The 144,179-nt window shown below is 40.8% G+C and overlaps 1 protein-coding gene across 1 annotated transcript; it reads right to left on the reverse strand.

Annotated features, from left to right (window-relative positions):
• Positions 1-252: 252 nt before the first annotated feature.
• LOC134349273 (polypeptide N-acetylgalactosaminyltransferase 10-like) lies at positions 253-82,694 on the reverse strand. The gene is made up of 12 exons (XM_063053332.1): positions 82,258-82,694; positions 61,030-61,135; positions 42,077-42,215; positions 34,785-34,951; positions 23,165-23,350; positions 22,363-22,546; positions 20,222-20,339; positions 15,874-15,981; positions 12,438-12,659; positions 11,059-11,175; positions 9,665-9,814; positions 253-3,490 (listed from the first exon to the last, which is right to left on the reverse strand). Exons 1-12 carry the CDS (start codon positions 82,387-82,389, stop codon positions 3,326-3,328), a joined length of 1,794 nt encoding a protein of 597 aa, XP_062909402.1. The 5' UTR covers positions 82,390-82,694; the 3' UTR covers positions 253-3,325.
• Between the last annotated feature and the right edge of the window lie 61,485 nt (positions 82,695-144,179).

Here is a 144,179-nt window from a genome sequence, read left to right on the forward strand (position 1 = left end):
AATCTCCAATATTATTTAGGGACTAAGGCGATATCAGTGTTGTAAGGTTAATGGAAAAGACAGAAAAAAAAAGATTGCAAAACAGAGCTTAATTTCCATAAATTGAGATTATTCTAAATTATAATAACTGAATCAATTTGAACTATGATGATGGAAATACTTTGAACAGATTGTTTCAGAAGGAAAATAAAATTTAAATATGAAAAATTTTCTTTCTTTCAGTTCTGTGGAATATGGAGATTGCTGCCTTTCCTTGTGTGTGTCGTTCATGTATTTTGTGAGGTGATGAGCCATCTTTATGAACTTTGCAGTGATAAAGGACGCCCACACTGCTTTAGGTAATATATTTCCAATGATAATAGGGTATGTACAGTATCATCATATAGTTAAAAAATAAGCACTGGAGCTGATGGAAATGTACATTTAAGTTTGTGAACAAGTTCACAGTCAAGATCACAGCATCCGTATCCAGTAAGATTTCAAGATCAACACAAAGCACCAGCCTTTCTGTCAACTACAGTATGTACCTAGAAATAAATTTAAACCAAATTTTTTTCAGTAATCATCTAACAATTCATTTTTATAATGGGGTATTTCATTTTTAATATAGAATGTTTTTAAAAACTAAAATAAAGAAATGGTCCAACAGTCTTGCTTCACACTTCATCCCAAGCTAATCAAATTATCACAGGTCAGCCAGAGTGTAAACCAGTATAAATTCTACTTTATTTTTAATAACTGCCAAATTATTTTATTGCTGTACATCGATATGATTTTCATTGCTTTCTCTACCATATTCAGGTGAATTTCTTCCAAGCACATGACCCAAACTATTTACTTGCAACTGATTAGTTGTATAAATAATCACATTATTTCTAAAGTAGACATGTGTAAAAGTCACTTGAGTAACCAAATTTTAGGATGGGATTTTACCAACATTCTTTGTCATCATTATAGCTATAACAGGATGTCCAGCCTTTAGAGCTTGAAGTGCAAAAGCCATTTGTTCAATGAGGACATTGTCCTGAATGTGAAATGTCTTCTCAAAGGAGTAGAAGTGGTTTCTGAACAAGACGCAGCATAGAAGAGGTGATGTATTTCCAGGATACAGAAGGATGTGCAGGTGTCACCCTGGGCTGAAAATGGTCAAGTCACATACTTTTCAACCTTTTGCAATACAATGTATTATAAGTGCCCTTATAAACAGAATATATCAAATATACATTTTCCATATTTACATATTCTCTCAATAGCTGTACAGGATAGTTGGTCTTGATACGTACAAAACAGGAATTTTACATATGTCAGTGGTACATAAAATGACTGATTTCCCAGAAAAGCATTCCACCCAACAATGTACTAAAAGCTTATTCACATGCTGCTTACAAAAAATGATCTTTATGAGCAATATACAAATCAAAAATATTTATACAAGCCAAGATTAAAACACAATTGCTTACCATTTAACTTTTAGGATACCATTATGCCAGATTCAGCTGTTGCAAAAAGCAGATTCTGCTGGTAAGGAGCTCCGAAAACAAGTGCCATATAAAAAAATAGTTTACAAGAGCAAATAGAATTTAAGAGTCAAAAATCCTTAACTAACTGTAATGTAGGAAAAGCTTCACAAAATACTGTGACAATTAATGGTTGTGGTTCATCCCCTTCTCAATTGCTTTGGGGGGCAAATAATAAATGCAAGCCTTGACAATAAAAGCAACAGCCATTACATAAACCATAAAAAATACCTACAGTGTATCAGGGGTAGGAAAACATTGCAACATTTCTGACTACAAATGTGTGGGATAATGAACTAGACCATATTGTTAGGACAATGAGAAGTATGATAGGAGGTGGTTCATCCGTTCAAGTATGAGTATAAATAATGAGTTTAAATTATCTTTTACCACCTGATGTTTACCCTTTTCATTTGAGAAAACATTATACAAGTAACATAAAATGCTGGATTTACTCAGCAGGTCAGGTTACAACTGTTGGAAGAAAAAGTTTCAGATTAGAGACTCTGTGTCACAACTTTTATCAGTTCTAACAAAGGGTCTCTGGCCTGAAATGCCAACGCTGTTTCTCTTCCTGCAGATGAACCCTGATCTGCTGAGTATTTCCAGTCTTTTCCATTTTTGTTTTAGGTTTCCAGCTTCTACAGTATTTTTTCTTTGTTTTTTGCTTACTTATGAAAAAAGTACTTCTTCCTTGGAGAAAAACAAAAAAATTGTATAGGAAGTTCTGAATTCAATAATTTAATTCATTAATTATGCTCTCAATGGGAATATTATTCTTAAAATTATTAATAGAAAATATACATAATCCTATCGATAATAGTTAACCCTAATTCATTGACTATGTTATTCCAATGGCACTTCCCCTGACATTCTGCAATATGCTTGAAAGGTTCTACATTATTGAACGGTATCATCTTGAACGGAATGCAAAATTATGCTTAACCATTAAAGGCTAAAATAAATCATCTATGTAATATCTCTCTGGGATTAATGAAATTTTGTTACTGGCATTTAAAATAGATTTTTACACACTCTAATTATTGTCATTTCTACCATCAAGGTTGGTAACATTAAAAAAATTGCTAAAGTGCAAAGTAAAAAGAATTAATTAAGATTTAAATTCTGATATTATATAATTACATGTAGATATCAATATTGTGAATTTGATTTGAATGTCCTCTCCCAGAATATATACAAGTAGGCACCATAAAACATTTAATATCATTTCAATAGTGTTCTTTCAAAAGTATCAAGGAATTAGGGTAAATAAATTAAATTGTGGATAAACTATTATGGTATATTATCAAATGACTTTTGAAATCACAGCATACCACATTGTATTGATAAAATTAAATAGCCTTTTTATCTAATTAGAAAACATTTGCAATCAAGTTTAGTTTTCACCCCATAGTTTGCTTTTAAATAATATGTCAATTAATCTATGTAACTACTTGCATGAATTTACAAAATAACTTGTTTTACTCAATTAAGAAATTAAATCATTAAATAATGAGAAAGCTAATTACCAGAATATGATCTGAACCACTGTCAAATTCACAGGCTCTGCTTTTCACTTGCAAGGCACTAGAAATTGGCTCAAGTTTTAATATTTCAGCATTCAAGCACTGGTTCACAGCAGGTGTGTATGTGATATCACCATTAATACCTACTTGTACCAGTTCTTTCCTGAGATTAAACCTTCCAAAAAGCCATTATTATAAAAAAAACCTTGATTTCACTATAAAACTCTTAGAAACATCCGTAATAAAAATGAATAATTTATATATAGAGTATTTTTCTATTCACTACAAATCTTTGATGTTCACTTTTTCCAAGACTGTTGCATTTATATTTTCAAATAGCCATTGTTGTGTGGGAGACAAAGGATTACAGATGTTCATAAAAATAATTTTGTCTTTTGCACTGCAGTCCATACAGCTATTACTGACTGGATGGTACAAAATCTTGCCCTAGGAAACAGATGAAAAAACAAAAGATAAGGATAAATTATTTTTGTACCAGTAACATTAAAGCAATTACACACCTATAAGATTTGTTCTTGCTGAACTGCTTTACCCTTTTTTTCTTAAATTAACTTCTCTGAGCTATGGAAAAATAAAATCCAGAGCCTCGTGCTCAAGATCATGGGTAAGACGTACAAAAAATTTACTAAGGCAGCAAGAAGTACAGCCAGACCCAACAGAGGGGCAGGTAATACCTATGATGTACTTAGCTGCATCCACAACTTAATAAAACTAGTTTCTCAATAATATGGTTGAGCACAAATCTGTCTTAACAGTTAAACAATCTACTAAACTGTTGTCTGGGGGAGATTGTGGTGGTATGGCAGAAAGAGATATATATGTAAAGTCAGATATATACTGAAAAACCAAAGAGTTTTTGCTTTGGGTGAAACAGCCGCTCCATATTTGTTTTGAAAAGTATTTCCCTAAATTTTCTGTTCACTCCTTTGCCTGTCACAGAATACAAAAGGTCTGGTTTTTGCTGTTTCCTTTCTGCCTAATCAGAATTTCAGTCAAATGTTGTTAAAATGGGTGTCTGAAACATACTGGCAGAACTAGAAGTTTGAATATCAAATCTCTCCATTGCTTGACTCTGTAAGAAGACCTGGAGCACAATTCCATTTTACAGAGATTCCCCAGTAGTTACACTGGGTTGAGAAATCCCTTTGAATCTTCTCAGTTAGAGTTGGTGAGAGATTCTAGTCATTGATCTTCAGAAAGCAAAGGAGTTACTAAATTTCAAAATAAATTGGTTTAAGCTATTTTTAAGTACTCTACTTAAAAATCACTGAAAACATACAAAAAGCACCTAGTTAAATTTGAGGATAATGATCAATTTCATAGTAACTTCCTTTTAATTCAGAAGTATTTCGCAAGATTTCCCAAGAAAACTGTTAGAAAATAGCAGGAAAATGGATGCCCTACTGCTAAACTGACATTTTAGGGAATTTTGCAGGAAGCCTAGAATATCTACATTTGAGAATGGTTGCCTTGGAATACCAGAGTTCCTGAAAGATAAGTATGCCTACCAAAGTTTCTCAAGAAAACCTAGACCACTAAAACTAGAGGGAGAAAAGGGCAAACAGAAATGCAATTTTTAAGTCAAAGAGTGACTGTAGTTGTAACTTCACATATCTTCCAAGGTTAACATTGCTGTTATAAGCTATCTCTGTATATTTATTAATTTTTTTTTAAACTTGTGGTGTGTGAACTGAATTTTGTTTTGGAAAATTGGCTTGCATTAAGGGGCCTGCTATTTCTCTCGACATTTTGTAATCTAAACCTTATTCTAAATATTAACAGAAAATAATCTAAACTTTCTCTCTGTGGTAAATTATAGTGTGTGGGAAAATTTCAACTGTCTTAATCAAGCAGAATTCATTTGAAAAAGAATCATGTGTCTCTGATGAAGTACAAGATAGCAGGGAAGTTTTCTTTTCCCTGAAAACAGAAGTTCAGTCATATTACAAGTTGAAATATGAAAGACTTATTAAGAGTCAGCTATCCAATTCATTTTAACAAAGGTATTAACGAATAAGCAAGTTCAGATATAGTGGCTACCACAGACAAAATTGTAACATCAGCAAATTGCACCACTTAGTGTTAAATTGTGGACTTGCAAGCAAGTATCTTCCTATTATGGATTCTTAGTATCTGGATTATGAAACAGCATAGGGTGAAAAGTGAAATCACTGAGCAGTTTTCTAAAGCTGAAGGAATGTGCCTTAATTCTGTAAAATACAAAGCTACACATACAGGCTATGTGGTGCTGCACATTAGCACTATGATATTATTTCCTGATTAACTTGAAATTAACATGCATAAACAAAAAAAAACTTTGCTAAACGTAGATACCCAGCGACTAGCCACAGGTATCCACATTAGATATCTGAGAACCTACAAAACCATGCTGGAAGTAAGTCACTTTGATGCAGAGGATCTGCCTAAAAAGAATCAAGTTTGATGATACAAAGCTGTATTGAAAAGTAAGCTGTGAAGAGGATGGAATGAGGCTGCAAGGGAATCAAGACTTTTAAGTGATTTTGGTAATGTATTACAAAATAAGGAATATGAAATCATTTGTTGTGGTAAGATAATGAAGAAAAAAACAATATTTTCCAAAATTGAAATTCCTGTGACTATATATGGTATTTGCTACTCTTTAAATACTCATCACAAAAAAATTAATATGTGTACAGCAAGTAATTAAGGATCCAAATGAGCCTTAATTGCAAAAGGGTTGGAATAAAATGGTAAGGAGGCCATAATGCAGTTATACAGTATTCTAAAGAGACTGTACTAGGGTATTCTGCTGATTTTCAACCTGATTTGCCAAGGAAGCACATTCTTGCTTTGGGAAGAATGTAACTTAGCTTCAGGAGACTCATTGCTGAAATGAGTGGACTGCCCTATGAGGAGAAATTGAAATAAATTAGCCTTTATTTTCCAGTTTGGAGGGTTGAGAGGCAATCTTACTGTTTAAAATCCTTCTGAGGATTTGGCGACTGTAAAACTAAGGGGCACAGTCTCGGGACCGGTCAATTAGGACAGATTAGAAATTTCATTCCGTGTACAAACTTTTGGGATTTTCTACTCCTAAGTACTCTGAATGCTTGGTTAATCAGTCTATTTAGACCGTAAGACCATTAGATATAGGAGCAGAATTAGTCCATTCGCCCATTGAGTCTGCTCCAGCATTTCATCGTGGCTGATCCGATTTTGCTCTCAGCCCCAATCTCCTGCTTCTTCCTGTATCCCTTCATACCCTGACCAATCAAGAATCTATCAACCTCTGTCTTTAATATACAGAAATACTTGGCCTCCACAGCTGCCAGAGGTAAAGAATTCCAGAGACTCACCACTCTACCCCGTTTAAGATAGTATCATGGGATAGAGAAACTACAGCTGAAGTTCTTCAGCCAAGATCTTACTAAATGTTGGAACATGCTCAATGCATGAGCACTGGCTCTTATATCTGAAGTTCTGAATGTCCTTAAAACTTAACATTGCAATTTTCCAATAAGCAAAACATGAAAAAGGCCTTAATGAAATCCCTTAAACTACTGTTTGATACAGGATTTGTCTATGTTAACAAATTAGCTATTTGATGAGACATTCTCCACTCCTCCTCCCTCCCCACCGATGTTCTTGGAACTTTCTTCAAAGGGTATATCTACCTCTCACTTAAATGTTTTTAAGTGAGAGGTAGATATAAACATTATAAATAAGGGAAGAACATTCCCGTGGATAAAGTGGAATGTGGAATTAAGGTTACAGTCAGGGTCAGATATAAGCTATCAAGTGATGGACTGTGCTCAAGGGAAAAGGGGCTTGATTTTGCTCCTGATTTTAATGCTGGTATAATTTATTTATAAATAAAACAATTCTTAAAGCCAACTTTGCCATTCCTGTTTGGTTAAACCTTAGAGTTCCATCTATGAAATTACTTATTACTTATTAAAAATGTGAAGTCTTTGCAACAGTTCATAGCAGAATGTCTGCCTTACTGAAGTCTCACAACTGAGAATGGAAGTGGACCACCAAGGGTCAGCTGGAGATAAAATTAATACTCAGCTATTCAACATTGTGCAGAAAGTCCTTTAAACCAGTTTTTGGCATAACAACAGTTTTAGGTGACTCAATGGAACTCAAATAATGGAAGACTGAAGGAGAAAGGCTTTGATTTTTCTGTGAAAGTCTTGCACTTAAAGACCATTTCTCATTTCCATTCTAATACTCCCCATGGAATCCAACACAGAGCACCATGTTGCTAAAATTCCCTGGCATTTCAAATGGTGAAATTGTTTTTAGATTAACAGACAAAATGCTGGAGGAACTTAGCAGGCCAGGCCGCATCTATGGAAAGGAATAAACAGTTCAATGTTTTGGACCAAGACCCTTCATCAGGAAAGAAAGGGGGAAGAAGCCAGATTGTGTTAAGATCCTGTGTAATATCGCAATTGTGCGAATGGGAAGAATGACAGTGGGCAAGGGTAGCTACATTGCTGTTTTTAAGCATTTGCATTTTAAAAATTTACAAACTTAGCAAGTGTTAAATAAGAAGCAATGCTGTGGGAATAGTTTGCTGGCTGACAAAGAATTTTACACATTAAGCAATTTTGGGGGGTGGGGTTGAGCTTGTAGCAGTTCATTCAGATCATTCTATGAAGATACTAAAAGCTATACTGTTGTTCAGGGCTTTGCTGAGTTACAAGAAACCTGGGCTAGCAAGACTGGCTTCCCAGATTCTGAAAAAAAAATGCATTAGTGTAATCCTGACCACTATTTACATGGAATTGAATTTTAGAAGTATTTCTTACCAATTATTTTTCTTTAAATCAACCACAATTATACATTTTCCTACCTAATAGATTGTTGCAAGCAAGACTGAAAAGTCATATAGATCCAATATTTCAGATTACAACAGAGGTCACTACTGACAAGGACTGTGGATGGGTAGTTTATAAGCTGGATGTTCCTTCTACTATCTGTTCAGGGTCTCTCTATATTCCTGTTACATGTCCTTGTCCTTGAGGTTCTCAGTTCCATCCTGAATGCTTCTCCGCTGTGTGCAATTATGAAGACACAACTTCCACTTCATAATATAATGCTTGAGACATAAAATATTAAGACCCATAATGATAATTCCAAACTTAGTTACTTTAATGGTACCCAAATTTAAGTTACTGGATCAGTTTGTACGCAGCTGAGAGCCAAGTACTGATCCTGGCGGCAATCTATTTATTACACCCTGTAATCCAAAGTCCTGTAAGCTTTCCTATAGTGTAACAAATTTTCAAATGTCATATCAAATAACATATACATATTCTACAGTCTTGCCTCAAATATATTACACATTTTCTGGAGTGAGCTGCTGTCTTTTAAAATAATTTTTGAGTTAATCAGGCACAGATCCCTTTAGTAAATTAATAAAACATTTTATTATTTCATATGTACGAAGGGACAGTGAAAAAACTTTGTACTGTATACCACCCATACAGATATTTCAATACAACTGTGCATCGAGGTAGCACAGGAAAAGTGCAGTTCAGGTAGATCAAAAGGTGCAAGGCCATAACAAGGTAATTCCAAAGTCAAGAGTCTATCTCATTGTACTAGGGGAAAGTTCAATAGTCACCGTCCTGAGCCTGGTGATGTGTTTTCAAGCTTTTGTATCTGTAGGGGTAAGGGAGAAGAAAGAATATCGAGTATGGGTGGAGTCTCTGATTATGTTGCTTCCTCTACTGAGGCAGCAAGAAGTGTAGAAAGAGTCCACGGAGGGAAGGCTGATTTCCATGCTCGCTGAGCTGTGTCAACAACTCTCTTCAGTTTCTTGCAGTTTTGGTCAGAGTAGCTGCCATTCTGAGCTGTGATGCATCCAGATAGGATGCTTTCTATGGTGCATCAATTTTAAAAAAATGGGGGAGGATCAAAGGAGATGTGCCAAATTTCTTATGTCTCCGAAGAAGCACTATTGTGTTTTCTTGGCTATGCTAGCTACGTGGTTGGACTACAATAGACGATTGGAAATCTTCAGTCCTTAGAACTTGAAACTTTCAACCATCTCAGTCTCAGCATAAAACATGATTCCTGAAGTCAATGATTGGGTCTTTTGTTTGTTTTTTTTTGCTGACATTGACAGCATGCCCCAATCCCCTCTATCTCTTCCTTTATTCCAACTAATCTTGCTTGAGATTTGGCCACTATGGTGGTATCATCTGTAAACTTGTAAATGGAGTTACAGCTAAACCTGGCCATGCAGTCAAGAGTGTACAGGGAGTTAAGAGTAGGGAGCCGTGGACGCAACCTTATGGGGCATCAATGCTGAGGATAATCATGGCAGAGGCATTGCTGCCTCTCCCTACTGACTGTAGTCTGTTGGTGTTAAGTCCCAGATCTAAGAGTTTGGAGTTGAGTTTGCTTGGAAGAATAGTACAGTAATGAATTATAGCACTGAATTTAGGTTTGATGAATATACTATTTGCTAGAGATAACCACCTGAAATTCTTCAACTATATTTTTGATTTTCAGCTGCTTTTATTTACATTAAACTTAATTATTTTTAACATAATAGAAAAGAATTATAAACTGTAACTATTACTATTAAATTGTCTCTCTCACCTTTTTATACTTCCACAATTGGTTTCCTTTCATTCCATGACAGTCAAAGAGTGTTACTTGGCTGTTATGTGAAATGGCATCAAAACAATATTTTCTAGTGTGCAAGGTATCTCCAGGACGAATATCTTCTCGCCAACCCAATGTGAATATCTGATACAGTATTCAGAAATAGTTACAAAATTAGTTCAAGTTTTATTGACATTCAACCATACACATGTATACAGCTAAACAAAACAGCATTCCTCTGAGGCCAAGGTACAAAACACAGTACATACAGTCACAACACAACACCATGATGGCACATAGAGTCACAAGGTAATTCTATAATATTAGCAAAAGTCCCTGAGTGGTATGGCCCAAAAAGAGATGGTGCATAGTAACTTGGACACCCAAAAATGACAGATTATTTCTGATGTGAATACAAAGCTTACACTTACATTCCCTGTGAAAGTGAATGAGTAATGGGAAGGGACCACGTGAAAATGGCAGGCCACAAGTAATCGGAAGTAGAAAAGAGGCAGAGGCATATTTTCCATTAAAATGTCATTTAGTCATAGTCATACTTTATTGATCCCGGGGGAAATTGGTTTTCGTTACAGTTGCACCATAAATAATAAATAGTAATAGAACCATAAATAGTTAAATAGTAATATGTAAATTATGCCAGTAAATTGTGAAATAAGTCCAGGACCAGCCTATCGACACAGGGTGTCTGACCCTCCAAGGGAGGAGTTGTAAAGTTTGATGGCCACAGGCAGGAATGACTTCCTATGATGCTTTGTGCTGCATCTTGGAGGAATGAGTCTCTGGCTGAATGTACTCCTGTGCCCACCCAGTACATTATGTAGTGGATGGGAGACATTGACCAAGATGGCATGCAACTTAGACAACATCCTCTTTTCAGACACCACCGTGAGAGAGTCCAGTTCCATCCCCACAACATCACTGGCCTTACGAATGAGTTTGTTGATTCTGTTGGTGTCTGCTATCCTCAGCCTGCTGCCCCAGCACACAACAGCAAACATGATAGCACTGGCCACCACAGACTCGTAGAACATCCTCAGCATCGTCCGGCAGATGTTGAAGGACCTCGGTCTCCTCAGGAACTAGAGATGGCTCTGACCCTTCTTGTAGACAGCTTCAGTGTCCTTTGACACAGTGTTCTTTAAAAATGCAGCCTGCAAATCTTAGTGGCTCCTATTATACTCAATGTCAACCTGCAGTTCAATCCCATCTACAGAATGACAGTGAAGCTTCAGTGGAAAGACAGATTACAAGAAACAAAAGAATAGAAGGTTTACCAGGCAGAAGCAAAGGGAAGTGGAAACTAAGAAATAGAATTATAAACAGCATTATTATTTCTACCTGGTCTTTTATGTAGTTGAAATACTCGCCTGTTCATGAAACCATGGTCCATCTTCACCATCTTTGATACATACATCTAGTTTCAGCTGTGTGCCAGATGACCCATGTTTACTATCCACACACAGTCCAGTGCCAACATTGCGAATCTGATGAAAAATGTGTCATGTAAATTACAAAATTTACCTTTGTAATGATTTCAAAACAGGATGTCATTTTCAGCAGAAATTGTGTTAAAATTGTATTTTGTATTTTTTTTCTGGCGTCTGAGCTTTTCACAAGACTGGGGTTGTCATATGCTGGCATAGGTATCTGTGACTTAGTGGAACCTACGTCCTTTCAATTGTTGCTTACTACTTTTACTTTGCCTCTTTAAATTGTTGAAATTTATTTTTAACAATTTTCAATTCTTAATAGCTTTAACTCCTTCCATGCTGCCAGCTAGTTGAACCACCAGAAAAATCACCCTTGCCTAATTTTTAAAATATATCTTTATCTTTATTTTTCTCACTTTAGCTCCATTCTCATCTGTTGATGAAACAATTTCATGTGACAAGTTCATGGCCTTCCCTTTTTAACTCAACAACCTTACTTTAAGTATCCCTTACCCTAGGAAAACCAAAAAAAAATTCTCTTAACATCGATTTCTCAAACTTCCAGTAATGCCCCCATCTTCAACATTCCCCATCCCCTTTTCCCTCTCTCACCCTATCTCCTTGCCTGCCCATCGCCTCCCTCTGGTGCTCCTCCTCCCTCTTCTTTCTTCCATGGCCTTCTCTTCTGTCCTATCAGACTCCCCCTTCTCCTACCCTGTATCTCTTTCACTGATCAACTTCCCAGTCACCTATCACCTTGTGTTTCTCTCTTCCCTCCCCCACCTTTTAAATCTACTCCTCATCTGTTTTTCCTCCAGTCCTGCCGAAGGGTCGCAGACCGAAATATCGACTGTTACTTTTTTCCGTAGGCGCTGCCTGCCTGCTGAGCTCCTCCAACATTTTGTGTGTGTTGTTTGGATGTTGTTTGGAAAACCAGCATCTGCAGATTTTCTCTTTGGTCTATTACCATTTGCTGCCTAATAGACTTCACTGTCAACGGCATGATGATTCAGTCTTATGGTGGCTTTCCTTGCCAAGGTTTGAATTCCCTTCAGCTGTACATGTTCAGTTCACTACAACTGCTCTTTTATCAGTATGCCATACTGATGTGTTGCTGCTGACGTTATCATCTGTTCAGGTTAAAAGTTTCCACGATAGAACTGCAAGCTGAAGTCATAGTTGTCAAGTTTTCATTTACTGGAATACTAGGTACCAATGAAGTGGCAATGTGGAATTTCAAATACTTCAACTACTTGCCAACACTCTCAGGTAAATGTAGATATATCTTTGTTATATACAAATTTCAGCCAACTCACCTCACCCCATGCTCCAGCTGGGGGTTCCACGGGTGGGTAGTGCTTTGGCAAATCCCATGCCACTTCAGTCATGAACCACTTAAAGCTTCTGCAATTCAGGGAATTCCGCAGTTCTTTCTGCTGATTCACATCACCAGCAGGGATATGTCTGAATTCTGGTCTTCGCTGATAGAGGTGCTCAGCATATTCATCCATCCAAACTTCAGCAACCCTTTTCAAATTCTGTAATCCAAACACAGCTTCTGAAATATTTGCATGTTTAACGAAAAGTCTATTTGCAAAAAAATGTTTGTGTAGCTTCTGAAACAACATAGAGAAAGCTGGAAACATTCAGCAGATCAGGCAGCATCTGTAAAGAAAGACACAGTTAATGTTTCATGTCTGAGGCTTTCATCAGTTTCTCTCTTCAGAGATACTGTCTGACCTGCTGGTCATTTTCTTTCTTACTTTAGGATTTCAAGCACCTTTTTCAGTTCCAGAATTTTTATTGCTTTGAATTGGCAAATGTTTGGAGTTCAAGGACTATTGTTTCTAAACATTACAGATTTATCACAAAAACCTTCAAATTTTCCTTATTTTATGGGCAGCTTAGAAAATCCAAGGAACATTTGAATCAGGAGTAGGCCATTTGACTCACGATAGTTTTAAAATTAATCAACAAATTTGGCTTTAGTACCAAATTTTTAAGTTATATCAATGCTTCCAAAATGTATCACTTCACATTTATCAAGGCAAAACATTTGTTATTCCACCAACTCAATGATGACATCCTGTACTCTAAGACTACCCTCCCCACTGGCAACAAATCCACCAATATTTATATCACCTGCAAGCTTACTGATCATGTCTTTGGACATCCACATCCAAATCATTTGTTACAAAATATTACAAACCAGCTCTAGCTCCCAGCACCAAAGTGAACAACACTAGTCACAGACATCCAATTGCCCTCTTTTTCTTACTGGGTCCATTTTACACAATTATACTGGATAACACTCGATACCGTAAATGCCTTGGAGAAAGATTTGTACAAGGTCAAATTCATTGCTTAATTCTCTCAACTACACAGCATGTACTCAATACTTCACATACCTCACAATTTTCACAGGATCTATAATTCTAGTGGCATGATAAGGGAAATTGGATTTTGCAGTTCCCATCAAGAACACAACTTCATATTTAATTCATTCACATCATGTCAATATTACTGAAAAGCTCAGCAATTTCTGTCCTTTACAAACTGTTCCTTTAAAATAAATGGATTATTGGACCCTTTCAATCAGAAATCACACATGAGCCATATCAGGTAACAATGGAAATCTCAGTTCTACAATGCCTACACCACCCATTCAACCCTATTTCCACTGTACTCCATACTTATACAAGTGGACTATTCCAGTAATCCAGGGAGCAGGAAGCGCAGAATCAAATATTGCGATGATGATTGTACGTTTTAGTATCAATTGTTTGGTGACAATAAAGTATAAAGTATTTATTTGTTTATTTTTTGAGATACAGTGCAGAGTAGGCCTTTCAAGCTATGCTGCGCAGAAATCCCCCAATTTTATCCTAGTCTAATCATGGGACAATTTACAATGACCAATTATCCTACCAACTGGTACACTTTTGGACTGTGAAAGGAAGCCAGAAACCCACACAGTTATGGAGAGAACACACAAAACCTCTTACAGGCAGCAGCAAGAATTGAACCCTGGTCACCTGAACTGTGAAGCGCTGTGCTAACCACTATGCTACCGTGAAGACTTATGTGTGACTTGCTGGGGATAAGTCAATGGCTTTTCATGGCTTATTCACACCTCCTTTATGCAATGCAGTGATATACAGTGTAAGACCAAAAGATTCTGATGCCAAGTAGGACACTTCCTTCTGACTCAGTGTGATCTTACTGAACTGGATGACAATAAGATAAACAAAAAACATTTATAGTTGCTATTTTTTTTATGTACAGGCAAAAAGTAGAAACAATCTGTTGTTAATAGTTTGCTTTCAGGACAAATAGTAGGAGGCTGCAATTTATGCCCATCTTTTGTTCCAATAGCCAAAGAAAGTGCATTTTACTGTTTTAATAATATGTTCCAACCTGTAAATTCATTGCAAATTATAAGATAAAGTAATGAAGCTAGGCGAGGGAATGAAACCGATAGTGAAATGTGTAACATCAACAATAAATGTTTTTGATGCGAGTAAAACCAACGGGCACATCAACAGTTTTTCTTTTCTCAAATCCGATTTTCCCCACTTTCCTTCCTGGTGTGATACACTCACATTACGGGATCATTGTGTTTCAGCACTGAAGTGGAGATGAGGTCCATTAAATTTTCCTCTCAACTCAACAAGTTGATTTCACTCTCCTATTTAAATTTCATAAACATTTTCATAAACAGTTAAAAATTTTCAAGGTTGTATAGTCAACTCTAAGATTCAAATTTGGCTAACAGAGGAATGAGGCAGGAAATTAGATACCAGATCAGTCAAAGCAAAATAGACTCAAGGGCTGTGAATCAATTCCTGGTGTATTTCCTATGTCATAATCTCATGCAAGGACCTATGTATTATTTAACAAAAAACAGATTCTGCTATTGTTTATGGAAAAAAGTCCACATTCATACCACCTTTTGCATAACAATTTGTTATCTTAAGAGTAACACACACAAAATGCTGGAGGAACTCAGTCAGTCAGGCAACATCTATGGAGAGGATTAAACAGTCCGCTGACTGAATCCTTCAACAGAGTGAGTTCTGATGAAGGGTCTCAGCCCAAAATGTTGATGGTTTATTCCTCCCCTACCTTACCTGCTAGATTTTTCCAGATTGCTAGATTGTGTGTGTTACTCTGGATTTCCAGCAGCTGCAGAATCTCTTGTGTTTATGTTCTTTTAAGAACTTTTGCTAAGTTTTCTCTTAAACCCCTGCTTTTCAAATTTTGTTAATGAAGCCACACATTTCAAATTTAAAATTCCCTTGCTAACATCACTAACTTTACCTACCTTTCATCCCATTCTGTCTACAGATATACACTCTTCCCTATGCTAGATCTAGTTATTCTTCATGCCGATATTCAACAATACTGGACTGAAAATAAAAGATAGCTTGGAAGAATTTTAGCAGGTCAGGCAGCAACAGTGGAAGGAAATACAGTAGTTGCCATTTCAGGTTGAGACATTTCAACCTGATAAAAGATACTTTAATTATTTTAATTATCTTTAATTATTTGAACCTTCTGACACTGGGAGATTACCTTTTATTTTGCACTGAATTTCTATCTTCTTCCAAAATATTAAGCAAGCTTACCAATATATTTAATCAATTGATAATTGAAATATCAATTTGGCGTTAAACCATCATATACATGGGCTTTCTTTAGGAAAGAATGTTAAAAATCAAAAATAATGTAATGTAAAGAGAAATCACTTACTCGAGGCAAGCCACCTCCACCTGGAAAGGTGTAGGGAACGTACTTTCTGTAGATGTGCCCTACTCTGGAGCAAGGAATGTCCTCCATCAGTCCACCACACATCCACACCTAAAACCCCATTCACATTAAAATGTGTAAATCAGACATTAGCCAAGATGAAACCATATGCATAATGCAGACCTTCAGCACTTCAATTATAATCTCATTGATGAATTCTACTTCAAGAATTAAAGCTATTTTAATTTTTTTCCCCATCATCCAGGACCATTTATAAAGTGGATTAGTGCAAAATATGGTCTTTAGAAGATGATGATGTACTGAGGGTTAATGGCATTTGGGACCTACAGAATTAACAAAATTCCTATAAGTTATATATTCTGACATTATTTTAGCAATTGATTATTAAAAAGATGAGTAGAGGAAGTAGAGAAGAATTCATAAAGTATGTGTGAGATGATGTAAAGCATCGGGAAAATTAGAAGGGAACACATGATTAAAATTTGAAAATGTGCATTGAATGGACTTGGCACTGCCAGAAAAAAGTCGAAAGGCAATAGGTCAGGGAACATGCTGATTGAGGAAGGGAAAAGAGTCGAAAGACCGAGGACGATTAGTCACAATGCTACTGGAGGATGGTATTGTGGTTCAGCGTTTATGGATTGGACTACTGCATTTATAGACAGTGGACTTTTTTCAGACTTACGGTTTTTATGTTCAGTGCTTTTTTTTTTAAATCGCCAGTTCCTTTTCCATTTTGTTGTGCAAGGGAGGGTGTTTGGGAATTGATGTTCTGTTAGTGTTCTGTTAGACTTTTGGAGGAAGGATTGTTTTTTTTTTAAGGGGTCGATGTTCCTGTTCCGTTTTGTGTGGGGGTTTGGGCATTGATGATTGGGATGTCATTCTTTTTTGTACGGGGTGGTGGAGGAGGAGGTTGATGTTTTTCTCTGAATGACTTTCATGTTCTTTCTTTGTTTCATGGCTATCTGGAGAAGACAAATTTCAGAGTCGTATAGGGATACATGCTTTGATAATAAATGAACCTTTGAACCTTTAACATTGGTAAATTTCTTGTTACACTTAAGTCAGTAGTTTGAAAGCCTTGAAGATTACAGAAGCAGTTGTTGCATATGTTCAGAACCCAATGGAAAGACTACCATGGAGCGTATGAAATGTGATAACTGAAACTGTTGTGCCTCTAAGGTTGCCCTTGATTCACCCCAGTCAATGAGTTCCGTGCAACTGTAATGAATGACACACCTTTTGGCATATACATTATACAGCTTCATCACTTGGCTCACCTATTAACTCACAGAGAAAACATTTGTAAAAGGAACACCAGGAAATAAAAGTCAGCAGTGTAACTAATGCACTGCCATGTCTATTACAGAGGCAGAGTAACACAGTATAGAAATGGATCTTCTGCCCCACCATATCAATACTGACCAGGGTATTTACCTACACTATTCCCATTTGCCTGCATTGAGCCTGTAGCCTTATATGCCTTTGCCTCCGGCAGCATGTTCTAGATATCAACCACTCTGTGTAAACAAAAACTTCTCCCACTGATCCCTTCTAAACCTCCTACTCTTCTCAAGCTTATACCCTCTTGTTTTGGACACACCCCACAATAGTTCTTGCAATCTATCGTATCTACATATGTCATGCCTTTTTCTCATTATTGGGAATCAGTAGCAAAAGAGCTAAACTACTGGCTTTGAATCTAGAGATGTTGAGAGTTAATTAAAAATGCAGCAAAACATTAGAGGTGGAAAAAAAAAAGCAGGAAACAGATTAATTCACAAGTTCATGAACAGCGAGTCAGTGAGAACTGGTTCATAATAATCATAAATAAAGAAAGAGCAGAAATGGCTGGCTACCACGGAAAGACTGATGCATTTGATTGCGCAAAATATAACTGGAATATGTATACAGAGCAAATTGAGCAATATTTTTAAGCAAAAAAAAAATTGCCAATGAGAAGTGAGTGCCAACTCTGCTGAATGCATTGCATTTAAAGGCACACAGTTTGTTTAGAGGTTTGGCTGTGCCAACCAAACTAGCTAAAACGAGTTCTGCTGATATTGTGAAAGCAATGCAGGAACATTTAGAACTGTTGATTGCACTTCTATGATTCTGTATTGCTGATTGCAGAATGCTTTAGGTTTCATAAGCAGAATCAAAAGGAAGGGGAGTCCTTACCCTGTGCTGCAAGGCTGCCGAGGCATGCAGTGTTACCTGGATATCATTGTTACCGGTAAGGATAACAAGGAACATCCCCAAAATCTCAAAACAGTGTTAAAAAGATTCGAATATTAGGAGCTCAGAGCACAACGCAACAAATGTGAACTCTTTGAACCAAGCACCACTTACTGTGGTCACACATTGAGAAACAAAGATTACACAAGTGTGCTGAGAAAATTCAAGCAGCAGTGGATGCCCCAAGGCCAAAGGACATGTCATAGTTGTGGAGCTTTGAGAATTTGTCAGTTACTCTAACAGGTTCCTGCTGAACCTGGCTACGGTGCTCGTCCCCTTGGACTCATCTCTACAGATTGGGCAGAAATGGTAATGGACAAAGCAGTGTGAGGTGGCTGTCCAAAAGATAAAGGAAATGGTGACGTCAAACACTCTATTCCACATCGTCCAGCGAAGCTTGTCTTGCAATGTTTAGGATGCCAACACATCCAGAAGATTAACTCCAGAACTGTCAGAATCACTTCCCGCAGTTCCAGAGACATTTCCTGCAAACTCCACAGAGGAGGCCTCAGAACCTGAGATTATTTCACAGCCACAAGTCTCACCAGCCGAGCAGAGTGAACCTCCTTGTCAGGAAAGATAGCTAAGCAGCAAGGAGTGTTGTGTATTTAGTATTTCAGTAGTATTGTAAATATGTTGTTGATTAATCATTCTTTGTTTGTTTAAATAATTCATTACAGGTTATATGTAAAAGTACTTAAGTGGCATACGTCATAATGACACCATGTTATACGTGTGCAGCTTGCTTAAAGTTAAAACTAAGAACACACAAGTTATTCCTGGCTCTTTTCCTTTCAATTAGTTTTAATGTTTTGGAGTTATAAAACACTACAGATAGCATGGTACCAAGTTGACTGAGCAACAAACTGCAAACTGAATCGTTGTTTCTCTGGAATGAGCAAAGATGTATGGTGATGTTCCCATGAGACTAATGTTAGGGACATTGTCTTCTCTTCATCTTTATTAATGATCTAGATTTGGGGGTGCGAGCCACAGTTGCTGAATTTGCAGATGATATAGAACGTGGCAGTACTGAGAACTGCAAAGAGAATGGCAAAAATTGCAGCAAGATATAGAATAATTTGATACAGTGGGCTAGCATGCGTCAGATTACATTTAAAGTGGATAGTGAAGTACAAGAGCAGAGGGATCTGAACTCAATTTGGCACTCAAGTTATTCTAAGTGCCAATGCAGATTGATTAAAAAAAAAGTACACACAATTATGGGGTTTACCAATAGAAGCAACGAATAAGTCACTCTGAACCATTATAAAAAAAACTAAGCTGGACACAGCTAGATTATTGTGCTTAATTCTCATCACCTCATCATTGGAAGGATACTGAGGCAGCAGACAAGAGATGTACAAGATTAGCTCCTTGGTTGAGAGACAATTGTTACAAAGTAGATTGGAGAGACTGGGCCTGTCTTCTTTGTAGAATAGAAAGCCAAGGAGAAAGCTGATGGAATGTAAAAGATAAGGGGTCTTTACAAGTAGATAATGGGAGGCTGTTCTCATTGGTGGAGGGGTCAAAGACTAGGTGTCAGTGGTATAAACATAAAAGAGATAGGAATTAACCGAGCTGTGATAAAGTGTTTTTTTAGTTACATGTTTGGAAATTGCAAACACAATTGAGGCAGGTTCCACTCTGGTCTTCAGGAAATCAGATAAATTTGTCCTTCTCCAAGGCTATAAACAATGAACCAGGTTTCTCTGGAAGAGTCACAACTTGGAAGCAATGGTCTGAATGGTTTCTTCCTATGTTGTAAACATTCAGTGATTTTATTTGTTGTTCATGATAATTCACAATGTCCAGTTGTTGTATATTTCAATTATACCAATTCCATTTGAGTGCTGTGTAATTTAAATGAAAATAAACAGATGATTTCAGGGATAAAACTAACATTGTAACTCAATGCACAAATATCAATATTTGGGGGAAAATTATGTAATTTTTGAATACAAGTTCTAAACCTTTTTGGATTAAAGATTGAAATTTAGCCATGCTGAAAAAAGACCTTTTGTTGAATGAAACTGCATCATAATCAATTAATCATTACAAATACATTCATAAATCATGGTACACAGCTTACCTTGAATGATATTTCATACTGTTCTCCGCCCCAAATATCCAAACCTGTGTCATATCCACCCAATTCCCAGAACCATTTTCTGTCAACAGCAAACAAACCACCAGCCATAACAGGTGATCTGGAAAGATTAAAAATAGATTTAATGCATTTAATTTAGATCATTTCTATAGAAATATGTAAATAGACATAATACAATTTCAGACAAGAATGCAAATCATGAAGGGGAAAGAAGTGAAACAGAAAAAGAGGAATAGGTCACTTATTTTTTCTGTCTGCCATTCAATAAGGTCATGGCCGACCTTTACCTCAGTGTCTGTTTTCCACATTAACTCAATATCCTCTCTTTGCTTAATACCCGCAAGTCTAATCTACATCTGTGTTAAATGTATTTAGTAACTAAGCCACAATAGCCCTCTTGGGTAATTCACTTCTCTCTGGGAGAGAAGGATTTAGAAACTAAGAAACCAAACAAGGGTTTGAAACATGAGATGGGCAGGGACAGAAATTGCAAAGGAGATGCAAAACAAAACGGATTGCTGTTGAACAGACATATACAATACTTGAAAAGGAGAAAGAAAGCAATATTCATGTCAACAGGATAAGGTGGATGTGCAGTAAGCTCATTTGGGCAAGCACTAAGAGGAGAATCGGCTCATATCCTCTGCTCCAAAAGTAATATCCACAACAATGAAAGATCTATCTTGAATATAATGAGTTCTACTGTACTTACTATTAAGTACTAGTCATTTATACTGCTGCTGAATCGCACTCACTCTTACTAAAGCACACACACCCATTGCCTAAATGACACTGCAATGCTGTTACAGAGTGCACAATAAGCACAGAAAGATCACCAGGCTGGAAGGGATCCCTTTCATAACAAGTTGGAGGAGAGGGACCACTGAAGTACCAAGAAATCTGCTTGCTTTGCAATTTTGAAATGTATCTACCTCATAAATCCAGGCCCTTTCCATGGATCAGAATCAGGTTTAAAATCACGGCACTTACCATGAAATTTGTTAACTCTGAGGCAGCAGTGCAATGTAATACATGATAATAGATGATTAAAAAAATGAAATTCAGTAAAAAAAATAATATAGTTCAATGAAATTTACAGGAAGATGTTATTTCCTGCATGGCGTTGCAGCCTGCCACACCTCCAACAATGCCCCTGGGTCATCAGCCGCAGACCTCCCCTCATGATGTTTTGCTCCCTTAGCCCTGGTACATCTCTTGGTGGCAGGGACTTTCCCTGCCACCCCCTGCAGCTTTAAATAAGTAGTGCAAAAAAATGGAAATAAAAGAAGTACAGTAGTGAGTAAATTCACGGGTTCAATATCCATTCAGAAATCAGATGGCAGAGGGGAAGAAGCTGTCCCTGAATCACTGAGTGTGTGACTTCAGAATTCTGTACCTCCTTCCTGATTGCAGCAATAAGAGGGCATGTCCTATCCTCAAACCCAAATCCCTTCAAACATAATCAAACATAAACCCCTTGATCAGCAAGAATACTGTTCTATTCCTGCAAATGTGGCTTGCCGACAGCTTATGTTTGTACCTGTTGTGGTGAGGAGGCTCTCATTCCTGTTTTTTCCCTCTCCCATTGCTCCCCTGCAACCAATGTCACAGGAGCTAGTGAAGCAGGAGTAGGAAGCCATGAATGGATAAAGCGGACCAAGGTGAAAATGAGCACAATGCATCATTGTGCTTGATTCGGCATTACAGCATCTTAGAAACTTAATCTACAAAGAATACACAATGTTAGGATGGAGGGCTGTGTTGCAGAGTGAAAGAAACCTGCCACCAGTGGGTTGCAGTCAGGCAGGAGGCAAAGGCAACCTGGTGTGGCATTGCATAGGAGTGTTAAAGACAGAGGAAACATCCATGCTCTCCCAAAGAACTCTGATTGGGTCACATATGGAAGGCAGAATTAATAAAATAAGAACAATAGTTACTTGAATTTGCAATTACTGTTTTAAAATAATGTTTTAGCACAGTCTACGTAATAAAGAAAGGTGCAGGAAGAAAAAAAAGCACTAGATTTTAATTAAAAATAAAATAAGTTAAAAGGATCTCAAAGATTATTCATTTAACTACCACAATTTCCCTATCCTTGTGGATGATCAACATCTCAAACTTACTCAAAGGGGTCACTTGGATCAGGTTTACGTAATTCTGGTGGAATGGGAATACGTTTATAATACATTTCCCAGTCAAATGCTCCTCGCATAGCATCACCAGCTTGAGTACTATATCCAAAATGGTCATGGTGAATAACGTCAATCATGGGACACACTATTGTTTTGCGGTTCTGAGCAATTCTATCTGAAAAATTGAAGAGAATAAAATTTCAAATTAAAACTTATTTTTCAAAGAAAATAACTGAATAAACACGTGTATTCAATGAAAAAAAAAGTTTATTCCAAGTATAATTGAAGGAAATCGATGAAGTGAAAACCGGTAACGTTCCACCAGCATTTTGTGTGTGTTACCAGTAACCTACTATTCTCTTTAAGTATGAACAGTGTTGATCGGCCATGTAATGAATAAAGCCATCATACTTTTCAACCATGATTCTCACATAACGAAGATCAACAATTGTGATATGATTTCAACAGTTAACTTTTCTGTTCTCCAGCAGAACTTCAAGGAGAAGGAAGGCATACATCAAACTAAAGTTGCTAGCAATTTGAATCAACACTTTAGAACTTTTCTTCTAATCCATTCTCCATGATTATTGACTTTCCTTTTTTTAAAATAGTGATATTATGTTAATGTACTGATCCCATTTTAACAAAAGCAGCAACACACATGCTATACAAAAGCTTTTTATTCAAAAGTGCACAAACTAGACTCTATTTAGAGCTACAACTAGTGAATATGAGATCGCCATCAAATCCCAATCTTCATTTATTACCTGCTCAGAATGTACAAATTTCTTACCAAGCAACGGGGGCAGCCAATTAACATTGGCTTCACAGTGAGAATCCAAGAAAGTTAATACGTCTGAAGTTGCTGCTGAGGCCCCCAGTAGTCGTGTGCGAATTAAACCCTCTCGCTTTTTAGTTCGCATAATTCTGACTTTCGGAAACTGTGCCATATATTCCTCCAGCCGCTTTTTCAAATGTTCTGTTTGAAAAATCAAATGCAAATAAGTGCAGAGGAAATTGTATGCATTCTTTCACAATAACTGGAGGATACAGATGCAAAGTCAAACTGGGCAGATTCAGTGGTAATGCATTTCCATTTTTTATACATATATACTATTCAATAGCAAAATCCCGAATGTACCCAAATTCTGAATTCACCTCCAATCTCCAATAACTGTTTACTCTCCACCCTACCAGAGCACTTAATCACTATTAGAATCATTCTGTTGACAAAAAGCACTGCTGATATCCACTGTGACACAGAATTTTAATGGGAATTCAATGCTGCCACAAGGTTCCCCGTTTGAATGCTGAGAAGGTGACTGGAAAACAAGCAGGTAACCTCACCCATTTGCCCATCTACTCATAAGGCAGGCCCATAAGTGCTGGTAGTTACCATTGTAAATGCTAGTGGCCTTTAGTAGATCTGGCCTTTCAAACTTCAAACCATTGTCCAAGCACCAGTGAATCACACTATGGATGATGATAAACTGTTCCACTTTCTTGATATAAATTAAAGATTGCAAAGCATTTTGAACTGAAAATGTAGTTAATTTTTCAATGGTCATGTCAAAATTAATTAAATTTCCACAAAGAATAGAATGATTCCATTAATTTTTTAAATCATCGCAATCGCTACAATTTATAATACAAGCTTAAATGTCAAATTAATTATCCTCGAAGACAAGTGTTTGATTTAGAATCAACCAAATGTATCCACAATGACTATCAGTTATCCAGTTTCAATCACATTTTATCTCTCATCCCAGCCTCAATTTTCTTACCACCCACCAAAACTAGTTACAATTTAGAATGGCCATTTCATCTGCTACCCAGCAATTCTTTGGCATGTGGAAGGAAACAGGGAAACAATCACAAGGGAACAAGCAAACTCCGCAAGCTAACCAGGCTCCCAAGATCAGGCTTGAACCTGGTGTCAGAATCTGCAATTTGAGAGTACCAGGGGAAGATTTTGGAAGTTCATTATTAAGGATGAGATTTCAGGGTGCTTGGAGGCACATGATAAAAGTAGCCAAAGTCAGCATGGTTTCCTTAAGGGAAAATCTTGCTTGACAAATGTGTTGGAAATCTTTGAGGAAATAACAGACAAGATAGACAAAAGAGATACAGTGGATGTTGTTTACTTGGATTTTGACAAACTGCCACACGTGAGGCTGCTTAACATAAATAAGAGCCCATGAAATTCCAGGAAAGATACAAGCATGCATGGAAAATTGGCTGACTGGCAGGAGGCAAAGAGTGGGAATGGGGGGGGGGGGCTTTTCTGGTTGGCTTTTGGTGACTAGTTGTGTTCTGCAGGGTTGGTGTTGGGACCGTTTCTTCTCACATTATAGCTCAATGATTTGGATGACAGGATTGACAGCTTTGTGCCCAAATTTGTAGATGATACGAAGATAGGTGGAGTTGCAGGTAGTGTTGAAGAAGCAGGGAAGGAATTGGTCAGATTAGGAGAGTAGGAAAAGAAGTGGCAACTGGAATATCGTGTAGGGAAGTGTATGGTCATACACTTTGGTAGAACAAATAAGGGGATAGACTATTTTCTAAATGGAGAGAAAATTTTTAAAATGAAGTGCAAAGAAACTTGTGAGTTCTTGTGCAGGATTCCCCTAAGGTTAACTTGCAGGTTGAGTCGATGGTAGGTAGGCAAATGCAATGCAATGCGATGCAATGCATTCAGTTTGAGAAGACTAGAATATAAGAGCAAGGATGTATTTCTGAGGCTTTATAAGGCATTGGCCAGACCATACTTGGAATATTGAGAGCTGTTTTGGGCCCCTTATCTAAGAAAAGCAATTCCAGAGGAGGTTCACGAAAATGATTCCAGAAAAGAAAGGGTTAACATATAAGTAGCTTTTGATGGCTTTGTGCTTGTACTCACTGGAGTTTAGAAGAATGGGGGGGAGGGGAATCTCACTGAAACACTTTGAATATTGAAAAGCCTAGATAGAGTAGACGTTTCCTATAACAGGTGAGTCGAGCACAGTCTCTGAATAGTGGAACATCCATTTAGAACAGAGATGGGGAGGAATTTCTTTAGCCGGAAGGCAGTGAATCTTTGGAATTCATTGCCACGGACAGCTGTGAAGGCCGAGTTCATTGAGTATATTCAAAGCAAAGATTGATAGGTTCTTCTTCAGTCAGGACAAAGGTTACAGGGAGAAGGCAAGAGAATGGGGTTGAGAGAGATAATAAATCAGCCATGATAGAATGGTAGAAATGGGTCAAATGGCTCAATTCTGCCCCTACATCTTATGGTCTAACACAGCAACGTGAATCTCTGTACCACTGTGCTGCACAACAAAACTGGAATTTATGGGTGCAAGGAGTCTATATGGAAGACCAACGTTATCAAACTGTCTCTGAAGTTCCATCACCTCACTTTATAGTATGAACCTCAAACTTATATTGACAGATATTAAATCCAATATTAATGCCAAAATACTGTTGTCAAAATTGTCAGTATAAAAATGATTTTCAAAGCACATTTTACAATTGGTTTTCCTCAGCATGTATTACAGAATAACAAAATTAATGCTCATATCTTCTTTCCTTGGTTTCAGTTAACTGCTGACATCAAGTGGTGTAATTAAAACTTTGGAAAGTATATCAGTTATTAAAAAGGGTTATGCAACCTATTGAGTTTTAGTTGTCCTGCAGTTACTTTGTCGGTGCCTCAGCCTTGACGTTGGGTCACAGATATACCACCTGGGAATCTAGACCACTGATCCAGAGATACATCTTCAATTCCTGCCAATGACTGAATATCATTGCAAGTTTTGAAAAAGTGGATTTTTTTTAAAGTCCAAACTAAATAATGATAATCATAAAACCCTGAGCTATCATTAAAAATCCATCAGTTTTAGTGAAAGAAATCTGTCATCTTTATTTGTCGGCCCTTCCTGGTATTCCAGTCCCCACTATCACTGATTCTTAATTGCTTCCTCAGTTCATGAGAAGTCAGAGATGAACAGTACAGCACTGCCAATGACAACTACTTCCCATCAAAGCATTAAAAGATGTCTCTTTGATCTCATTTACTGAAACTTTCTACATTGAATTTGCAAATTATAACATATGTTTAGTTATTCACAGATCATTGGCCAATTGGATACATCTTATTTATTCCAATGTGGCTCGAGTTTTGCACTATGAGCTCCCAGCATTTAGCTTGGACCACCACAAGTGCTGCCTCAGAACAGACAGTAAGCTGGATTCAAAGAACCACACAAACAACTGGACAAGACTCATTCCTTCACTCAAAAGTGTCCGGGGTGATCAGGCTTACTAACTGTTCATGATGTTCACATTCAGAATCAGATTTATTATCACTTTATATTAAATACCGCAAAAGAGGAAATAATAAGGCAGTGTTCATGGACCATTCAGAAATCTGATGGCAGATGGGAAGACAGCTCCAGTACCTCCTCCCCAATGGTAGTAACGAGAAGAGAGCATGTCCCTGATGTTGAGGATCCTTAATGATGAATGCCACTACCTTGAGGCACATCTCTTGAAGATTACTGCAATGGTGGGGAAGTTTGAGCCTGTGATAGAAATGGCAGAATCTACAAGCCTTTACAACCACCTTGTCGCCCTGTGCATTGGAGGCTCCATATCAGCCTGTGCCGCGAACAGAATGCTCTCACCCACACATCTGTAGAAATTTGCAATAGCCTTTGATAATATGCAAAATCCCAAACTCTTGAAGTAAAGTCACTAGTGTGACTTCTTCATGAATGCATCTGTGGGCTGGGCCCAAGATTCATCCTCCGAGATGTTGAAACCAGGAACTTGAAGTTGCTTACCTTCCACTGCCCCTTTAATGATGTGATCTCCCAAAATCTATACAGTACACCTATTTTCTTTATTTTTCAAAATGTCTAATGGCTCATCAATTCAGCCAAGTAAACAAAAAGTAGTCTAGCTGATGACCTATTTCAGCCAAAATGTTAGAGCTGGGATATCATGTTACTATTGTACAAAAAGTTGGCTAGATTGCACTTGAAAATTTTGGGTGCAATTCACGTTAGAGGAAGGATGCAATTAAACTAGAGAGGGTCCAGGAAAGATGAACAAGAATGTTTCCTGGATTGCAGGGCTAAAGTGTCCAGGATAGATTGGATAGGCTAATACTGTTTTCTTTGGAGTGATGAAGACAAAAGGAATGACATAATCAGAATCAGGTTTATTATCACCAGCATGTGACGTGCAGTTTGTTAACTTAGCAGCAGCAGTTCAATGCAATATGTAATCCAGCAGAGAGAGAAAAAATAATATTAAAGAAACATGATTATGTATATTGAATAGATTTTTTAAAAATATGCAAAAACAGAAATATTGTCTATTAAAGAAAAGTGAGGTAGTGTCCAAAGATTCAATGTTCATTTAGGAATCGGGTGGTGGAGGGGAAGAAGCTGTTCCTGAATCACTGAGTGTGTACCTCCTTCCTGATGGTAACAGTGAGAAAAGGGCGTGGCCTGGGTGCTGGGAGTCCTAAATAATGGACACAGGTTCTTTAATGCATTCTTTGTCCTTCACTAGGGGTAAATCATTTAATTAAATAAAACATAAGACCATAAGACAAAGGAGCAGAAGTAGGCCATTTGGCCCATCGAGCATCTCTGTTCTGAAAGGGCACCCTTCAATCCTTAAGTCATGCCCTCTTGTACTAGACTCCCCCATCATAGGAAACATGTTGCTTCTTAGACACAGTTAAATAGCAACATAACCTTTCAAAAAGAGATCAACAGAATCTGTCATTCTTTGTGGAAATTTCTTTGTAAGGTGACACTTAAATCTAACAGACGATTGTCTCAAAATATTTGTCTAATATTTACTTTTTACCCCAAGAGATGCAGAAAGATATTACAGCCATGGTTTGTATTTTAATGTATGGTACAAAGTTTGTGCAAGCTAAGCACAGATTTTTAAAGTAAAATGTATATCTAAAAGTGATTGCGTGCCTATTGTAAATTACATCTCAGTCCTCATGCATAAGAAGCTGGACAAATGCGGTGATTATACAGTGTACAACACATTTTTAGACACAGCTTCCACCAAATTCAGTTTTGTTGGCATGATGTGACTACAATGAACAGGAGGCCTGCTCCAATGAAATTTGGAGGATCTGACTCTCATATCAAGAGGGCATGAAATCTAACACTTGGACAGATCTATATGAATGATCATTTTAGATTCTATATATATAGTCCTTGATGAGCTTTGCTATTTGAAGCCCATAAATATTCCCTAGCCCATGGGTACATTCACCTCGCAAATGCATACACCACGAACACTGTTCATTGGCCTGACCACAACTACCGATCAGAAGTCAATCAGGATCCTACCCTCCCCCTACAGTGTTCCACCCCCACCAATGAGTTTCCAGTTCTTTTCCCACCACACTTAAACCTGACAGACTAACGTACCAAATCCTCCAAGCTCAAGAAATCCACCTTCTTTCTCAGTTTCTCTTGACTCGAACTCCTCTACTCACTGAACGCATCAGCAAAATGATACTTACACTCACGATGTATTATTTTAGCTGATGGCACTGCTAACCAGTTGATATAGGATCCAGAGCATTGTGTATTTTATATTACAGTAATATTTGAGTAATATTGTAAATATATTGTTTGATTTCGCATTATTGTTCATTGAAATAACTCATTATGGGGTATACGTAAAAATATGTGAATTGCATACGTCATGACTCCACCACATGATGCGCACGTGCCTTGCTTCAAGTTTTAAAAAAGTTAAGACTCTCATTCCTGGCACTCGTGTTTTCCTGTTCTGGATTTGCAAAACCTAACAGAGAGCATGGAGTGACAGGAGACTGCAGCTGCTGAAATCTGGAGCAACATACAAAGTACGGGTAAAAATCCAGCAGGGCAGGCAGCATCAGTGGAAGGAAATAGTACATGTTTCTAGATCCTTCAAATGGACTCAAATGCTGCCTGGCCTGCTGCATTCCTCCAGCACTTTGTGTGTTGCTCCAGGATTCAGAACATGGTTGGTTCAGTTTATCCGAAATGTAAGCAAAATACAGACATAAACAGGCTGTAATTTCTTATAGCCATGCTTAAGGACAGTCTACAGAGTGAACATTTTTAAAATTTATCTATTAAGATCAGAAATCGGTTGCATAGCTCCTTGAGCCTGCTTTGCCATTCAATCAGGTCATGGTTCGAGTGATTGTAACCTCAACACATCGTTGCCTACCTATGTAACTTTTTACTCCTTGTTTATCAAGTCAGCCTCTCTCTTCCTTTCCTTTCAAATACTTTACCACTAGTTCCAAAGATTCAAGATCCTCAGAGAGTGTCTCATTTCTGCATAAAATGAGTAATCCAATTTTTTAAAACAGTGACGCTGATTCATCCAACAGTTGAAACATCCAGTCCATTAATATCTCCAGAGATCTGTAGATATCTCAATCAGTCATGAATAGTAAATAATAATGAAATTGGCCTGAAATATTCAGCAGGACAGACAATAAAAGGGGAAATGAAAGTAATATTTCAGGTCCAACTAGAAATATGAAAATACATATTAATTTAAAATTGAAAAGAGGTCAACAGGAATGTCTATGATAGGGTGTGGACAGTGTTGCCATGGTGATACACTGCATGAAGTAATCTGGTTGGCAGAACACGAGGGAAATTAGAGAAGGAAAAATCAAAGGGGCATATAATAGCTACTAAATGCATGTCAGAGTCATTGCAAAGAACAGGAACTAAAAGGAATATGCTAGAAATTCCTAACAGATCAAGTAGTGTCCTCACAGAGAAAAAAAGCTGAGTTAATATCACACATGGATAACCAACTGGTCAGATTTGATACAAACAGAGAGCAGGAATAAACAGACCTGTTTTGCAGTCGTTTTCTCTCTAACAGCTCTTATTAAACTACAACCAGAAGGCTTCATAAATAGCATATCATACAACAAACCTGACCTCATCCTCTCAGAGATATTCCCACTGTCTAATCATCACTCCTCCACTTTCTCACAAATTAAAACTAACTTGCCTAGCCTGCTGAGTAGTCCCAGCAATTTCTACTTCCATTTCAGAATTCCAGCTTCAAAAATCTTCTGACTCTCATTCAGGCAAAAAGTAAATTCTGATGACAGCATAACATGAGAAATTTTAGATCTTAAAATACATACAATGTATTATAAAATGGTTTTGCATTTTTTGACGTTCATTCTATATCTATCCTGCATCATAACTGTAAATATTTTTGCAGATTCCATCATTTTTACATTTGATCTTTGTAGTTTAGAGCATTACGACCTAAAATTAAATGTTAACATGGAACTAAAAGTTAATGAACAGTACTGTGTAAAAGTCTTAGGCACATAGGGTTTTTCAGGGTGGAGCAGAGAGTGAGTTTGTAAAGTTGGCAAGTGCAAAGGATGGTGGAATGCAGGAGGGATGTGGGACAGGTGGTAGAGAAGGAATGCCAGGAGTGGAGGGTGTGGTGGTTGGCGCAGGTGCAGACACGGCCTGCCCTGGGACACCAGGCAAGGTCACAATTCCAGACAATTGGTTTATTGATCATTACAGAATACCCCTCTGGTGCTTCCTGCTCCCTCCCCTCTCCCTTCCTCTTTTCCCAACCACAATTCCCTTCTCCATGCCCCCTTCCCACACTCAGTGCACAATAGAGACCCTATCAGAATCAGGTTTTTCATAACTCACATATGTCATGATATTTGTTTTTTTTGCAGCAGTAGTACAGTGCAGTACATGAAATTGCTACAGTACTGTGCAGAGGTCTTAGGCACCCTAGCTCTCTATATATATACACGCCCAAGACCTTTGCACAGTACTGTACATATAAAAATAAAATAATTTGGAAAGACTGAAACAGTCAGACAGATTTTCCAAGTTAAAAAGACGTTTAATATAATACTTAGCAGATCAGGAAGCCTCTGCCAAGACAAAAGCAGAAATGACCCTTCGAAGTACATCGTGTTTTTCAGCATCTTAAACAAAAAAAATTGTAATAGAAAATAATGAAAAACTGCAGAACCATTTTAGACATATCCAAACATTACAATTTTCTCTGAATAGGCCACTAAATTGTAGATTTCATGGATGACTACCTATTTACTGATTGTCTGCTTGAAAGATAAAGCAACAAGAGAATTGATCATAATATGGCTGGCACAAATAGTCTTCAGAAATGCAATATATAATGACTAGAGTTAAAATCAAAGGGCATTTAAAAGTACATGAACACCATAAAAGCTTTGAAAAGAAAATTGTTAAAACAGCGAACTACAAAATCATTATTCCAGGATAAATACATGCTAATAAAAATATCCCAAGGATCATACAGCATGAAGTTTATTCAGCCCATTATGGCTGCATTGCCTGCTTTCAAAGAGCTATCCCACTTAGATTTGTTTCCCTAATGTCTTGCATATGTTCAAGTGTTATTCCACAATGCTTTGAATGTTATTATTGAACAATCTTCCACCACCATTTTAGCCAGTATATCCTAAATTACATCAACTTTCTGATTGAGAAGTCCTCCTCATCTTGTCTTTACTTCTTTTGCCAATCACGTTAACTCTACTGATTACCAATTTTTTCTTTCAGAAACTACTGACCCCCCCAAATTTATTTTATGAAAATGCTTCTTGATTTTCAACACACCCATTATCTCTCCCCCAGTACTACCCATTTCAAAAACATCTTATTGCTCCAAGTAATTGGAGACTCCATTTTGTCAGTAATTTTCCTCTGCCCTCCCCACGAGACCCAATGTCATTGCTGAAGGGTAGTTCTCTGAATTGGATCCAATAATCCAGCTCAGTCCTATACTGAGATTTGTAAATGGTCAACATCGCTTTTCTGCGTTTGAATGTAATGTATTTTTTCCCCATATTTTGTCTATCAAAAAGCACAACCTTCTTCTTTTGTGTCAAGTTTTCTTTGCCATTCATCTACCCTTTCCTCAGTCTCCACTTAGCCCTCTGAGATCGGTCTCCATTCTCCACATTGCTTAAATCTTCATACTTGCAGTGATGGCCTATATGGTCATGCGCAGATCATTGCCATATACCAAAAGGAAACTCAGTACCAATTCTCAAGCAACACTATTCTTATTCATTTTAGAGATGTTGGATTCACAGGCTGAGCTGGCATTTGATTACCCATTCCTAATTCCCCTTAAGGCTGTGATTCCTTCCTGAACCACTGCAGTTCTGGAGGTGTGGGGTAAAATACACGTTACTAGGGAGGGAAGTCTAGGACTTCAGGCCACAAGACACAGGAGCAGAATTGGGCCATTCAGCCCATCAGGTCTGCTCTACGATTCAATCATGGCTGATTTATTGTTCCCTCTCAACCACATTGTCCTAACTTCCTTCCATAGACTTTGACACCCAGCTGTTCACTGATGTTCTTTGTTGTGAGATCCTTGCTCAGTTCCTTGTCCCTTTCAACACCGTCTCTTTAATTTGGGTTCAGATTTAAAAATTAAACCTGATCAATTATGCCATACTAGTTGAACAGCTTTTGGAAGTGCTTATATAGGTCATCACCTAAATAACCATTGACTATCCTTTGTTCCTTCATCACACGAATTTAAACAGAGAGATGATGAAACCGTTTTTGGAACTGGGACACAGCATCAGCAATTCTCTACTTCCAAGAAGACACTGAAAAGTTATAGGCTGAGCCTTTGCTTTCCCCCATCCTTACTTCCTTCAACTGCAAATTATTTAGACTACCGTTAGTGTTAGGGTTAGGGCATGTCGTGTTGGCATCAGACATGTGGTGACATTTGCAGGCAGTCCCCAGCACAATCCTCAGACTGTGCTGGTCGTTGACACAAACAATGCATTTCAGCGTATGTTTCGATGTATATGTAACAAATAAAGCTAATCTTTAATTTGCATCCATTCTTCTTCATTTTTGTTATCCGTTCTACTATGTGCCTGGTCTTTATTATCTGTCTTTATTTCCTCTTTCATTTTAATTTCTTTGGCAAAAGAAGGAAAAGTAAAGGAAAAAAATCAAAAAGAAACAGGATAATAATATACAAGCTGGTAACATCTACGCTCCCACGCTCAGACACACAGCCTCAAACATTTTTTTTAATGAAATCCAAGGTGGCTGCGAAGCAAACTATTGCATTTCCTTTACACATAGTTGAGATTATAGGGGCAGAGAGCACCTTATATCTGTGCAAGCTATTTTAATTCATTGTGAGTGCCACAGTAGTCGACAGCATTTAATGGTCATCCTTAGTAGTCCTCAAAGAGTGTGGTTTTCTTAAATTACTGCATTCACAGTATGTTGTAACAGAGGAAACTTCACGATTTAAATCCAGTGATGAAGAAACAGTGACAGTGCCAAGTCAAGTTATTAGAGGACCAACAGACAAGATTTCCTGGTAGCCGCCCACTTCAACTCTGCTTCCCATTCCCATTCAGATATGTCCATACATGCCCTCCTCTACTGCCATGATGAGGCTAAACTCAGGTTGGAGGAGTCATATATCGTCTAGGTAGTCTCCAGCCCCTTGGTATGAGCATAGAATTCTCCAACTTCTGGTAATTCCCTCCCCCTCCCTTCCCCTATCCCTACTTCACTCTGCCCCCTCCCCCAGCTGCCTATCACCTCCCTCATGGTTCTGCCTCCTTCTACTAGTGTTTTCCCCTATTCCTTCTTGACCCTTTCTGCCTCCCTTTCCCCACCCCTTTATCTTTCCCCTTACTGGTTTTTCACCTGGAACCTACCAGTCTTCTCCTTCCCACCCACCCCCCACCTTCTTTATAGGGCCTCTGCCCCTTCCCTCTTCAGTCCTGACGAAGAGTTCCGGCCCAAAACATTGACTGATCGTTTCCACGGATGCTGCCCGACCTGCTGAGTTCCTCCAGCATGTTGTGACAATTTTGTTTTAAACTGTAGTTTTCAAATATACACTGGAATTTATCACGTTAAAGTTTATTGCAATAAAAAATTCTCAACAGATTTAACTTGCCAAAATATTAGTCTCAGTTATCATCTGTTGCTTAGTTTTGATAACTGTATTACTCAGGAAAGATTACAGAAAACTGCCAGCAGAACAGTCTGAGCAAAGCAGCTCCTATAACAAACATCAGCAAATCTGTAGCAGCTCTTCATATTATTCAATTACTTTTTCATTATTTATAATACAGAACAGGAACCAGCTGTATTTATGCTGAGCTAATTTTAGTTACGTATTTATTGGCTCACTATAAAGTGTTCAAATACTACTCTAGAGACTGAGAAGAAGTGGTGGTGGGAGGGAGCTATGAACTCCAAATGATAAGCTTTAGTTTCTTTCACAAATCACAATTAAAAAGTTACAATCTGTCCTTAATAATTGTTTAAATAAAAACACTTTACCTCTATCACTGAAGTCATCTACAAGTATGATTTCTCCAATAAGCTCAGGCGGTGAGCGATTAAGGACACTGTGCACAGTTCGAAGAAGCGAGGACCAGCCTTCATTGTGGACTGGTATAATGACACTGGTATTTGGAAGTTTCTCCATATACAATTTCTTCCTGCAGCTGTTAATTAAAAAAGGCACATAATTACTGCAGAACCTTACCACTGAGTTCCGTGACAACAGACTCACAGAAACACCATCAGCTCCAAGATCTCCTCAAATTCACATATGATGCTAATTTGAAAAATATGCCATTGTATCATTATGAGTGAGTACAATCCAGGTGATTCTACCTCATGTTTCTGAGAGGGTAACTTTACCACACAAACTACAGTAACTTAAGTTGGCTCAACATAATTATCTCAAATCCAGTTCAGAATGAACAAGGAAATAATTTTATTAGACAAATGACACCAGCAACCCATGAATAAAATATTTACAAAAAAAAAAGCCCAAAAATTATTGCTTGAAAATACAGGCCAGTTTTAAAACTTTTTTTTCCTAAATTCATAACTTTGATTTGCAGTTTTATCAACTTTCTCAACATGTTTATCAATAAACACTTCAACCATTCTGACTGATGTATTAGGTTACTGTTATAACCACTTGGATTCAATATTGGGTAATCATGTTTGAGTTCCTGTTGGTGCATGGCACGTAAATAATGGTGGAAGCAGAGTCCTGCTGGTCCACATGAACTAGGCACCTAGAAGTGGCCCAATTTGAGAAACTCTCATACATAATTAGAGGAAAGAAATTCTTAATAATTGGTCTAATATTTCATCTCTTGTCAGCAAATAGCAATCATCCTACAGCAGCCAGATGGTCAGGCCAAAGACTGCTTTAATCAGTGATGAAGAACAGAAGGAACAGGAGTAGCAGTATGCCAACTGCCCATCCAACCTGCTCCACTGTCCAATTAACTCATTTCTAGTCTGACCTTCACTTCCCTGCACAATCCCCATAATCATTGACTCCGCTATAGACCAAGAATCTGTCCTCCTCAACCTGGAAAGCAGTAGATGGCGCTGTTTTCACAGTTCTCTCTGGCAGAAAAATCTGGTAGCACTGTCAAAACTAAATCAGGGACTGATAAAGTTTCACATTACATGCTGTATCTTCACTTCTACTACATGAAACCGTCTTATGATGCTGTTGAAAACTACAGGCAGCCATGTATGCTAACTAGCACAATGCACTAAAAATAACAAATATATTAAATACCACAAATGCATTATAGGTCAGCTGAAGCTCAGTTGGGTCGGAATGTTGAATATGAATCAGAGCATTCAAATATCACACTAGAAACATGAGATAAAATCAAGGCTGACATTTCAGTATAATGCAAAGACAAAACTTCACTGCTGAAGATACAATTTTTGGTGTTAAACCAGACTCCATCTTGCATCTCTAGTGGATGTGAAAAATCACATTGAACCATCTTGACTGAAGAACCTCACTGCCTTGGTTATAATTACCTTTCAATCAACATTATTAAATTACACATTGTCATTAGCATGTTGCTGGTTACAACAAGCGACTAAAAACAAGGCTTTGTAATGCTGAGGCTTTATAAAGCATTGGTTAGACGGAGTATTGCAAGCAGTTTTGGGCCCCTTATCTAAGAAAGGGAATTTCTTTAGCTAGAGGGTTGGTGAATCTATGGAATTCATTACCATAGATGGCTGTGGAGGCCAAGTCATTTGGTGTATTTAAAGCAGAGGTTGATGGGTTCTTGCTTAGCAAAGGCATCAAAGGTTATGGGAAGAAAGCAGGAGAATGGGTTTGAGGGGAATAATAAATCAGTCATGACGGAATGGTAGAATAGACTCGATGGGCTGAATGACCTAATTATGATCCTATGACTTATGGTCAGATACTTCAGAAGTATTTAAAGTGCCACACTAATGGACAAAAGCATCGAAGTTCTATACAAATGCAAGCCTATCATTTTATCACACTGCAATAAAGACAACTGTAACACCATCAGCGCTTAGAACATAGAAGTCTACAACACATTACAGGCCCTCCGGCCCACAATGTTGTGTCAACTATGTAATCTACTCCAGAAACTGCCTAGAATTTCCCTACCGCATAGCGCTCTAATTTTTCTAAGCTTCATGTAAGAGACTCTAAAAAGTCTTTTAAAAGACCCTATTGTATCTGCCTCTACCACCTTCACTGGCAGTGCATTCCACGCGCCCACCACTCTCTGTGTGAAAAACTTACCTCTGATATTCCCCCTTGTACCTACTTCCAAACACCTTAAAACTATGCCCCCTTGTGTTAGCCATTGTAAATCTCCTCTGCACCTTCTCTATAACAACCACATCTTTCCTGTAGTGAGGTGACCAGAACTGAACACAGTACTCCAAGTGGGGTCTAACCAAGGTCTTATATAGCTGTAACATTACCTCACAGTTCTGGAACTCAATCCATGGTTGATGAATGCCAACACATCATACGCCTTCTTAACAACACTGTCAACCTGTGTATCCTACAGAGACTGACCCCAAGATCTCACTGAGTCCCCGTGCTGCCAAGAATCTTACCATTAATATTATATTCAGTCTTCAAATTTGACCTACCGAAATAAACCACTTCACACTTATCTGGATTGAACTCCATCTGCCACTTCTCAGCCCCGTTCTGCATCCTATCAATGTCGTGCTATAACCTCTGACAACCCTCCAAACAATCCACAACACTCCTAACTTTTGTGTCATCAGCAAACTTACTAACCCACCCTTCAACCTCTTCATCCAGGACACTTATATTAAAAAAAAAATCACAAGAGGAGAGGGTCCAGAACAGATCCCTGTGGAACACCACTGATAACTGTCCTCCACGCAGAATATGAACAATCTACAACTACCCTTTGCCTTTTGTGGCAAGCCAGTTCTAGGTCCACAAAGCAAGGTCTGCTTGGATCTTGTGCCTCATTACTTTCTGAATGAGCCTTGCATGGGGAACCTTCTCAAATGCCTTACTGAAATCCATATACACTACATCCACTGCTCTACCTTCAATGTGTTTTGTTACATCCTCAAAGAATTCAAACAGGCTCGTAAGGCACGACCTGCCCTTGACAAAGCCATGCTGACCATCCCTAATCAGATTATGTCTCTCCAAATGTTTATAAATCCTGCCTCTCAGGATTTCTCGAACAACTTCCCCACTACTGAAGTAAGACTCAATGGTCTATAATTTCCTGGGTTATCTCTACTCCCTTTCTTAAACAAGGGAACAATATTTGCAACCTTCCAATCCTCTGGGTACTTCTTCTGTCCCTATTGATGATGCAAAGATCAGAGGCTCAGCAATCTCCTCCCTCACTTCCCACAGTAGCCTGGGATAGATCTCCTCCAGTCCCAGCAATTTATCTAACTTATTACTTTTCAAAAGCTGCAGCACATCCTCTTTCTTAATATCTATACACTCAAGTGTTTCAGTCCACTGCAAGCCGTCCCCACAATTACCGAGGTCGCTTTCCCTGGTGAATACTGAAGCAAAGTATTCATTAAGTACCTCCGTTACCTCCTCTGGCTCTATGCACGTTTTCACTATTGCACCTGTTTGGTCCTATTCTCACAGGGCTCATCCATTTGCTCTTCACATACTTGTAGAATACCTTGGGGTTTTCCTTAATCCTGCTCGTCAAGGCCCCAATGGCCCCTTCTAGCTCTCCCATTTTCATTCTTGAGCTCCTTCCTGGCACCCTTGTAATTTTCTAGAACTCTAGCAGTACCTAGTTTCTTGAACCTTTCATTTACTTTTCTTCTTAACTAGATTTTCTACATCCTTTGTTTTATTATTTTACCCTACCATCCGTTCCCTCAATGGAACATACCTATGCAGAAAGCTATGCAAATTTTCCCTGAACATTTGCCACATTTCTGCTGTGCATTTCCCTGAGAACATCTGCTTCCATTTTGTTCCCAAGTTCTTGCCTAATAGCACATTTTCCCCTACCCCAATTAAATGTTTTCCCAAATTGTCTGCTCCTTTCCCTCTCTAGCACCATGGTAAAAGAGATAGAGTTGCAATCACTACCTCCAAAATGCTCTCCCACTGAGAGATCTGACACGTGACCAGGTTCAGTTTCCAAAACCAGATCAAGTGGAGCCTCTCCTCGAGTTGGTTTATCTACATATTCCATCAGGAAACCTTCCTGAACACACCTAATAAACTCTACCCCATCTAAACCCTTTACTCTAAGGAGATGCCAGTCAATATTAAAAAAGTTAAAATCAACCATCACAAAAATCCCTTTTTTATTGCACCTCTCCAGAATCTGCCTCCCTATCTGCTTCGTCTTACAAATAAGTCTGTGTTAGGCCCATGATAGTTCCACAACTGAGACCTAATCAGTGAATTACAAAATACTGTGACTTCCTTGCTTTTGCACTGTGCCTCTACAAGTCACTATAACATCTCTTCGGAAGATCCCATAACCACAAGAATTATTGAAGTTCTTACTTTGAAAATAATGATGTTTGAACAAAATCAATTTAGATTAAGGAAAACAAAATAATGTATGATTAATTTAATGGAGTGCTTTGAGGGATATCTTGTGGAGTAGGTGAGGAGCAATTAGTAGATGGGGTGAATTTGCATTCAGTAAGGTCCCACATAACAGGCCTCTAAATTAGTTTAGAACATATGGGAGTGATAAACCTACATGGTTGAGAGCTGGTTAATAGTTAGAAAAAAAAAATGGGAAGAAGCAGTTCCTCTGGTTGGCAGACAGTAACTAGTGAGGTAGCCCATAATTAGTACTTTATTCTCAACTATTCACAATCAACCTTGATATTTAGTTTAAAAAAAACAAAAATAATAACTCCCACTTTTATGGTGACATAAAATTATGTGTGAAGAAAAATGGTGCTTGGAAGCAAAGACGATACAGGTAAGGAGGGCAAATGGAGGTACATGCATCATAGCCTAGTGGGGGATGCTCCATTGCGCAGGGTTGAAAGAAGCTGCAAAGTGGCGCAGACTCAGACAGTTCTATCAAAAGAAACAACGGTCCCACTACTGAGGCATCTTTAAAAGGCAGTACCTTAAGAAGGCGACACCCGTTATTCAGCACCCTGAGCATCTTCTCATTACTACATGTCCTCTTCACACTGCTACCATTTGGGAGGAGGTACAAGAGCTTGAAGACCCACTCTCAACTTACAGGGAATAGCTTCTTCCCCTCCACCATCAGATTTCTGAACTCATGAACACCACCTTGCACTATTTCTCTATTTTTGTAACTTGCAGTATTTTTTTTATGCCTTGCACTGTAACTGCTGCTAGAGAACAAGAATTATCACCGCTTTGTCAGTGATAATAAACCTGATTTTGATTCAAGGATCATTCAACTCAAAGTCTGATAGCTGCTGCTTTCCAGAATTTTAACTGCTCATCATTGGTGGCTGTTCCATGCCGTCTGGACCCCAAGATCCAGACATCTACTCTTCTCTCTTCCTTGAAGATGTTCCTTAAAGCCTAATGGCCAATTTGTGGCAAACTGCAAAGGAATGACCAAAAAGCTGAGAGATGCCTGCGAAGTGTTTCCAGGCCCTTAACTGGAGGCTTGTTCTGATTTTGTACTTGACCATCAAAAGAGAATCAGCAGATTCAACAAGTGGAATGAGAAACATCAAGCCTCTTCTATCATCAGTCACAATTCATAAAACACACGCAGAGTCTGAGGCATGTGATGGCTTTCTTTTTCATCTTCGTACATACTCAATTGGTCAAATGCTTTCAGGCTGTATGATCCCTAGAGAAGATTCCATCTGTCAAGAAGTACACTCAATCTGTTCCCGCTTCCACCAGATGGGAAACAAAAATTAGACATTAATCATGTATGAAAAAGGAAATTTAAAAAAAAGGAAAGGGGATTGTAAAGAAAGAGTTGAACAGAAAAAAGTAAGTTAACATGAAATTTAAAATTTTGCTCTTATGAAAAACTTTGGTATGTTTTAAAATATTTAAGTACCAATTAAATATAATGTATGATTATATGAATTCTCTACTCTGTCAGCCTTTAGATCAATGTTCTGTCTGTGATATTGATATGATGTCAACAAAACAGTAATTCAGATGAAGCTGGATGTCATAACAGAAGAGTTCTGCACAACAGAAGAGTTCTGCACAATTGAAACATCGCTTTCTCACTTACTCTCAGATTCTTCACTTAACTGCCTGCAACTGCAAACAGTACATTATTAAGGTAATGGCTATTAAATGAGGTGCAAATAGCTCATTGAGACTAGACATAATTTGCCTGAAATCATCAGAGCTTTTTAAAAGCATAAGTACAATTAAGTGATTAACAAGGTGTTAAACAGGTTTTCTGGAAACTGCTTTGGCTTTAAGTCTTTGAATCAGCAAAGTGCAGGTTAAATATTTTTGAACAGTTTGCAATACTGATCAGCAGCCTCTGCTACACTCTAATGTTCTTCCAGCTTAAATTTTCCAAAATATGGCCAAATTAGCATAATGATTGAGGAATCTTAAGTACTAATTATATTCTGTGCAAATTCATTTTCCGCGAACCTTTGTGCTAATTTTTAAAAAAAACAGTGGAAATCAGTGAGACGCCATTAAACTCGTCACACACTCAAAGCGAACCAATCAACATGGCAAGTTTCCATGAATTGCATCTTAATTTTGGCTCTTAAAACTAGTAGACATTTAATAGAGAATGTTAGATTTTTTTTCCATTTACTAAAACACTATACAGCAATTGTGTTAACCAAATAACTCAAAAAAAAACTTATAAAAGAAGGTTATTTAAAAACTGGATTGCTCAAATGGTGAACTAGACACAGGTTAAACATGTTTATTTTTGTGATAAATCTATTTTAATAGTTTTATTAATATTGATACACAAAATATAACAATTTTTATTTAAATACCATATAAAAGTCACATTTCCTAGGTCAGTAATGTCCAAGTGAGTTTGAAACAGAAACACAAGTAAAAAAAAATCTTTAAACCATATTTTGCGGCCAGAGCATCAAAAGTATTTATCCAAGAGGTGCAAGACCACTTTGTAAATTATTGCCATGGAAGTACCAAGTGGTCATCTCCATTCTAGAATATTAGTGACTATCCATGCCAGGCAGGTGCTAAGGGTCGCAACAGGACCACAACAGTACAAAGATCTCAGCAAAAGGATGAGGTCATGAAATTACAAACAACTGACCGTCAATTAACCAGCCTATTTCAGCCTAGTTAGGTTACTTACTTTGGATGGCGAATGTCAGGGAGACTCCGATTCAGAGAGATCTTATTACTCACGTAGATATTGAAACCATTTTCGCTATATGCTTTATCAGTTTTATCTTCATCAGACATTGGAACAGGTTTCCCTTGTTCTCCAAACCCTAATAGGATAGAGCAAAGGAAAAATACTAAAACTCAAGTGCCTGGTGAAGCATTTTTTGAAGTCAAAGAGGGGTAGACATCATCACTGGCACCAGCCTACCCACCATCAATAACATATGTACAGAATGGTGCCAGAAGAGGGCCAGTAACGTCATGAAGGAACCCACACACCTTGCACATGGACTGTTTGTTACACTTTCATCAGGGAGGAGGCTATGTAGCATCCATACCAGAACCACCAGCCTCAAAAACAGTTAAATCCTCCAAGCAGCAAGACTGATCAACATCTCCACCCACTAACTCCACCACTAAATGTTTCCCCGTCAGTCACCTTATTACAGCCTAACGTCACTTTTTAAATCAATGTATATAAGCTATCTCATGTTTTATATGTGTTTTTTCCAGTATTACAGTCCGCCCTCCTTATCCGGGAGTTCCGCATGCGCGAATTCAACAAACCGCGAATCAAGAAAACCTGGAAGTGCTCCAGCACTTGTTGTTTGTACAGAGGTTTTTTCTTGTCATTATTCCCAAAAGAATGCTTTATTACAACTATTTTACATAGCATTTACATTGTATTAGGTATTATAAGTAATCTAGAGATGACTTAAAAGTATACGGGAGGATGTGCGTAGGTTATCGTGGATCGAGATCGGAATAAAACCGGAAGTTCTCTTACTAATTAAGTCGGAACAGGTATATCCAATATTATTTAGCGTCAGTTAGTCAAACGTTTGTCTTAGTATGTAGTATATATTTTACCTTTCTATGCATATAAAATACTTAAGAAACATATGTTTCAGCGCCAGGCTCGGGAACGGAAGTTCCCAGGTTCGATCCAGTGACAGATCGCTCCTGAGCGCACTGTCCATCCCTGCCGGGTTGATGTGGAAGATCAAAAGCCCAAAACCCCAAAATTAAACCACTGCGTTGCTGCGTAATAATTGTTGCTTTAATCGGGCAGGGCCTTTCTCATTTTATCCTTTAAAATTGTTCCAATCGTTGACCGACTGTAGCCTAACGCTTTTCCAATGACCGATGGTGTTTCACCTCTTTCTGATGGCTTTATTATTTCTACTTTATTTTAAATCGCGATCATGATTATTTTTGTGAACAGAAACACGGCGGATTCAGAGCTCCGCCGCCGGATCCTAATGCCCACCGCACTGAGACAGGTTAAATAAGGTCCAGGGTTCCACTGGGTCCGAAGATCCACCGCATTGAACCAGGTTGAATAAGGGACTTGAGCATCTGCATTTTTTGGTATCCACGAGGGGTCCCAGAACCAATTCCTCGCAGATAAGGAGGGCCGACTGTACAATTGAGTTTTTTTTTGGTTCACTTGTGCTGCATCGGAACAACACTTATTTCATTCTCCTTGCACTTGTCCTCCAAGGGGACCACTACATTGTCATTGGGATTGGAGGCTTGCGTGCCTCAATGATCCAGAGAGCTATGTAGGCTGGAGTCAGGGCTTTATGCTTTGGCTCATGGTAGGGTCACCCCTGCCAAAAACGTCAAAGGGCAGAGGTCGGACTAAGAGTGGTCCACCGTTCCTCCAGGTGACCTTCACTGCTGCCCTAAGCACCAGTGGCGTAATAGGCAGTAAGTACTTACATTTGTGTACAGGAAATGACATTAAACAATCTTGAATGAAAAGGTGGGACACTAAAGAAAGTTAATGAACAAAGTTCTCAAGTCCATATCTCTGAGTGTGGGAAAACAACTAGATAGCGTGGTAAGGACATACAAGATTGGTGCAAATGTAAAATGTAAGAGCTGGGATATTTTGTTACAAGTTTACAAAACACTGGTTAGGTCATACTTGGAGCACTGTATGAATTCTGGGCATTACACGATAGGAAAGATTTGACAGTGCTGGAGAGGACATAATGATGATTCACTAGGCTGTTACTTGGATTGGAGAACTTCAGTTGTGAGGAGAGATTGGATGGGCTGGGTTTGCTTTCCCTGGAGTCAAGGTGGCTGAATTGTGACATAAGGGATGTATATAATGAGAAGGACAGATAGTCAAAATCTTTTATTTTCGTGGCAAGGGTATTGGAAAAAGGCATTGGGTTAAGACAAGAAGGGATTTTAAAGAGGCTCTGAGGGGTAAAATTTCTTTATGCACAGAGTGGTTGATATCTGGAATGTGCTGCCAGAGGTGGTGATGGAATGAGATACAATGACTATGTTTAAGAGGCATTTAGAGAGACATTTAAACAAGAAAGGCATTGAAGGATAATGCTAATGTGGACAAATGGGATTAGTATAGATGGGCTAAAATGTCAGCATGGATAAGGTGGGCCGAAGGTCCTATTTCTGTGCTGTACAGCTACATGACTCAGTATTTAAAATTACTTGGATTAAAGCTTCTGCTTAATAAGCACAGTCTATGATTTAACTGAGGTCTAACATACTCCAAAAGTTGTTCATCGTCAACTCATATATAGCCAATTTATTTTACTTTTGAAAACGTTCTTTTGGTCACAATATAGCAATATCAATAGATAGACCATAGACAAGGGAATGACTACACCCTTTCATCAACTGGAACAGCAGAACACATCCCCATGTTTACTGCCATTATTTACCTTGGCTAGTCCAATAACACCGCCCAAACCTACATCGTCTCCCACCAAGAAGAACAAATTCAGCAAGTGAATGGAAAACCTATCCCTCTAATTTCCTCAGAGACAAGTTTTGAAGGGTGTAAATGTGGAATTATCATACATGTAGGCCCCTGGCCACCCTCAGGGTCGCTTGGCTCGCTGTTGTCTAGGGAAACAACCCTCGGCCCCGCCAAACTGAGTAATTAGTTTGTGTGGATGCTGTATGATGTATCCCACCCCGCCCAAATAACAAACAATACACCAGATACAATTAAATGATTTACAGTCTATAGATATTACTGGAACCATATAATTAATAGAGAATAAAATATAAAAGGAAAATAAAGGGTGCCACACTTATCAAAGTTCAATCTCTTCATGCACAAAACAGTTGGAGCTCAAGAACCTTCTTCTTCACCCTGCGACCCTCTTGGACCACTTCAACCGGCCGCCTGGGACCAACAACGGTGGTCGACTAGACGCTCCACACGAGTCTGTCTCCATCTCCTCGCCGAACGCCCTCCTTGGCGTCCGACCCCGTTAGCGGACATCACAGCACCTGGTCCATCCCCTGTCTCGCTCTCCTGCCTTCTTCCCCAAAATCCCGCACATACAAATCTCCCAGATACACCAAGATCATGACAACTATCCCAATTGGTTAATAGCACCCTGCTGTCTGTATTAACCCAAGCAAATGTCTAGCTAGAGACTTTCCCAGCATTTAACATAACAAAGAAGCATTCCCCAGTATAACATAACAAAGAAGCCATTTTAATTAGCCTCGCAGTAATAGACGAAACCCCCTTATATTTTTTGCTACTGTCTTCCCATTTTCAGTTTATGTAAAGAACTTCAATAAAATACAAAGGATACAGGGTAAATGATAAATATTTCAAAAATTTAGTTTCAAAATCTCTCCATGAACAATTGCACCAAGAAATTTTGACCTCATTGTTCTCTTATCCCTTTCACTTTTTAGAATACTTTTCTCTCAAGACTAGACTCATTATTAAGTCATCAGATGAATCAAAATTCTGTAGAATTACCATAGAGACATGTTTCCAAAACATATTTTATGCCATGGACACTTACCGTTAACCAAGGGGTCATGAACCCCAGGCTGGGAACCCTGCGACAGAGATATTCTAGATTTAGTGTACAAGATCCATGGGACAAACATTTGCTAAGGTCTTACAGTTTTAATATACAGGTATTGCTTCAAAAAAAATCTGCTGGAATTTTTAAAATGTTCAATTTAATGGACGAACCGCAAATACAGGAAGTTCCAGAGATAATACAGGTAAAGATGAAACAATTCAGATTTCCCTCAAGGACATGGCTATATTGAAAGAAAATTTCATCCTGGAAAGAACGTCAGCTTGTTTATAATTTAACAAAAATGAATGATACAACCAAAAGCATCTCACTCTCCTGAAACATTTTACATCCACCCACAACAACTGGAAAGCACTTTCCTAATCGCACCTTGCATTTTAAAAAAAACATGCTCTCTTTGGTAAGCTTTTTAGCTTGTTTCTTAAACCCAGTTCCCCATGCTGCAGATGTGGTTTAAAGCTCAGATAAATCCTTTTATTTTACTTAATATTTTCAATACTTTAAATGAGATCTATTTCAGTTTCTCACTTTAGCACTAAAGATCATTCCTTCTTTCTATTTTTTCTCTCAAAACTCTATATTGTGCTACAAATTATTTTCGAGGTTTCATTCTTCCCTTTGATACCTGTCAAATGTAAATATACCAAAGGTTGCACACTGATTAGAAATGTACAATTAAAGTAATTTTGAATTTCATTAAATTTTCTAATATATAGTTTCAGTATCTAAATTGTTCTGTTTATTTTAACTTTCTACAATAGGATGTGGTCAGCACTGTTATTTACTCTTGCTCCAGTAGTCTCCCATAGGAAATATTGATTCATCTTATTTAATTCCTGTTGGGCAAATTGCTATGACAAGGTTATTGCACGAAAGAGATTCCTTATCATGCCTAATGCATTATATTATAAAGCATTAAACAGATATTAGATTTATATGCATTTAGAATTTCTTAATACTAAAACATGTTACGTTTGTATTTTATGAAACTGATAAAAAGATTGAAAAAAAAGAAAGAATTTCTTAATACCATTTACGCAACCCATTACACCTCTATTTATTCATACAGTTTATTAAAAGGTCAAAAACTAATGCATGTGGAACATTCTTGTCATATCCCAAGTCACAATACTCAATCCTAATTCCATTTCCTATACAGTGTACTGTATCTCAAAATCCACTTTCCCTCACCAAATCAATCTGAGAAACAAGTTTCAAAATATCCAATCATTTATTAGATTGAAACAGATCGCATCTAATGTTGGTCACGACTCATGCTATGTGATCCCTACAGTCTAACTAATAATTTGAGATCCTATGGGTCTGCAAGGTTAAGCAGGGGGTGAACAGCCTCAGGCAAAAGAATCTAAGGATCTCCTGCAGATCTTCACGATAACCTTTTAAATCAGCATCTCTGACAAACAGAGATAATTAAACAGCTGAAAAAGATTTAGGGCATTTAGCTGATGTAGAATAAAATGTTAATATTAATTAAATTTAAAACAAATCACAAACTTATATCCTTCGTCCATATAGGCAGCTGAATTACACATGCCAACCATTGTCGCCATAAGATATGAAGTGCATCAGGCCACTAAGCTTAGGACATTGGGTACCAAGTTCAGGGACAGAGTAGAGTCCAGCAACCCAGGTGTCTCTGCAACCTGTCTCCAGTACATTCTGTACTTCTGGTCTGTTAGATGCCAGCACGAATATCAGGAAAGCACTGACCTGCAAGGAGCTTCTCAATGCAATTTTTACCTAAGCTGCCAGCCAAAGCCAAGTAATTTCACACCAGCAACTTCCAAAGCTGGTCACTCAGGGCTAAGAAATACTTACCTCCTTACCTGCTCCTGCTGATCAAAGAACAATTTGTTGAATTGTCAATTTAAAAGTTGGAAAGTTTTCTCTATACATCTAGACATCTGCATGCTTTAGACATAGCATTATATTTCTTGCAATTCATTAAAGACTTTTATAGAGATAGACATATAGTCTGTTCTATAACACCATTCTATAATCACTACATGCACTTCAAAGTGGAACATGTTTTGCTAATGTTCAGGAGATTTACGGGCATTTTTCTCATACTGTATTGTTAAGATGTCTCTCCTTTGTTATTGGTGCATTTTGCTGTTGAACTATTGACTTGCTTTAAACAATAATAAAAGATTATTGCTCATTTCAATGAGTCATCCTACATAGAGTACAGAATAGAGGTTTTAAGGTGCAATCCCCTGACACAGCAGTTTACATGTACCCTCTAGATATTTTCTACTGTGTAAGATATTTTGCTAAAAAACCTATTGATTCAAATGATGACTGTTTTCTGACTCAATATGTCAATGAAGCAACTAGGGATAATGATATAATTAGATCGAGGGAGTTAAATTAGCTACAGTAAAGATACAAGTACCGTACATTAATGCATAATTCACGACTAAACACAGAGAATGCCTACCTCTCCTGCCTGCAGCCAGCATTTGCTGGATCATTTATTAGCAATATACATCAGCAGGTAACCAACACAAGTATAGTCTGCACTGATTAAAGCTAACTTGCAACTTGTAAAAGGGGGGTTGTACTGTGGCAGGAACAGATGCCGTTAACAATATGGAACAGTCCTGAGAAAGAAAAATTAGCTGACCACAGGAACTTCTTTCAGCTGCAGCAGAGGATTTGAAAGGGCAGGTGGCCAATGGAAAAAGTCTTTAAAAAATCAACACCAGTTAATATCAGTAACCTCAGTGATTTAATAATGGTGGAATCAGAAATTCACTGAACTGCAAAGAGTATATGCATGTGGTCAATGTCCAGAAATATTTAAGTGTATTCTGTGTATCCAGTACAAGCCTCAGCCACAAACCCATCACTCAGTAACTAAGATAAACCTCATCAATATAGAATTTTATCTGGCAGAAATGGTTCACATCCTCATTATACAAGTAGCACATTTGTATGTCTCAGTTCTGGATCAGGCTTGTGCATGGCAATGGTTCAGCTGTGATCTCATGACACCCAAACAGATGACAACACTCAGTCACACATTCCTCTGCTTACCAGGACAAACAGAATACACCAGATCAAACACAAACCGACTCACGTGCATCTTCCAATGCACATGAAGGTGATGCTGGCTATTACAAAGAAGCCATTTCTGAGGGAGCTCCCACTATCAATGCCAAAGCCATTATATTTGAATGTCCTCTTACATAATTCTCTTTCTGATACAGGTGTCCCCTGCTTTTCGAACGTTTGCTTTACGAAACCTCACTGTTACGGAAGACCTACATTAGTACCCTGTTTTCGCTTTCAGAAGGTGTTTTCACTGTTACGAAAAAAATTCAGCGCATGATAAAAAATTCAGCACGCAAAAAAAATCAGCGCGCGATAAAAAGCAGCGCGCGCCTCGAGCAGCCGCTCTCCCCGGATTCAGAACGGCATTCTCACCAGCATTGCTTTAACACGAGCCTGTGAGCAATCGTTTGCAAGATGAGTTCTATGGTGTCGGAAAAGCCTGCAAGAGCTCGTAAGGGTGTTACACTTAGCGTAAAACTAGACATAATTAAGCGTTTCGATCATGGTGAACGAAGCAAGGACAAAATGAGTTTGGCTTGTGGAAGCTGACAAAGATGATGTTGAAGAGGTTTTGGCATCCCATGACCAAGAACTGATAAATGAAGAGCTGATGCAATTGGAAGAGGAAAGGATAACAATCGAAACCAATGAGTAATGATAAAGTATGACTTTAATTTTGAAAGGGTACGTAGGTTTAGGGGATATTTGCAAGATTCTTTGAGTCCTTACAAAGAACTGCGTGAGAGAAAAATGGGCGAGGCTCAGCAGTCAAGCAAGCCTTCCACATCAGCCACAGCAGACGACGAACCTCGACCTTCGACATCAAGGCAGGCAGTCATAGGAGATGAGTTGCCTGCCCTGATCGACGATGAGATGACACCCCTGTGTCCCACCACCCCAACACCCAGGCCCCGGACAGATACTGTACCAATTCACGGAGAATGCAGCAGTAGCCGGGAGGCACACAGCACATCTTTAAGAAAAAAGCCGAGATAAACATGCTAATTAATTAAGTGCCGCCCCACACGTAATTGTCAGCCCAGATCAGAGGCGATACAATCGGCAATCGGCACTGATCTGGGCCGACAATTACGTGTCGGGCAGCACGTAATTAATTAGCATGTTTATTTCGGCTTTTTTCTTAAAGATGTGCTGGGTGCATCCCGGCTACCACTGGACCCCTGCGTGCTTCGCGGTAATGTATCAGTCAGCGGCCTGGAAGGTGGGGGCCACTGCACCACCCAGCCTGCAACGACTCAGCCTAACACAGCATCATCAGTGTGCTCTGCGCTGTCCCGATTCCGGTAAGTGATACTACACTGTACATACATTATTTCTACTTTATATCGGCTGTGTATTTTTACGTGTTATTTGGTATGATTTGGCAGCTTCATAGCTTAAAGGTTACTGGAGAGGGCTTGCGTGAGTTTTTCTGCCGACGGCGCTTGCGTGAGATTTTCACTACGGAGATCTGTGCCGGCAATGATTGTGGAAAAGTATTTCTACTTTTTCTGCTGTGTATTTATCGTATCATTCCTGCTTTTACTATATGTTACTGTTATTTTAGGTTTTGTGTGTTATTTGGCGTGATTTGGTAGGTTATTCTTGGGTCTGCGAACGCTCACAAATTTTTCCCATATAAATAAATGGTAATTGCTTCTTCGCTTTACGACATTTCGGCTTACGAATCGTTTCATAGGAACGCTCTGCCTTCAGATGGCGGGGGAAACCTGTATGTCGCTAACTCCCTCTTGAAACAAATGCCATGTTTGACTACTTCAAACTGTTGAAAGTTAATCGTATTGACGGGTATCAAATCACATATGCGCCAAACCAGTTGAAGGCTGCAAATCACAAACACAACAAGAGCAGATTTAGTCTTGCATTGGTTATGGTCACCATAACCGATTTTAGGGTTCTTATTCCAGATTTAATTAAATTTAAATTCTTCAGCAGCCTGCATCAACATTCCAAACCTCTTATTATTAGCATAGCAAATTGTGACTGACATAACCGTTACCGATCTTCAATTAGTTGTATACACATCTTTCTGGATGGCTTTACTTTTGAAATGATTTACAACAGCAATATTGTACAAGAAGTAAAATTCCATGATAAATCTCACAATGTACTCTACTGAGGACTAAAGGGCTCCTCCAAAGTGGTTCTGGCAGTGAGACAACTTCCCCATATGCCAAAGAGCCACTGACAGCATGGTTCTTGCTGACAGCCGCTCACTCTGAGGTCACAAGTATTTTCATCCAGTCATGACACTGGTGGCTGAAATACATACAGCAGAGGGAATGAATGCTCTGTTACTGCATTCGTGGTCTATATAACAGAAGCATAACCTCCTTGCTTTTGTATGCGACTCCCCTACAATAAATAGATTTGTTAGGTTTCTTAATTACTTGCCAATTGAACCTGCATTCTAGCCTTTCGTGAATCATGGACAAACAGGTCCTTCTGCAGCTCGGCAGTCTAGTGCCCCTCACTTCCTGCCCCACTTTACACTCATTTCTCAGATCTCTGCACACTCATTAATCCACATATATCACTGTTAAGTCTCCTTATGACTACCTCCCAACTTGCTTTGCATCCTATTTTTCTGATGTCAGATATCTTAAAAATCATTAATAATATATGTTTAATAGTTGTGGAGCCAGCACCATTTCCTGCAACAGATGACCCACTTATCCTTATTACATCACTCCTACTTCCCCCCGCCCCCCCCGCCCGTCATCTGCCTATCATCCTTCTCACCTGGATCCATCAATCATCAGCCAGTTCTAGCTCCACCCCTCTTCCACACCACCTTTTTATTCTGGCTATGTCGTCGATTTTCCCCCCAAAATCCTGTTGAGTTTCAACCCAAAATGTTAACTGTCAATTTTCCTCCATTGATGCTGCCTCGCACTCAGAGTTCCTCCATCTCCTTGTGTGTGAACCCATTTTTGTCTATGTTGTTTCCTGCTGGCCAGCAAATTTTCTATCCGTGGCAAAACGTTACCACTTTTGTCACAAGCTTTTGTTTTCTGCATGGACTTTTGATGCAGCATCTCATCAAATGCTGTATATCTCTGTGGTTTTCTATCCCACCATCTAAATGGCTACAATATTGATCCATAGTTGACATACTAACAGAATCACAGACTAAACTTTAATCTTTGTTTTGCCTTTTTGGGGTGTGGTGGGGGGGTGAGGAACCAGAAGAGTTTTACCCCCTCCATCATAGTTTACATTTTCATTGTATATTCTATCACCACCTTAAGGGAAGTTTCGGGAAGCAACAAAATCATTAAGGTCATTAAGAGGGTTCTATATTTGCACTTGGACCAAATAGCCATCCTGCAACGTCTGTATGAACAAGCAAGGCAGGATATAACTTTTAAAAGTTACTAGTGAGATGAATGGGCAATACTCCTCTAACCGTTACTTTAATAACAGAGGTTATTAAAGCTTAACAAATGTTTAATTTGAAATGAACCACTTACAATGGAAGCAAATATTTTTACACAAATTGCTGCCTGTATTACTAAACCTGATAGCAATGGCCAGTAGGTGCTACTGGAAAGCACATTATTCTTTTCAAATCTTTTTATTGTTATATTATACAAAAGAAATAACACGAGTACATTGAAGTAACAACACTTACAATGTCTCAAAAAAGACATGATCTTAAAGATTGAAAAAACAATTTGTGATAACAAAAAAAACCTACTAAGCAGAAAAAGTGAGAAAAAAAAAGAACCCATTAGGTATACAACCCCGGAGCCATGTGTCATACAAAAAGCTTCTAAAAATAAACATCAAACTGCCAGCAAGGAAAGAAAATATACCAAAACATTTACAATTAGATCGTGGAAAAAATCTATCAATTAGCTCAAATGATAATAACGAGCAAATGAGCCCAATGTGAAAAGTACATTATTATAGCACATTTAACCATCTTGTCAGTGACATTTTAGTTTTTCCTTGGACGTAGAGATTTCAAACACATAGTTACCTCTATACTGAGGAGCCAGTTAAAAGTCAGCATTGGTGATTCTGGAGGCAGATGTAAGCAGGATATAATTCCTTCTCTCAGGGGCAACAGTGAACCAAATTCATTTTTACACCAGCAAGTAGATTCATTACTATTACTGGGACTAGCTCTCTTTTCCATTTTTTCCAGAAGTTTAAAAAATACACACCCAGACACTGATTTATTTATTAATTACTGGCAACAACATAGTGTATTTTAAGTAGGTTTAAAAATAGCTTGCATGTGCTGTTTTATCTTAAGAATTCAGACTAATTTTAAATTTAGACATTTCAACACAAATATTTAAAATCAAGGTTTATATGGAGCTTTCCAATTTAACCATGAACAGTGAGTTATCATTTGATAAATTAAGCCATCAACCATATTACTTTTCAGTAATGAATAGGTTAGCAGATAATGTAGATTAGTTATTATGATTGTTTTTTTTAAACTTTACATTGTTTAGCAAATTTTGGAAATATTACTTTGTGGCGACCCACTTGCTACACAAGCAAACTGGCTCACCAAATAGCCCGCACGGGCAGAGACTTTTGTAGTGCACCTCTGACGTCATTTCCACCCAGAGGGCTGGAAGGGAACTGCTTAAAAGCCAGTGCCGCGAAGTTTGAATAAACGAGCCTCGAGTGCGATTTACAGACTGCGTGTCGTTATTTCTAGCTCTGTGTGTAGCACATCGCTACACTGGTGACCCCGACGGTCCAAACGGGATTTGGACCAAAGATGATCAGCCCTTCATCTGTTCACGCAGTTTCGCTAAAACTGCCAACTTTCTGGACGCTGCGACCACGCATGTGGTTTGACCAAGCAGAAGCCCAGTTCCAGATTCGGCAGATATCTTCGAATTCCACGCGTTACTATTACGTGGTGAGCTCCCTTGACCAGGAGACAGTCACACGGGTTGGGGATTTCATACAGTCACCCCTGGAAGAAGGCAAATATGCAGCATTCAAAGCGCTGCTCATAGAGACCGTTGGCCTCTCAAGGTGTGAGCAAGGTGCCCGCTTACTGCACCTGGACGGTTTGGGAGACAGGCCGCCGTCAGCATTAATGAACGAGATGCTGGACCTGGCTGAAGGACACAAGCCCTGCCTCATGTTTGAACTGGCATTCCTAGAGCAGCTGCCCGAGGACATACATCTGCTGCTGGCCGACGCAGATTTCAGTGATCCCCGGAAGGTGGCGGCCTGGGCAGACATGCTGTGGAAAGCCAAGAGGGAGAGCGGGGCGTCCATCGGACAGATTACCAAGCCACGCGCCCAACAGCAGGCCACAGCAGGCCCAGCATCGGAGCGCACACAACCCAGAGGAAGGAGTGAGGAGGCCAATGAACAGTGGTGTCTCTACCACCAGCGGTGGGGCACAGAAGCCCGCTGTTGTCGCCCGCCCTGCAAGTTCCCGGGAAACGCCAGGGCCAGCCGCTGCTAATGGCAATGGCAGCTGGCCACCAAGACAGCCTCCTGTATGTCTGGGACAAGCAGTCGGGACGCTGCTTCTTGGTCAACACCAGAGTGGAGATCAGCGTCTTACCCCCGACGGGGTATGACACCCGCAACAGGGTGACGGGACCCACCCTGAGGGCCGCAAACAGCAGCACGATTCGGACCTACGGCACCCGCACAGTGCAGCTACAGTTCGGCGCCAGCCGGTTCACGTGGGACTTCACACTGGCCACCTTGGCCCAACCACTCCTGAGGGCAGACTTCTTGCGAGCTCGCAGCCTGCTGGTCCACTTGCAAGGGAAAAGACTGGTCCATGCCAAGACTTTCCAGACATTCTCCCTGGGCGAAGCCAAGTTGCCGGCCCCACACCTGGACTCCATCACGCGGTCTGACAACGAATTCACCAGAATCCTGGCAGACTTTCCATCGGTTCTGGCACCGCAGTTCACGGCAGCCATGCCCAGACACGGAGTACAGCACCACATTCCGACCCAGGGACCATCCCTCCATGCCCGCGCATGAAGGCTCCCCCCGGACAAGCTCCACCTGGCGAACGGGGAGTTCAAGAAGATGGAGGAATTGGGGATCGTATGGCGGTCCGACGGCCCATGGGCCTCCCCCTTGCACATGGTGCCCAAAGCAGCGGGGGCTGGAGACCATGCGGCGACTACTGCAGACTGAACGAGGCTACAACTCCAGACCGCTACCCCGTGCCGCACATACAGGACTTTGCAGCAAACCTGCATGGGGCAAGCATCTTTTCCAAAGTAGACCTCGTCCAGGTGTACCATCAAATCCCGGTACAGGTGTCCCCCGCTTTTCAAATGTTCGCTTTATGAAACCTCACTGTTACAAAAGACCTACATTAGTTCACTGTTTTCACTAACAGAAGGTGTTTTCACTGTTACGAAAAAAATCAGCACGCGATAAAAGGCAGCGTGCGCCCCGAGCAGCCGCTCTTCCCCAGATTCGGAATGGCATTCTCGCCGGCATTGCTTTAACACATGCCTGTGAGCAGCCGTTTGCAAGATGAGTTCTAAGGTGTCGGAAAAGCCTGAAAGAGCTTGTAAGGGTGTTACACTTAGCATAAAACTAGACATAATTAAGCGTTTTGATCGTGGTGAACAAAGTACGGAAAACGTGAGTTTGGCTTGTGGAAGCTGACGAAGATGATGTTGAAAAGGTTTTGGCATCCCATAACCAAGAACTGATAGATGAAGAGCTGTTGCAATTGGAAGAGGAAAGGATAACAATCGAAACCGAATGCAGTAGCAAAATGAACGTGAAGCAGCTACTTGAGATTTTTGCTGCGATGATAAAGTACGCCTTTATTCTTGAAAGGGTACGTAGCTTTAGGGGATATTTGCAGGATGGTTTGAGTGCTTACAAAGAACTGTATGATAGAAAAATGCGCGAGGCTCAGCAGTCAAGCAAGCCTTCCACATCAGCCACAGCAGACGACGAACCTCGATCTTTGACATCGAAGCGGGCAGTCATAGGAGAAGATGAGCTGCCTGCCCTAATGGAAACAGACGACGAGATGATACCCCAGAGTCCCACCACCCCAACCCACAGGCCGCGGACAGATACCGATTCGCGGAGAATGCAGCGGTAGCCCGGAGGTACACAGTACATCTTTAAGAAAGAAGCCGAGATAAACATGCTAATTAATTAGGTGCCACCCGACACGTAATTGTCGGTCCAGATCAGAGGCGATGCAACCTTGCGCCGTGTTTTTGCCAACGGCACTTGCGTGAGATTTTTGCTACAGATAACACTGCAGGCAATGATTGTGGAAAAGTATTTCTACTTTATATAGGCAGTGTATTTATCATATCATTCCTGCTTTTACTATATGTTACTGTTATTTTCGAACGCTCACAAAATTTTCCCATATAAATAAATGGTAATTGCTTCTTCGCTTTACGACATTTCGGCTTAAGAACCATTTCATAGGAACGCTTTACCTTCGGATGGCGGGGGAAACCTGTACACCCTGAAGACATCCCCAAAACAGCACTCATCACCCCGTTTGGCCTGTTTGAATTCCTCCGAATGCCGTTCGGCCTGAAGAATGCCGCACAGACGTTCCAGCGACTAATGGATGTGGTGGGACGTGACCTGGACTTTGCGTTCATCTATTTGGACGACATCCTCACAGCCAGCAGTAGTCGTCAGGAGCATCTGTCCCACCTCTGCCAGCTCTACTCCCGCCTGAGTGATTTCGGCCTCACAATCAACCCAGCCAAATGTCAGTTCGGACTCGACACCATCGACTTCCTGGGCCACAGGATTACCAAAGATGGGGCAACACCTCTGCCTGCCAAGGTAGACGCGATCTGTCACTTCGCCTGGCCCAACACAGTCAAAGGCCTGCGGAGATCATTGGTATAGTGAACTTCTACCACTGCTTCCCCCCCCTCAGCAGCCCGCGTCATGCGCCCTTTGTTCACCCTGATGTCGGGTAAAGGCAAGGACATTACTTGGAATGAAGAGACCGCGGCCGCTTTCGTTAAAGCCAAGGAAACCTTGGCAGACGCCACGATGCTGGTGCGCCCTCACAGTGGATACATCCAACACAGCAGTCGGTGGGGTGCTGGAGCAACTCATCGAGGGGCGCTGGCAACCCCTGGCGTCCTTCAGCAGGCACCTACGGCCACCCAAACTCAAGTACAGTGCCTTTGACCGGGAGCTGTTGGGCCTATATCTGGCAATCTGGCATTTCAGGTACTTCTTAGAAGGCAGGCCGTTCACCGCGTTCACGGGCTACAAACCGTTGACCTTCGCATTCGCATTCACGAAGTTGTCCGATCTCTGGTCAGCCCGCCAGCAGTGACATCTGTCCTACATCTCCCGAGTACACGACGGACATCCAGCATGGATGTCTCGGGAAAGGACAACGTCGTGGCGGACGCACTCTCCAGACCAGCTATCCAGGCCCTATCCCAGGGGGTGGACTATGCAGCACTGGCGGAGGCACAGCAGGCAGATGACGAGATGCCCAGCTACAGGACCACAGTCTCGGGTTTGCAGCTGCAAGACTTCCTCATAGGCCCAGGTGAGAGGACCCTCCTGTGTGACGTGGCTACTGGCCAACCTCGCCCCAACGTCCCATCGTCCCGGTAGCCTGGCGGCGGCGAGTTTTCAATTCCATACAAGGCTTGGCACACCCATCTATCAGGACAACCGTCCAGTTGGTCTCCAGCAAGTTTGTGTGGCACGGACTTTGCAAATAGGTCAGCGAATGGGACAAAACGTGCACGCGGTGCCAAACGGCCAAGATGCAGTGGCACACCAAAGCCCCGCCGGAGGTTCGAACACATTCATGTGGATATGTGGGGCCCCTGCCAGTGTCGCGAGGAGCGCTGTACCTCCTAACTATGGTAGACTGGTTCACGAGATAGCCAGAGGCGGTCCCACTCAACGACACCACCGCCAATTCCCGCGCCCGAGCGCTGATTGCAACCTGGGTAGCACATTTCGGGATACTGGCCCACATTACCTCCGACAGAGGCGCCCAGTTCACCTCCAGCCTGTGGTTGGCTGTGGCCAGCCTGTTGGGAACACAATTACACCACACAACTGCCTACCACCCACAGTCGAACGGTCTAGTGGAACGCTTCCACCATCACCTGAAGTCGGCTCTCATGGCCCGCCTGAAAGGGCCTAACTGGGTGGACGAACTTCCCTGGGTCCTGCTTGGAATCCGCACAGCGCCTAAAGAGGATCTGCACACCTCCTCGGCCGAGCTGGTGTACGGCACACCTCTGGTCATTGCAGGAGAGTTCATACCAGCGTCAAGGGGGCAAGTGGTATAACCCGCAGCAGTCCTGGACAGACTACGTGAAAGGCTCAGCAACCTGGCCCCCGTACTGACTTCACAGCACGGACAGATCCTGACCTGCGTACCCAAAGACCTGCAGAACTGTAAGTTTGTATTCGTACGAAGGGGCGCACACCGGGTACCGCTACAGCAGCCGTACGAGGGGCCCTTCAAGGTGATCAGTAACAACGGGTCCACATATGTTCTGGACATTGGTGGACATTGCTGGACATTGGAGGTTTTCACAGTGGACTGACTCAAACCGGCCCATGCGGACTTGGCGCAGCCGGTCGAGGTTCAGGCACCGCGGCGCAGAGGCAGACCGTCCAAACAGAGACTGATCCAGACTGTGGACATTAGGGGTGTTTCGCCGGTTCTGGCGGGGGGGGGGGTTATGTGGCGACCCACTTTCTACACAAGCGAACTGGCTCACAAAATAGCCCGCGCGGGGAGAGACTTTTGTAATGCACCTCTGACGTCATTTCCGCCTGGACAGGGCTGGAAGGGAACTGCTTAAAAGCCAGTGCCGCGAAGTTTGAATAAACGAGCCTCGAGTGCGACTTACAGACTGCGTGTCATTATTTCTAGGTCTGTGTGTAGCACATCGCTACATCTTGAACTTATTGTGACTAGTTTTAGTATACAGTAGATTCCAGTTAATTGGGCCATTGTCTGATAGGGGCAGCCGCTTATGTGAGACAAGTCTTCAAGAACAAAAACTAATTGAGAAAATAGCCAGTATTCCCTCTATTTAATTAAGGGACTATGCCACTTAATGGGGCAGGTGATTGCTGCCGAACAGTTTCTGAACAGCGTCAGACGTGCACTTGTGTGGCTGTTAGACATAGCATCATGCTTAGAGCAAAAAGTTTTTAATTAACATCAGCTGCGTGTGCTTGTATTTAAAAAGCAGAGATTTTTATCACTGATAGTTGGCAAGAAGTACTCAGGAATTAAATTCCGAACTGTTTTGCTCATTGCAGTTTCGAATATTCAAGCTTGGAGATGCCAGAAATAGCCAGGAATGAAAATGAAATGATTTCACTACTTGAACCAGTTAGGAGCTAGGAATAATTTGAAAGTATCAACAATCATTTTGAATGTTATAATGAAAATGAAGATTTGGAGAACATAATTGTCGATAGCATTATATGAAATCAGTCCATTGTCTGTGCTGATTTTGTTCATTTACCATCAATCAAAAGGTCATGCCAACACACACTGGATGAAATCCTCTGTCGATAATTATTAGGAACTAATACACAGTCTTATAGCACTGCAGTGGTATTAAAAGTGTTCTAATCTGTTCTGTATTTTTAAATACATAAATTGTTACTCAGGTAAATGGTAACTTGTCTTTTTTAAAATATATTTGAACTACTTCCATGAAACTTTGGCAAATTGGAGCTGCTGCTTAAATGGGCCAAAATGTACTGGTCCTGAGGTATCCCAATTAACTGGAATTCACTGTATTGACTACATCTGAATCCTTCAATGTTCCCTTCATGCAAATGTGGTCTTTCATGTTTATCATGTAGCCATGCTGAGATTATTTTAACTGTTAGTCCAAATCCCCAAACCTGGTCTTAGTCCTAGTTTTGGGCATCTTTCAGAATTCCTTTTCCAAATTTCTGTTGCGCTTCTAGTTTTTCCAGCTTGCTTCCTTTCATGCTGTGCCGCCTAGCAATCCCACAATTTAATCCTAGCCTAACCGTAGGACAAACACAAGAAAGTCTGCAGATGCTGGAAAGTCAAAGCAACACATAAAAAACGCTGCAGGAACTCAGCAGGTCAGGTAGCATTTACAGAAAACAGTAAATAGTCGACATTTTAATGCCGAGACCCGATGCGGCCTCTACCACGTTGGTGAGTATTCTGTCTGGTGCTCCTGATGCGGCCTCCTCTACATTGTCATGAATTGGCGGACCGCTTCAACGAGCACCTCTGCCCCATCGTCCTCAAGTGCGAACTCCTGGTCGCCAAGCATTTTAATCCCCACTCTGACATGTCAGTCAATGGTCTGATGCAACTCTCAAGGTCTTCCCCACCTTTTTATTCAGACATCTTCCCCCTTCCTTTCCAGTCCTGAAGAAGCTCCGAAACATCGACTGTTTACTGTTTTCCATAAATGCTGCCTGGCCTGCTGAGTTCCTAATCGCAGGATAATCTGCAATGCCCAATTAATCTACCAACCGGTACGTCTTTGGACACTGGGAGGAAACCGGAAGTATTCCACATGGTCACAGGGAGAACATGCAAACTCGTTACAGGCAGCGGCGGGAATTGAACCTGGGTCACCGGTACCGTAAAGCATTGTGCTAACCACTACGCTATTGCCCTTTCTATTTTCAAAATCAACAGTAAATAAACCTTGAAAGTTTAATCACTATAAAACCATTTCTATTTGAATTCCTCGCTCCCTCACCACTCAATCTTCAATCTCCAACAGCATGTCATATTTTAGATCTATACCGATTGTTTTTCTCCCATCACATTGCTTTCATTTCCTTTCATCCCTGCCTTGCTCCTTAACCCCAAATTCTATCTGTCTTCAACTATTAGTCCTTTTTAACTCTACAATTCCTCTTTCCTTAATTCCCAACTACCTTTTCCTAATCACTGTGAACAAAGCCATGAGAACGCACTTAATTAAACACAAATGTTGCGATATAACTGAATAGTTTTCTTAGTACATACCCATTCTTGCTGCATCTGCCATGATTGCTTTATTGTCATGCCAGTCTTTCTTCCTTAACCCTTCACCAATGAAAATAGCATCTTGTCTTGGCTTGATTGGTAACCCCTTATTAAAATGTAAAAGAAAAAGGTTAGTTCAAGGCAATATAATATTGATAGATGCATTCAACTGGTAGGTTTAAATATGCTCAGTTAGCAAGTTATTGCTAGATACCCAATATATATGACAAAACCCATAAGAGATCTAGCTAATTCTGGCATGAAACATAAAATTCAATGATCTGTTGCAAGATGAACACCCTAATGATGCACCATGTCTGCAGTTTTCCCTTCTTTCCAGATTGTAAATATTTGTCGTTTTTGCCTTGTTAACAAATTGCAACTAGTTGGTCAAGCAACAAGAGCTGGCCATCATTTTTGCATTGTATTAGGAAAATATCAAACTTGTGGCAATTATTATCAAAAATAAAATTAGAAAAGCACAGGTATTGGTTGAATATTATATAACTTAGACAAGCAAAAAAGGGTTAAGAAGTGGTTTCGTACTGCGTTACATTAAATTGAATGGCCGAGCAGACTTTGTGGGCCGAATTGTCTAATTCTACCACCCCCTGCGCCTTATTGTTACTAGTGTATTATTGTCACAAATCAATTCATTACAATTGAGGTAGCACATAGTAAAACCATAGAAACCATAAAAAGACTACAGCACAGACAACAGGCCTTTTGGCCCTTCTTGGCTGTGCCGAACCATTTTCTGCCTAGTCCCACCTGACCTGCACTCGGACCATATCCCTCCATACACCTCCCATCCATGTATCTGTCCAATTTATTCTTAAATGTTAGAAAAGAACCCGCATTTACCACCTCGTCTGGCAGCTCATTCCACACTCCCACCACTCTCTGTGTGAAAAAGCCCCCCCTAATGTTCCCTTTAAACTTTTCCCCCTTCACCCTTAACCCATGTCCTCTGGTTTTTTTCTCCCCTTGCCTCAATGGAAAAAGCCTGCTTGCATTCATTATATCTATACCCATCATAATTTTATATACCTCTATCAAATCTCCCCTCATTCTTCTACGCTCCAGGGAATAAAGTCCTAACCTATTCAACCTTTCTCTGTAACTGAGTTTCTCAAGTCCCGGCAACATCCTTGTAAACCTTCTCTGCACTCTTTCAACCTTATTAATATCCTTCCTGTAATTTGGTGACCAAAACTGAACACAACACTCCAGATTCGGCCTCACCAATGCCTTATACAACCTCATCATAACATTCCAGCTCTTATACTCAATACTTTGATTAATAAAGGCCAATGTACCAAAAGTTCTCTTTACGACCCTATCTACCTGTGATGCCACTTTTAGGGAATTTTGTATCTGTATTCCCAGATCCCTCATTCTACTGCACTCCTCAGTTGTATGTTCTACCTTGGTTTGTCCTTCCAAAATGCAATACCTCACACTTGTCTGTATTAAAGTCCATCTGCCATTTTTCAGCCCATTTTTCCAGCTGATTCAAATTCCTCTGCAAGCTTTGAAAACCTTCCTCACTGTCCACTACACCTCCAATCTTTGTATCATCAGCAAATTTGCTGATCCAATTTACCACATTATCATCCAGATCATTGATATAGATGACAAATAACAATGGACCCAGCACTGATCCCTGTGGCACGCCACTAGTCACAGGCCTCCACTCGGAGAAGCAATCCTCTACTACCACTCTTTGGCTTCTTCCATTGAGCCAATGTCTAATCCAATTTACCACCTCTCCATGTATACCTAGCGACTGAATTTTCCTAACTAACCTCCCATGCAGGACCTTGTCAACGGCCTTACTGAAGTCCATGTAGACAACATTCACTGCCTTCCCTTCAACCACTTTCCTGGTAACCTCCTCGAAAAACTCCAATAGATTGGTCAAACATGACCTACCATGCACAAAGCCATGTTGACTCTCCCTAATAAGTCCCTGTCTATCCAAATGCTTGTAGATTCTGTCTCTTGGTACTCCTTCCAATAACTTACCCACTACCGACATCAAACTCACCGGCCTATAATTTCCCGGATTACTTTTCGATCCTTTTTTAAACAACGGAACAACACGAGCCATTCTCCAATCCTCCGGCACCTCACCCATAGACACCGACATTTTAATTATATCTGCCAGGGCCCCTGTAGTTTCAACACTAGTCTCCTTCAAGGTCTGAGGGAATACCCTGTCAGGTCCTGGGGATTTATCTACTTTGATTTGCCTCAAGATAGCAAGCACTTCCTCCTTTTCAATCTGTACAGTTTCCATGATCTCACTACTTGTTTCTCTTAATTCCATAGACTTCATGCCAGTTTCCTCATATACAGACGCAAAAAACCCTTTTAAGATCTCCCCCATTTCTTCTGGTTCCGCACATAGCCGACCACTCTGATCTTCAAGAGGACCAATTTTATCCCTTACAATCCTTTTGCTCTTAATATACTTGTAAAAGCTCTTTGGATTATCTTTCACTTTGACTGCCAAGGCAACCTCATGTCTTCTTTTAGCCCTCCTGATTTCTTTCTTAAGTATTTTCTTGCAGTTCTTATACTCCTCAAGCACCTGATTTACCCCCTGTTTCCTATACATGTCATACAACTCTCTCTTCTTCTTTATCAGAGTTGCAATATCTCTTGAAAACCAAGGTTCCTTATTCCTATTCACTTTGCCTTTAATCCTGACAGGAACATACATGCTCTGCACTCTCAAAATTTCTCGTTTGAAAGCTTCCCACTTACCGATCACATTCTTGCCAGAGAACAACCTGCCCCAGCACGCTGGAGGAACTCAGCAGGTCGGGCAGCATCCTTGGAAATGATGAGTTGACGTTTCGGGCCAGAACCCTTCGTCAGGACTGAAGAGGGAAGGGGCAGAGGGTGGGAAGGAGAAGGCTGGTAGGTCCAGTTGAAAAACCAGTAATTTGAAAGACAAAGGGGTGGAGGAGGGGAAGCAGGGAGGTGATAGGCAGGCAAACAATGGGTAGTAGAAGGAGGCGGAACCATGAGAGAGGTGATAGGCAGCTGGGGGAGGGGCAGAGTGAAATAGGGATAGAGGAAGGGAGGGGAAGGGAATTACCAGAAGTTGGAAAATTCTATGTTCATACCAAGGGGCTGGAGACTATCTGGACGGTATATGAGGTATATATGAAGGGCCTCTGCCCCTTCCCTCTTCAGTCCTGACGAAGGGTTCCAGCCTGAAATGTCGACTCATCGTTTCCACGGATGCTGCCCGATCTGCTGAGTTCCTCCAGTGTGTTGTGAGTGTTGCTTTGATCCCAGCATCTGCAGATTATTTTGTGTTTACAAACAACCTGTCCCAATCCACGCTTTTTAGATCAATCATAGAGTGCAAAATAAAGAGTTACAGTACTAAGTGTAGAGCAGTATGAGTGGCAAAGGTAGACTGTGAGGTCAAAAAATCCATTCTTATTGACTAGGGGAGGGGACCACTCAATAGTGTTGAAACAGCAGCATAGTACACCAGCTCGGTGATATGAGCATTCAGGCTTTTGTATCTACTGCTTATGGGGAGGGGGGGGAGGAAGAGGGAATGTCTCGAGTGGATGTAAATGTCACTCTGCTCTTCAGGAAGGTATGGAAGACAGAAGAAAGGAAATTATAAGCCAGTTAGACTGACTGCAGTGGCTAGGAAGATGTTGGGAGTCAATTATTAAGGTTTCACAAGGATGATTCCAGGAATGAAAGGGTTATCATATGAGGAACATTTGATGGTTCTGGGTCTGTACTCACTGGAATTCAGAAGGATGAGAGGGGATCTCATTGAAACCTTTCGAATGTTGAAAGGCCTAGACATAGTAGATGTGGAAAGGATGTTTCCCATGGTGGGAGAGTCTGGAACAAGAGGCACAGCCTCAGGATAGAGAGGCATCCTTTCAAGACAGAGATGTGGAGAAATTTCTTTAGCCAAAGGGTGATGAATTTGTGGAATTTGTTGCCACATGAAGCTGTGGAGGCCAGGTTATTGGGTGTATTTAAGGCAGGGATTGATAGTTTCTTGATTGGACATGGCATCAAAGGTTATGGGGAGAAGGCAGGGAACTGCGATTGAGGAGGAGATTTTACAAAGAAGAATCAGCCATGATTGAATGGTGGAGCAGACTCAATGGGTCATATAGCCTAATTCTGCTCCCATGTCTTATGGTCTTATATGGTTTCGGGGTACTTGAAGGCCACACTCAAATAGGGGAAAATCAAGGGGAAATCTTGTCTGAAAAATCTGCTAGAATTCTTTGAAATAACAAGCAGGATAGACAAAGGAGAATCAGTGGATGTTGTGTACTTGGATTTTCAGAAGGCCTTTGACAAGGTGCTGCACATGAGGCTACTTAACAAGATAAGAGCCCATGGTATTACAGGAAAGATACTAACATGGATAAAGCAGTAGTTGGTTGGCAGGAGGCAGAGTGGGAATAAAGGGAGCCTCTTCTGGTTGACTACCTGTGACTGGTGGTGTTCAGCAATATTGAGACAGCTTCTTTTTATGTTGCATGTCAAAGATTTGGATGATGGAATGGATGACTTTGTGTTTAAGTTTGCGGGATAATGCAAAGATAGGTGGAGGCTCAGATAGTGTTGAGAAAGCAGGAAGGCTGCAGGACCATTTGGACAGATAAGAAGAATGAGCGAAGAAATAGAAATTGGAAAACAGAGTCAGGAAGTGTATGGTTGCGCACTTTAGTAGAAGAAATAAAAGCATAGACCATTTTCGAAATAGGGAGAAAATTCGAGGTGCAAAGAAACTTGTGAGTCCTCAAGTGGGATTTCATAAAGGTTAACCCGCAGGTTGAGTCAGTGGTGAGGAAGGTAGATGCAAATGTTAGCAGTAATTTTGAGAGGACTAGAATATAAAAGCAAGGATGTAATGCTGAGGCATTACAAGGCACTGGTGAGGCCTCACGGAGAATTATAAGCAGTTTTTGGCCCCTTATCTAAGAAACAATGTGCCAACATTGGAGGGGGTTCAGAGGAGGGTCATGAGAATGAATTCAGGAATGAAAGGCTTGTCGAATGAGGAGTGATTGATGGCTCTGGGCCTTCACTTGCTGGAATTTAGAAGAATGAGGAGTGATCTCATTGAAACATATCAAATGTTGAAAGGCCTAGATAGAGTGGGACCTGGAGAGGCCTAGATAGAGTGGGACCTGGAGAGGCCTAGATAGAGTGGGACGTGGAGAGGCCTAGATAGAGTGGGACGTGGAGAGGCCTAGATAGAGTGGGACGTGGAGAGGCCTAGATAGAGTGGGACGTGGAGAGGCCTAGATAGAGTGGGACGTGGAGAGGCCTAGATAGAGTGGGACGTGGAGAGGCCTACATAGAGTGGGATGTGGAGAGGCCTAGATAGAGTGGGATGTGGAGAGGATATTTCCTATGGTGGGGGAGTCTAGGACTGGAGGACACAGCCTCAGAATAGAGATTAGAGGGAGTTTCTTTAGCCAGAGTATGATGAATCTGTGGAATTTGTTGCTACAGGCAGCTGTGGAAGCCAGGACATTGGTTGTGTTTAAGATGGAGGTTGATAAGTTCTGAATTGGTCAGGGCATGAAGGGATATGGGGAGAAGGCAGGATATTGGGGCTGAGAGGAAAATTGGATCAGCCATGATGAAATGGCGGAGAGACTCAATGAGCCAAGTGGTCTAATTCTGCTCTTATGTCTTATTATACTGGTTTCTTTACCCAAGGCAGCAAGAAATATAGACAGAGTCCATTGAGGGGTGGCTGGTCTTTATGATGTGCTCTGCTGTATCCACAGTTTCTTACCGTCGTGTGCAGAGCAGTTGCCATACCAAGCTGTGATGCATCTGGAAAGGATGTGTCACGATAAAAATTGAGTGTCAAAAGGAACAGGCCTCTTTAGCCTCCTGAGGAACTAGAAGTGCTGGTGAGCTTTCTTGGTCATGGCATCAATGTGTTTCTACCAGGACAGGCTAATGGTGACGTTTATTCCCAGGTACTTGAATCGCTCAACGCTCTCAACCTCAGTGCCATTGATGTAAACAAGAGCACATGCACCTTGCCCCATCATAAAGTAAATTACCAGTGCCTTCGTTTTGCTGACATTGAGGGAAAGGTTAACAACAGGAATTCTGCAGATGCTGGAAATTCAAGCAACATACATCAAAGTTGCTGGTGAACGCAGCAGGCCAGGCAGCATCTATAGGAAGAGGCGCAGTCGACGTTTCAGGCCGAGACCCTTCGTCAGGACTAACTGAAGGAAGAGTGACTAAGGGATTTGAAAGCTGGAGGGGGAGGGGGAGATCCAAAATGATAGGAGAAGACAGGAGGGGGAGGGATGGAGCCGAGAGCTGGACAGGTGATAGGCAGAAGGGGATACGAGAGGATCATGGGACAGGAGGTCCGGGAAGAAAGACGGGGGGGGTGACCCAGAGGATGGGCAAGAGGTATACTCAGAGGGACAGAGGGAGAAAAAGGAGAGTGAGAGAAAGAATGTGTGCATTAAAAAGAGTAACAGATGGGGTACGAGGGGGAGGTGGGGCCTAGCGGAAGTTAGAGAAGTCAATGTTCATGCCATCAGGTTGGAGGCTACCCATACGGAATATAAGGTGTTGTTCCTCCAACCTGAGTGTGGCTTCATCTTTACAGTAGAGGAGGCCGTGGACACACGTTAGAATGGGAATGGGATGTGGAATTAAAATGTGTGTATTTTTTGGATGACCTCGTTATTTATCTACCCTTCACGTCAAAGCAAAATATCTCCCTGATGAACTGAAAGTGAGAATAATATAATGAAGATTCAAAACGTGAAATCAAGCAATTTTAGCTCAAAATGGATCGAGAACTTGTTATGCAGAAAGACTAACAGCGAGAAATGTTACTAGTAATTAGATTGGAAAATGTGAGGATGGGAAGCTGCAGGATATTTTCATGTTGCAGTCTTGGCCACTGTAGATCACATCACTGCATGCAGTTCATGCCATATGGTTTCTCCCATCTCAGCTGCTGATATATTGCTGTACGTGGAGCTGGGGGAGTGGGTGCTGCAGGAGTGGTGAGAGTTGGCGAGGTTGGAGTTGAAGGTGATTACCAGCAGTAAAAGGAATGAGGACTAACATGCAAGGAGAGGGAGTGTTAAAAGGTGGAAGCAGACCACTAAAACAATACAAATACAATTCACAATGCAGGTACATAAATGCAAAGTGTTGTGGATAAGGTCAGGCAGCTGAGAATTCAAATTGCTATCTGGAATTGTATTGTAATTGTCATAGCTAAAACAGAAAAGAGGAAATATGGTTACATAATATCTGATGAGACACAAGGTGTTTGGAGAAGATAGGGAAGTGGAAAAAGAGATGAGGCATTAATATTAAGAGAAATATTCCAGCGCTGAAAGAACAGGGTATCCTTGAGAAGTATAGAATCCATTTGCTCATCATGAAAAATCAAAGACGGAGCTGTCACTGGACAAAAATTTCTTACAGCACTGAATAGTAAGAGAAAAATAGAGGAAAAAGTCTACAGGAAAGGACATATGTGCAGAAGAACTGTAATGTAGTTATTGCGTTAATTCAATAACTTGCATGTTGAATGATACAGCGTTCGTGTAGAAGGGCAAAGGATGAAGAAAGTTCAAAATATTTTTTAAGGCAAACTTCTTGATCAACACATTTTTAATCCAACAGAGAAAGAGGCACGCTGGATCTGGTTTGGGGGAATACATGGGCCAAAAGCGTAATGTGTCAATGACAGCAGTATTAATTCAATCATAAAGATTTAATTAAAGGTGTGCAGACGAAAGCAAACTCCTTCATGGGTGAGCTTTGGGTTTATGGCTGGTTTTTTGGCTGGTTTTATTCTGTCTTCCTATACCTGACCCCCAGATGGATTCAGGTTGAACTCAGATAATACCTGTTGGTAGTTCTCTCTTAAATGAGGCAAACACTAAAAGCAACACACCAGTGTTTATCTCCTTTAGAAAAAGCAAACTGTTGACACCTTCTTCTCAACAGGGAAAACATTTCCCAATCCTTAAATTTAGGAAGCTGGGCACATTTCCTCACTGTCTACTATCCATGACTACAATATTCAGTCATTGTCCTCAACTTTCACAGATAAGTTGTTTTGAAGGGGAATGAGCTTGTCAGCACCTTATTTTTTTAACTCGGTGAGCTCTTACCTGTTGGCATGAAGTACGACAGGTGTAGAGACAGCATGTGGAAAGCAAGGAAGGAAACAATTGATACTAGAACGTACAATCATCACAGCGATATCTGATTCTGCGCTTCCTGCTCCCTGGAGTACAAATTGATAGTAAATACTAAAAATTTAAATTATAAATCATAAATAGAAAATAGAAAAATGGAAAGTAAGGTAGTGCAAAAAAACCGAGAGGCAGGTCCAGATACTTGGAGGGTATGGCTAGATCACAGTTGGAAAGAAGCTGTTCCCAAATCTGGCCATACGACGCTTCAAGCTCCTGAGCCTTCTCCCGGAGGGAAGAGGGACGAAAAGTGTGTTGGCTGGGTGGGTCATGTCCTTGATTATCCTGGCAGCACTGGTCCGACAGCGTGCGGTGTAAAGTGAGTCCAAGGACGGAAGATTGGTTTGTGTGATGTGCTGCGTCGTGTTCACGATCTTCTGCAGCTTCTTCCGGTCTTGGACAGGACAACTTCCAAACCAGGTTGTGATGCACCCTAGAAGAATGCTTTCTACGGTGCATCTATAAAAATTAGTGAGGGTTTTAGGGGACAGGCCAAATTTATTTAGTTTTCTCAGGAAGTAAAGGCACTGGTGGGCCTTCTTGGCAGTGGGCTCTGCTTGGTTGGACCAAGTCAAGTCATTTGTGATATTGACCCCGAGGAACTTAAAGCTTTTGACCTATTCCACTTGTGCACCACCGATGTAAATTGGTGTAAATCTATACAAGGAGGCAAACACTGAGCTGGAATAATAATGAATATTCCTCTACCAAGGAAGAGGATGCTGCCAGAATCCAATAAAAGGGAATATATAAAGTATCAGAGATTGGGGCAGTGAGGAGGAGATTCATGAAGAAACTTTTTCAAAAAATCAAAGTAGCAGCAATGAAAGCAAGTCACATGATCCAAATGGAATGTTATGTGACAGGAGGTGGGTTGGAGATAGCTATATTCTTCCTTCTTTCCTAGATGCAGAGGAGATGCCAAAGACTGGAATATATTAAATATAGTATCTATATTTAAAAAGGGATGCAAGCATACATCAGCTAAGTATACGCCCTATGATTTAAGTCTGGTAGTGTGGGAGCTTATAGAAACAATAAATCCACAAAGACATTAAAACTACTTGAATAAAATTGAACGGATGAAGTTGAACCAGCACGGGTCACACAAGGCGAGTCATGTTTGACTAATCCAATTTTTATTAAATGCAGTAATCAGGAAAATTGATAATGGGAATACAATTAATGTCAAATTTTCAGAAGGTGTTGGATAAATTCTGAAACAGAAAGCTAATTAGCAAAATTGAGATCTATGGAATTAAAGGGTTTCCCAGCAACATGAATAGAAAATTGTCTTTAAAATGCAGAAATCTGAAAAGATGGGCGAATCGGTTATTTTTCAGGTTTAAGAAGGAAAATCAGATGTTCTCCAAGGGCAAATTTGAGATCACTGCTATTTTGACATTTGCTAATTTACAGATCACATTAAGCTTTTAAGTGAGCAGGATATTAAAGGAATTTGAGAAGACATACTTGGGCTGGTTGATAAATGGTAAATGAAATTTAACACAGAACTATACTGTAGAAAGAAGATACACAGAAAGAAGATAAATATTACAGAAAGATGAAGAGGCATTCCATTAAAATGACAGTTCCAAGGAATATATTGAACAGTTCTAAGGAATATATGGACGTTTGCAAATCCTTGAAGGTGCTTTTAGAAAGTACTGAATTGTTGACACTGATCATTACTGCCAATGAGAATAGAACATGTCCTGGGTGTTGATGTTCCTTAATGTTGGATGCTGCCTTTTTGAGGTATCACTCCTTGAAGATATCCTGGATGCTATGGAGGCTAGTGCCCATGACAGAACTGGCTAAGATTACAGCTTATTTTGATCCTCTGCAGTAGCTCCCCACCCCCACACCAGACAATGATGCAGCCAGTTAGAATGCTCTCCTTGCTCACTCTTTCCACTTCGATCCCTCTATGAGGATTGGTGCATGTTTCCTCCTCTTACCCTTTCTGAAGTCCGTAATCAGTTCTTTGTCCTTACTGTCACTGAGTGCAAGGTTGGTGCTGCAACATCACTCAACCTGCTGATATATCTCACTCTTGTACACCCTCTCGTCAGTATCTGAAATTTTGCCAGCAATATCCTGAGGCAATGCCATCTCCAAGATGAAAGTCTAAACACCAACCCTTAACACTGAATAGAATTACTATCGCCAAGTCAACAACAATCAACAATGATTAACAACTTAATTTAACTAAAGTGGTTACAGATTAAAAGCTGAATCTCCTGTATTAAGTGTTTTACTTCCCAATATCCCAGATCACAAGACATGAATCTGCAGAATGCTGGAATACACTCCACTTACTGGGGTGGGTGCAGCTTCAGCAAATGAAGCATGTACCACTTAGCTTGACAGTTAGCATCTCCCATGATGTCTACCAACAAGAACAAAATATGCAAGTTGTCCTCCAAATTGTACTCAATACTGTCTTGGAAATATATTACATCTCCAAAGCAATTGAGCTTTCACGAAAAATACTGCAGGAGTTCAAGGATGTAGCTTACCATCATCTTCACGAGGGCAATTATGGATGTGTGTTAAATGCTGGCCTTGCCTGTGATGTCTGGGTCTCAAACTAAATTATTTTTTAAAAGTCCTGCTGAAGGGCGCAGAACGCTGACTGTACTCCTTTCCATAGATGCTGCCTAGCCTGCTGAGTTCCTCCAGCATTTTGTGTGTGTTGCTTGGATTTCCAGCATCTGCAGATTTTCTCTTAAAAGGTAACGGGGTTGCTAATTTTTAAGTTGTTTAACATGTGTTAAAATCTAATAGATTTGCTATTTAGTTTGATAATTGGTGAATGATAAAATCTAGATATTAATCAGAATTTGGTTTATTATCATTGACATATGCAGTGAAATATGATGCTTTGTGGCAGGAATACAGTGCAATGCATAAAATAAACTATCATGCTATGGGGATGCTTTTCTGCAGCAGGCATTGGAAATCTGGTCAAGATTGATGGGGGAAAATTAATTCTACTAAATACAGAGAGATTCCGGATAAAAAAACCTGTTAGCTTCTGCCAGAAAGCTTAAACTGGGGAGGAAATCTGTCTTTCAGAAAGACAACGACCCGAAGCACACTGGCAGAGCAACCATGGAGTGGCTTCAAATGAAGAAAATCAATGTCCTTGAGTGCTCCAATCAGAGTCCTGACCTTAACCCAATTGAACATTTCTCATTTTTAAATCTTTTTATTAATTATTATTGAAAATCAACAAAAAAATACATTAAAGTAGTCAAATCAACATATCAATATGTACAATAAGAGTTAAATTATCAAATAACTGATTAACAACAGGAATTCTGCAGATGCTGGAAATTCAAGCAACACACATAAAAGTTGCTGGTGAACACAGCAGGCCAGGCAGCATCTCTAGGAAGAGGTGCAGTCGACGTTTCAGGCCGAGACCCTTCGTCAGGATAACTGATTAACCAAGCTAAACAGTATACCAATAAAAAACCAAATGTTAAAACTATATTTTTTTTAAAAAAGAAAGAAGGAAAAAAGAACCCCTACTAACTAAAACAAAGAAAACCCCTATGTTTCATAAAATCTACTAAGTGAACCAAATTAGCTCTATAAAGGTCTCCATAATTTTTAGTGCTAATAATACCTAAATATTTGAAAAAGTCCGTAACGTTAAAGGGAATGTCATCATATATAGAAGCAGAATCATTTAAAGGAAATAATTCCTTTATTAAAGTTTAATTTAGATCCTCAAAACTTTCCAAATTCATTTAATAATTTCAATAAACTAGGAATGGATTCTTCAGGATTCGAAACATAAACTAAGAGATCATCAGCATAAAGGGAGATCTTATGAATAGTCCCATTAATGGAAGTTCCTTGAATATCTTTAGCTTCATGAAGTACAATAGCCAAAGGTTCCAATATCAAACTAAATAACAGGGGACTTAACAGACATCCTTGTCTCGTACTCCGCGAAAGTCGAAAAAAAGATCTGCAATTATTAGTAATAACAGTGGCAATAGGGCTTTTATATATCATTCTAATCCACTTAGTAAAATTAGTACCAATGTTGAATTTCTCTAAAACGTTAAATAAGTATTTCCATTCAACTCTATCAAATGCCTTTTCAGCATCAAGAGAAACAACACATTGTGGAGTCTTAGGAAGGGATGAGTATATAACATTTAACAGTCTCCGAGTATTAGAGAAGGAATAATGGTCTTTTATAAAACCTGTTTGGTCCTGAGAAATAATTTTAGCTAGAATAAAAATTTTGGTAAAATCATCATTGAAAGTGGGGAGGCTAGTACTCATTTCATACCCATATTTGAATTAATGCTTTAATGAATAATTTAATGATATAATCCATATTCTAATGTAAAATATCTTCAATTTATAATCATTACAATGCAACAATGAATACTGAATAGGGAGCAGAATTGGTATGAAGTTTTAAGGCAACAAATGAACTACACAAAGCTCAAAGTTACCACCAGGGGGAATAATAACTACAAGACAACATCACTAGCAGGATTAAAAGTAAAAGACATGCCCCTAACTTCTCTGATACACAGCTGCCTATTGGAGACATCACTGGGTTTTTAAAAAAAAAAGTAGCACCGGCATTAAACCAGGTGGTAGAATGTGTTCAGATGTTTAACCCAAATGTTTTAATTATAAAACTAAGAACTATCATCAACTACCTCATGCATAAAATAGTTTTTCCCATCTCATTCGAAACACTGTAAGTAGATACAATTGTTCCATAGGTAGTAGATTATAAAGAATGAAAACAAAACTATAATTCTTAAAAGAAAAGCGAAAAGAAATCCCCTCAGCAGCGATTAACTGTTATAGGGATGTGGTACATGTATCATTAAATTAAAATTATATACAAGAGCCGTTTTTATGAAATGGATTACAGTGGTTTTTAATTTTTCAACAGTGCCTTTGAGCGGATAATTCCACAAAAGGTAGCAGATTTGGCCCAGTACATCAAGGGTAAAACTCTCGTAACCATTGAGTATGTCTACATGAAACGTTGCCATAGAAAAGCAGCATCGGTCATCAGAGACCCTGACCACCCAGGCCAGGCTCTTTTCTTGCTGCTGCCATCAGGTAGAAGCTACAAGTGCCTCATTACTCGCATCACTAGGCTCAGGAACAGTTACTCCCCCTCAACCATCAGACTCTTGAACAAAAGGTGATAACTACACTCATTTAAGGACTCTTTTATATTGTTATTTCATGCTTGTTATTGATTGCTATCTACTTACAGTATTATCTGTATTTGCACAGTTGGTTTTCAGTTTATATTCCTGATGTTTACAGTTACTCTTCTGTAGATTTGCTAAGCATGCCTGCAGAAAAAGAATCTCAGGGATGTATGCAGTGACACCTATGTATTCTGATAATAAACTTTGCTTTGAACTTTGCTGTCACACGGCTGCTAAAATAGATTAATTAAAGTGCTTGGGCAAGTAGCATCCTCAGGAGTCTTCCTTTTAAAAGCCAGCTATATACTTGAAGGGTCTCCAAGGTTCCCTTGCACAACAAACATATCATCAACACACACTGTACTTCAACAGTTTGTCCTGGTCTCTTGGATCCCTGGAGGCAGTCTCCCACCATCCTTCTTCCCATCATGGTACCATTCATTCACTCCCTGGCAATAACTGGAAGAGTTGCTTATATTGTTAAATGTCCTTTAAGGCACAGTTCCAGGGATGATAACTGCAAGAGTTCAAGAAGAAAGTACAATGGTGGAAGGTTATTTCTCAGACTGGAGGCTCGTTGCTCTTTGTGTATACAAATGATTCAGATGAGAATGTGCAAAGCTTGGTTGGTAAGTTTTCAGATGAGACTGAAATAGGTGCTACTGTAGACAGTGAAGAACATATCGGAAATTACAGGGGATCTTAATCAACAATGCAAATGGTTTGAGGACTGGCAATTCCTGCAATCCAGATAAGTGCCAAATGTTGCACTATGGGAAATCCAACTAGGGTAGTACTTATAGAGTGAACGGTAGAGCCCTCAGAAGTGTCATGGAACAGGGGAAACTAGGAGTACAAGTGGTGACAGATGAGACTGCAGATGCTGGAAATCTGAAGCAACACACAAAGAGCTGGAAGAATTCAGCAGGTCAGGCAGCATCTATGGAGGGAACTGGATAGTCAACGTTTTGGGTCAAACTGTTTATCAGTCCTGATGAAGGAACTTGACCCGAAATGTCAAATGTCCATTTCACGCCATAGATGCTGCCTGACAAACTGAGTTCCTCCAGCTTTGCGCTTGCTGCTAGGAGCACAAGTATGGTACTATGCAAAAGTCTTGGGTATATTTATAGCTAGGGTGCCCAGGACTTTTGTACAGTACTGTAGTAATTTTATGTATTGCACTGCTACACAAAAAAATTAACGACACGCGTGAGTGATGATGAACCTGATTCTGACAGGGGTCTGTATTGTGGACTGAGAGTGGGAAGGTGGGGTAGGGAGAGGGAAATAATGGTTGGGTGGAGGAAGGGAACAGGAAGCACCAGAGAGACCAATAAACCAACTGTTTGGAATCAGATGACCTTGCCTGGTGTCTCAGGGCTGGGTGTGTCTGTACTATGCCAGCCCCACTTTTGTCACTCCTCTGCAACGTGTCCCATACCCCTCCCATGGCACTCCACCCTCAGCATTCCAAACATACTTTGCTCCCACCAATTTACAAACTTGCTCTCCACTCCCACATTGACAAATACAATACATCGGGAGCACCGGACACAATAGACAACCCCAGCAGATTTGCAGGTGAACTGTTGCCTCACCTGGAAGGACTGCCTGGGACCCTGAATGGAGGTGAGGGAGGAGGTGTATGGGCAGGTGTTGCACTTGGGTCACAGGTGGGAGATTAGTGGGAAGGGCCAAATGGACAAGGAAATCGCAGAGGGAGCAACCCCTGTGCAAAGAGGCAGGGGGCATGGACATAAAGAAATTTTCAGTGGTAAGATCCTTTTGGAGATGGCAGAAGCTGTGGAAGATAATGTGTTGGATGAGGAGGTTGATGGGGTGATAGGTAAAGATGAAAGGAACTCTATCTCCATTAAGGCAGTGGGAAGATGAGGTGAGTGAGGATCTATAGGAAATGGAGGAGGTGTGGGTGAGGACAGCATCAATAGTAAGGGAAAGCAACCCTGTTCTTTAAAGGAGGACATCCTGGAATGGAAATCTGTGTTTTGGAAAAACGGATGTAACAGAGGCAAGGAAACTGAGAAAAGGGAATAGCATTTTTACAGGAATTAGGATGGGAAGAGGTATAGTCGATATAACCATGCAAATCAATAGATTTACAAAAGATGTTGGTTGATGATTTGTTTCCAGAGATAGAGACAGAGAGAAATCGAGTAAGTGGAGGGAGGTGTCAGTGATGGACCAAGTGAATTTAAAGACAGGGTGGAAGTTGGGGGTAAAGTTGATAAGATTGGCATGCTCAGCATGGGTGCATGGAGCAGCACCAGGGCAGTCATTAATGTAATGGAGGAAGAGCTAGGGTGTATAACCGGGGAAGGCTTTGAACATGGACTGTTCTACGTAGCTAACAAAGAGTCAGGCATGCCTGGGGCCCATGTGAGTAGCCACGGCCACCCCTCAAGTTTGGAGACACTGGGAGGAGCCAAAGGAAAATTTGTTCAGGGTGAGGCCAAGCTCTGTCAGACAGAGCAGCGTGGTGATGGAGGGGGATTGATTAGTTCTTTTGTCAAGAAAGAAGCAGAGAGCTTAGAGACCTTCTTGATGGGGACTGAACATCCATGGTGAAAATGAAGCAGTCAGGGTCAGGGAAATGAAAATTATGGAGGAGATCAAGGGCACAAGAAGCATTGTGGATGTAGATGGGAAGAGACTGAACCAAGGGGGATAGAATGGAACTGAAATACAAGGACACGAGTTCAGTGGGGCAGGAGCAGGCAGACACAATATAACTACCCAGACAGTCCGGTTTGTGAATCTTGGGTAGAAGGTAGAAGCGAGCAGTGTGGGCTAACGGAATAGGAGTTTGGGGGCAGTGGATGGGAGTTCCCCAGAGTGGATGAGGTCAGTAATGATGTCAGAGACAGTGTTCCGCTGGTCTGGAGCAGCGTCCTTGAGAGGCAAGTATCAGGAGCTGTCTAAGAGTTGCCTGGCATCAGTAAGATAGAGGTCCGTGCGCCACATGACAACAGCACCACCATTGTCTGCAGGTCTGATGGCAAGATTGGGATTGGTGCGGAAAGAGTAGAGAGCAGTGCGTTCACAGGGCGTAAGACTGGAGGAGGAGAGAGGACTGACTTCAAGATGAAAAGGTCCAGAGCATGGTGTCCAAGAGGAGGAGGAGCGTTGGAGACAGTTGACGGGGTGTGGAACCCTTGCCAAACAAGTGGGCTCAGAGACGGAGGCGACGGAAGAGCTCGACATTGTGACAAGCGTGGAACTCACTGAGTTACGGGTGAAGGGAGACGAAAGTGAGGCCTCTACTGTTCTGTAAACTTCTTTTGTGAAAACTGCTTACAGTTATAATATTCCACAATTCTGTTTTAATGTACCAAATAGGCTGTAAAACAGATGTCTAGATCCCCAATACAGTACTATAAAAACTGCTTCTAATGATTTTTAATCTAACAAAAGAATTCTGTGCAATGAACTGCAGCAAATCTCCCAGATATATGGAAGACTTTCATATACTAAGAAAATTATAACAATTACTTTGCAGATTTTTGTACCCAAAGATTGTGGACTGGGTTTTCTCAGTGGTGGTCTGCAAAATCAAGCAGTAAAAGGATCCAGTGTACTCTACCAGTCAGGATCGGTTCAGCTTCCACTAGCAATCTGACTGAGTTAGCTGCAATTAGCCATAAGCAGACAATCAATAACTGTTTATAAATAAGCAGTTCCACCAGAATTCCAAAATAAAATCAATATATAATTAACAAATCACCAGTGGGTTCAGATTAAGGGCAACTTAATGATTTTTACCTCGTCCTTGCAACTCAACCACAAGTAGCTATTTATTAAATTAGTCGTGAATCATGACCATAAATATTTTTGCTAGCAACTAATTATATCTAAACTAAATTGTCCATCCCTTTCTTGGTTGTTTTATTATTAGTTTATTCATTTATTAAGATACAATGCTGAATAGGCCCTTCCAACCCTTTGAGCCACACCGCCCGTTAACATCCAATTTAATCCGAGCCTAATCACAGGACAATTTACAACAATCAATTAACCTACCAACCGGAATGTCTTTGGACTGTGGGAGGAAACAGAAGCACTGAGAGGAAACACACATGTTTCACGGGGAGAATGCACAAACTCCTTGCAGGCAGCTGCAGGAATTGAACCCGGGTTGCTGGAGCTGTAAAGCATCGCGCAAACCACTATACTACCGTGCCACCCAAAGTGTGCCGGACACCAAATGTCAACTGTTTTTCTTTCCGCATATGCCGCCTGACCTGTTGATATCTTCCAGCATCTAAAGTTTTTCATCTTCACTTACAGCAGAAGTAGCCAGTTCCGATTCAAAGAGAAAAGTGAGTTGCCTGTAGTTATATAGATAGATAGACAGACATACTTTATTGATCCTGAGGGAAATTGGATTTTGTTACAGCTGCACCAACCAAGAATAGAGCATAAATATAGCAATACAAAAACCACAAACAATCAAACAATAATATGCAAACTATTCCAGGTGGAAATAAGTCCAGGACCAGCCTATTGGCTCAGGTTGTCTGCAAAGAGGAGCTGCAAAGTTCGATGGCCACAGGCAGGAACAACCTCCCGTGATGCCCAGTGTTGTATCTTGGTGGAATATGGCCGGAGTTCAACGGCAGAAAGTTCAATATCCGGGCTACAAACACGTTCCTCGATCGTAATATGACCAGGATTGCACCATCCGTTGTTAACCAGAACAGCAAGCCCCCAACTCCTTTATGCTTACCGCTCTCAGTGCACTTCCGGTCAGCCTGAATGGTCTGGAAGCCCTCCATGGAAAAGTTTTGGTCGGGTATGTCCTCGTGCAGCCACATTTCGATAAAACACATAACACTGCTCTCCCGAAATGTTCTCTGACTCCTGGCTAGTGCCGTCAACTCGTCCATTTTATTACCCAGCGATCTCACATTGTCCATAATGAGAGAGGGAAGTCACGGCTTATAACTCCTCTTCTCCATAAGTCTCTGTTGTCTCGACCCGGTCCTCTTTCCTTATTACAGTTATTTAAATTACTGCTGTCCCTCTACGAAATGAAACACTTGCTGATATTTTCATACATTTGCCCTTTCACACTTTTAACCTGTGCCTTTGGACCCAATCTATTTTTTTCTATCCAAATACTACGTGGAATTCTATAAAACACCAAGACGGAAGAATCCCAAGATTTTTTCCTTCACACCTCTGAACTATTTCTAAGGTATTTAAGCCCCAATGGCAAAGGAGAATCAGGCAGCTATGGATGGGGAGGCAACATTCTGATTTCAGTGAAATACACTAATGAGACATCACTAACCCAAACCAAGCATTAATGCAGGGTCAATCATGAAACATCAACATGCAATAAGTACAAGTGGAAGAAAGTCTCTTCTCTGGGCTTCTAAGACCAGATACTTTGACAATAGTTTATAATTTCTTTCACCTACAATGGCATCAAAACTAGTATTCTATATTCATTTTGTGGTACATGGAATTGGAAAGAAGAGCAAACAATGTAATTAATGATTGACTATATTTATGTCCATAGAGTAGGATTACTTTATGCTATGACTGTTTTCCTTAGCAGATGGCAAACTTCACACGTACTCTGATTGAGAATCTTACACTGTTGTCAAGGCTTTACATTGTTATTTTTTCAGAACTTGCAATAATAAGTTAATTGGCAGCAAGCGATAAAATGTAAAATACTTAATAAAAAGGCAATATGTATTAATGACAGCAGTCCACTCCTCTATTGTGATTCAATTACAATACAGCACATTAATAGAAACCAGCTGATGGCAATTTGCATGAAAACATTTTTGTACTGTCTAAAGTTAGATCCATCTTAATTTCCACAGTCACCAGTTTTATCTTGATGTTCTCTCACCATAAGCTTACTTTTATTCCCATCTCCCTTTCATACAGAACTACAAAAACTTACATAGGTGAATTCAAATTGACTTTTCATTAACATAAAAAGTCTGTTCATCTTGTTTGCAATATCTTAATTCTGCAATTCCTCCCCTATCCATGAATTGGAAATTAATTTATTTGGCTCACTAAGATAAATTGGATGTTGTGAAATTTTCTGACAGCTCTTACTAAGCTTAGGCTTTCCATTAAAGGTTCAATATACCATAACCGGTAAAATTTCACACAATGTTTACTTGAACTTGAAACTCAGTCTCATCAGTATAACCACAGATTCAATGCTTCAACCTTGGCCTGCAATAGAAGGGAGATAGTGGAGAAGGGTAAAAAAATGCCACTCGACGTGGTCCAATAATAATGAATTAAGATGTTAATATTAGAGGCACAATATTAGAATATATATAATTAGCGTAATGATACCACTATTTTGGTGATTGTCAACATCTTATCCCTGTTACCCGCTTCCATCCAGTGTTCTCATTCACATTACATCCTACTCAATCTTCTGTATGTTCTTTGATCTACATCACCTCCTTGACCTTCATTTTAAAACCTTTCCATAGTGTTACTTTTCCCCAAATTGATATTTCCTCCACTCCTGCAACTGAAATATACACAGTCTTGCAACTTCCCCATCACTGACCTATTTCAAAATTACTCCATCAAAATCACAACATTCTTGGTGACCACATTCATACCACTGAATCCTTTTTGGAATGTTATTCACTTCTTTGTTTAAAGACATTCCTTTAAACTTTACATCCTTGAAAAGGTTCTGGTCACCTGCCCTATAATCCCCTTATAATTGATATTGCTTAGTTTAATTTTTAACACTTCTGTTAAAAATTACCAATTTATTACATTAAAAACGCTATACAGAATAGACACATAATGTACTTAGTTATTAAATAAAATGTAATTAAGCTTACAGCTATTTCACAGTTGAAATGCTTTTAATTGACTAAAAGCAGCAAGGTTTGGTAAGCTATTATATAAAACCAAGATTGATCCTCCTTCACAGAACAAGCTTTCCAAACGATTTTGTTTTTTTTTAATCAATCAACCTCAGCTCTTGCCTGCCCCTCAGACCCGATACAATTATTCAGGCAAGAGAGAGTGTTTCATCTTAACGTGGTGATGTGTTGGCATAAGAAAGAGCACATGGTAAATATCCTGAGCTTATGGGTCAAACAGAAGATATCTGAATGCTCTCAGATATCGTCAACGTTACAATTCTCAGGAGACTGAAGTAAATTTCACTCCCGAACAAGACAAGAGGATGGAACCAGGAAGGGCAATAATTCCACGCCACTTCATTTTCAATCCCATGAAATTCCATCAAGTTTTTTTGAATGTCTAAAAGAACATTAGCACCCTTTTACAAAATGTCATAGACAAACATTCAAAAGCCACTGCCCTACCATTAAACACTTAACAGGATCTGGGAAATAAATCATACAGGTACATTTTTCCCCTCCTAGGTGCATCGACACAACTGATCAATCGGGGGACGTGCCAGCTGACAGCACCCTCCTTTGGATTCAAGATCAAAACTTCAAAAAATGTTTAAGTACTTCTCCAATTTTGTTTACCGATAACCTAAAATGCCGAGTTTTTAAAACACACTGAAGACAAAGCCATAACTTTGATCGGTGACTTCTTGTTGCAAAATATATTTGCTAGCTTGTTAAGGCTAACAGTAAAACAGTTAAAGGCTGCAAGAAAAAGTTAACATTTAGCCCTACCTCCATTCACGACCCTGATCACTAACACGGCGACAAAGCAAAGAGCAGGTAGCAGTGAGTGTGTGGTTTTACCTGTACCAATTCAGCTGCGCTCGTTAGCTGATCCCCTTTATAAAGAGACCATAGCCCGATGTTTGGCACGAACACCACAGTGAGAATGATTAAGCCAGCCGCCTGAAGAAGCCTCTTTTGCCTTCGCCTCATCTCCCACTGCCTAAAATGAACAAGACTTTTCACTCAGCAATAATGTGCCAACTTTCTTCCTGTAGCTCCTCGCAGCAACTGACTGATTCAGGGACTTCCGCTCGACTGCTACCATCGGGGCGGGGGAGACGCGTCAAACAGGAAACATTGTTGCGACGATGTAGCCGCCTCCATTCTTCTGGATTTAAAATTCTTCTTATCTAACTTCATGGTTTAATATTCAGTGTAACACATTCCCCCTTAAAGCAGCGACAGAGCTGTCCCTTACCAACGTCGTTGAGGACTGAGTCCCCCAGAACTGGTTGGTGGGAGGAGGTTCCGAGCCAGTGATCCGAGTGTCAGTGAGCTCCAGGCGGAGACGGGCGGCGTGTCGGTTTCGGGTTGTTGTCTGTCACATTTAACCCACACATGGCATCTCCAGACTGGAAAGGTTTAACCTCACATTCTCAAATTTAGTGTTTGCAGTAGCAACCGGTCCTTTAAGCGGCGAGTCCGGTCTCCGGAAGAGTTTTGTATCAGAAATTGCTTTCAAACTATAATCCACGGGTGACCCTCAACATTTAAATAAAATAAGTACACTAAATGTTGCGTTTCTGTGCCAAGGCGAAGACCGGCAGGGTTTCCTGGAATGCCGAAGGTCTACCTACCGCAGAGATAAAACTTTATTCTTTAGAAGTTTTAATACCATCTCGTAGATTGTAAATAAACAAGCGACATTTTTTCAACATAATAAACAGCAACATAAAGCAAATTGTGTATATGTAAAGCTACATTTGTGTAGATACCATAATCACTTTCAATTGCGAAATCGCGGACATTAAATCAACAGGGATTATTTTAGCATGGCTGTCCCATCCTTGTTTAACTTTATAGTACGCTACTGTAAACGGTACAGTAGTGCATTTGTTTGAATATCCGATAGGGGGCTCGCTTCCACCAATCAGCTGAGGTAAAATAACAACTACGTTTTCGTAGCGCCTTCAATGTATCAAAGGTGTTTCCAGGCTTTTTATGGGGAGAGGGATATAATTAAAGGAAATGACGCTCCAAGACCCATAATAATTTATTAGAGCGTTTTTGCATTCAGTCAGGGATTTGTCCTCGCAGAAAGTTTAACCACTATCTTGTGCTTTGAATATGCCCTTTCCCAACTGTCTTGACTCATTCCCTGTGATGATTCAATATCAGGGAATCTCAGCTTTGACAACAGAGTGATATTTAAGTCTGTAGAGTTGACATATACCACTTTACAAGCAATAAATGCCCAAGGATAGATATCCCTGCCCAGTTAGTGGGAAGTAATTTAAAACACATATTTACAACCTCTCCTCCCACATCTATGAAGAGCAATATAAGCCATAATTTTGACTTTCTGCAAGAAATGAGGCAAGTCTGATTGCAAAAAGTTATCACAGGCCTCTCACCAGCTGCCAGATATTTTCTTTCTGGGTGACAATGTGAATTCTATCCATTTAAAGGAACAAAGAACAGGTCTCGATAAGACCATAACATGTAAGAGCTGAATTAGGCCACTTGGCCACCAAATCTGTTCCACCATTCAATCATGGCAGATTTCTTTCCAACATAATTCTTCCGCTTTCGTCCTGTAATCCTTAACTCCCATGCCGATCAAGAACCAAGCAATCTCTGCCTTACGTACACCCAATGGCTTGACCTCCACAGCCATCTTTTGCAAAGAGTTCCAAAGATTCACCACCCTTTGGCTGAAAAAAATCCTTCTCATTTCAAATTTCAAGGGAGCTGTGCCATGAAATCCTAGACTATCCTACTCATGGAAACATCCTCTCTGCACCTACTCTGTCCAAGCCTCTCAGAATCCAAGACAGAAAAGATTTTGCAAATACTTGAAATCTTGAGCAACACACATACAGAAGGAACGCAGTAGATCAGACAGCATCTATGGGGATGGGGGGAAACAGAGGGGGTGCTTACAAGAAGATAAAGAATTGTCTCCTGGCAAACACCCCCCTTCTGTTTACCCCTCTCCTTTTTTGTTTTCTCTCATTCTGGTGGCCCTCTCAGTCTTCTCCTCCATAACCCTTATCACCAGCTCATCACCTCCTTACAGATCCCCACCTCCTTCCTTTTATTCCATGGTCTACTCTCCTCTCCTATCAGATTCCTTCTTCTTCAGCCCTTTACTCTTTTACCTATCCTCTCCCAGACACTCAGATCATTCTCCCTACCCGACCCATCCCATCCACCTCATCTGGTTTCACCTATCATCTGCCAACTTGTGTTCCTCCCCCTGCACCATCTTCTCATTCTGGCTTCTGCCCCTTTCTTCTCCAGTCCTGACGAAGGGTCTCACCTGAAATGTCGTTGTCTAAGTTGTCTAGATCCCTCCCACTTAGATTCTACTTGATCTGCTGAGTCTCTTCAACAGCTTGTGTGTGTCCCTCTCAGTATCCAATAGGTTTCAATGAGATCCCTCCCTCATCCTTATGTATTCCATCAAGTTCAGGCCCAGAGACATCAAATCCTGCAACTGCTCCAGCAGTAAATCAGGAACAAATATCAACTGGTGGCCTTTACTGGTCTCACTAAAGCCTCTGACTCAGTTGATTGAAAGAGCCTGTGGAATATCCTTTAAAGGTAGACCACTCTCAGAAGTTCATCTCAATCCTATAATGCATATGATGGTATGCACTCCATGCCATCACACATCCTAATCATTAGATCCAAGACAACCAATTCAACTGCAGATGGTATCAAACACTTGCTCAGTATTTCTTGTACTAGAATGCTTCACTTCAACAAGATTCCTGCTGGAGCAAAGCTAATCTACAGAATAAATGGGAAACGGAATCACCTCTACTTCAGGATCAAGGTCATTCTAATTTTATTCTTTAATATTTGCATATGATCAGGATTGTAAACTGAACCCTAAATCAATATTGACTTGTTAATGTAAACATATGAGGCTTTAGGTTTTTTACTAAGTGTCAATAAAACATTGGTCTTTGGCTTGTCTTGAATAGAATCATAGAGGGATGGAGCATGGAAAAGTCCTTTGTCCCCGTATGTCCATGTACTCCAAGATGTCTATCTGTGCTTGTCCCATTGTCTGTGTTTGGCCCATCCACAATTCATATCCATGTACCTGTCTAAATGTCTTTTGAACACTGTAATTGTACCTGCGCCCATTGCTTTTTCTGGCAGGTCAGTCCATAAACTCACAACGATTTGTGTGAAAAAGATGCCCCTCAGGTTCCTTTAAAATTATTCCCCTCTCATGTCTTCTGGACACTCCTACCCTGGGAAAAGGCCATTCCTAATGAAAGTTCTTGTTCCAAAATGTTGACTGTTTATTCCCCTCTGTACATGCCGCCTGACCAGCATTTCGTGTGTGAGCCGTATGCTCGTCTTGACTTTATGTCACTCCTCAGCTTTCTATGCTTCAGGGGAAAAAAAGTCCAAACCTATCCATCTTCTTCTAATAACCCCAGCCTTCCAGTCCCATTAACATCCTCTTGAATCTTTTCTGAACCCTTTCCAGCTTAATGACTTCCTTACTATAGCTGGGTGACCAGAACTTTAGTCGAAAGCAGTCATCGCAAATGCCTTCTTCACCATACTTTCAGGGAACTATGTACCTGCACCCCTGATCCTTTCTGTTCTACAACACTTTCCCGGGCCCTACCTTTAATTGTGTAACCGTGCCCTGGTTTAATTTACAGAACTGTATCACTTTGCACTCATCCAAGTTAAATATCATCTGCCGTTCCATGTCCTACTTCCCTGGGTCGTCCAAACAGATGCTGGGTCTTGGCTGTCCAATTTGCTCCACAGATGCTGCCTGACCTGCTGAGTTGCTCCAAACTTCAGCACCTGCAGTGCGTGTTTCCCTGTGAGTCATTTCAAAACCCACGAGGCTGGAGTAGAAGCAATTCATGTTCGACCCTGAGGACTGCTCAAGATGTCAGAATTGGATGGACACACATAAGGAGAACTTTGAGGTTGAATTCAATTTACCATTCAAAAGAACACAATGCTCTCTACCATTGCTACATATCTTTTCTCCAGTGGTTGTTAGATTTTTGCCTCCACATTCTGTCCAGAAACTTAAATAGAGTAGTGTTTTCCATACCTCTTAAGCTTATAGGTTGAGTGAAATAGATTATTATCCAATCATACAGAACAATGAATATATGATGGAACAGCATGGCAGCCTGTCCTGAAGCACAGGGCAAATTCATGGGTGTGTGCAACGGAGGGTTGCAAGACAGAAGCTACCATGTATGCTTAGTCCCTTGACATAGAAGTTTGAATTGTTGGATTGGGGCAGTCTTCAAGATCTCTTTTAGAGATGGGACTGAGCTGCATCATTGATGCCACTTGGACAATTAGCTCAGAACTCCCTCAGGATGGTAAATGAAAAAAGAGGTTCTTGGTATTATTGTATGGCAGAAATGGACAAAAGTGCTGACCTCTCCTTAGATGGAAGTATGTGCAGTATGTTCAGCTGGCACTCCTACATGTTCAGCTGTTATTTGTCCATACCATTCACACAACTGTATTATAAATTAACTTGTAATAGGCCTAGAAGAGGAATTAGCTGTTGTGGAGAGAAGCCATTTCAATCCCTAGAGATGCACTTGACCCTTTACCTATGTTCCTCCCGCTGTGACCCTCCACAATCCACTTCTTCCAAGCGCCTCAGTAGTGTAGTGGTCAGCGCAACACTATTACAGCTCGGGGCATCAAAGGTCAGAGTTCAATACTGGTATCCTCTGTAAGAAAGTCTGTGCGTTCTTTATGTGTGCATGTGGGTTTCCTCCGGGTGCTTCAGTTTCCTCCCACAGTGCAAAGACGTACCAGTTAGAAGGTTAATTGCTCATTGTAAATTGTCCTGTGATTTGGTTAGGGGCTATGTTGGTGTGTTACTGGGCAGCAGGGCTCGGTGGGCCAGAAGGTCATGTTTTGCACTGTATCTCTAAATAAAAATAAATTCAGATATAAGATTTTCACTCTCACAATGACAGTGTCAAGAAGAAAGACACTTTTTCACAATTCATGATGCCTTCAGCGTCACTGGAGGCAGAACTTTGGAGCCCTCTCTCCTTTGTGAACACACAATCAGAACAAACCAGCAGAAGCCTGTTTTAAATTCTCTCCTTGCCCATAGAAATCAGGCTTTCAAGGATTTTTTTTTCTGTTTTTAGTCTGTATCTTATCTCTCAATATAAGGTGTTACTTGCTACTGATTCACTGTTTGATCTGGCAATCATTTACCTTGTTGAGAAAGTAGATGGAAAATTACATTAAATAATTCAGCATGAATTTAGTTTTTAAGAAAATGAAGTTTCCCCTCCCACAAATTTTAATTTATTTTAAATAATAAAAAGATGCAATATCAAAGATCAAAACCAATGCAGTTGTTATTTCAAACCATCACATTTTTGGTTTAGAATAAATAATGTTGAAAATGAGATTACCTTAAATTTACCTTAAATTTGTCACTTTTGGGATTTACATGAAATGATAGGTTAGGGGAGATCTGAATTAAATATATAGAATTATAAGCAGCAGAGACAGGTAGACGGTCTGAGTCCTTCTCCCAGGATGGAAATGTCAAATACTAGAGGACTTCGCTTTAAAGTGAGAGAGGGAATATTTAAAGGAGATTTATGTGGCAAGATTTTTTTTTACATAGTAAGTTGTAGGTACCTGGAATGTGATGCCAAAGGGAAGTGATGGCAACAGTTTTAAGTCATTTGGATGGACACATGAGCAGATAGAAATTGAGGGATATAGACAAGATGTGGTTGATGTGCCATTTAAGTTGGCATTATGGCTAGCTGAGACATGTTGGCCGAAATTCCGTTTACTGCTTTTCTATTCCATGTTCTATCTTCTAAAATATTTAACTGACTGATTATTTCACAACAATGCTAGTGTTCAATTTATTTGTTTTTGTATAACGTAGAATTGTAAGATTTTCCCCTCTGAAAAAGTGCATCTTATTAATCCTTTGTTAATTATAATAAAACTGAAGAAAATTTATCTTCACATTATTTAACTTCATTGTCTCACTTAAATTGGTAGTATTTAAAAAGCTACTCCAAATAGTCAAGATTCAGGAAGCCATATACTGTATCTGCCCTCTGTAAAACAAATTGAGAGCAGAATTTTGTTACATAATGATGCTGAAAAACCAATTCATGCCTTTATCTCGAATAGACTAGATTACTGCAATGTACTTTTAACTGGCCTCCTAAAATGATCTAATAACAAACTTCAACTCACTCAGTATGTCCCTGCTAGACTTTTAACTAAAACCAGGAAGAGACAGCATATCACTCCTGTCATATTTACTCTTCATTGGCTTCCTGTATCTTGTAGAATTGATTTTAAAGTTATCTTATTTGTTTTAAAGCTCTGAGGTATATCACAGAATTGCTTTTGTTTGACAATCCTGCTCAAGCTCTCCGGCCTTCGTCTGCTGGTCTCTTAAATTTAAACAATTTCACTCAAAAGATAACTGGCAGGTCAGCTTTTTTGAACTGTGCTCCTAAACTGTGAAACTCAATACCTAAAACGAGAAGAGGTCAGACTCAGTTGACACCTGCTCAAAATCTATTTATTTAAGCTTGATTTTAAATGAAATCTTTTTGTCTTTTATTTTCATGTTTGCACTTTATCCCATCATAAAGCACTTTGAACTCCATTGTCTGAATGAAAAATGCTTGAGAAATAAGTTATTATTAATAAATTGTGCAAACAGCAACAACAGTAGTTTGTATGTGTTTAGGATGTAATTGATTTAAAAATTATCGATACATAACTGGTTCCCTGCCACTGCTGTATTAGAAAACCATTTCCTCTTCATAGATGCCAACTTTCAGCTCACATGTCAGGAAAAGCAGCAGGACTTCAATAGGCTACTGCACCGTATTAGATTAGCTGAAAATAGAGGCTATTTTCTACAAAACATTTATGAAATTGAATCAGAACCAGGTTTATGATCACTGTCATATATGACATTAAATTTGTTGTTTTGTTGTAATGGTACAGTGCAGAGATAAAATTACTTTGAATTACAAAATGAATACACTCAGCAGTCACTTTATTGGGTACAGGAAATACCTAGCCCAGCCACCTCAAGGACTGATGTGTTGCACATTGAGATATGCTCTTCTGCTTGCCACTATTGTAACGTGTGGTTATTCGAGTTATTATTGCCTTCTTGACAGCTTCAACCAGTCTGGCCATTTTCCTCTGGTCTCTCTCATTACCAAGGTGTTTTCAACCACAGAACAACCACTCACAGGATGTTATTTTTGTTTATTACACCATTGTCTGTGAGCTCTAGAGACTATTGTGCTTGAAAATCCCAAGAGATCAGCAGTTTCTGAGATACTTGAACCACCCCGTCTGGCACCAGCAATCATTCTATGGCCAAAGTCACTTAGATCACATTTCCTCCTCATTCTGATATTGGCTCTAAACGACAACTGAACCTCACGACCATGGCTGCATGCTTTTATGTTTTGATTTGCTGCCACGTGGTTGGCTGAATTAGATATTTGCATTAAAGAGCAGGTGTATAGCTGCACACCTAATAAACTGGCCACTGAGTGCAAATAGCGCAAAGAAAGGAAGAATAGGGTACTGTTCATAGGTCCATGGGCCATTCAGAAATATGACGACAGAGGGGAACCACTGAGAGTGGGTCTTCAGGCTCCAGTACCTTTTCCCTGATGGTAGTAAGGAGAAGAGTGTATGGCCCAGAAGTTGAGTGTTCTTAATGATGGATGCTGCCTTTTTGTGCACCAGCTCCTGAAGATGACAGGGAACACTGTGCCTGTGATGGAGTTGACTGAGTCTCCAGCCTTCTGGAGCCCCTTGCAATCCTGTTCACTCTGTTCTCCATGCAACCAGTCAGAATGCTCTTCACCGTACTTCTATAGAAACTTGCGAAGAGTTGTGGGTGTCATACCAAATCTCCATTATTGTATTAATGTTTTGGGCCCAGGACAGATCCTCTGAGATGTTGACACCACAAACTTAGAGCTACCCACCCTTTCCACTGCCAGCCCCTCAATGAGAACTGATGCATGTTCTCCCAGTTTACCCTTTCTGAAGTCCACAATCAATTCCTTCTTCTTGCTGAAGTTGAGTGGGAGGTAGCTATTATGACACTACTCAACCTGCCACTCTGTTTCACTCCTTGTCAAAATCTGAGATTCTGCCAGCAGCAGTGGTGTTAGCTGCGAAATTATAGATGCCATTTGAGCTGAGTTTAGCTATGCATTCATGAGTATAGAGAGAGTAGTGCACTTTCTAAGCACACATATTTGAGGTGTGCTTATGGTAAATTTTCCAGTTTAAGGATCAAGGCTCTCTGCTCTAATTTAATGTATTCTCTACACAGACCTATACCTGAAAAACATTTGTCAAAATTCCTATTTTATCTGAATTATAATGAAATTCACCCAAATTGATTCTGATTTTTGGGCATAGATTGAAATTAATGAAGCTATTCATCATAATGACAATATTTAACTTGGAAGTCTTTCATCTTTTGTGGGACCTCAACATATTTTCCAGATTCCAATGGGCAGAGTGTGGGCTGCAGACCTGATATATTCATATTGAATGCAGCAGATCTAAATCAGTAATGGTACAAGAGCAAAATATTGCAGGTACTGGAGCTCAGAAAGGAAAATAGAGAAACACTCAAGAGATCAGGTAGCAGCAGAAATAATAGTTTAGGTTACAGGAAAATGGCTGTTCACATGAATTCATATACCCCAACAGTAATCCTTCCGGGAATGTTCTCATACATTCTACTTATTACAAAATACAAAGAGGCCCTTCAGCCCATTGGATATATGCCAGATCCCAAAAAACCTATCCATTTAACCCATTCTCCATACCTTTGTGTCCTTGTACCTCTTCAACTTAAACAGTCTGACATTCATGCAATACTGTTTTGATTCTTTTTTGCCACTAACCTGCAGTAAGGTATATCTTACGGCAATTAATTAACCAATCAGCACTTCTTGGAAGGAAACCAGAGTGAAGTGTGGAAACCGAGCAGAAAACCAACTCCATACAGACAAAATGGGGACTGAACCCATGTGTTTTTTAGCACTAACTCTCACACTCCACCAAGCCACCCACTGTATCTTCATGTTGCCCATTACTGAATTATTTTGCCATTTTTGAAGGAACCTCATAGCCTAGGCCATAAGTATTTTCGTTTGCTTGTTACCAACAGTATTGCTCTGTAATGTCACACTTAATATAAATGACTCAATCCAGGAACACCTCCTCAGTATTTTGTGCTTCTTTCTTTGTGGACTGGACTTCAGATTTGCGTGTCAACTCTCCCAGTTGGCAAGCTGCCAGTCAACATTTTTTAAACATGGAAAATAGCCGATTATAATCAAGGGCCTTGTTGACTTTGATCTCTCACTTGCATTGTCTGGTTAAGGTAAAATCAAGCTGCCATCTGCCTGTTCAGTGCTTAAAATTAAAATTGGACTCACACCTTCCTTTTTTTTAAAGTGCACAGCAGATTTCAATATAGTTTTTCGTGTCATTCAGTGGAACTTTTTCATTTTATGATTTTTTTTTCAGGTTTATTTAATTCAGTGCATATACCAGGGCAATTGGCATTAGAATCATGGAGTCATCCAACATGAATCAGGCCCTTCGGCTCACCAAGTCTGTACACAACTGTTTACATTAATAGAAACATAGAAACATAGAAAATAGGTGCAGGAGTAGGCCATTCAGCCCTTCAAGCCAATCCTACATAATTCCCACTTCATGCCCTCCACATTTAACTCTGGCAATTTAGAGCAGGCAATTAACCTTAAAATTCTCAAGACTTTGGGATATGGGAGAAAACGAGACACCCAGGGACACCCAAATTGTCTCAGCAGAACATATAAATACCACTCGAATAGACCGTGAATTCAGATCACTGGAGCTCTGAGGGAACAGCTCTACCAGATGCACCCTGCGCTGATCACTATGCATTATTGGCGCCTATCTACAGGATATTAGAATATTACCAATAGAAATCTTTTTGACCTTTATCAAATGTCAAGAATAGAGAAATGAGACTTTTATTCCCTCTTCTCGGTTATAATTAAGCGATGAAGTGTACTGTCAGCTTATTGTGGCTTTTAAAACTAATTCATGTCATCAAACCAAACAAACATGTACTCATAACCAGGGGACAGTGGAGGTTCTGAAGCCACTCATCCAGTGACATGAAAAGGTATGGCCTTTAAGTAACAACAATGAGTCCTGGTGAAGGGTCGTGGCCTGAAACTTCCATTGTTTATTCCTCTCCATAGATGCTGCCTGACCTGCTGAGTTCAAAGTTCAAAGTAAATTTATTATCAAAGTATATATATATATCACCATATACAACACTGAGATTCATTTTCTTGTGGGCATACTCAATAAATCCATAATGGAATAATAACCATAACAGAATCAATGAAAGACCTCACCAACTTGGCCATTCAACCACTGTACAAAAGAGAACAAACCATGTGAATATAAAAAGAAAGAAATAATAGTAATAAATAAATAAGCAATAACTATCAAGAATATGAGATGAAGGTTCCTTGAAAGTGAGCCAATATGTTGTGGGAACATTTAAACAATGGGGCAAGTGAAGTTACGCCCATTGGTTCATGGTAGATGATGGCTGAGGGGTGATAGCTGTTCCTGAACCTGGTAATGTGAGTCCTAAGGCTCCTGTACTCTCTTCCTGATAGCAGCAGCTAGAAGAGAGCATGTTCTGGGTGGTGGGGGTCCCTGATGATGGAAGCGACAATGTTTCGTGTTGATTTGCTCAATGGTGGGGAGGGCTTTACTGGGCCATATCCACTACTTTTTGTGGGATCTTCCATTCAAGAGCATTGGTGTTTCCACACCAGGCAATGATGCAGCTAGTCAATATACTCTCCACTATTCATCTTTGGAAGTCGACACGCTGCCACACCTTCCCTACAATTGCACCCATGTGCTGGGCCCAGGACAGGTCCTCTGCAGCATTTTGTGAGCATTACTCTGGATTTTCCTCATCTGCAGAAATGCTTGTGTTTATGAATTGCAGGCCCACTACAAAAGAGGGTGCAGTTGTCTTTGTCTTCCCAAGCACCTCTTAGTGGGTATCCGGAAACAAACACTTGAAATGTGTACCCTGGACCTTATGTCATCCAAAGATCTCAAATGCTATTTTAGGACATATTTAGTAGAAGTTACTGAAAAATCCCTGGTAGGTAATGTCTAAATTGTAGCTGAAGAATTGTCCAGCAAGTAAGTTTAACTTTATTTATGTAATTAAGAGGAGAGGTAGTCTTCCAACAATTTTGATATGCTAAATTCCTTCAATCTTCCACCAATTGCTTCGTAAGGAGAGATCACATTCCTCTCTGTTACTGTAAGAGAAAACCAAAACCATGTTCTGTTGCTTTTTTCAAACAAAATGATAGATTTTCTGTCAGTTGAAAATCCAAATGATATTTAGGTAATGTGATTTGTTTTCATCTAACTGGCACTCTGACAATAAAGGATTAGGATCACGGACAGATGAGAAAAAACTGACAGAAAGAGTGAAGATTATAAAATATCACAAACATTTGTGATCTGTGTTTGTATTTCCAATTTCCATCTGAAAACATGTAGAGAGAGACATTAGAAAATATCTGGAGTTGCTGAACATTGCAATTTTTTCAGGTTTATGGCCCACTGCTGCCAGTCATACTCAGTGTGAGCGTGATAAACCTTTGTGCCTACATGGTGTGGAACTTCATCTCAGGATAAAATCTGGCAATATGATAGTTGTTTAAAGTTATTGCATATTTAAAGCCTTAGAGTAAAGCATGCATATTAGTGGCATAGTTTCACTTTGCTGTTTGTGAAAGACAGAAATTTTTTTTCGTGGAAGTATGCATTGGAAATAAAAAGATATGTGAAAAAACGTAAGGACTAAAACATTGCTTTTAAGTCAACAATCAGTCTTGCTATTGATACATGCATGCAGAAGAAGAAAGTTGAGAAGTTGCAGAAAGACCAGACAACATAGATAATCTGTTAACTTTTATCAAGGGATGTCAATGCCCTAACTTCAGGGCCTTTAAGAAACTGAGGAACAAAATTAGCCAAGCAGTTATATGTGAAATTGTGCAGGAAAAGGATCTGAAAAGACATCTGGGAAAAATACAGAATGAGAAGGCCTTGCTAAGCCAATGTTTATGGTTCAATTGTAATACTTGTGTCAATTTGTGTTCATCTCTCTGTCCATTTTGTGAGGTAAACAGTAAATCTTTAGCATTGCTTACAAAGAATTTAACATAATAAGTCTTTTCTTGAAATGGAAGGAATCAGAGAAAGACAGGTAACAAAGAAAAACTAAGGTCTGGGTAAAACTTACCATAAAGTTTGGCAGCATTGTGAGTGTGCTGAAACTTTCACTGAAGCTGGACCTTCCAGGTCACTAATGACCTCAAAGTAGTTTGCATCAGAATGACAGATGAAATCCATTAAAACAAGTTGATGGAAAGGAAACGTTTAAATCATCAACACGCAAAACAGGAGAAGATCAGCAGATACTGGAAGTCCAAGCAACACACACAAAGTGCTGGAGGAACTCAGTAGGTCAGGCGGCATCTATAGAAAAGAGTAAACAGTTGACAATTAAATCATCAGTCGAGATGAGGGTGATTTTGCAATGAATGTAAACAGGACAAACATTGAAACTCAGAACCAGATAAATTTTGTGTTTTAAAGCCAATTCCTATGATGAAACACAACAGCTCAGATAAACGGTCATTAAATTGAAGCATTAACTCTTGTTTTTCCCTCCACAGATGTGGTCTGAGTATTTCCACTATCTGCATATTTTGCTTTAGAACTACACTTATTGAACCTTTTCTTCTTTGAATGAAGGAATAACATTCAGGCATCCTACTCTGATGCAATAACTATTTCAAAAGAGTTTTGAAAATTGCTGCTGTCTCTTCTATTCTGACATTTCAAGAATTGATTGGTGACCTCTATTAATGCAGTGCTCTCCATACTGAGTTGATTTTATGGCTTTTGTGATTGTTTTGTGGATGGTTTTGTCTGAAATGAAGTACCATAGGGTGTTAAAGGTGCTATTCAAATATATGTTTGAATTTAAACAACGTTCAAAATTTAAATAAAATTGAATTTCATTTGAATTGATTTAATGTTGATTCCATATGACATCTGATATAGAAAATTAATGCAACTTAGCAGCAGTATTTTGTACAATAGATACCCTGTATAGATATTTTTTAAGATATTTTACTTTTATCCAAATGAGAAGCTATGCAAACTACATTTAACATTAAAAAGTTTTTCAACTCTCATTATAAAATGTTCTGATTTGCATTGCACTGACAGAATGTGAAAAATACATTTACTGAGTTCACAATACATCATGAAGTATCCCACCCACCTTGCTCATGGACTGTTTGTCCCACTTTCATCAGGAAGGATGTAGCAGCATGCCTAGACCATCAGATTCAAAACCAGTTATTTCCCCAAGCACTGAAACTGATCAACACCTGCATCCAGTAACTCCACCACTACCTTATTATTTCCTGTCAGTCACCTGATGTACAGCCTAGCCTCACTTTATGATCATATAATCAATCTACGGATACAAGCTCTGTTATATATTTATATTCATCATTTTTAATTTTATTTTTCTATTCTTTATCTTATTGTGTTTTTTTGTGCTGCATCAGGTCTGGAGTAACAATCACTTCGTTCTCCTTTACACGTTTGTACAGGAAATGACATTAAACAATCTTGAATCTTGGAAAATGAAAGAGTGAATTTTAATATTTCAATACAACGACATTACAGAATATCTCAAACAATAAGATCAAATTACTCCCAATTTGATTTTGGTAAGTAACAACAAACATTGAAGTTGCTTTCAAATCTGATGAGTTAATTTGTTAATTCATTACAATAAAAAAATGTGTGTGTATATGTATACATACACACACACACTTTTTAAATTTATATATATATATAAAAAGAAAGGTGCCCTGAAGATAGACATCCATAAATGATAAATGTCAGGAAACATAGAGGAGGCCTGACCCGAAAGCAGAGCAGCAGAGACAATTTAGCAGTAAATGACACTTAACTAATAAACTGCAAAATAACAAGCCACGAGGGGGCATAAAACAAGGGAGAATTTATACTGAACAGAAAAGGCAACAAGTTAATTGAATGTGAGGAGCGACTGGCCAGTTCAATGGGAGAACAAGGACTGTGGGTAAGACTTGGGTTTAAATAGGCTGCAGGTGATGAGTTGGAAATGAGTGGCAGGTGACTCCTGTTAGCTGGGTGGAGACTGGGAGGTGTCTGCCTGTGTAGGCCTGACAGGACCAACCCTTCTGCTATGGCCAGCACCCAATGGCCCAGGATGAACTGGATCAATTTAGTGGAAATCCTCAATGAGTGATGGATACAAGATGAAACTGGACAACACCCAAGACCTTTCCTCCAGGCCATACCCTTCCCAGGCATCCAGGTGCTGCACACTTCATCCATGATGATGTGAATTCATCATCTGGTGAACTGTATACACTGGACCGCCTTCCACCATCCTAGGTTCTGGAGATTCAGGCTCAAGAGGATTAAGTGGTCCATGGACCACGGCTTGAGGCAGGACACGTGGAAGAGAGGCGTGATATTGAAGGACGGTGGCACCTGCAGCACTAATGTGATGGGAAGTCATGAAGGGACCAATAAAGCAGGCCAAAAGCTTGGCCAAGAGAGGAGTTGTTGTGCAGGGGCCGATCTCAGGTGGACATCCAGATACAGTCCCCAGCCTGCAGTTGTCTGGCTCAACAGCACTGGTGGTTGGCCTGATGGCATTAGACACAACTGACAGTTAAGATGGCCCTCCGAGACTTCTTCCAAGCATTCTGACAGTGGCAAACCAGGTGAATGGGACCTACACTGTTGGCCCCTCCGTGGGAAACAACAGGGGTTGGTAGCCATGAAGCACTTGAAAGGGCGACATCCCTGTGGTGGAGGAGGTGTGTAGATGGTGGGACAGCTTGGCCCAGAGCAGAAACTTCATCCATGTGGAGGGGCTAGATGCAGTAAAGCATTGCAGAAGCTTGCTAATAGTCTCCTTCTGACTGACAGTTGGACTGTGAATAATAGCCAGAGGGCAAACTCACCGCGGTGCGAAGGAAGGATCAGAAGGCTCACCAGAGGCGGGAGACAAATTGTGGGTCCCAGTCTGACACAATATCTTAAGGGAAGCCATGGAGGTGAACTACCTGTTGGAGAACCAGGGCTGCCATCTCAGCAGCTGGCAGAAGTTTGGGGAGGGCAATGAAGTGGTGCACCTTGGAGAACCAGCCCACCACTGTCATGATTGCTGTGGCAACATCGGAAGCTGGCAAACCCATGATGAGATCCATGGCAATGTGGCACCACGGGTGTTGAGGGACCAGAAGGGGCTCCAGGAGCTCAGAGGAATTAGACTGGGCACATTGAGGGCAGGCAGCAATGAACTGCGTACGTCTGTGGTCACAGTGGGCCACCAAGAACAGAGCTGCCCAAAATCCTGAGTCTGTTGTACACTTTGATGACCAGAGAGAGATCATGGGAGTGCCTCAGGGTGCATGGCCACCAGCATGTACATGCGGTTGTCAGGCCTGTTGGCTGGAGCAGGGTCATGCTATAGGACCTGGCGAGTCTGGTTCTCAGGGTCCCAGATGATTGGAGTGAGGAGCTGAGAGGATGGAATGATGGGCTGGGGGTCAATCTCCATTTCCGCTGGGTCAAACTGTCATGACAGGTTGTCTGCCTTAGTGTAATTGGAGCCAGGTAGGTAGGAGATGGCGAAGTTAAAGTGCTTGAAGAAGCCTGACATGGGTTGAGTTGACAGATCTTTTGAATAGATGTAAGGTTCTAGTGGTCAGTCTAGATTAGAAAGAGCTCAGTGTTCCCCATCAGCCAATGTCTCTATTCTTTCAAGGCCCACTCTGGACAAATGTTGGGAGCTACCAACAGGTTAACTGAAGGCTAGGTGCAACTGGTTAATGCTGGCTGGTTCGATGGGCGAGTAAGGAATGTGGATGAGAATTGGGTTTAAATAGGCTGCAGGTGATGCATTGGAAACAAGTGGCAGGTGGCTCCTGTTAGCTGGGTGGAGACTGGAAAGTACCTGCCTGTGCAGACTTGACAATAAAATTTAAAAATTGTACATGAAATAATGATTTAAATATTTCTATATTTTCATATTTAACCCATGAAATATGCTCACTAATTCTGCCACCCTAGTTCAGAAATGGAAATTGTACACTATTTTTCATATGGATATAGAACCTTGCTTTTCACATCATTTATCTTAGGAGAGGATAATTTATTTTATGTTATAAGTTTTGGAGGGTCTTCAGGAATTGATTAATTCCAGTTCCTTAGAGGAAGCGATGCCTTTGGTCAACCAAAATTATAATGAAGTCTAATTCTGATTATTGAAAATTACACTCCAAACACTGGATGGATTCAACCTATATAAAGAATATAGAATAATGAATATAGATTGAAGAATTGATGGAATCTTCAATGAAAATCCTAGGGATCTTGAGTTCTGTCAATCATAATAGGCAACCTCTGATATCAACTGATTTATTGGAATCAGATAATTTAAATATTGTTTGTGGACTTCACGTGTAAATATATCTAGAGGTGTAAGAGAGTGCGGATGCTGGAAATCTTGAGCAAAACACACAAAATGCCGGGGAAAATGAACAGGTCATGCAGCATCTATGGAAGGAAGTGAACAGTTGAGTTTCCAGGTCAATATCCTTTAAGGGTGAGGGTAAGGAGTAGAGCAAGAGCCAGCAGGTGAAAGGTGGAACCAGGAGAGAGGGGTGGTAGGCAGATGAGGGAGGAGAGAGCATAGGAATGATGTGAGAAGCTATGGGATGCCAGGTAGAAGTAACACAAGGATGAAGAAGATGGACTCTGATAAGAGAGGTCAGTGGAACATGGAACAGAGGGAAGGAGATGAGGAGAGAAACAGGTGGGTGATGGGCAGATCGAGAAGACCGGAATGGGTAAAGTGATGGAATAATGGAACTAGTGGAATAAGGAGTATTTCTAGAAATTAGAGAAATCATTGTTCATGCCATCGGGCTCGAGACTATCATGGCAGAATATGAGGTGCTTTTCCTCTAATCTGTGTCTAGCCTCAATTTGGCAGTTGAGGATGCCATGGACGGGCATGTCAATGCAGGAATATGAAGTAAAATCAAAATGACTAACCATCAGGAGAACCTAGCTGTTGCAATGGACTGAACAACAGTGCTCGATGAAGTGGTCTCCCAATCTGCATTGGGTCTCGCCGATGTAGAAGAGATCACAACAGGAGTACCAGATGCAATAAATGACACGGACACATCTAGAGTCTTCCACACAGTCTTTTCTTCATACTTAAGGGAGGAAGTATTTATATTGGAAATAGAACAGAGAAGGTTCACCAGCTTGATCCTGGGATGGAGGTAATGATCAGGCTGGATTTCTACTGATTAGAGTTTAAAAGAATGAGAGAAAGCTTATAAGTTTCTGTCACCATGACTGTACATGGCATGAATGGTGTGTTTCCACTCTTATTGAGAATCTGCACCCCACTTGCCATATCAGATGATGAAAGGAGATGCACACCTTCAAACATTCATGACTAAACAAAATTAGTGTGGAATAAAGCTGATTTGTATTGTAAGTGCAAAGAAAATCGTATACTTGCAAAGGGAAAAGTTGGCTGTTAGAGCTCATATTATTTTGTCATTATTGTCAATTTATTTCTCCTTTTTAACTGCAACTTGATCTGCAATAGAAGCTAATGAGAGGAACATAATTTGGCAAAGAAGGGTAAGGAATTAACTAAGGAAGTGCTGGTCCTGTAATAATCTCCTCATTAGCATTCTATTTAATTAGAAAAGAAATTAAATTCTAAGATAGAAGAGAGAGTAATTGTTATTTCATTTGTAGCAATGACCCCAGAAATGTTCACAAAGGTTTCATTCCTTGGGCAGGGCAATCAAAGTGACTTTGATAAATGGATTAAAAGCAACTTTTCCTACTTTGCAGATGACACAAAATTGTGTGTGTGGACAAATGAATCGTGGACATCAGAAGGGTCAGTAGTTTAGTGGAGGACATACATTTTATATTAGTAAAGGAATGAACACAGAATATTAACAGTGATTACACGAGGAATGGCTGTGGCATCATTAGATTGAATAGGATGAAAAGGAACAAAAGACCAGGGTGACAGCAGAGTAATTTAACATTCTATTTGGAATGTTAACTCAAAACACTTCAAAATAATTAACTTATGTTTAAAGAATCTCCTTATAGTAGGAGGATTAACTGAGATCAAGAATATAAAGATTAGTACCGATGGAGAACTTGGGAAATATTTTTACTAAAGCAATGGTAGAGCTGAAGGGGAAAAGAAAAATGCAAAGGAGATAAATTGGTAAATGGAATAAAAAATCATTAATGCTTTAAGGAAACATATTTGTACAAATATGCATACTTTTAAATAAGGAGAAAAATTTTAAAGTACATGCAAATGCAACTAGAATTTTTTAAAATTAGGGTACAGAGTTGTAAATCAAAGTATTAAATCTTTGCTAACTGTATACATTTTGGCTTTTCCTTAGAGAGAATGTGTTGAAGTTATGAAGTCATTAGAGAAGAGTGTCAGTAAAATGATTACTGGAATGTGAGGCTCTTCTGATGAGAGAACACTGAAGAAATACTAGGTCCTTACCATTGAGCAAATAATGTTCAAAGAGTTCTACAATAGGTGTTCAAATTATAAGGCATGTTGTCAAACAGAAAATGTATTCAAAGCATGTACATGCATCAGTAAGCAGAGGACATAAACTTGAAATGATTACCAAAATAATGAAAGAAGCATTTGGGAAAATAACCCTACACAAAGAGCCATTAGGACTTTCAAGAGCATATTCGAAAGAGCAGTGAAATGGATAAGAATTGAAAAGTTTTTTAAAAATGAGTATGAGGAAAGAACTGATGAATACAACTTGCTGGACTTTTCTTCAGATACCACCGGCATAATGGCAGAATGCCACCTTTTTTAGATGGTAAGATTCTGTTTGCCTTTCTGATGGTATAACTAACCAAATGAAGTATGGATTAAGACATAGCTAAAAACAGAAGGGAGGAGTCAGACCAGGAATTGGTTGTAACTTCAATTCATCATGAAGTTAAAAATGGAAAATAAGTCAATCCTAGGGAGTTGAGAGGACTGAAGAGTACAGGGACTCAATAGTAATTCTACGGTGGAAGGAACACAGAGAGAAGGCATACTCAGCGGTCACAATGTCTGCCTGTCTCTGGCGACTGCTTCAGTAAGTGGCAGAAAGTGAACACTATCCCACAAACTGCCCAGTTTATTGTTCCTTCTTCCAATCTGTGGCAGTCTCCAGTCCCCATTTCAACACCTGGTCACTGTTAGAGTTTCAAAGTCCACTTGCAACCTGTCACCAATCTATTTATTTACAACTTTAAATCATTCTAGACATGCTAATAAAACTATTATCCACATTATGTTGTCTTAAATCAATGACATATATTTTAACATTGGATTTCCATTACATTTGTAAAATAACAGAAACATGTCCAGAACGATTAATATTTTGTAGCATTTAAAATGAAAAGGGACATAAATTTTCCATTCTTCCAGTTCCAATGCAAAATATTCTATTTATGGCTATATTCATGAATGGGGATAGAATGTGGTTAATCTTCACGTAAATATGGGTTTTGTTTTGTCTTTCCATATGTATTCTTTGTAGGCTTACTATTTTTGAAATAACAAAAAGTCTACCCTATTTCACAACCAATAAAGACAATAACCAATGGGTTAGACAGTAAAGCTAAGAAACAATTTAACTGAAAACCAACTCAAAAGCAATTACTTCTGCACCATAATAATTGTACAGGTATAAATGTAAATGATTGGAATTCTAGCAAGTCCTTAACTTCTCCATGGAATTCGCAGTAAATGACAATACAGTATTGATAATTGATAATGATTATTGCTCTCTCTAAAGTCAATCAGTTCATTTACCATTGCAGCTATTACTTATAACATCAGATGTGTCGAGACTCCATCTGAAAATAAAAAAACTATTTGCAATTATGAAATGTGCCAAACTGAAGAATTTTAAACTACTTGGTCACTACTAAAAAAGAATTCAAATGCTCCTGGAATTGACTATGAGCAAGACTCTTATTGGATTCACCAAGCTGGGAACAGTGATTCCACTGTTGAATGGTTGGCCATAGACTTCTCACAAATGGTCTCATTCTTCAAGATTGCAGTCTGGTGATAACAGTAAAGCCCTGAATAGAATAGAATTATATTCTCTGTTGATCAGAATAATAATGGAAAAATATAAACACGATATTGGAAATCCAAAACAATACACACAAAATGCCGGAGGAACTCAGTAGGTCAGGCAACATCTATGGAAAAGAGAAACAGTCAATGTTTCAGGCTGAGACCCTTCATCAGGACTAGAAAGGAATGGGAAAGGAGTCAGACTATGAAGGTGGGGGGAGGGGAGGATGTAGTATAAGGTGGCAGGTAAAGAGCTGGGAGGTTGATTGGTGAAAGAGATAAAGGTTTGAAGAAGGGGGAATCTGATTGGAGAGAACAGAAGTCCAAAGAAGAATGGGAAGGGGGGGGAGCACAAGAGGTTGGTGATGGGCTGGTAAGGAGAGAAGGTGAGAGAGGGAAACAGGAATGGGGAATGGTGAAGGAGAGGGGGGTGGGCAATTACCAGAAGCTCTAGAAATTTCAATGTTCATGCCATCAGGTTGGAGGCTACCCAGGTGGAATATAAGGTGTTGCTCCTCCAACCTGAATGTGGCCTGATCGTGGCAGTAGAGGACGCCATGGACTGACATGTCAGAATGGGATGGGAAGTAGAATTGAAATGGGTGGCCACTGGGAAATCCTGCTTTTTCTAACAGACAGAGTGAAAATACTCAATGCTTTGGTCTCCCAATCTACATCGGGCCTCACCCATATACAAGAGGCCATACCAGGAGCACTGTATACAGTAGATGACACCTACAGACTCACAGGTGAAGTGTCGCCTCACCTATAAGGACTGTTTGGGGCCCTGAATGGTAGTGAGGAAGGAATTGCAGGGGCAGATGTGGTACTTGTTCTGCTTGTAAGGATAAGTACTCAGAGAGAAATCAGTGGGGAGACACGTTTGGACAAGGGAGCCGCTTAGGGAGTAATCCTTGCCGAAAGTGGAAAGTGGGGGTGGTGGGGGTGGGAGAGGGAAAGATGTGCTTGGTGGTGGAATCCTGTTGGAGATGGAAGAATTTATGGAAAATTATGTGCTGGACGTGGAGGCTGGAGGGGTAGTAGATGAGGACAAGAGGATTCATATCCATGTTGTGGTGGCGGGAGGATTGGGTGAGGGAGATGTGCACGAAATGGAACAGATGCAGGTGATGGCAACAATAATGGTGGAGGAAGGGAAGCCCCTTTCTTTGAAGAAGGAGGACATCTTATTGTTCTGGAATGAAAAGCCTCATCCTGAGAGCAGATGTGGCAGAGACGGAGGAACTGAGAGAAGGGGATGGCATTTTTACAAGTGACAGGGTGGAAAGAGGTATCGTCCAGATAACTGTGCGACTCAGTGGGTTTATAAAAGATATTAGTACATAAAATTTCTCCAGAGATGGACAGATTTCAAGAAAGAGGAGAGAGGTGTCGGAAGTGGACCAAGTAAATTTGAGGTCAGGGTGGAAGCTGGAGGCAAAATGATGAAGTTAACAAGCTCAGCAGAGAGCAACAACAATACAGTTGTTGATACAGCATAGGAAGGAGTTGGGAAGCAATGCTGGTGTAGGCTTGGAACATGAACTGTTCCATATAGCCAAGAAAAAGGCAGGCATGGCTGAGACCCCTGCAGGTGCCCATGGCTACAACTTTGGTTTGAAGGAAGTGGGAGGAGCCAAAGGAGAAATTACTGAGGATGAGGACCAGTTCTGCCATATGAAGGAGAGTGGCAGTAGAGGGGAACTGGTTGGTTCTGTTATCTGGAAAGAAACGGAGAGCTCCAAAGCCCTCCTGATGGGGGATCAGTTGGTATAGGGACTGAACATTAAAAAGTAATATGGTTAGGAAGATTTTTTTTCTTATTTATGTTAAGGTTATGGTGCTGGCAAGGCTTGCATATTGATGAAGTTGTTCCTTTGACTCTGATGGGTAGGAAGTTCAGGATTCAGAACCAGTGGTGATAATGGGAAAGCACTAGTTCTGAATCCTGGACTCTTTACCCATCATAATTACTTCAAAGTTAATATTTTGTGTATCTTGAGGGATATCTGCACATGGTGTCTTGATAGATGTTGCGAGATTGTTTCCCTCAGCTGAAGATGAGAGGTTAACTTTTAGTAATCCAGTTGAGGAGAAATCTCTTCCCATAAAGGGTTATAAACCTTTGAAAGTCATTACTCCAGAAGAAGAACTTGGCTAATAAGTATGAGCAAGACCCAAAATGATAGAATTTTTGGGAGGGGGGGTAGGAGCACCAAATGAACCAATGGATATACAGATGCTGTAAAAAGTGTTTAAGTTACAAATTCTGCCATGGACCAAAATGGTAGATTGGACCCAAGGAGCCATTCCTCTTTTTCTGCAAGTTTCAAATGCTGAGAAACATGAAAGAAATATTAAGCATTAAGAAAGTACTGCAATAATAGGCAGAAAACTTCCTTTGGAATATACCATGTAGTTGAAGTTATTCATTATTTTCCAATCAGAAAATTTGATTAGTGATAAGATAAAAATAGCACTGAGCTAAGTTAACAGTTTAACCCATTAGTTGCACATAGCCATGCTTGGGTCATTAATTTCTGTTTAAAAAAAAAACAAAAATTCAGGAAAAATTCAGCAGATCAAACAACTTCTGTGGGGAACTATTCAAATTAATGCTTCAGGTAAAGTACTCTTCATAGGCACTTGGAAAGAGAGAGAACAAGTTGGTTTTAAGTGGCAGAGAAGGTGAAAGTCCCATGTCACCCTTTCCTTGCTCTATCAGAGATATTTCACCCACCCCTTCCTCACATTCTCTGCAACTTAAAACTTACTGGTTTTCCCTCTTTCACAAAAAGACTTCAAAGTGAAATATTAACTCTTAATGCTTCCACAGAAAATGCTTGATTTACTGAGTCTTTTCAGCATTTTATGGTTTTATTTTAGATATTCAGCATACCCGCCTTTGTCTTTGATTTTTCATGACCTTGCAATTACTGGCTAGGTTTGTATGTAGTCACTCTCAATCTCAATTGACTTCAGCCTGTACCAAGCAAATGATAAAAATATGAAAGGATGATAATGCAAGATGTTTTGGATGGGACAATCATTTCAGTCTTTGAAAGGTATAAATGTCCACTGTTGATTATGTGTATAAAAATCAAAATATTCAGTCTACATTTTATTTAAAGAGAAATAATTTCAATGAACAGGAACCAGTTTCATATTTTTCCTAGGTACTGTATATTGCTCTAAAAAGTAGCCCAATATGATATCACGTACCCCGTGACGGGAATAAAGAACTAGCAGAGATGGAAAACACTTTGGAGTACAGTATTGTTATAAACTAATAATATTTATTATTACCTATGCAATACAGTAATATAAATGTAGATAAATCAAACAGGTTAGCAATGATTATATATATAAGTGAGTATATCAGTAAGTGTGGAAATATATATGATAAACCAAGGTTCTTCAAGTCTAGGGGTAAAAAGATACAGTCTTACAATGATGAGTAAAGTTCAGTTCAGTTCAGTTCATGGGGTTGAATTGAGTACTGATGGAGAGAGAGAAAGGGAGAGATTTGAGTCTTCAGGTGAGCTGACACCGTTGATCTTCTCGTTGTCTTCCAAAATCCTTTAAAAGTCACTGACTTTGACCACAACAAAGGGGATCGGTTTTCTGTGGTGGAGCTATCACCCAGGCGAGGGTGGACACATGGACAACTCCCCACCAGTCAACCCCTTTCCTTTTCACTGCAAGAGCGACTGATCGATCCTCCAAAAACCCACTTTTCCTCCAGGCACAACAAAGCTCATTCAGTGCCCAAAACATGTGCCTGAGGTCTATCATCTGACCTTCTATTTTATCTTCCTGTGCTGAGCATCAACTGTCGTTCAAATAACTCCTCCTTCCTCTCTCTGTGTAAGAAATGTACAAGCTGGTGATGTCCTTGAGGAAAGTATAAACAACCTGTGAGCAGTCTTCATCTCTCTCTCTCTTTTAAAAGCAAGTTGTTGGTGTTAAATAACTCTCTCTCTCTTTTCAAAAGCACAGTTAATAGGGGTAAATGAGCACAGTTCATAGGGGTAATTTAGGACCCCGTCACAATGATATTATTTTAAAATTATATAAATAAAATTATTTAATCTCATGTTAAATACTGAAGCACTAAAAGTTTCTAAAGTAACTTTTTACACAGCAACCTGAGTGCACCTTCATCAAAAATCTGGTCTTCTTATTAATCTCACTTATGATTTGATTGAACCGAAAATTAGGTGAACAAACAGGACTGTCTAATAACTGTTTCTTCACTAATCCTTCAAACCATCCTTGACTACCCCTTCTCATGCACCTATCACCCTGGGTCTGCTCTTCCTTCCTTTTCTCAAACCCACTCCTACTAGATTCCATCTTCGCCAGCCATATACCTTTCCTACCCACCTATCACCTTCTAGCAATCCTCTTTCTCCACACCCCTCCCCCACCTTTTTATTCTGCTGTCTTCTCCTTTCCTTTCCAGTCCTGAAGAAGAGTCTTGGCCTAAAATGTCGACTGCTTATTCATTTCTATAGATGCTGCCTGTCCTGCTGTGTTCCTCCAGCGTCTTGTGTGTGTGGCTTTGGATTTCCAGCATCTGCAGACTTTCTTGTGTTTATTCCTTAAACCATGCCCTTTTCTGCTGAAGGCTGCAATAATCTAAATCTGTCATGATTGTAAAAGTATCAAAGTGTGTTTCAGTCAGCTATCATGCTCTCATCTGTAATTGACTGCGTGTTCATGTTGAGCACAAAATTTATGGTGACATCTAAAGGAATACAAAGAGAGAGCTGCACCACCATCCATGAGAGTACTTGACTACCTGTACAGTACTTGGGATATCCTGTGATATCCAAGGTATGAACTATATAAATTCAAGTCTTTATTGACTATAAGTGTGGGGAATTATCTTGCTGTGGTACAAAACTTTAGTTAGACCACACTTAGAATATTGTATTTCTCATTGACACACTACAGAAAGGATGTAAAAGGAATAGAGAGAGCAGAAAAGAATTTGCCTGGAATGGAGAACTGTGGAGAGACTGGCTAAGCTGAGTTTATTCTCACTGGAATGAAGGAGGTGAGGGCTGACCTTTTAGAGGTTTACAAAAGTATGAAGAGCATATGTAGATAGGATAGATAATTAAAAACATTTTCCTGGGTATGTGAGTCTAGAACCAGAGAAAACAGGATGAAAGTGAGAGGGGAAAACTTTTGAGGTAATTTTGTTTTTACACAGAGGGCAGTGAATATCTATAATGTGCTGGCGGTGGAAGTGGTGAAGACAGATACATTACAGTGTTTAAAAGGTGATTGTCCAGGTAGGAAAGGAGCAGAGAAATATAGGCCTCACGGGGAAAGGCATCACGATCTGCATGGATGAAGTGGGTTGAAAGGGTTTGTTTCTATAAAATACTTAGGGAGTATTTTTATAAATCAGACACAAGTGATTTTGCAATGCTGGAGACCTTGAGCAATGCACACAAAGTGCTGGAGGAACTCAGCAGGTCAGGCAGCTTCTATGAAGGGCTCAGCCCAAGACTGTCTATTTCCCTCCACAGATGTTACCTGATCTATTGAGTTCCTCCAGTATTTTATGTGTTTTGCTTTTCATAAGTTATAGTACTATACAATGCATATAAAACTAGGGAGCCTGACTTTTGCACAGTTCTGTATATTATGTTTTTCCAGTTACCAAGTAACACTTATTACTATGGAGCTAATACAAAGCTACCATAGAACCATAGAACCATAGAAACTACAGCACAGAAACAGGCCCTTTGGCCCTTCTTGGCTGTGCCGAAACCATTTTCTGCCTAGTCCCACTGACCTGCACTCGGACCATATCCCTCCATACACCTCCCAGCCATGTATCTGTCCAATTTATTCTTAAATGTTAAAAAAGAACCCGCATTTACCACCTCGTCCGGCAGCTCATTCCATACTCCCACCACTCTCTGTGTGAAGAAGCCCCCACTAATGTTCCCTTTAAACTTTTCCCCCCCTCACCCTTAACCCATGTCCTCTGGTTTTTTTCTCCCCTTGCCTCAGTGGAAAAAGCCTGCTTGCATTCACTCTATCTATACCCATCATAATTTTATATACCTCTATCAAATCTCCCCTCATTCTTCTATGCTCCAGGGAATAAAGTCCCAACCTATTCAACCTTTCTCTGTAACTGAGTTTCTCAAGTCCCGGCAACATCCTTGTAAACCTTCTCTGCACTCTTTCAACCTTATTTATATCCTTCCTGTAATTTGGAGACCAAAACTGAACACAATACTCCAGATTCGGCCTCACCAATGCCTTATACAACCTCATCATAACATTCCAGCTCTTATACTCAATACTTCGATTAATAAAGGCCAATGTACTAAAAGCTCTCTTTACGACCCTATCTACCTGTGACGACACTTTTAGGGAATTTTGTATCTGTATTCCCAGATCCCTCTGTTCCACTGCACTCCTCAGTGCCTTACCATTAATCCTGTATGTTCTACATTGGTTTGTCCTTCCAACGTGCAATACCTCACACTTGTCTGTATTAAACTCCATCTGCCATTTTTAAGCCCATTTTTCCACCTGGTCCAAGTCCCTCTGCAGGCTCTGAAAACCTTCCTCACTGTCTACTACACCTCCAATCATTGTATCATCAGCATACTTGCTGATCCAATTTACCACATTGGATCATTGATATAGATGACAAATAACAATGGACCCAGCACTGATCCCTGTGGCACACCACTAGTCACAGGCCTCCACTCAGAGAAGCAATTCTCTACCAGCACTCTCTGGCTTCTTCCATCGAGCTAATGTCTAATCCAATTTACCACCTCTCCATGTATACCTAGCGACTGAATTTTCCTAACTAACCTCCCATGCGGGACCTTGTCAAAGGCCTTACTGAAGTCCATGTAGACAATATCCACTGCCTTCCCTTCATCCACTTTCCTGGTAACCTCCTCGAAAAACTCCAACAGATTGGTCAAACATGACCTACCACGCAAAAAGCCATGTTGACTCTCCCTAATAAGCCCCTGTCTATCCAAATGCTTGTAGATTCTGTCTCTTAGTACTCCCTCCAATAACTTACCTACTACTGACGTTAAACTCACCGGGCTATAATTTCCCGGATTACTTTTCGATCCTTTTTTAAACAACGGAACACGAGCCACTCTCCAATCCTCCGGCACTTCACCCGTAGACAGCGACATTTTAAATATTTCTGCCAGGGCCCCCGCAATTTCAACACTAGTCTCCTTCAAGGTCCGAGGGAACACCCTGTCAGGTCCCGGGGATTTATCCACTTTAATTTTCCTCAAAACAGCAAGCACCTCCTCCTTTTCAATCTGTACAATTTCCATGGTCTCACTACTTGATTCCCTCAATTCCATAGATTTCATGCCAGCTTCCTTAGTAAATACAGACGCAAAAAACCTATTTAAGATCTCCCCCATTTCCTTTGGTTCCGCACAAAGCCGACCACTCTGATCTTCAAGAGGACCAATTTTATCCCTTACAATCCTTTTGCTCTTAATATACTTGTAAAAGCTCTTTGGATTATCCTTCACTTTGACTGCCAAGGCAACCTCATGTCTTCTTTTAGCCCTCCTGATTTCTTTCTTAAGCATTTTCTTGCACTTCTTATACTCCTCAAGCACCTGATTTACCCCCTGTTTCCTATACATTTCATACAACTCCCTCTTCTTCTTTATCAGAGTTGCAATATCCCTTGAGAACCAAGATTCCTTATTCCTATTCAATTTGCCTTTAATCCTGACAGGAACATACAAACTCTGCACTCTCAAAATTTCCCCTTTGAAGGCTTCCCACCTACCAATCACATCTTTGCCAGAGAACAACCTGTCCCAATCCACACTTTTTAGATCCTTTCTCATTTCTCCAAATTTGGCCTTCTTCCAGTTCAGAACCTCAACCCTAGGACCAGATCTATCCTTGTCCATGATCAAATTGAAACTAATGGTGTTATGATCACTGGAACCAAAGTGCTCTCCTACACAGACTTCTGTCACTTGTCCTAATTCGTTACCTAACAGGAGATCCAATATTGCATCCCCTCTAGTTGGTCCCTCTATATATTGATTTAGAAAACTTTCCTGAACACATTTTACAAAATCTAAACCATCTAGACCCCTAACAGTATGGGAGTCCCAATCAATGTGTGGAAAATTAAAATCCCCTACTAAAAACTAAAAGCTAAGTATTCTTATTTCTGTTTCCCAACCACCTTCCTATTTTAACCGGTGTACAGTATTGTAGAGTAAAGTCTTCGGCACCCGAGTTATGTATATGCACAATACTGCACACGATTAATGGTTGGGAATTTTCAACAATATATGGAGTTGTTTTTTCCTGACTGATGGAAGCCTACAAGGTGTTCAAAATGAATTCTTAAGCTGCAGTGTTAATTTAGCCCATGTTTAATACAAGATGCCAGGAAATAGAGTCCTTTCTAGAAAGATGTGACCAAAGGATCATAGATCTAATAACAAGAAAAAGTACAGTGATTGTGAATTTATTTGGGTTTGGCGTTGTCTTGCAAAGTTGATGGCTGTCAGGTACCTTTGAGGCATTTGAGTGCTGCAAATGATAAAACAGTGTGGATTTTGGGAACGCAGACTGGGAACTGCTGCTTTAAGAGTTCCCTACTTGGTAAGCAAAGGCAAACTTGCACTTTGAGAGTAGTCATTCAAGACTGGGTCCTGCCCTATATAATATGAACATCATTCTGTCTCTTGAATCTTTGAAGAAACTAATGTTGAGTCCTGTGGAAAAGGGGTAGTGATACCCTCCCCTCCTCAACTCCCCCGCCGACCCAGGCTTGTGCAGTCTACTGAACCACAATGTAATTTACTCCAGTCCCTTCAATGAGCTGACACTGGGCACTCACTTCACATTCACTTTATCAAATGCCTTACTCCAGATACAAACCAAGGGGGATAGTTGGTTCTTTGCAGTGATTACCAACTCTAAAATAACTCTCTGATTTAAACCTTTATGTGTGTCAACCTAACTGATGACCATCACAACTTGGTGAACAATTTCATACCAAATACCACCTTCCAGTAAAGTGCCAGTGTTTTCCTCTATTCTGCATCCAATATTCTATTTAATCATGTGAAGCAAAAACCATCCAAGATAGTCTTCGACAAGACATGACAGGGTTGTTAAGATAGCCCATTAGAAACAACTATAAGTTTAGCTTTTTTTTCCCCAATCTCAATTAAATGTAAAGTACTCCTTTTTAGAATGAAAGCCCCTTATTAAGCTAAGAAATAATTTGCCCCAATAAACAAGAAAACTAAAATACATGATTATTTATTTTCTTATGTATATATATAAAAAAAACCCTCAATTTCCAGAACCCAATGTGACCTCAAGCACAGGAAATCAAGTACTTTTGAAGTGTAATTATTTTAAGAGAAGCAGTTGCTAGTTTGGGCAAATAATATTTCCAATAATGAAAATATAACTTACATTAATATATGTTGGTATAATCATTACTACCATTGTCCTTGCCTCTTGTTTTGTGGTTACTGCACTGCAGCTTTGAAAATAAATAAACTTATTCATATGAAGGAACACCAAGAAACTAAATGGAGCTGATGTCTTTAAGCATGCACATTTCTACTTATTTTGCTTGTTTATTTATTAAGAGATACAACACAGAACAGACCCTTCTGGCCCAACGAGCCATGCCACCCTGCAAACCACCTATTTAACACTAGCCTATCCACAGGACAATTTAAAAGGACCGATTAACGTGCTAACCGGTACATCTTTGGACTGTGGAAGGAAACTGGAGCTCCCAGAGGAAATCCACACGGTCCCTGGGAGACTAGAGTTAGAACTGAACTCCAAAATCCAACACTCTGAGTTGTAACAGTATCATGCTAACTGCTACACTACCATGGAGCCCAGGAACAGATAAATCTGTTTCTAAAAAGTTAACTTTTGTGTTTTTTTCTCTCTCTCTGGGGTTAATTTTGTCAATAGTCTCCCTGTACATGCTGTGCCACGCTTTAAAGATGCCACTAAGGAAATCAATCCAGTTCCTTCTCAGATGAGCTGCAGCTGTCTTCATCTCTGCTGCAGTGCTAATCTGTGCAGTGATAGAGTGAAAGAGGATGACATTACCCATGGTGAACATTATGTGAACTGCTTGATCCCAGTGAAAAAATTAATGTTCAGGGGAGATAAAAAAGGCATTAATCTTCGTGTAAATTTTCACAGTTTACAAAGCACAGTTCGCGAGATCTTGTGGATATACCAAATGATTTATTATTTTACCTTGTCATGCTGTACATGCACTTCTTTATAATAAATGCATGTGATTTTCCTTCCAGTTCAAACTGTTGCATTAAATTAATTTTGAAGGTGGCAATAATTGGATATAAGCACTTCCAAATTTTGGGGGTTGGAAGAAAATCAAGGCAAGCTGCAGTAAAGAATCACAGTTATCCCTGATGAATATCACAGAAATCAGGACTTCTCGCTGATAGCTATTCAATGATAAGCACACCGTAGTGATATTTAAAGGGAAATAAGTTGGCAACTTTACAGTATGAATTAACATGAAAAAATCCCTATTTGTATGTGAAATCATCTATGCTTTAATTAATGCAACTGTTTGAAATGGAAGGAAAGTCACATCCATTTATTTTAAAAAGTGCATCTACAGCATGACAGGGTAAAATAATAAATCATTTGGTATATCTGCAAGATCTCACAAACTGTGCTTTGTAAACTGTGAAAATTTACAGAAGTTGCAGAACTTGGGCCTCTGTACCTCCCTCTGTAATTGGATCCTCGACTTCCTAACTGGAAGACCACAGTCTGTGCGGATTGGTGACAAAATATCCTCCTCGCTGACGATCAACACTGGCACACCTCAGGGGTGTGTGCTTAGCCCACTGCTCTACTCTCTATATACACATGACTGTGTGGCTAGGCATAGCTCAAATGCCATATACAAATTTGCTCACGATACAACTATTGTTGGTGGAATCTCAGGTGGTGAGGAGAGGGCGTACAGGAGTGAGATATGCCAACTAGTGGAATGGTGCCGCAGCAACAACCTGGCACTCAACGTCAGTAAGGTGAAAGAGCTGATTGTGGACTTCAAGAAGGGTAAGATGAAGGAACACATACCAATCCTCATAGAGGTATCAGAAGGAGAGAAAGTGAGCAGTTTCAAGTTCCTGGGTGTCAAGATCTCTGGATCTAACCTGGTCCCAACATATTGATGTAGTTATAAAGAAGGCAAGACAGTGGCTATACTTTATTAGGAGTTTGAAGAGATTTGGCATGTCAACAAATACACTCAAAAACATCTATAGTTGTACTGTGGAGAGCATTCTGACAGGCTGCATCACTGTCTGGTATGGAGAAGCAAAACTGCACAGGACCGAAAGAAGCTGCAGAAGGTTGTAAATCTAGTCAGCTCCATGTTGGGCACTAGCCTACAAAGTACCCAGGACATCTTTAGGGAGCGGTGTCTCAGAAAGGCAACGTCTATTATTAAAGACCTCCAGCACCCAGGGCATGCCTTTTTCTCATTGTTACCAACAGGTAGGTGATACAGAAACCTGAAGGCACACACTCAGCAATTCAGGAACAGCTTCTTCCCCTCAGCCATCCGATTCCTAAATGGACTTTGAAGCTTTGGACACTACCTCACTTTTTAAATTTACAATATTTCTGTTTTTGCACATTTTTTAATAATCTGTTCAATATACGTAATTGATTTACTTATTTATTTATTATTATGTTTTATTTTATTTATTATTATGATTATTATTATTTCTCTCTCTCTACTAGATTATGCAATGCATTGAACTGCTGCTGCTGTTAACAAATTTCACTCATATGTCGGTGATAATAAACCTGATTCTGATTCTCAATACCGACAAAAGTTTACTCCAGCATGATTCAAATCTTCATAACTAGAAGGTGAGAAAATGAAAGGGAAAATTGATAAGTAAATTGCACAACCGAACATTGTTCAAAAATATTTATAGATAATGTTTAATACATTAATGTTTGAATTCCTGTTGCTATGGAACTCAATGAGAATGTATACCTTACACATGTCTATGACATTATTAATCATCTCTGTTATAGTTATGGTAAGATATTTGGGCTAACATTTAATCTTCTGTAGTCAAATGATTCTGCTTCCCTCCTTGCCCTTATGAACTTGATCCAGGGTTTGCTTTTATCAGGGTATCAACTCATTGTACAATTATATTACCCTTCAAACTTCCAAGATCACAATAACAAAAGATATTGTGACACAACCCGCCATATATTTAAAATTTAAAGGTGACATAATTCAGGAGAATTCCTTCCTCTATAATAATTATATGTTGGCTGGGACTCCCATACTGTAAAAAGACTGGATTGGAAAGAGCTTGTCAAATGTGTTCATCAAAGTTTCCTTAATCAGTACACAGAACTCTCCACCAGGGAAAGAGACAGGGAAGGTGGAAGGTGATAATAGTTTGTGTAGGGGGAAACTTTACATCTAATGAACATAATGCCATTAGTATCAAGGTAATTATGGAAATGGATAAGTCTGGTGCTTGGACTGAGATTCTAAATTGGAGAAAGCCCAATTTTGATGACATCAGAAAGGATCTGGAATGTGTGAATTGGGTTAAGTTGTTTTCTGGCAAAGGTGTACTTGGTTAGTGGGAGGCCCTCAAAAGTGAAATTTTGAGAGTACAGAGCTTGTCTGTTCCTGTCAGAATAAAAGGCAAAGCTAACAGGTTCATGATACCTTAGTTTTTGAGAGATATTAAGGCCCTGGTTAAGAAAAAGAAGGAGATGCATAGCAGGTGTAGGCATGCAGGAGCAAATGATGTTCTTGAGGAGTATAAGAAGTGCAAGAGAACTTAAGAAGAGGGCTATAAGAAGACATAAATTTGCTCTAGCAGACAAATGAAGGAGAATACAAACATAGATCATGTCTAACCAATATTAGGAGTTTCTTGAGGATGTTACCAGGACAGTTGATAAAGACAAGGCAGTGGATATTGTCTACATGGACTTCAGCAAGGCCTTTGACAAAGTCCTCCTTGGGAGGTTCGTCAAGAAGGTTAATTCTCTTGGCATTCAAGGTGAGGTAGTAAACTGGATTTGACATTGGCTTTGTGGAAGAACCCAGCGAGTGGTTGTAGATGGTTGCCTTTCTGACTGGAGGCCTGTAACTAGTGGTGTTCCACAGGAACTGGTGATGCTGGTTTCATTGTTGTTTGTCATCTATATCAATGATCAGGGAAGGCATGGCAGTGTATGGTTAGCACGATACTTTAAATTACATGAAACTGAGTTCAATTCCCGCTGCTGCCTATAAGGAGTTTGTATGTTCTTCCTATGAATACATGTGTTTCCTCTGGTGCTCCAGTTTCCTCCCACAGTCCAAAGACATACCGATCGGTAGGTTAATTGGTCATTGTAAATTGCCCCGTGTTTAGGCTAGGATTAAATCAGGGGATTGCTGGGTGGTGTGGCTTGAAGGGCCAGAAGGGCCTGTCTCAAGGACACCAGGATAGTGGACAGCGAGGAAGACTATCAAAGCTTGCAAGGGTAATCTGGACCAGTTGGAAAAATGGGCTGAAAAATGGCAGATGAAATTTAAAGCAGACAAGTGTGAAGTGTTGCGCTTTGGGAGGACCAGCTAGGGTAGGACTTACACAGTGAGAGTTCGGGCACTGAGGAGTGTGGTAGACAAAGGGATCTGGGAATACAGATCCATAATTCCTTTAAAGTGGCATTACAGGCAGATAGGGTTGTAAAGAACTCTTTTGGCACACTGGCCTCATAAATCTATGCATTGAGTACAGGAGTTGGAATGTTATTATGAAGAATACAAAATCATGAGGGGTATGGATCAGGTAAATGCAAGCAGGCTTTTTCCACTGAGGTTGGGTGAGACTACAACTAGAGGTCATGGGTTAAGGATGAAAGGTGAAATGTTTAAGGGGAACATGATAGGGAACCACTTCACTGAGAGAGTGTGGAATGAGCTGCCCACATAAGTGGTGGATACGGGGTGAATTTCAACACTTAAGAAAAAAATCAGATAGGTACATGGATACGAGGGGTATGGAAGGCTATGATCCTGGTGCAGGCCAATGGGACTAGGCAGATTAATGGTTCGGCGCAGACTAAGTGGAATGAATGGCCTGTTTCTGTGCTGTAGTGTTCTTAGACTCCTATGGGGCCTTATGATCAACTGTATAGAGCTGACACTCCCCCACACCAACCCCAACCTGTACTGATGTTCTCTTCTGAAAAAGATTAATGGAAAGCCCAATGTCCCATTTGCCTTTTGGATACCTTTTGCAATTGGCTTTATGACATGATTGGCTTCATGCAAACCACATTCCCTTTCCGGAACAAACAGAATTCATAACGGCCAAATGAAGGAACAAGACTTTGAGCTCTTGATGAGACAGAAGTATGTTAGTACCTGCTATATTAGCAGCAGAAGCAGTCCAAAATGAAGGCAGAATTCCTATTGGAAATTGGTGATGTCGTCCTTTCTCTTTACATTTTGTGTCTGAAAAAGTAAAATGAAGAAAGGAATAGACTTAATATCCCGGGTTAGCAGGCTTAAAATGACAAATAGCAAATGATGTCTATCTATCACAATAGAAGTAAAATTGCAACATAAAACAAAACAGATTGGAAATACTCAAGTGGATGGGCAGTATCTGCAAAGTGTGAAACAGAATAATGTTGCAAGTCTATGAGCTTCTTTCCAAAGTCTAGCTTGCTAGGTTGATATCAAATCAAGAGCCAGAGTAGTCATTTATAAACATCAGTTGATCAGAATTTCAGAGTTACACTGTTAGTATGGCCAAGATAAATAAAAACAAAGGCTTGTTATGCTCAAGCTCCCTGAGGAAAGTGTTTTGGTGGAGATATCTGCCTTACTCAACAACACATGGTCATTCTAGACAGTGGAGAAACTGAACAATGGAAAAGAAGACAGCTGTTCTGGTGGGCCAAGAGAAATGAAGACAAAAACAATCAATTCTGCCCAGTGATGAACAAAGTAAAGAAAACAAAAGTTGAACTTTTAAGGAGAAACTTCAGGAACTGCAGCCTGCATTTGATAAGACACAGCAGATTAAAAAGCTTATTTCAGATTCAAGCTTTATTCAGTTCAGAATTTTCTAAGTAAGACATGTTTGTCCAGGAAAAAAAAATGTTTCCGTTTAAATAAATACATTTAGGGTTCTGCATTTGTTTGATTCTTAACTGTTACAGTTCAACAGAAGAAAAAAAACTCAACCCTTTCAACAAGGCATCAAATTCTAATTTGTATCATGTCAGCATAAGAACTCAGTTTCTTAGCAACGCTTCCAAACCTCTCATCCTGTCTTATTCACTTAATTACCCATTCAATACAAGATAATGGAGAACCTTAGTCCGGCTATCTGACCTTGCAAACACCCCAGATTCCATATTATCATCTATACTCTCATTTCTTCACTCAAAGGCATCATGGGGTTTTAGAGGATGTGTTAGGTGGGAGTATAAGGGTAATCACAGAGCACAATTGAAGAAATGTCCTTAAATTAATAAAGAGTGTTGCTGAGTAGAGGGTGAGAAGATCGTGCTTTTGCTTGTTATCTCAGAGCTGAGCTGCAACTTAAATAAATTCAAGATTGCTGCCACATAAATTCCTATTCATGCACCATCCATCTGGTTGTATAGGTCCAGATTCAACAATAACTTAGTGTTAAAATTCTTCTCTTGTTTTCAAATTCTCTACTATCTAAGGAGTGCTTTGTTTTGAGCAGGTGACTGGCAGCATGAATTGGAGTGATGTGATGTCATTATCTTCATTAACTGCTGGTTCAACATCTGGTGCCTGTGCAGGTTGTGGTACATGCATTTAAATGTGGCATCACTGTATGTGCATCACCGAGCACATTTGGGCAACTAAATCAGATTTTGAAATCATTTAATGTATTACTCTGCATTTCACTTCTCTATAAAGCCCATTAGGGAACATACTATATGCAGGAGTCAAGGAAGGAATAAGAAAGAACTGAAGCTAGTCAAAGTGGAAATTGAAGATTGTATGCATGTGGGGGTGTAATTTGTTGTAATTTCAGTCTGTAGATTGGAAGTTAAATGACTTAAGTTTAGACTCGACCACAGGAGAATTCGAGTAGTGTTTTGGAATCATCAGGTGAAGCCTTGTAAGAGTTGAGGCACAAAGAGGACACAATGATCATTTAGCCCCAATCCTACAACACGAAAAGCCTTGGCAGAACAGATAGAAAAACTGTTTCAGACAAATAATATGATTGAGATTGAGTCCTTGGGCAAATTGGTGACTGTCAAAATATGAGAACTTAAGAAATTGATCTTAGTGTTGGAGAATGAAAACCATTAAAAACTGCAGATCATCATCATCATGTTCCGTACTCTGTCAGAACCTTGGCGACCACTTTCTTCCGCTGCGATCTGTCGGCAGTCAAACCTCTTGCATCTCTGGCGGTGAGGCTGGTCCACTTCTTGATGTTGTCGATCCAGGTTGTCCTCTGTCTGCCTCGGGAGTGGCTTCCTTCTACTCTGCCTTCAAGCACAGTGCGTTCCAGTGTGTCATCAGTTCTTGAGATGTGTCCAAAATAGCAGAGTTTCCTTTGGATAGTGGTTTCCGGAAGTATTAGTTTCATGCCAATCTTTTTCTAGGATGAAATTGTTGGATCTCCTTTCAATGTATGCTACCCTGAGGATCTGTCTGTATGTCCACATCTCAAATGCTGTCAACTTCTTTTCATCAGCTGCTTTGAGAGTCCATGTTTCACAGCCAAATAGGGTTACTGGCCAGACGAGACTCTCGAGGAGGCGTATCTTGGTGTCAGTGCTCACAGATCTATCTTCCCAGATGTTCCAGAGTTTGGTAGTGCTTGTGCGTGCCGTTGCTAGCCTTCGCCTTATTTCCTTGCTGCATTCGTTTGTGTCATTTAGTTCTGCACCAGGGTATATAAAGGAGGACACTTGTTCGAACTTGTCGTTTCCAGTGTAGATGTCAGCTTGAATTGCAGTTTTGCTTATCACCATAACTTATTGCCATTTATCAGCAATCCAAATTCAGCAGAGACTTTTGCAACATTATTGAGTAGTGCTTGTAGGTCTTCTTCTGTTATGGCTAGCAGGCCAGTGTCACCTGTGTAACTCAAGTTACTGGTGGTTCTTCCTCCTATTTTAATGCCAGTGCTGTCTGGAATTGCCAGTCTCATGATCATCTCAGTGTAGACGTTAAAAAGGTGTGGAAAAAGGATGCAGCCTTGGCGGACTCCTTTCCCATTGCAGAATGATTCAGTCTTGCCAGATGTGGTCCGAAGGCTGTAGGATTGCGTAGCATACAGTGTTCCTAGGAGAACCACGAGGTGTGGTGCCACATTCAGCTGAATCATTGTCGTCCACAGTTTGGTGTATTGGACACAGTCAAACGCCTTTGACTTTGAAAACTGCAGATACCAGACACTGAAATGTCTCCACCAGACACTTGTGAAAACCTACAGATGTATTAAAGATGGCCTTTGAAGGTGAGAGACCAGTGGACATTTGATCTCTCACCTTCAAAGGCCATCTTTAATACATCTGTAGGTTTCCACAAGTAAAATGGACTCAGTTATTGAGCACCAAAAATCTGAACACAAGTCGTGTTAAAAGTTGTTTTTGTAATTACATCATCATGTCAGACCAGCCTCTTAAAGTGAAACCTCACCTCAACGTCAGTGGTTCTGAATCATGTACATTTCTCCCAATTATGTTACCCTACACAGGCCTCACCAGAATTCACTAAAACCAGCATTGTGACCCTGTCCAGAGGTCAGACAAGGTCCTATGTTCCAAGGGTGGAGGAACAGCAGGTGCCTCTGGCTCATCCAGAGGTGTGTTGACACACTCATGGTCACGTAATGGTGGCAGGTGTCTGGTAGCGGAATCCTCCAAATCTTGGTGGGGCGGTTTAAGGCAATCTACTGAAATAAATTCAGGTATGCCTCGCTCATCTATGATAAGAGTCTTTTCTCTCCATTTCAAAACATGGAATGGGCCATCATAAGGGGGCCAAAGGAGATATTGGTGTACATGATGGTGGAAGAAAACAAATGAAGTGGAATGCAGGTCAACAGGATCCCAAGAGTGCTGTATGCCATGATGGGAGGTAGGAATAGGGGGAAAGGAATTGAATTTACTAAGGAGGGTGTAACACTGTTGAGTGGCCAATTAGGTGGTCATGGCGTCAGGAATGAAATCACCTGACACTTGTAATGGCTACCCAGACACCTACTCAAGTCTTCTTTTGAAACTGTCCTGAGCTCCAGCAGTGGTGAGTGAAACCGAAGGGGGGTGGGTGCGGGGTGGAGGAAAGAGGCCAACGAGGTCCACATTGACATGGTCAAACCATCACTCAGGGACCTCAAAAGGTGCCAATGGCACCTGGACATGATGGTTAATTTTTGCCCATTGATACTCCACATAGACTGAAGCTGTGCCCTCTAGTTCTGGATACCCCCACCTTGGGAAACATCCTCTCCACATCCATTCTATCTAATCCTTTCAACATTTAGTAGGTTTCAATGAGATCCCCACACATTCTTCTAAGTCCCAGTGAGTATAGGCCCAAAGCTGCCAAACACTCCTCATATGTTAACCCCTTCATCCCCAGAATCATCCTTGTAAACCTCCTCTGGACTCTCTCCAATGACAACACATCCTTTGTGGGATATGGGGCACAAAACTGTTGACAATACTCCAAGGCAAGGCAGCGACTATACTTCCTTAGGAGTTTAAAGAGATTTGGTATGTCAACAAATACACTCAAAAACTTCTATAGATGTACCGTGGAGAGCATTCTGACAGGCTGCATCACTGTCTGGTATGGAGGGGCTTCTGCACAGGACTGAAAGAAGCTGCAGAAGGTCATAAGTATAGTCAGCTACATCTTGGGTACTTGCCTACAAAGTACCCAGGACATCTTCAAGGAGCAGTGTCTCAGAAAGGCAGCATCTGTTATTAAGGACCCCCAGCACCCAGGGCATGCCCTTTTCTCATTATTACCATCAGGTAGGAGGGACAGAAGCCTAAAGGCACAAACTCAGCGATTCAGGAACAGCTTCTTCCCCTCTGCCATCCGATTCCGAAATGGACATTGAACCCAAGAACGCTACCCCACTTTTTGATATATATATTATTTCTATTTTTGCACAGTTTTTAATTTATTCAATATACATATATTGTAATTGATTTGCTTATTTGTTTATTTTTATTTTTTTCTTCTATATTATGTATTGCATTGAACTGCTGCTGCCAAGTTAACAAATTTCGCGACACATACTGGTGATAATAAACCTGACTCTGATTTTGAAATGCAGCCTGACTCATGTCTTATAAAGGCTCAGCATTATCTCCTTGCTTTTATATTCCATTCCCCTAGAAATAAATGCCAACGTTGCATACATTTCCCAACACTGTATTCCATCTGCCACTTTTTTGCCCATTCTTCCAATTTGTCTAAATCCTACAGCTATTGCACTGCTTCCTCAGCACGACTTACCCCTCCAGCTATCTTTGTATCATCCACAAACTGAACCAAAAACCATCAATTCCATTATCCAAATCATTGACAAACAATGTGAAAAGTAGCAGTCCCAGTACTGACCACTGAGAAACACCACCAGTCACTGGCAACCAAGTTGAAAAGGCTCCTTTTATCCCACTCCCTGCCTCCTGCCTGTCAGCTATTCCTCTATCCATGTCAGTATCTTTCCTATAACACCATAGGATTTTAACTTGTTAAGCATCCTCATGTGTGGCACTTTATCAAATGCCTTCTGAAAATCCAAGTAAATGACATCCACTGCCTCTCCTTTGTCCACTCTGCTTGTTACTTCCTCGAAAAACTCTTAACAGATTTGACAGGCAAGATTTCCCTTTACAGAGGTTAGGCTAACTGGCCTATTATTTTTTTTCTTTTGCCTTTCTCCCTTCTTAGAACATAATGACATTTACAATCTTCTCAGTCCTCCAGGACCATGTCAAAATCAAGTGATTCTTGAAAGATCATGACCAATGCATCTGTTATCTCTTCAGCAATCTCTTTTAGGACTCTGGGATGTAGTCCATCTGGTCCAGGTGACCTTTCCACCTAAGACCTTTGAGTTTGCCTAGCAATTTTTCCTTTGTAATAGCAAAGGTGCTCACTCCTGCTCCCTGACATTCATGGAGCTTGGCACACTGCTAGTGTCTTCCACGGTGAAGACAGATGCAAAATACCCATTAGGTTCATCTGCCATTTTTTGACCCCCATTATTACCTCACCAGCATCATTTCTCAGTGGTACGATATCAACTGTCAGCTCCCTTTTACTCTTTATATAACTGAAAAAACTTTTGGTATTCTGCTTTATATTATTGGCTAGTCTGCCTCATATTGCATCTTTCCCCTTCTTGTAGCTTTTTTAGTTACCTTTTGTTGGATTTTAAAAGTGTCCTAATCATCCAACTTCCCACTCATTTTTGTTTCCTTATATGTCCTTTCCTTGGCTTTTATGTAGTCCTTAACTTCATTTGTTGGACAGCTGCCTACCCCTGCTATCTGAGAACTTCTTCCTTCTTCCTGTGCTTTGTGAACTATTCCTGGAAACTTCAGCCATCTCTGCTCTGCCATCATCCCCTCCAGTATCCTCCAAACCTGAGCACGCCTTCTCTCATGCCTCTGTAATTCCCTTTATTCCATTGTGATACTGATATATATGACTTATGCTTCTCCCTCACAAATTGCAGTATGAATTCAATCATATTTTGATCACTGCCTCCTAAGGGTTCCTTTACGTTAAGCCCCCTAATAAGATAGGAGTTATTACACAACGCCCAATCTAAGATAGCCTTTCCTGAGTAGGCTCAAGCACAAGCTGCTCTAAAAAGCCATCTCATAGGCATTCAACAAATTCACTCTCTTGCGATCTGACACCAACTTGATTTTCCCAATCCCCTTGCATATTGAAGTCCCCCATTACAACTGTGCTGTTACCCTTACTGCATGCCTTTTCCAGCTCCCTTTGCAATCTCAGCCCCACATCTTGGCTAATATTTGGAGGACTATATATGATACCCATTATGTTTTTTTTACCCCTGCAGTTTCTTAACCCCACCCACAAAGATTCAACCTTCTCTGACCCTATGTCACCTCTTTCTAAAGATGTAATTCCATCTCCTACCAACAGAGCCACACCACCGCCTATGCCTTCCTTCCTGTCATTTCAATATAAATATCCTTTGTTTTTGTGCTGCCAATAATGGCTTTCTTTTATCCTAAATCAGCCTCCAGCTTTATGTAGGCTCGCTGCCAGAAACTTCTCCCCACATTAAGCTCTTAAGCTCCTCCATTACAAAGAAAACAGATCCAGTCTCTCCAGACACTTGACAAAATTGAAACGTTCCATCCCAGGCAACTTTCAGGTGAATCTCCTCCGCACCTTTTCCAGCATCACATATTTTCTTTGATGTGGTGACCAAGGCTACATGCAGTACTCCAGCTGAATTCTGACCAATGTTTCATAAAGTTGGAGCACAGCCTTCCTGCTCATGTTTTCAATGACTCAAATAATGAAGGCCATCATCCCCTTTGCTTTTATAACAATGTTATCTTCCTCTTTCCTTGCCTGTTAACTCCTCACTAAAGTGACAGAAAGTTATAGGATTTGGAAACAAGTCCATTTTCAGCAGTTGAATGTGATAATTCCCTATCTGGACCTGAAAATTTAATTTAAAAATATGGATTTTCGTGCATTCAACATTCAGTTGGTTTGAAATTAAAGTGATTTATTGCTTAATTATTGATTCCAATTTGATATCTCTAAATGAACACATGTGGAACTAAATTCTGGAGATACATTCATGTACTTAATAGTATTCCGAGCAGACAGATCAGGGAGGAATTTTTTGTTATTGCTTGTTTATTTTCTAACTCCCACATTCACTCTCTCTTTCTCTCTCAATCTCTCTCTCTTTCTCTTTCTGTCTCTGTCCACTTTCTCTCTCCCCTCCCCTCTCCCACTCCCTCTCTTTCCTCTCTCTCTCACACACTTTATCCTCTCTCTCTCATCCCCTCTCCTCATCTCCTCCTCTCTCCCCCTCTCTCCCCATTCTCTCCTGCTCTTTCTGTGCTCTCCTTCTCTCTTCTCCCTCTCTCTCCCCTCTCTTGCCACCACCTCTCTTTCTCACCCCTCTCTCTCTCACCCCTCTCTCTCTTTCCTCTCCCCCTCTACCTGCCTCTTTTCCCTCTCTCCCCCTCTCTCTCCTCATGCAGCCCCTCTCTCCCACCTCTCTGCCCCTCTCTTTCCCATCCTCTCCTCTCGGCACCATTTCTCTTTTTCTCCACTTCTCTCTTTCCCCTTCCCCTCTCTATCCTCTCTCTTCCCCCTCTATCCCTAACCCTCTCTCCCTTATCCTCCCTCTTTTTCCCTATCTCTTCCCTTCCCCTCTCACTCCCCCTCTCCCCTCTTTCCTGTCTCTCTGCCCCTCTCTCTCCCTTTCTCTTCCCCCTCTTCCCATCTCTCTCTTTCTCTGTTCCTGCCCCTCCCCATCACTCTTTGTCTTCCCTCCAACTTCCTCCCTCTTCCCAGCCTCCCTCCTATCCTTTCTCTCTCTCCCCTTCTCCACCTCTCCCCAACTCCCTCTCCCCTCGCTCTTCACCCATCTGTCTTTCTCTTCTCTCTCTCCTCTCTCTCCCTCTTCACTCTGTCCCCTCTCTCTCTCCCCCTCTCCTGCCCCCTTTCAACCCCTCTCTCTCACCTATGCTGACCCTCCCACCTATTTCCCCTCCACTGTTTATCCCCATCTCCACTCTCTCACCCCCTTTCCCTCCCCAACTCTCTCCATCTCCCTCCCCCTCTCCCCTCTCTCCCTCCTCACCTCATCCCCCTCTCCCTTCTCTTCTCCCCCCTCTTTCCACCTTCTCGCCACCATCTCCCTCTTCCTAGCTTTCCTCTTCCCCACCTTCCTCTCACTTTCCACTCTCTCCCCTCCCTCTACCCTCTCTCTCTTCCCTGTCCCCCTCCATTCTTCCTGCCCCTTTACCCCCTCTTTCTCCCCTTCTTTCTCCCATCTCTCTCCCACCCCCTCTCTCTTCTATCTCTCTCTCCTCTCAGGCTGTCTCTCTCCTCTTCTCTACTCGCACTCACTCCCCCTCCCACTCGTCCTTCCACTCGCCCCTCTCTCTTTCCCTCCCTCCCTCACTCTCCCACATCTTCACTCTCTATCTCCCTTTCTTGCGCTCTCACCCTTCTCTCCCCTCTCTCTTCCCACAATCTCTCAACCCCCTCTCTACCCTTTCTATTCCCCTCCACCCCTCTCTATCCCCCTTTCTGTACCAGCTCCCTGTCCGCTCTTCCCAACCATCTTCTCTCTCTCTCCTCCACCATCTCTCTCTTTAACTTCTCTTTCTCCTCTACCCCTTCTCTATTCTTTCTCTCTCCTCTTCCTCTCCTCTCTCTCCATCCTCTGTCTGTCTATCTCTCTCTCCTTTTCATCTCTTCCTTCCCGATGTACTCCCCCCTTCTCTCCCACCTTCACTCCAACTCTCTTTCTCTCCCCCTCACTCTCCAACCATTTCTTTCTCCTCTCTCTCCACTCGGCCCGTTTACACCCTCTCACTCCCCCTTTCTCCCCCTCACTTTCTCCCCTCTCTCCTCCCTCTCTATCCTACCCTCCTCTTCCCTTGCTGTCTATGTACTCTCTACTTTTGCTCACCCTCTTTCTCCTTCTCTGTCCCCTCACTCACCTCTCCTCTCTCCCTCTTCCCCTCTCCCTCCCCTCTCTCCCTCCTCTCCTCTTCCATCTTTCCACACCCTCTCCTCTTCCACTCTCTCCAATTACTTTCCCTCTCTCATCTCCTCTCTCTCTCTTCCCACTCTCCTCTCTCCCCTCCCCACTCTTTCCCCTCTCCCGCTGCTCTCCCACTCTCTCCCCCTCCTCCCTCTCCACCCTTTCACTCCTTTCTCTCTCTCGCTCTCTCTCTCTCTCACTCACTCACTCACTCACTCGCTGAAACTCTCCTGGTCTTCCTAATGCCATGCCTTCATCAATGAATCAAAATGTGACTGGATGCCATTGTGCAGCTTGGGCAGAAATGCTGCAGGCAATGGTGGCCTTGGTATGGAAAAAGGTAAATCACTCTGCAGGCAAGCTCGTCATGGCTATGGGATGAAGCATCAGTTAAGGAAGATACATTTATCAGTGGAGCCCCTCTGAAGACTTGGTCCCAGTGCAGGATAAAGTTAAATGAGCAGAAACTGTGTAACTACAGCCTTAGGAGTTCAGTTTGTTTCCATCTAACCTCAGATTGATGTCTTCATGTCTTTGGATCCCACTGATTCTTTTGATACAGTTGACTGCTAGGATTGCTGATGCCCAGCAGCATCTTCGGAGTATGAACCTGCTGTCAGAGTAATAGTTATGTACAGCAGCACAGCACCCTCGTTGTTCTTATCAGCCAACTAGCTCAGACTAATGTCCTCTCGAAAGTTTAAAGGGGCCCACATGATCCCGAACTTCCTGTGGCCTCTTACCTGGGTAGAAGGTCACACAGATGACTGATGCCTTCTGTAAGTAAACTCCTCTCGTGGCTTCTCCCCAATTCTATGGTAATGGACCTGAATCAGAATCAGAATCAAGTTTATTGTCACTGAGATTAGTCATACTTTAGTCCTGAAGGAGAAGAAGAGTCTTGGCCCGAAACTTCAACCATTTATTCCCGTCCATAGATGCTGCCTGACCTGCTCAGCTCCTCCAGTACATTGTGTGTATTGCTCTAGATTTCCAGCATCTACGGTGTGTCACAAACAAGAGAAAATCTGCAGATGCTGGAAATCAAAGTAATATACACAAAATGCTGGAGGAACTGAGCAAGCCAGGCATCACCTATTGAAAAGAGTAAACAGTCGACGTCTCAGGCTGAGACCCTTCATCAGGACAGAACAGTGTCTTGTGTCTTAGCCATATATTTGTTGTTTTGTTGCAGCAGTACAACTCAGGCACAACAAGTTACTAGAAGAAACAATATTAAACAATAAAAATGTGCGAAAGAGACAGTGCTCTTGAACCATTCAGACATCAGATGGCAGAGTGGAAACTGTTGAGTTTGGGTCTTCAGGTTCCTGTACCTCCTCCCTGATAGTAGTGATGAGAATGGAATATGTCCTGCATGGGGAGGATCCTTAATGATGGATGCTGCCTTCTTGATAGCACCTCCTTTTGAAGATGCCCTCAAAGGCGTCATACCCTTGATGGAGCTGTCTGAGTCTACAATGTCTGAAGCTTCCTATGATCCAAAGCATTGTCTCCTCCATACCAGAGAGTGATGCCACCAGTCATTATGCTCTCCATGGTACACCTGTAGAAATTTGCTGGAGTCTTTGGTGAGACACCAAATCTCCTCAAACTCCTAATGAAATATAGCTGCTGCTGTACCTTCGTCATGATTGCATCAATGTGTTGGCCCCAGGATAGACCATCTGAGATGTTCAGGCCTGGGAATTTGACACTGCTTGCCCTTTCAACCACTGTCTCCTCAAAGAGGATTGTATATAAATAATTTGTTTGGTATATTAGTTCACTCAGTTCAGTCTTTAAAGATTTGTTCTGCAAGAGACCAATAACAGATGGGATCAGGTATTATTTTCATGATTTGGTTTTCTCAGTCATGGTTGAATAATGTTGCCGGGACAACGACATTTATTTATCCCTAATTGGCATTGAGAATGTCAGGGAGCCACATTGCTCTACCTGCAATCAGTGTGGGGGAAGTTTTATCTCGCTCTCATAAGACAGCTCCAGCATAGTGATTGTTGAAGAACTCAGAAAAGGTGCTACAATACCCAGCAACAATTGCTTTCATCTTGCTTGATGTTATGCATAAAAGCATTGTGGTGGGGAGGTGGTTCTGACAATTTCCTGCCCTCTGTTTTGTATGTGATGCACATGGCAAGTGCTTAGCCCCCCGGCCCCCCCTCCCCCCCACTCTACTTGTTTCAGAGAAATTGAAAATCTGGTTGAATGGTGCCACAATTCAACGTCAGCAAAACCAAAGAGCTGATTATTGAGTACAGGAGGAAGAAATAGGAGGCCCATCAGCTTGTCCTTATTAAGGGATCAGAGGCAGAGAGGATCAGCAACTTCCTCAGGTCGTATCAGAGGATCTGTCCTGGAACTAACACAAATGTGTCCTTACGATGAAGGCATGGCATTGCCTCTACTTTCTTAGAAGTTTGTGCAGCTTTGGCATGTCATCTAAAAGTGACAAACTTCTAAAGATACGTGAATGTTACGCCACAGCCTGTTACACAAACACCAATGCCCAAGAATGGAAAGGCTACAGAAAGTGGTGGATGCGTCCATTCCATCACAGGAAAGGCCCTCTACGCCATTGAATTCATCTGCAAGAAGAACTGCCACAAGGAGACAGCATCCATCAAAGGTCCCACACCATCCAGCATGTTCTCTTCTCGCTGCTGCCATTGGGAATTAAGCAGAGGAGCTTTAGGTCCCACACCACCAGGTTCAGGGATGGTTGTTAGCCTTCAACCATCAGGTTTAAAGTTCAAAGTAAAATGTATTAATAGGGAACATACATATTACCACATACAACCCTGAGATTCCTTTTCTGTGGGCATACTTAGTAAATCTATAGCACAGTAACTGTAAACAGGATCTGTAAATTGTAAACATCAGGAACTGTAAACTGTAAACAAATTGCACAAAAGCATATAATAAATAAATAGCAATAAATAACGAGCATGAAATAACAAGATAAAAGAGACCTTAAATGAGTGTAGTTATCCCCTTTTGTTCAAGAACCTGATGGTTGAGGGGTAGTAACTGTTCTTGAACCTGGTGGTGTGAGTCCTGAGGCTCCGGTACCTTCTACCTGATGGCAGCAGTGAGAAAAGAGCAAGGTGAGGGTCTTTCATGATGGACGCTGCTTTTCTATGGCAATGTTTAGATGTGCTCAATGGTTGGGAGAACTTTACTGGGCCATATCCACTACCATTTGTTGAATTTTCTGCTCAGAAGCATTGGTGTTCCCATACCAGGCTATAATGCAGCCAGTCATTGCACTTTCCACCACACATCTATAGAGTTTTGCCGAGGTTTTTGATGACATGCCAAATCTCCACAGACTCCTGAAGAAGTAGAGACACCTGTATGCCTTCTTCACAATTATATGTATATCATGGGTCCAGGACAGGTTCTCTGAGATAGCGGCACCCAGAAATGTAAAGTTACTGACCCTGTCCACCTCTGATCCTCCAATGATTACTGGCTCATGGACCTCTCCTGAAATCCACTGTCGGTCCCTTGGTCTTACTGACATTAGGTGAGAGGTTGTTGTTATTACACCATTCAGCCAAAGTTTCAATCTCCCTTCTTAATTCCATGCTGATTCATCACCTCCTTTGATGCAGCAAACTTGTGTATGATATTGGAGTAGTACTTAGCCACACAGTCATAGGTGTAAAGCGAGTAGAGCAGGGAGAAAAATACACATCCTTACGGTGCTCCTGTGCTGATGGAGATTGGGAAGGAGATGTTTTACCAATCCACACAAGGGTCTACAAGTGAGGAACATAGAACATAGAAATTTATAGCACATTACAGGCCCTTCAGTCCACGATGTTGTGCTGACCATGTAACCTACTCTAGAATCTGTCTAGAATTTCCCTAGCGCATATTCTTCTATTTTTCTAAGCTCCGTGTACCTACCTAAGAGGCTCTTAAAAGACCTATTGTATTCGCTTCCACCACCGCCGCCGGCAGTTTATCCAAGCACCCACCATTCTCTTTGTGAAAAACTTATCTCTGACATACCTCAGTAGCTATTTCCAAGCACCTTAAAACTATGCCCCTCTTGTTAGCCATTACAGCCTTGGGAGAAAAGCCTCTGGCTATCCACACGATCAATGCCACGCATCATCTTATACACCTCTATCAGGTCACCTCTCATCCTCGGTCGCTCCAAGTAGAAAAGGCCAAATTCACTCAACCTATTCTCATAAGGTACGCCCTCCAATCCAGGCAACTTCCTTGTAAATCTCCTCTGCACTCTCTCTATAGTATCCACATCCTTCTTCCAGTGAGGTGACCAGAACTGAACACAGTACTCCAAGTGGGGTCTAACTAAGGTCTTATATAGCTGTAACATTACTTCATGGCTCTTGAACTCAATCCCACGGTTGATGAATGCCAACACACCACACGCCTTCTTAACAAAATTGTCAACCTGCGCAGCAGCTTCAAGTGCCCTATCAACACAGATCCCAAGATCTCTCAGATCCTCCACACTGCCAACAGTCTTACCATTTATACTATATTCTGTCTTCAAATTGTACCTACCAAAATGAACTACCTCACATTTATCTAGGTTGAAGTCAATCTGCCAATTCTCAACCTGGTTCTGCATCCTATCAATGTCCCATTGTAACCTCTGACAACTCTCCAGACTATCCACAACACCCCCAGCCTTAGTGTCATCAGCAAACTTATTAACCCACCCTTCTACTTCTTCATCCAGGTCATTTATAAAAATCACAAAGAGGACGGGTCACTGACCTCCATGCAGAATATGAACCATCTACAACCACCCTTTGCCTTCTGTGGGCAAGCCAATTCTGGATCCACATAGCAAGGTCTCCTTGGATCCCATGCCTCCTTACTCTCTGAAGGAGCCTTGCATGGGGAAACCTTATCAAATGTCTTACTGAAATCCATATACACTATATTCACTGCTCTACCTTCAGCAATGTGTTTTGTTACATCCTCAAAGAATTCAATCAGGCTCGTGGGGCACAATCTGCCCTTGACAAAGCTACGCTGACTATCCCTGATCAGATTATGTCTCTTCAAATGCTCATAAATCCAGCCTCTCAGGATCTTCTCCAACAACTTGTCCACCACTGAAGTCAGACTCACTGTTCTATCATTTCCTGGGCTACCTCTACTCCCTTTCTTGAATAAGAGAACAACATTTGCAACCCTCCCATCCTCCAGAACCTCTCCTGTCATTGCCAGAGGTTCAGCAATCTCATACCTTGCTTCCAACAGAAGGCTGGAGTGCATCTCATCTGGTCCTAGTGACTTATCTAACTTAATGCTTTTCAAAAGCTCCAGCACATCTCTTTCTTAATGTCTATATGCTCAAGTGTTTCAATCCACAGTAAGTCATCCCCACAATCACGAAGGTCTTTTTCCCTGGTGAATACTGAAGCAAAGTATTCATTAAGTACCTCTGCTACCTCCTCCAACTCCATGCACACATTTCCACTATTGCACCTGATTGGTCCTATTCTCACATGGCTCCTCCTCTTGCTCTTCACATACTTGTAGAATGCCTGGTTCTAGCATGGATAAAGCAGTGGCTGATTGGTAGGATGCCAAGTGTGGAAATAAAGGGAGCCTTTTCTGGCTGGTTGCTGGTGACTAGTGGTGTTCCACAGGGGTCTGTATTGGGACCGATTCTTTTTTACATTATGTGTCAACGATTTAGATGATAGAATTGATGGCTTTGTTGCAAAGTTTGTAGATGATATGAAGACAGGTGGCGGGGCAGGTTGTCATGGTCCCGATCATTAATTCTCTATTTTCTGCTAATTCCCTTTGATAGTGTCATGGTCCCAACTGTTAGTTTCCCATTTTCTCCTAATTCCCTTTGATTGTGTCATGGTCCCGACCATTAATTCCCCATTTTCTCCTAATTCCCTTTGATGGCAGCACACCTGGTTCTCATCAGGACCTGCAGCATTAAAACCCTGGCTTTGCATCCACTCATTGCCGGATTGTTGTTTAGCCAGTGTGGTAATTAATTCCTGGCCACTTAGAATTGTATATTCTAAGTTTTACTTCAGTACCGAGGTTTACCTGTGTAACTCCGTCTCTCTGTGTCAAGAAAAGTATTGTCCACCACTTGCCTTTCTACGCTCTGTGTCAAGATAAGGGTTGCCTGCCGCCTGCCTTTCTGTTTGCCGTTCAACTCCAGCAACTCTTTGAGTCAGGTTCCAGCTACACTCACACCCTCGTCTGCATCCTAACCGTATCTCTGTGCCAGTGTCCTGCATTTGGGTTCGCCCCATTCCTTGCAACACAGGTAGTTCTGAGGAAGTAGAGAGGTGACAGAAGGACTTAGACAGATTAGGAGAATGGACAAAGAAATGGCAGATGCAATACAGTGTCAAGAAGTTTACGGTCATGCACTTTGGTAGAAGAAATGAAAAGGTTGACTATTTTCTAAATGGAGAGAAATACAAAAAAACTGAGGTGCAAAGGGACTTAGGTATCTTTGTGCAGGATTCCGTAAAGGTTAATTTGCAGGTTGAGTTTGTAGTGAGGAATGCCACAAACCCCGTGACAGGTTGAAAAGGACCAGCAGAAATGGAACACACCTGGAGTCTGGTTTACTACAAATTAAGACTATATTTATTACTACTACGAATTAATATCATTAAACCGAATACTGTAATACAATACAGGTTATAAACTATTATAAGCAACACACATCAAAGTTGCTGGTGAACGCAGCAGGCCAAGCAGCATCTCTAGGAAGAGGTACAGTCGACGTTTCGGGTCGAGACCCTTCGTCAGGACTAACTGAGGGAAGAGTGAGTAAGAGATTTGAAAGTGGGAGGGGGACGGAGAGGGGGAGATCCAAAATGATAGGAGAAGACAGGAGGGGGAGGGATGGAGCCAAGAGCTGGACAGGTGATTGGCAAAAGGGATATGAGAGGATTATGGGACAGGAGGCCTAGGGAGAAAGAAAAGGGGAAGGGGGGGAACCCCAGAGGATGGGCAAGGGGTATAGTGAGGGGGACAGAGGAAGAAAAAAATAAACTTTTATATATATATATATATATCCATAAATGTGTATATGGATACAAAAATAATAGTCCAGGAGATAGATAGATATCAGTCTTACGGTGTCAGGTAAGTTTAAACAGTTCAGTTCACTTTGTGTTGCGTGGAGTTGAATTGATGGAGCGAGAGAGAGTTAATTGAGTTGATTTAGTTGTTCTTGCTTCCGAAGTCTTCAGAGTCACTTCGTGTGACCCCCACACAGACACAGATGGACAGAGCCCCTTCTAGGGAACGGTCTACTAACCCACAGCACGGGTTCACCACCAGCAGACCCCCACAGGCAAGCTCTTACCCGCACTGGTAATCGCGGGACGAAATTATTCGGTCCGTCGCCTCCACCCTCGTGGTGGTCTTAAATTCCACCATTGGTTTCTCGGGTAGCTTCCCCAGTTCTCTCATGTTCTGTCTCCTCTGCCGTTACCAGACCGAAGGATCAACTTTTTATAATCCATCCAAAATTCCAGCGTCCGTTAGCTCAACTGCTCTGAGCTGTTACCATGGTGACTTCCCAGCTCGTGTCTCAGCTCGCACCGTACTCTCTCTCCCTTTTAATTGCCTCCTTGTTCGTTAGACTGCTGAACTTTTTAGCAGTTTCTCACCTGCGTGGCACCTTCCCCCTCTTGGTAAAATTTTGATCTTCGAGCAAAATTTTGCTCACTCATAGATTCTACACACCAAGCACAACATTCTACTTTACAGAGTGTACATTAAGCATTTACACAGTTCGTCAGCATTTTTAACAACAGGATAAGCAATCCGCAATGACATTGTCCATACCCCTTAAGTGTCTTATCTCGATATCAAACTGCTGTAACACAGGCTCCAGTTTAATAAACGCCGATTTCAATCTTCAATCTTATCTAAAAACACCAAAGGGTTGTGGTCAGTGTACACCACTAATGGCTTTTGTGCGGGACTAATGTAAACCTCGAAATGTTGTAATGCAAAAATGAGGGACAGCAATTCCTTTTCTATTGTCGTGTAATTTTTCTGTTGCACAATAAACTTATTGGAAAAGTATGCCACCGGATGTTCAATACTATCATCTCCTCTCTGTAATAGCACCGCCCCTGCAGCTTCATCGCTGGCGTCCGTCGCTAGGGAGAACGGCTTAGTGAAGTCCGGTGTCTTTAGCATTGGATGGTGACACAGAATACCCTTTAACAGTTTGAACGCCTCTTGGCAATGCTCATCCCACACAAATAGTTCACTCTTTCTCAACAGTCTTGTCAGTGGAAGGGCAATATCCGCAAAGTTCTTGCAAAATTTTCGATAATACCCCACCATACCTAAAAACCTTCTCAATGCTCTCTTACCAGCTGGAATGGGTACATCAGCAATAGCCTGAACTTTCCCTTTCACAGGAGCCAGTTGACCCTGGCCCACTACGTAACCAAGATATGTGACCCTGGTGTGACCAAACTCACTCTTGGCAAGGTTCACTGTCAGATTAGCTTTAGAGAGCCGATCAAATAATTTCTCTACTGTAACAATGTGTTCCTCCCACGTGTCGTTCCATTACTACTAAATCATCAATGTATGCCCCAGTATTCTTCAAGCCTTGAATCACAGAGTTTATCATACGTTGGAATGTCCCAGGGGCATTTTTCATCCTGAAAGGCATCACATTATACTCGTACAACCCTGAGGGGGTGACGAATGTCGATATCTCTCGAGCCCTATGGTTAAGGGAATGCACCAGTACCCTTTTAGCAGGTCAGTTTTTGTTGGGTACTTAGCCTTTCCCACCCTATCGATGCAGTCATCTATTCTGGGGATAGGGTAAGCATCTGTTTTAGTCATTGCGTTGACCTATCTATGATCTGTGCAAAATCTCATTGTACCATCGGGCTTGGGAACTATCACGCACGGGGAAGCCCACGCGGAAGCCCACACGGAGCTGGATGGCCTGATTATACCATTGGCCAACATATATTCGATTTCCTGTTCCACTACTTTACTATGTTCTAAATTCATCCTGTAGGGGTGCTGTTTCAGTGGATTAGCCTGCTCCACAATGACATCATGGGTAGCTATACTACACTGCCTCGGTGTATCTGGGAATAGATTGGAATGTTTGCCAATTAGCTCCTTTATCTGTTGCTGTTGTTTCAGTTCCAGGTGGTTAAATTTACTGTCTATGTTCTCCAAAATACTAGCATTCTTGAGTCAAGCTGAAACCAAACACTGCCCATTACACTCCCCCGTTAACTCTGGGCTAGTCTTTGCAACTGGGTCTTGTTTGGTCGTGATCCCAACTGATACGGATTTAGAATCAAAATAAGGTTTGATTAGGTTCACATGCACTAATTTAGTGGTCTTGCTTCTACCAGGTGTCCTGATAACATAGTTCAGCTCATCAATTTTTCTCATTATTTCATAAGGTCCACTAAATTGAGCCTGGAGAGGGTTATTCTCCAAGGGAAACAAAACCAAGACCTTATCTCCAACCTCATAGCTTCGCTCCCTCACCCGTCTGTCATACCAGCACTTCATATCAGCCTGGGAGTCTTCGAGATTGTGTTTCGCAAGGTCACAAGCCCTGCTCAGCCTGTCTCGAAACTCTAAGACATAATCCAATACACCAATTCGCACTTCCTTATCAGACCATTGCTCTCTCAGTAAGGTCAAAGGTCCTTGAGGCCTATGACCGAACACGAGTTCAAACGGACTGAACCCCAACGATTCCTGGATCGAATCTCTTATTGCAAATAGGAGTAAAGGTATACTCTCATCCCAATGTTTTTCATTTTCCATACAGCATGTTTTAATCATGGTTTTGAGGGTAGAGTGAAACCTCTCTATCGCTCACTGGGATTGGGGATGGTATGTCGTGGACAAAATTTCTTTCGCTCCCAGTTCCGTAACTATCTGTTGGAATACACCCGATGTAAAATTACTGCCCTGATCTGATTGTATCTCCTTGGGCAGATCCACTAACGTGAAGAACTGAATAAGTGCCTTCAGCACTGTTTTAGCCTTTAGGTTCCTGAGGGGTATTGCTTCTGGGAACCTAGAGGCAGAGCACATAATAGTTAACAAGTATTGGTGGCCACCTGCAGTCTTTGGCAGTGGGCCAACACAATCCACAATGACCCTGGAGAAAGGTTCGCCGAAAGCTGGGATGGGGCGAAGTGGCGCTTTTGGGATAGTCTGATTCGGTTTCCCTACCACTTGACACGTGTGACAAGTTTTACAAAAAAATGCCACATCCTTTCTTATACCCGGCCAACGAAATTCTTTCATAATCTTGTGCCCTGTCTTTCTAACTCCAAGATGTCCCCCTAAAGGCATTCTATGAGCCATCTTTAAAATTTCTGAATGGTAACCCTTCGGAACCACCACCTGGTGCACCACAGCCCAATCCTCATCAGCAGGTACTGTCGGTGGCCTCCACTTCCTCATTAATATCCCCATCCTTCAGATAGTAACCCATTGACTCCCTCCAAATTTCATCCTCAGAAAGAGCTGTCTCTTTTTAAACTGCAATCTCGGGATCCCAATCCTGCTCTTCCACAAGCTTCCGCCTGGACAATGACAAACCCCTCTTAGCCGCCTCACTACCTGGGTCCTGGTCGAACGCAGATGGTAGAAAAGTTTCAGATAAATCAGTAGGGTCTGTACCCCTGTCTTTGCTATCGCGGGCACCTGGCCCCTCCCGTCCAGATCGCTTCACTTCTGCAGCCTTCCTTGTCATACTTCTCGTGACTGCGCATGCGGGATAAAGTTCACTGTCTGCGCATGTCTCACTAACAGCAGGCTGGCTTGTTCGCTATAACCCTGGGTATACATCTTTTCCTGCCAGGTCATTTCCCAACAAGACGTCCACGTTAGCTATCGGTAATTTAGGTCGTATCCCTATCTCAACTGGTCCAGACACTAAGTCACATTTCAAAATTATTTTGTGCAAAGGCACGACCTCCGTTCCCTTGCCAATACCTTCCAGAATATTCACTTGGTCCGTTTTTGTCTCGTCACCAAATTCTAAGACATCACTTAATATCAGTGACTGAAAGGCTCCAGTATCGCGCCAGATTCTTACTGGAACTAGGGGTGACCCCTCCTTCACAGACACAAAACCCCTGACAATAAACCACTCAATCCCTTCCTGAACTCGGCCAGACCCCACTTTCCTTCGTGTGGTCTCAGCTGCCGGCGCACACGCGTCGGGGGTTTTCCCCTTCTCCTTTCCCATTTCTTTCCTCCGAATAAGACAGTTAGACGCCACATGGCCAGGCTTTCTGCAGTAGTAACAGGTAAAACTGGAAAACTTGTTTTTGGTCGGTTTCCTCTCCTCTTTACCTCTGTCACTAACCCCTGCCGTGTTTTCTGTTTTACTCGGCAGATTATGCTGGTAACTCTTCTGATAACCCTTGCTTGGGAAAAACTTAATCTTGTGAGTCAGGGCAAACTTACCCGCTAACCTAGTGGCCGCGGAAAGAGTCTCAACCTCTTTCTCTTCTACGTATGTCCGTATCTCACTAGGGACACACTCTTTAAATTCCTCGATCAGCATCAGCTGTCTCACTTTGTGGCAGACTTCGTCTACCTCTTTCGAGGCACACCATTGATCAAAGTACCTCTCCTTTTCACAGGCAAACTCTATATATGTCTGGTTCTCAGACTTCCTCAAACCCCGAAACTTCTGTCGGTACGCTTCTGGCACCATTTCATAGACCTTAAGCACAGCTTCCTTCACAGTATCATAATTAGTCGACTCTGTCACAGATAAGGCAGAATATGCTTGCTGCGCCTTCCCTTTTAACACACTTTGCAGCAATACTGCCCAGTCCTCCCTCGGCCACTTCTTGTTCTGATCCACTTTCTCAAAATGTAGGAAGTACCTATCAACGTCTTCTTCAGCAAACGGAGGTACCAAGTTAATTTCCTGACTGACATTAATTGATACACCCCTCTTGCCACCACGGCTTGACACTTGACCCTCTTGACACCACATCTCCCTCTCAAACTCCCTGTGTATCTCTGCCTCTGCAGCCCCGAACTTAAGTCTCTCCATTCTTAATTGTTCTAGTCGTAACAGGGTCTCCTCATCACCTATCAGAAACTCCTGTAGCGACTCCTCCTCAAACAACTCTTTCCCAAAACAATATTCAGCTGTTTTCCTCCGAATTCCTGCCTTCATCATACTCTTCTGTATTCCTGAAAGTTTCCATTTCTTAGCAATGTCACATAGAGCCTCCTTTCTGGCACTCCTCAAAAACAGCAGAGTAGGGTTCTCTATCAATTCACTAGCCTCCATTTCTGCTGTTTTCCACACACAGATTAATTACAAGGGATTTCCCCAATCAAGACAAGCCCCCACACAATTTCGAAAATTGGCTCCAACCAAATTTGTTCAGATCCCGGATGCAGGCCCCAATTCTGTCATGAACCCCGTGACAGGTTAAAAAGGACAGCAGAAATGGAACACACCTGGAGTCTGGTTTACTATAAATTAAGATTATATTTATTACTACTATGAATTAATAACATTAAACTGAATAATACAATACAGGTTATAAACTGATTTATATATATATATAATTATATATATCCATAAACCTGTGTGTGGATACAAAAACAATAGTCCAGGAGGTACATATCAGTTTTACGGTGTCAGGTAAGTTTAAGCAGTTCAGTTCACTTTGTGTTGCGTCGAGTTGAATTGATAGAGAGAGAGAGTTAATTGAGTTGATGTTCAAGTTGGCAGCTTTAGTTGTTCTTGCTTCTGAAGTCTTCAGAGTCACTTGGTGTGACCCCCACACAGACACAGATGGACAGAGCCCCTTCTAGGGAACGGTCTACTAACCCACGGCACGGGTTCACCACCAGCAGACCCCCACAGGCAAGCTCTTACCCGCACTGGTAATCGCGGGACGAAATTATTCGGTCCGTCGCCTCCACCCTCGTGGTGGTCTTAAATTCCACCATTGGTTTCTCGGGTAGCTTCCCCAGTTCTCTCATGTTCTGTCTCCTCTGCCGTTACCAGACCGAAGGATCAACTTTTTATAATCCATCCAAAATTCCAGCGTCCGTTAGCTCAACTGCTCTGAGCTGTTACCATGGTGACTTCCCAGCTCGTGTCTCAGCTCGCACCGTACTCTCTCTCTCTTTTAATTGCCTCCTTGTTCAGTAGACTGCTGAACTTTCTAGCAGTTTCTCACCTGCATGACAGGAAGGCAAATACAATGTTATCATTCATTTCAAAGGACTAGTATATAAGAGCAAGGAAATAATGTTGAGACTTTATAAAGCACTGGTGAGGTCTCATTTGGAGTATTGGGAGCAGTCTTGAACCCCTTATCTTAGAATGGATGTGCTGAAACTGAAGAGGGTTCTAAGGAGGTTCATGAAATTGATTGCAAGATTGAATGGCTTGTCATATGAAGAGCGTTTGATGGCTCTGGGCCTGAATTCACTGGAATTCAGAAGAATGAAAGGTGACTTCATTGAAACCTATTGAATGGTGAAAGGCCTTGATAGAGTGGACATGGAGATGATGTTTCCTATGATGGGAGAGTCTAAGACCAGAGGACACAGCCTCAGAATAGAGGAGATGAGGAGGAATTTCTTTAGCCAGAGAGTGGTGAATCTGTAGAATTCTTTGCCACAGGCAGCTGTGGAGGCCAGGTCTTAACGTATATTTAAGGCAGAGGTTGATAGACTCATGATTAGTCAGGGCATGAATGGATACGGGGAGAAGGCAGAAGATTGGGGCTGAGAAGAAAATTGGATCAGTCATGACGAAATGGCAGAGCAGACTTGATGGGCTAATTGGCCTTATTTTGCTCCTATATCATACGGTCTTATATTGTGTCAACCTCTTAACTTACTCCTAAATTCATCTAACCTTTCCCTCCCACATAGCTCTCCACTTCCCTTCTTTCCATGTGCCTATCTAAGTGTCTCTTAAATGCTTCTAATTTAACATCCTTATCACCACCAACAGCAGAGCCTTCTATGCACTTACCACTCTCTGTGTAAAAAAAAAACCCTACCTCTAATGTCCCCTCTATACTTACCTTCAATCATCTTAAAATTTTGCCCCCTTGTACAAGCTACTGCCGCCCTGGGAAAAGGCACTAGCTGTCCACTCTATCTGTACCTTGTACACACCTCTATCAAGTCATTTCTCACTCCAGAGAGAAAAACCATAGCTTGCTCGACATTCCCTCATAAGACGTGCTCTCTAATCCAGATGGCATCCTGGTAAATCTCCTTTGCATCCTCTCTAAAGCTTACAAATCTTTTCTTTAATGAGATGTCCAGAGCTGAACACAATACTGCAAGTATGGTATAACCAGAGTTTTATAGAACTGAAACATTGCCTTGAGGCTCTTGAACTGTATCCCCTGGTTAATGAAGGCCAACACACCTTCTTAGACACGTTATCAACTTGCACAGCAAATTTGACGGATCTATAGACGTAGTCCCATGTCTATTCCTTCCCACTCCGAAGTATCTTGCCGTTAACCCTGCACTCTGCCTTCAAGTTTGACCTTCCGAAGTGTATCACTTCACACTTCTCTGGTTTGAACTCCATCTGACATTTCTCAGCCCAGCTCTGCATCCTATCATTGTCCTTTACAATCTACAATAACCTTCTACACTATCCATAACACCACCAACCTTTGGGTCATCCGCAAACTTACTAACCTATTTAAGAACATCAGGGACAGTTTAAAAACTCTTAGATAGGCTCATGGATAACAGAAAAATGAAGGACTATGTAAGGAGGAAGGTTTAGCTTGTTTTTAGCGTAGGTTAAAAGGTTGGCACAGCATCGTGGTATGAAGGGCCTGTACTGTTCTGTAATGTTCTAACCCACCCTTCCATTTCCTCATCTAAGTCAGAGAGAAAACAGCCAATGACCCTTGATCAGAAAACAATAACTGTTACAGCACAACACAGACTTGCAATTTCCTCTTTTTTGATGGTAGGTTTCTGGTGCTTTTTTCCCTTCCTGCCGCTCATATTCCCCCTGCTGCTCTTGCTGCTGTGCGGAGAACATTGGTTGTGCAAGTTTGGTTTTGTAGTAGGCAGCAGAGGCTCTTGTGTATGGCTGTTGGATTCCTCTGCAGTGTTTAGATAGCAGATAAAGAAAATCTCCACTTTAAACCCTACAAAAAATGTTTTGTTTAATGTACAGTCAAAAAATGGTATGTGCTGCTTTGTTACATTTAGTCTCCATGAGATGATAGTCATGTGCTGTACCTAATCTGTGGGTGAGCAATATAAACAATGCAATATTTTGAGGCGCCTTATCTAAATGACATCATTCTCAACTTCTGGCCCTTCAAATCTTGCTCCAGCACTTGGCATGTATAATTTTGTTTCAGTGCAGTACTGAGGGAGTACTGCATTACTGGAGGCACTGACCTAGAAGTTCTATTTTATGTTTTTGCAAAAAAGTGAGCTCTGAATAAAATAGTTTTTCTATCACCAGCCAACACTACACCCTCGAGCTTCCAATTACAATATCCTCTCTATGTGTCCTGACCTTACCCTTGTAGTCCCTACTTTCATTTCTCTAGTCCTTTCACTACAATGACTTGTTACTGGTGACCTAACTGAGCTTTCACTTGGTTCACAATGGCAGTGCCAGCAGGGGAGAAGCTTATGTGCACATTAAATGTGACAACTTGTTCTATATTTCTTGGTGGCCTAGGCTTGATGTGCAATAACATTGTTTATGCATTGTTGGGCGGGAGAATCCTTACATAAATCATGCATTGGACCATTGTGGGTTACAAATTTAACATGTCTTTTCTGTGTTCAGAGGAGAAAGAAGGTTGTCTTCTGGATTTGACATTAATCTATCCACAATGTATAATAAGGTTTAATTCAGGATAATATGTGAAGATGAGAAGATGTAGTATCTTAGCAAAGTATTATTTTTATATTCTCACTTAGCGATACAGGCTCTTCTGGCCCATAATTCCACGCAACCCAATTACACCCATGTGACCAATTAACGCACTAATCTGTGGGAAGAAACCAAAGCATCCAGAGGAAACCCATGCGGACATGAGGGGAACGGACAAACTCGCCACAGACAGCAGTGGGAATTGAACTCAGTTTGCAGGCGCTATAATAACGTTACTCATCCGTGCTGCTCGAAATAATAACAGAAAAGACTGAAAACTACTCAGGTAGTCAGGAAGTATGTGTGGGGAGCACATGCAGGTCAATGACCCAGATCAGTACAGTCGGCCCTCCTTATCCGCGGGTGATTGGTTCCGGGACCCCCCGCGGATACCAAAAAACACGGATGCTCAAGTCCATTATATAAAATGGCATAGTATTTGCATATAACCTAGGCACATCCTCCCATATACTTCAAATCATCGCTAGATTACTTATAATACCTAATACAATGTAAATGCTGTGTAAGTAGTTGTTATACTGTATTGTTTAGGGAATAATGACAAGAAAAAATGCTCAAACAACGAGTGCTGGAGGGAGAACTGCCGGGTTTTCCCGATCCGCGGTTGGTTGAATCCGTGCATGCGGAACCCACGGATAAGGAGGGCCGACTATACTCCTGTTTCAGATCTACTTCTGTCTTTCAGCATCTGCAGTACTTTTTAAACACATTTTTCTACTGACAGGGGAAATAAGCATTATTTAGTCAATATGCTCAAAGCAAAATAATTGGATGTTGTCTTGTGTTTTTATCTGGGACCTTGCACAGTGCAAATTAGCTATAAAGCTAAATAAGATATCAAACAATTTGTTGGAATTAATGGGCACCATGGTAAGCACGGGCTCCCCTGCATTACAACAGTGATTTCCCTTCAGAAGTAACTAAATAGCTCTAATCGCTCCAAAGAATTTTGGAGTGCTGAATTTTTGAAACACGGAGCATGAAATGGAACTTGTACATCTCTTGTCCTTGCAAGTGAATCCAGGTAGCAACTAATTAGCAATCCAACCAGATTTATATACAAGCAACACACATGCATCTGCAGATTTTCTCTTGTTTGACGTTTATATACAGATGCTTGTTAAGCTAAACAATAACAATTACATATGGCATTTCATATATTTTCATTCTCACAAATCAAAGCAGGAAAGGCAGGACAAATCTGAAATCCAATCATAAACTGGGAAATAGGGACTGATTTAGAAGGGAATAATTAGTGAGAGACATCTTCCATGAGGGCATTATTCTCTTTTTTGTGGTAGTCAGTACTAAATCCATTCAATATTTACAGGCAGTGAAAAATTGAAGGAAATCAAGAGAACAATAACAGAAACAGGCAGGGAAGTTGAACAAAGGAATTGACGTAGAAGCATGGTTAATTATTCTATTGGCACAGGCTGCAGGAAAGTAGAATTCCTGGAGACCTTTCTTAGTTTTCTCAAAGTTTTTAGAATGTCAGGTTTAAAGCTTAGCTTCAGGTCTAGCA

Source organism: Mobula hypostoma, chromosome 7 (genome assembly GCF_963921235.1).
Source record: "Mobula hypostoma chromosome 7, sMobHyp1.1, whole genome shotgun sequence".
NCBI classification, from domain to species: domain Eukaryota; kingdom Metazoa; phylum Chordata; class Chondrichthyes; order Myliobatiformes; family Myliobatidae; genus Mobula; species Mobula hypostoma.

Bases quoted from the DNA above. Each gene is read 5' to 3' on its own strand.
- LOC134349273 (XM_063053332.1), bottom strand. From the start codon at position 82,389: ATGAGGCGAAGGCAAAAGAGGCTTCTTCAGGCGGCTGGCTTAATCATT. The intron at 61,136-82,257 runs GTAAAACCACAC...CATTTTAATAAG, and splicing joins GCGCAGCTGAATTGGTACAG to GGGTTACCAATCAAGCCAAG. The intron at 11,176-12,437 runs GTGAGTTGGCTG...ATTTTTCATCAG, and splicing joins CAGCTGGAGCATGGGGTGAG to ATTCGCAATGTTGGCACTGG.